This window comes from Dendrobates tinctorius, unplaced genomic scaffold, assembly GCF_039654945.1.
Source record: "Dendrobates tinctorius isolate UK_male_01 unplaced genomic scaffold, ASM3965494v1 ptg000041l, whole genome shotgun sequence".
NCBI lineage: Eukaryota > Metazoa > Chordata > Amphibia > Anura > Dendrobatidae > Dendrobates > Dendrobates tinctorius.
In genome coordinates this window covers 3,198,159-3,342,337 of record NW_027361709.1, presented here as the reverse complement: position 1 = coordinate 3,342,337, position 144,179 = coordinate 3,198,159, and the positions used below count along the sequence as shown (strand labels likewise).

General features: G+C 47.2%; 3 protein-coding genes across 12 annotated transcripts in view; 2 read left to right on the top strand and 1 right to left on the bottom strand.

Annotated features, from left to right (window-relative positions):
* CHST13 (carbohydrate sulfotransferase 13) overlaps positions 1 to 12,194 on the top strand; it is a 17,296-nt gene extending 5,102 nt beyond the window's left edge. Inside the window, exons 2-3 of the mRNA XM_073575029.1 lie at positions 7,434 to 7,513; positions 9,774 to 12,194. Of these exons, the coding sequence (XP_073431130.1) occupies positions 7,434 to 7,513; positions 9,774 to 10,619 (926 nt within the window). The 3' untranslated portion in view covers positions 10,620 to 12,194. The remainder of the gene's footprint in view (positions 1 to 7,433; positions 7,514 to 9,773) is intronic.
* Positions 12,195 to 28,876: 16,682 nt separating this feature from the next.
* SLC41A3 (solute carrier family 41 member 3) lies at positions 28,877 to 103,271 on the top strand. Of its 8 annotated transcripts, XM_073575022.1 has the most exons (14): positions 28,877 to 29,098; positions 53,610 to 53,710; positions 53,811 to 53,974; positions 58,899 to 59,079; positions 66,877 to 67,187; positions 85,102 to 85,209; positions 85,290 to 85,361; positions 90,098 to 90,242; positions 90,318 to 90,464; positions 90,547 to 90,691; positions 91,094 to 91,173; positions 91,263 to 91,397; positions 91,587 to 91,735; positions 102,834 to 103,271. In XM_073575022.1, the coding sequence occupies exons 5-14, from the start codon at positions 66,891 to 66,893 to the stop codon at positions 103,017 to 103,019; spliced, it is 1,464 nt and encodes a 487-aa protein (XP_073431123.1). In that variant the 5' UTR covers positions 28,877 to 29,098; positions 53,610 to 53,710; positions 53,811 to 53,974; positions 58,899 to 59,079; positions 66,877 to 66,890; the 3' UTR covers positions 103,020 to 103,271. The 8 variants fall into 8 exon arrangements, with proteins under 8 accessions (XP_073431123.1, XP_073431124.1, XP_073431125.1 ...); XM_073575023.1 differs by lacking the exon at positions 58,899 to 59,079 and having other exon boundaries at positions 53,811 to 53,969; XM_073575024.1 differs by lacking the exon at positions 58,899 to 59,079 and having other exon boundaries at positions 53,811 to 53,984.
* A 554-nt stretch (positions 103,272 to 103,825) lies between these two features.
* ALDH1L1 (aldehyde dehydrogenase 1 family member L1) lies at positions 103,826 to 139,623 on the bottom strand. 3 transcript variants are annotated; one of them, XM_073575018.1, is made up of 23 exons: positions 139,469 to 139,623; positions 131,286 to 131,436; positions 130,697 to 130,931; positions 130,380 to 130,545; positions 126,808 to 126,909; positions 125,785 to 125,874; positions 125,314 to 125,451; positions 124,955 to 125,080; positions 124,776 to 124,867; positions 124,354 to 124,501; positions 124,109 to 124,228; positions 123,905 to 124,032; positions 123,555 to 123,705; positions 122,567 to 122,637; positions 121,958 to 122,063; positions 111,179 to 111,266; positions 110,964 to 111,057; positions 106,934 to 107,033; positions 106,689 to 106,787; positions 106,440 to 106,605; positions 105,894 to 105,999; positions 104,601 to 104,800; positions 103,826 to 104,400 (listed from the first exon to the last, which is right to left on the bottom strand). In XM_073575018.1, exons 2-23 carry the CDS (start codon positions 131,413 to 131,415, stop codon positions 104,345 to 104,347), a joined length of 2,712 nt encoding a protein of 903 aa, XP_073431119.1. In that variant the 5' UTR covers positions 131,416 to 131,436; positions 139,469 to 139,623; the 3' UTR covers positions 103,826 to 104,344. The 3 variants fall into 3 exon arrangements, with proteins under 3 accessions (XP_073431119.1, XP_073431120.1, XP_073431117.1); XM_073575019.1 differs by lacking the exon at positions 139,469 to 139,623 and adding an exon at positions 138,462 to 138,628; XM_073575016.1 differs by lacking the exon at positions 139,469 to 139,623 and adding an exon at positions 133,957 to 134,059.
* Positions 139,624 to 144,179: the final 4,556 nt, after the last annotated feature.

Below are 144,179 nucleotides of genomic sequence, written 5' to 3'. Positions count from 1 at the left end.
CCGGCTGTGGTTTTCATCCTGCTGGGACTTGCAGTTCTAGAATAACTGGAGGACCGCATGTTGTAGCCTATTGCTGTGTTTTTAGTCCCTGTCGTTCACTTTGCCCCAGAGACATTGCATGGAGCTTGTGTAATTGCAGGCTTCGTGAACTTCTTGCTTGAAAACTGATCCGAGAGCAATCAGGTCTGAGTAATACTCATGATGTCGAGGAATGTGACTCAAATTGCTTACAGCAGGCCTCGGGACCCTCCTAATTGGAGCCTGTAGAACTACAAGCTTCAGCAAACAATGGCATCCAGAGAATTTTTTTTTTTTTTCTGTTCTTCAAGTATTCCACTTCCCAGCGATGGGCTCCTATCTAAAAACCCTCGAGGCTTTTCAAACGTCCACTCTTCACGTGTTATATCCCTGTTTTTCATGGCCAGAACACAACATACTATAGTCTGTGGCAAAGTTCATATCTTTTCTTTTTTATCCAAGTATTTGCAAAAATAAAGTCTTGATTGTGATCCATGGCAAGGATTAAACTTACCCATTCAAATCAACGGGTCTGTGCCAAAAAACGAACCGTACATGGATAACATCCTTTTTTTTACCCAGACATTTGAGGACTTTTTCTTTCCTCAGAAACCCCCTGCTGCCAATTGCAGTTTGTTAAAAAAAAAAAAACTTCTTTACTCACCTTCCCCAGGTCCAACGCTGAAGTCTCTGCCATTGCTCACGGTGTCTTCGTCTGCAGTGCTGCAGGCAATCAGCTCAGTGGTTCTGGCAGAGTTGACAGCACGAGCTGCTCAGCTGACTGATTGTTATTGTCTGCAGCGCTGACATCACATCTCCAGCGCTGCAGCCGAACACTGGGAGGAACAGTGGAGACTCGTCGCCTGACACTGGCGAGAGTGAGTAAAGAACAGCTCTTGTTTTCCTTTAAACCTTTTCTCGATCTGTGTCCCCCACAGACTATATATTGGGGTATATGTTTCTAAGCTTCACAATGGCTCCTTCACTGACTCAGATAATTGCGCACGTGTTTTGTGATTCTTAAATAAAACCACACAGCAGTGTCATGGCCTTAACACACCGGACACCAGCGGCTCCTGGCAGACCCCCCCCTTGACTTCTAATGGGGTCCACCTTGTTCCACTGAGGTCTTCATTAAAACTGGGATGAGAGAAAGTCGTGCAATCGCAACAGGTTGCAAAAAATGCTTGAAGGGGATGGACGGCGAAGAATTGATGTGGATGAAGCTCACATCAAAAGTATCAATAAATCCCAGTTTTTTAATAAATGACGACTAGTATGCATGACTTGTTTTTGCCGTGTTTTTTCTCCCAGTAAGGGAACACGGAAGCTCTTATCCTTGGTTGCACTGAATAGTCCTATTACAGACCCTTCTAATGAGATTTACGGCAATACATGTAATGTCCCAGTAACCCTAAAGGGTTAAACCAGTAGTGAAAGTGTCAGGAGGGGGAACTGTTTGCTCAGTATTCTGTGTGATATTTACCATCTCCAGCTCCACACAGGGGTTAAATGTCACAGCAGGCGTCACTCTTCCCTCTACGCTTGTCAAAGGTAATTGTATATATAAATGCATTTTTTATTGTGAGACCATTTTTGGCCCATATGTAGCAATATTGCTAAATATGAAGCAATAGAAACTAGCCTTGGCCAATCTCTGGATCATGTTAGCAACTGCATATTAGATTACAAGACCTTCCACCAGCTGATAAAATAAAAGCAGGCAAAGAAAATGTTGGCCTTCTCTGTTTGGTCGTTTCCATCTTGGATTGGAGAAAGAATTGGGCATTGCCAGTCTTGTTTGGTCTCTACTGAAGGCTGAGCAGTGGATGGAGGTCGCTGTAGCAAGCGACCTCCCGTCATGGATGCAGCGATCTTAGCTCTGTTGGAAAAGTGAAATATCAGAGTCTCCTAGGGTCAAGTAAAGAACTTTGGTTGAGATGTTTTAATGTCTATCACGCCCCAATACTCTCCTATGTTCCTTCAGGCTGGATTGGTCTTCTGTGTGCTGACGTGGTTAATATTGAATAAGTAAAGTCAGATCCCCAGAAACTGGAGCCAAGGTTTTGTGTCTGTGTAACCAGAGAACTCTGGCTTTGTATTAGATCATCCATCTTCCAGGACTTTCTAGGTACTCGCAGTGTAATGAAATCTCACGTCTGTAGGAAGAGTTCGTGGGTGGAAGCTTCATATTTGAGACTTAGGTTGCCATATTTAGGTAGTCTTTTGTTTAAAGGGTTAAGTTATAACCACAGAAGCATCATAATGTGATCATGTGTATTAATGTTTGAATTTTGGGTCACTTCAGGACGGTTCTTCCTGAGCCACTTGGTTCGTGAGTATAACACTAGGGCGTTAATGCAAGCATAGAGAGGTATCCAAGCAAGGTGAAGCTGTAGCCTCAATCATGATTTGTTGATGAGTGATGGTTGACTACAGATGGTAGCCCATTATCGTGTCAGGAACAGATGGATTTATATATATTAAATGCAAAACGGACCAGAACGTAATATAATTCTCGACATTGTTGTAATATGCTGCATACAGAATCTTGAAATGCAGCAAGGAAAGTGTTGGCAGGAGACTAGAATAATAATGTGTCCGGTAAACCTTCTGCGACCGTCCGATGATAGGACTCTATTGAGAGCCTCTAGATCCGGACCTCGGGATATCTGTGGATTCTAAGTTTATGATCCCGGAAGAAATATCAGCTGGTAATTTTCCACTGCTCTATTCTGATGTCTGAAAGATATGCTGTGTGGTGTACGGATAGTGAGTGGCAATTTTTTGAAAACCTTTGGGAATTCAGATGTTTCCATCAATGAGAAGTTTGGAGCTAAGTTTCCAAAGTTAGTAAGTTCATGTAAGGATATAGTTCTACGGACTTGCTCATGCTACCACTGGATAGGCAATAACTGTTCAATTAGTGGGAGTCTCACCGATCTCCAGATCTTCCTTACGACCTTGGCCAGGAGGACTTGAATGATGAGGCAGGTTGCTCATGCATCCTTCTGCTCCATTCTAGCCTATGACTTGCCTACTTTGGACACATCATAGGAAGAGAGCCATCACTGAAGAAGGACATCATGGTCAGAGTAAGACCAGCAACCCAATAGCTTTATGTTACTAAGGTAACGGCAGAAAAGACCCTGGTGGATCTATCTAGACTTGCTCAAGATCAATCTTCCTACAGCTCATTCATCCATCAAGTCGCCATGGCTCGAGATTGAGCCAAAAACTGTTAAATGATACTGATGAAACTAACCAAGTGCAGCGCTCGGATATCTTCAGCTATCTAGATGTGGATGGAGCATTTTGGAGCACGGTCTTGACCAAACAGTCCCTTTAATTAGCTATAACCCTCTATTACTCTGCTGGGCACTGAGCCCCTCAAACTTTCAGTTCTGATCTTTCACACATAGTTATTTTGCAAACTGCGTGAAGAATTTCTATATTTCCTGTGGGCAGATGATTGGGCAAAAGAGAAACCATTGGTAAAAGCCAAACCACAGAGTTGGGGAAAAAAAATCTGTGACGCAGGGAATTTTTATTACTTAGATAAAACGTTATTGCACAATGGCTATAATAATGACGGTTTTGTCAGAAACATGAATAACTGTGAGGACACTGGGTATGTGCACACTCCGTTTTTTTAGTAATCTTTTGGAGTTGGTCTGCTCTGGAAAATTTACTCAACAAACGCTTCAAAGAATTTTCCAATCTTCCTATAGTAAACGTCTTGCTGGTGAAATGTTCATATTTTGGGAGTTTTTTTTTTTTTTTTTTTAAATCTTTCTACTACAAAATTCCTTTTTGATCTCCAAAACAACCTTTCTCCATTCAACTAAGTTTCCCATCATAGTTATTTTATTACTGAGTTTTACCCTACTGTTTGCCAAGCAGCTGCTCAATTATGTGCTGGGTCTTCTAGCATACAGGTAATACTTGAAGGCGCCCATAGTCTTGTAGGCCTCTGTGATGTCACCCACGAGAAGTGGCAGTATATATTAATACTCAGCAAGATGAGACCGTGGAAGATGGCTCTTCCTCTGGAGTACTAAGACACAAATGGTGCAAGGTGCTTGTACATGTAAAGCTCCATCAGCCGGTATCTTTATATTCTCTGATATGAAGTGCAAGAAACATCCCTCCCCAGCTCCTCCATACGCTATTGTGAAACTAGCCTAAAATGATTGGACAACCCGTACTTGGGGAGGGTGCGGTGCCTGGCACTTGGGGTGTAGGCATCTGTGTAGCAGTTATCCTTGACTTGTTCCTGGTGGTCTTCCTGACTTTAGATTGCTTCTCAACCTTGACCATGGCCTCATGACCTTACTTTTTCCTTCTGACCTGTGCTTTCCATACACCCACATGTTTACCAAACATTGCCATATCCTTTCATTCCCTCCAAGCCCTAATCTGTGCTCAGGTTTGCCGCATGCGAACACTTGACCAAAGAACAGCAGCCATGGACCTGCCACAGTGGCCCATAATTAAATCTTAATTATATCATTAAAATGATTGGAGTCTCCTTTGTTATCCAGTACCCTTAATTCCGGGTAACGGGCCAATGAACAGTGGCATTATCTCCAGAACGATAATGTATACACCATTCCAGACCTGTGATGGCTGCCTAGAACCATATTTTACAAAAGACATCATTTCTGCCCTACTGTCCACGCTGTCATCTGAAGGTCTAATCCTCTCCAGATGTGGAGCCGCTACTACATTCCTGTCCGGATTCAGGAGAACACAGAGATCACTAATCACAGATGAGGGCTGAGACCAGTGGCCGGATGAGGCAAGGGAGGAAAAATATCAAAAATTCCCCAGAAAGCAGAAGTCCATGAACAATTCTTCATGGAGAGTCTGGAAAACAACACCAGCAATGAGAGCTTTCTAGAGGACCAAATGATCAGAGTAGATTGCATGATTTATGGGTGCGCCCATTGACGAGTGCCACAGATGAAAATGCTAGCCCCATCACAATCTGGTTGTTTGTACTGTTCTTCCTCTCCAGGATTTGGTGGTTTCCTTCAGAACAGGACTTGTCGTACTGTGGCTCCATGTGTCTGGCAAAGTCAATATTTTGTTTTTTTTCCCCCTATATACTGGGGAGCTGAGGAAATCTTCAAGAAATATGTAGAGTATATGAAGTCCATCTTTCTTAGATGGACCAGATTAAGGTCTGTGGACGTCCTGGGACATAATACCCCCCTGCTCTGTAGATTTCCATAGTAGATAGTGATAATTGTTTGCTGGGCGATTATCGTCACCTCCATGCAGCATGAACAGTGTCTGGCCGCTCCATACAAATGCCTCTTGCCATGGTCGTCGCTGTTTTTCGGCCAGGGGACATAAGTTCCTGTTTTTGGATATACCAACAGTAAAATCCACAACCACTTTAATAGTTCTCATCTATTGTGTGGATACGTGATCGCTTCTGTGCACTGTGTAATAGCCTTACATCATGTAATCTCATCATGTGTGATAGTCTGCTGAGCAAATGTATCTAAGCCTAGCTGCTGTATCCAAGACTATGCCATACTGTCTAATGGGGTGCAGTATCTAATAAACTTATGTGATATTGTGCTGCTAAACTATCCAAGGCTATTGTGATATAATGTATCTAAGCCTACCATGTGTGATACTGGCTGCTGTATGTGCTGCACTGTTTGCTAGGGTGCTATCTTATCCACTAGTGATAGGCTTAGGTACACTACAGACTATCGTGTGATACTGCATCCATGACTGTTATGTGCCACACTCTTGCGTGCTGTATCTATTAGCTCATATACTGTATATATTGTGATATTTTACTGTTAAGCCACTATATCTAACCCCCTTGTGTATTGCTGTCTACTTCGACATATCTAAGCCTATCATGTCATATTGTCTTCTGTATCTGAGGCTTTTGTCTGTTCTGTATCTAATCCCTTGTTGTGATACTGTAGTGACACGGTAGTGTATCTAAGCTCCTCATCTGAGCTGCTGTATCTAAACTCGTCATGTCAGACGTGAAACGCATAGGTGGGCCTTCTGCGCTGCTGATGGAGATCCGAAAGAATGGTTCAGAATACAAAGTAGACTTGATCTGTGTTTTATCAACACATTTCAAAGTTATGAGACTTCATTAGGCTGTAGCCACGTACAAAAGCTTTTTTTCCGTAGCCCTTAGGGCCATGTTCAGACAGGAGTATATGGACTGCAGCTCAGGCTGGACCCGCGGTCCGTCCAGGCATTGTGGCCCATACACAGACCATGAAATACGCTTGTCTGAACTCAGACTAAGCTTCACACTGGGGGTCTCTTGTTACGGCCCACCATGGAGCCATACTACTGGCTGACGCCCAGCACTTCGCTATATATTGTCTGGTGTTGGCTGATCTTATGTTTTAAGCATTAGAGGGAAACAATCGATGAGCGCTCAGACGCAGCCGCACAGGTCACACTTTCCGTACATCATCGGAACATGAGGTTTTTACATTGTCTCAATGATTAAGAAATGTGACGGTTACACAACAGAAGCTTCTCAGCGGAAAGATGGCCCCACTGTGCGTAATGTTCCTGCCCTGGACTGCGGCCCGGACTAACAGGACCCCACATATTCTTGCTATGATGTCGTCTTCAGCTCCGTGATGTCATCACATACCAAACTGTTCCAGTTCTTCTTCCATTTTTTTTTTTTTTTTCTTTTTTCTTTCTTTTCTGCATGACTGGGGTGCAATAAAAACCAGATGTGATTTAGGATTCCCGAGGGACCACGGGAGATTACTTTCCAGACTTTACCCCCCTCCCATTATTTTAGGATTAAATCCTGATGATGGAGGCTCAAAGCGAAACGCTCTCAAGCGAGCCTGCCTGACGTCTCCCACAGCAGCGGACGGGGTGACGGTGACAGATGTGACTTACTGTAGCAGAAAAACAGTTGCCTAAAATTCAAAAACCTAAAAATGTATTAACAAACTATATGAAAAAATATTTGATATAGAAGTGTGTGTGTGTGTGTGTGTGTGTGAAGAAATATGCAATACATATCAGAAATGGAAATTAATGTCTATAATGTGGGGGGGGGGCATGAGAAATGCCGGGCTGCTGGATCGACTCCAGGTGGTGAGGTAACTTACTGCATTCTCTGGAGTTAGAGGCTACAAAATATTTGGAGAATCCCCCAAGTCACGTTTTGAAGAAACTCAGACATTTCATTAGTAGCTCATAAAGTTTTTAAGGATGTCATGGAGTCGGCCGTCTTGTAAATAGTCTGCAAGTTGCCAGAAGTTCTAATAAAGCGGTATGTGGTTGACTGGGGCTTAGTGACATTCCCCGCGTACTTTGCTCGCACCGTCCTTCCTCGTGTCCCAACGGAGATTTGATAGGTTAAATTCTTATTTTTTTCTTTTTTCTAACTCTTTAAGGTGAGGATCATTTTTCTATGGGCAGTTGGAATGGGAAGCAAAGACGAAGCCCCCTGCAAGCCTTGTACGACAGTGAACAGGTAAGTAGCTGCCCCTTACCCTGACCACTCAATTTTTAACTGCAATTTTCTATGAATCTATGGGTAAATCGGCCTCAGCAAATCTGCATTATAATGAGCTGATTTTGGTGCAGGTTTTCTTGCGGATGTCACCTGCAGAAGCTAAAAAGTGAAAATCCACAAGAAACCCTTGATCATGAATAGACAAACTGCCATACAGTGAAATCCGCAGACGGTCCATTTATGTGCAAGAATTCTCGTGGATCACATTTGTAAACTCATCCACTCTTCTGCTCGCAAGTCCAGACGGAAAACTGCAGTCGTATAGAGCGATGCTTGGCACAACTCAAATATTGCCACTGCCTGTAGGAGGAAAAAGAGTTAGGCTGTGTTCACACAAAGGGTTTTTTTAGCGGTTTTTACCACAGTTTTCACTATAAAACCGCTAAAAATAAGCTTCCCAGTCATTTCTATGCATTTTGCACTTTTTGTGCACATTGATGCGTTTTTTTCTCGCAGTAAAAAACGCATCGCGGTAAAAAAACGCAGCTTGCTAATTAATTTGGCGGATTTTTCCGCGGTTTTGGCTTCTTCCATGTGTTTTGAAACCGCTGCGGAAAAAAACGCATCAAAACCGCGCAAAAACCGCCGCGGAAAAATAGGTGCGGTTTCTGGGAAGTGAGTCAGGTTTTCAAGCAGAAATTTTCTGCTACGTGTGCACTAGGGTGACCGGATCTCATATGGGGGGGAAAAAATGTCAGAATCTTGTTCGTCTGGACACCACAAAACGATTCCCCTTTCCAGATATTGAGAGAGCCAAAATTTGAGCTCGATCAAACGACGTTAACCCGTGCCGCTCATCGCTCAAAGTTTGAAAAAATCCAAATTGAGGTATTTTAAGATTTAGGTATTTTGCATAGTCTGTTAGACTATAAAGAATGTGACAACAACATTGCAGAAATAGCCCTGACCAAATTTTCGAACCATTTGTGGTATTTGAATGCAGAGTTGGTGGGATTATCGTTTTTTGATCCCACCATTACAGACAATGAAAAGTTGTTAATTGCTAATAAATTGCTCAGTAGCACAGATCAACCATCAGAGTACGCTAACCTACATGAGTTGATAATTTTACATAGTTATCTAATTTATTCTAGAGCTTTTGTTAAAGTAGTTTTTGAAACGTCAGAATATAATGCTCGGCATTTGCTTACAACTTGCAGGACATATTGCTTTTGTTCTTCATCTTTTGTCAGAAGGTCGTTAAAGTCGGTTACTTCCTACCTCTTTTAATTTTTCTTTCCTAACTTTTGGATTTACAACCCTAGCGTGCTCTGATGGTTCATCTGTGCTACTGAGCAATTTATTAGCCATTAACAACTTTTCATTGTCTGTAATGGTGGGATCAAAAAACGATAATCCCACCAACTCTGCATTCAAATACCACAAATGGTTCGAAAATTTGGTCAGGGCTATTTCTGCAATGTTGTTGTCACATTCTTTATAGTCTAACAGACTATGCAAAATACCTAAATCTTAAAATACCTCAATTTGGATTTTTTCAAACTTTGAGCGACGAGCGGCACGGGTTAACGTCGTTTGATCGAGCTCAAATTTTGGCTATCTCAATATCTGGAAAGGGGAATCGTTTTGTGGGGTCCAGACGGACAAAATTCCAACATCGATTTTTTTTTTTGCGGTCACCCTAGTGTGCACTTAGCCTAAGGCATCCATTTAGGATCCAGTTAGGAAGGCTTTATTTTTGAAGCTTCTGGATGCCAATGTCAAACCTGTAATGGGCCCCCCAGTAATGACACATCCTTGTCTACTTTTATGGAACAAAAGATCATTTTGGACCGCTTTGCCTTTACTTGCCAGCTTTGCAGTTTTGTTGATGATTGGAGCTCATCAGTAGAGAGCAGGATGAGGAAATCAGATGGGTCCGCCTCTCCACAGAGGCTGCGGGATGTTGCTTACACACTGCCATTACCAACCCTCTGTTTTTGCCTTTAGAAGTCCTAACATTCAGGACCGAGAATCCTAATAGGGATTTGGCAGAGTCCTGAAAGTGTCGGACACTTTACTGTTCACACAAAGTACAGAACATGTTCTACATGGCCAAATCTCCATTCCGTCACGACTTTGGAAAGATGACCTTACCGTCTCACTATTTACATAGGCAATCACTGTTTCCTTCTTTCATTGTGAGATTGGGATGGGAGAGGGGATTTGACAGAAATGATGAGATACATTTATAAATATATTTTGTTTTTACTTTTAGTTTGAGCCTGCACCAATCCAAGCAAAACACCAGAATCGTCGGGAGCTGCTGGCCAGCGCCTGCAAGACCTACACGAGGAAACGCCGCGTCCTCACTGCCGATGACCTCAAACACCTGATTGTGGATGACACGCATGGGTTGCTGTACTGTTATGTGCCGAAGGTGGCATGCACCAACTGGAAGAGGGTCATGATGGTGCTCACTGGTCAGGGCAAGTATAAGGACCCTACACTCATTCCAGCCAACGAGGCCCACATTCCGACAAACCTTCGCACCCTTTCTGAGTTTAGCACCTCTGAGATCAACTTCCGGCTCCGGAACTACCTCAAGTTCATCTTCGTAAGAGAGCCTTTTGAGAGGCTGATCTCCGCCTACAGAAACAAATTTACTCGCACGTACAACACTGCCTTTCACAAGCGTTACGGCACCAAGATCATAGAGCGTCATCGCAGAGACCCATCTCTGGAGGCGCGTGAACGCGGAGACGATGTCACCTTCGAAGAATTTTTATATTACTTAGTCGACCCACAAACCCAGCGAGAAGAGCCGTTCAATGAGCACTGGGAGAGGGTCCATTCCTTATGCCACCCTTGTATTGTCCAATATGATGTGGTGGGCAAATATGAGACTCTAGAAGAAGATGCCAGCTACCTCCTGCAGCTGATAGGGGTAGGAGATTCTATTAAGTTCCCATCTTCTTCCAAAACCACACGGACCACTGACGGGATGGCAGCCGAGTTCTTCAAGGGCATTAGCCGCTTCTACCAGCGGCGTCTCTTCAATCTCTACAAGATGGACTTTTTGCTCTTCAATTACAGTATTCCACATTACTTGCAGATACATTGAGCGTGGGATGAGGAGGAGGTTGGTGCAGGGGCCTGGTGCTCTCTTGCATCTCTTATTTTTTTTTTTTTTTTTTCCCGTGAAGGGGAAAACACATGATGGAGCCAAATGTATTTATTGCGATGTTAATTTCTTCAGTGAGTCTTTTTTTTACCCTGGATGTGCATTCAGAGAAGATCGCCTCCGGGCTATAAATGTCTCCAGCCGACTTTCCATAGCGGCAAGGACGTCAATGTTGTAGTGTTAGGCACGCTCGCTAGTCGCTTTCTTCATCGACCACATAAGGCTGCAGGAATCGGCCAAATTTGCTACAGTACGGTGTCGGATCAGGCTGCTTGTACGCTTATCGCCTGTGTGAAATACATTCATGACTTGAAAGGATTTTTTTTTTTTTTGTTTTGTTTTTCACCTGAGTCGCTCACATCCATTGATTCACGTGATGGGAGGCCAAGACGCCCTTTACAAACTGTCCGATGATTTCTTCTCGGACGTGTTTTCAGATGTGTTTTTAATTAAATGTGATGTCATTGGCCGTTTCATTACATGTCTACCGTCTCAACCAGTGGCGGAGCATAAAAAAGCTCTTTAAAACATCTAAATGCCATCCTTTTGTGTCTACAGCTCCTCTGCAGGCCCATGTATTTCCAGGTAGTCTTGTAGATTAATTCCAGAGTCAAAATGACATCCATCAACCCCTTAATTGTTAAAGGGGTTGTCTGGCTAGTTTCAATTATTTTAGAAATGGGCCCTAACCAAAAACTTGCCTTCTCGTCCCTTCGCCTTCTCGTCCCTTCGCCTTCTCGTCCCTCGCGGCTTCCTTTTCTGATGGGACCATTACTGATGCTCACAACTGGTGCAACCTCCCCCTACTGGAAGAGGAAGGCAGGAGACTTGATGGGACACTGGCAGCACTACGTAGCAGTGGTGGGGGTCTGGTAGGTGGGCTTGTGACTTTTGTAAAATATTTAGACAATCATGGCCTCATTTTTTAAATTAAGTGAAAAGTATTGGAGAATGTGGGTTTTTTTTTTTTTTTTTATGGCAGTATACAGTGTAGCGGTCGTAGGTCAGATGAGGTCAGTCAACCCCGGGTTTGTATTTTTAGGGTTGGCCTTTATTAACATGCATAGAAAGATAAGCAATCTTAGAGGTCAAGCGGCCGGAATGATGACTGAGGGGTGGGCTAAGGAAGCATCCAGGCCTCTAGAGGAGCTATAAACCCAAAATTATGATTTGCAAAGTTGCTTCATATTTCACTTTTAAATGCCTTAAAACTGCTGAAGACGCAGATACAACAAGCTGGTGTCCGCGCAGATCATCAGGAGATAGGACAGGAACACTGTACAACTGTATTCTGGGACTTGTAGTACAGAACACTATAGGCCTTCTGTATTAAAAAAAAAATATTGATAAATGTGGAGTGGTCGCCCAAGGCAGCCAATAAGATCACTGCTTTCAAAAATGTCTCATTCAAAATCAAGTTTTCTTTACTTTTTTTTCTTTTCTATGTGACTATAATTATAAAAAAAAGTAAAATATTGTAGATGTGATACTGATTAATGAAACATTAATCAATAATTTGGCTTGTTCTGATTTCTGCAGCTCACTTTTAAGCTTTGCTGTGTAGGCTAGGACAAATGAGCAGAGTCATTTCGTTATCATTGGCAATGATACCCATACATGTAAGAGTCGGGGGGAAAACTGATGGAGGCCATTCGATTCTGTCCAAACACATAAGAGTTACTCCTCGTTCAAGACACATGTACGATTCTCCAAACTGAGCATACGTGTGAATGGTGGGTATGAGAGGAATTGGACGTGTGCGGCTAGCTGAACGCTATGCACAGAGAGAACGTGCTGTGCCTCTCTCCCTGGTCTCTGGGGGATCATAACGTGCGGGGAGCCTGGATCAGTCTATAGACACTTTTCTGTCCATTAACCTCCATTTCTGACAGCAGCGCTCACGTCTCCTATACTGGCGCATTAAGTTATAGTGACGTGTCCTCCCCCCTCCATCACTTCTACCCAATTTGTACAGCGAGAGTTTACGCTGCATGAGGAATATCGGAAAAAGGCTGCAGTCTGGTAAATAGGGGCCGAGACCGGAGAATAAGCCTCCATTCAGGTGGGAACAGTCGCTGCTGTTCTCCTGTGTGCGCGCTGAGGTTCAGTCTGTGTTTACCTGCTGGCAATCGCCCACCCTACAACAAGCCCATTATTCCCCAGAGGGCAGGCAAGAAGTGTGGCCAGGAAAAGCCAGAGAAGGGATTCCCGAAAAATTAACCCCTTTGGAGCACTTTCATCTTTTTTTTTTTTTGTTTTTTTTTTAATTTCATAAGAATCTCTGATTTTATAGAAATGTTTCTTACTATTTGAATTTATCCATTGTGTCCTTATGGGATGGTCACAATCCGCTCACTGGAACCTCCTGTTAAGTAGTGTCACTAGTAATGTTTGTAGTAATGTCTTCTGTTTTTAAGCAACTATTGGTTCTGACTTGTAACTAATAAAATACTGACAAGTGACTGAGGGCTAAACAAGAGGCAACATTGTAAGAATGTAACTACTCAAACTATTGTATTGCCACCTACGGACATGAATATATCTACTATAATACTGCCCCCTATGTACAAGAATATAACTACTATAATACTGCCCCTATGTACAAGAATATAGCTACTATAATACTGCCCCCTATGTACAAGAATATAACTACTATAATACTGCCCCTATATACAAGAATACAACTACTATAATTCTGCCCCCTATGTACAGGAATACAACTACTACTGCCCCCTATGTACAAGAATATTACTACTATAATACTGCCCCCTATGTACAGGAATATAACTACTATAATACTGCTCCCATGTACAAGAATATAACTACTATAATACTGCCCCTATATACAAGAATACAACTACTATAATACTGCCCCCTATGTACAAGAATATTACTACTATAATACTGCCCCCTATGTACAGGAATATAACTACTATAATACTGCCCCCTACGTAAAAGAATATTACTATAATACTGCTCCCATGTACAAGAATATTACTACTATAATACTGCCCCTATGTACAAGAATATTACTACTATAATACTGCCCCTATGTACAAGAATATTACTACTATAATACTGCCCCCTATGTACAGGAATACAACTACTATAATACTGCCCCCTATGTACAAGAATATTACTACTATAATACTGCCCCCTATGTACAGGAATATAACTACTATAATACTGCCCCCTACGTACAAGAATATTACTATAATACTGCTCCCATGTACAAGAATATAACTACGTCCTGCCACTATATTTATGAATGTCACACTTGTCTGTATTGATCTTTATTCGTTGATATAACTTTGTACACAGAGTAGAAGATCCGTATTGGTTTCCTTCATGCCTATGGCTGCTCACAGTCTGCCTCGTGTTGCAGAGCGCTGGGTGTTAGTAGGGCAGTGTGGGGGTGTACATCATATGTGGGTACTACGATCAAGGGAAGGAAATGCAATGTTTCCCTTCTAGTAAAATATTCCGCTCGCCGGTATCTCCAGTCCGGAGCGTTCTGCTGATCACATGACGGTTTACAACTTCTGCTTACAATGCACCAGAACCACCGGACAGACACCGATGCAGAGTTTATGATAAATGAGCGTTGTCTGCCATATCTGCTGACGAGATTTTCTAGAGTTTCATTATTAAATCTCCACCAAATCAGCATTTTCCACTGTCGACATTTATTGCTTTTGTTCCTGGTAAATGCTACATAAATGGCCTTTTGGAAGACTTCCCTGTGAGCCGGAGAAGCTCCTCCAGCCAAGACTGCTACAATGGACAGCCCTGGTCAAAAGTTCTCACACTGATACAAAGTTTGTTTTTCACATTTTGCCTCTTCAGTGTTGTTCGTTCCTTTCGTCGGATGTTTCTGTGGTTACTGACGAACAGTTCTAAACATTTTACAAATTTTTACTTTTATTGATAAATGAAGTTTCTGTAAATCCCCAATATTCCCAGTGCTGCCCCTTATTCTCCAGACTCCTGCCCTCCCCCCGGCAGCGGGATATCGGGGTACTTTACTGTTGAATCTTTGCAGAAACTTGTTGTATTTGTCAATAATAGTTTAACAACTTATGAAATGCTGATTTTTCTGCAGTAGCCATAGAAACATACAACTAAGATCTCAATCACACATCAGCTTTTCCCGTTACGGATAGCACTTGTTCCTATGGCAGTCTATGGGGCTGGTCACATGTCTGACTTGTTTTTTTTCAACAACGACCAAGTGGTTTGTGCAAAAGCGCCGAGACATGTCCGATATTGGTCCCAATGTTAGATCAAAATCATCAAAGCAATGCTATAGGTCAGTGAAAAAATCGGACAGCATTTGGATGGCATCTGTGTGCTGTCTGCTTTTCTCTGACTGACGAGAGAGTGGAGAAAATCCATGAAAAGAAAATGATGATGTGATGAAAATCACTGGTGAAACTCAGTCCATGTTTCTTCTGTGTAATAAACTCTGATGTCTCAATGACGCCTCAAGTATCCAAAAACATGGAAGTGAATTGTTAAAACTATGTCAGTCGAAAAAAACTTGTCTGTAATTGTTTTCTATCCAGTATCATAGTTAGCAAGGCCGAAAAAAGACATTTGTCCGTCCAGTTCAGCCTATATTCCGTCAGAAAAAAATCCCCTGATTTGCGTCCCTAAATAACTAAGATACAACGTTGTTACGCTCCAGGAAGACATCCAGGCCGCTCTTGAACCCCTCGACTGACTTCGCCATCACCAATCCTGAACTGCTGCTGCCGTATGAGTCCATATTACTGCACCTGCTGTGTGCTACAATAACAGTGCTCCTCTTACTGCCCCATATTATAATGCCCACCTCCGTGCCTCTTACATAGTAATAATGCCCTCTAGATAGTAAAATTGCCCTTTAGAAAATATTAATGCCCCGTGCAAGTGTCCTAGAAAACAGTGTACACATTTTAACCCTAGCATGTAATAATGCCCTATGTACCTCTTTGATGGTCATATGATGGGCCCACAGCTCCCCTATATAATACCCCCACAGCTCCCCATATGCAGTATAATGCCCCCACTGTGTCACTATATGCAGTATAATGCCCCCATAGCTCATGAAATGCAGTATAATGGGCCCACAGCTCCTCTATACACAATATGATTGGCTCGTAGCTCCCCTGTACACAGTATGATGGGTCCACAGCTCCCCTATACACACTATAATCGGCTCGCAGCTCCCCTGTACACAGTATGATGGGTCCACAGCTCCCCTATACACACTATAATCGGCTCGCAGCTCCCCTGTACACAGTATGATGGGTCCACAGCTCCCCTATACACACTATAATCGGCTCGCAGCTCCCTTGTACACAGTATGATGGGTCCACAGCTCCCTATACACACTATAATCGGCTCGCACCTCCCCTGTACACAGTATGATGGGTCCACAGCTCCCCTATACACACTATAATCGGCTCGCACCTCCCCTGTACACAGTATGATGGGTCCACAGCTCCCCTATACACACTATAATTGGCTCGCACCTCCCCTGTACACAGTATGATGGGTCCACAGCTCCCCTATACACACTATAATCAGCTCCCAGCTCCCTTGTACACAGAATGATGGGTCCACAGCTCCCCTATACACACTATAATCGGCTCGCACCTCCCCAGTACACAGTATGATGGGTCCACAGCTCCCCTATACACACTATAATCAGCTCGCACCTCCCCTGTACACAGTATGATGGGTCCACAGCTCCCCTATACACACTATAATCAGCTCGCAGCTCCCTTGTACACAGAATGATGGGTCCACAGCTCCCCTATACACACTATAATCATCTCCCAGCTCCCTTGTACACAGAATGATGGGTCCACAGCTCCCCTATACACACTATAATCGGCTCGCAGCTCCCTTGTACACAGTATGATGGGTCCACAGCTCCCCTATACACACTATAATCAGCTCCCAGCTCCCTTGTACACAGAATGATGGGTCCACAGCTCCCCTATACACACTATAATCGGCTCGCACCTCCCCTGTACACAGTATGATGGGTCCACAGCTCCCCTATACACACTATAATCAGCTCGCAGCTCCCTTGTACACAGTATGATGGATCATACAAATAAGGACTGCCAGAGAGTCATTAAGAGTCCTGAAAAAGTTCATAATACTCAGTCATTTATCATAGAGGACCAAAAAAAAATGATCCATATCTTTATTCCATAGTGCAAAATCAACAACAACAATTCACCAATTTATAAAATGTACAAAATACAAAAACAGGAGGGCAGCTTCATAACCATATGTGCAATGGCAAGCATCACAGTCATGGATAGACAATTGTTTCTACTCATGAAATACCTATAAATTTTAGCAGCAATAAAGTGCAAAGTGCATCATGTCCTAGAAAACATGTCCATTTAAAGCACGGCTCGGGTGGAAAAATGCAGGGGCATCCGCGCTTTGGCAAACGCACTTATCATGGGTGAGCATTATTTAGGCTTTATGGTGGAATAACACTTTTCATACATCTTTGGCGATGTTGCCTTGTCAAGGGCACAATTTTGTATGTTATTACACGTGCATTTCAAACAAAAAAATTTTTGTGTTTTTTTTTTTTCCACCCGAGCTGTGCTGTAAATGGACATGTTTTCTAGGACATGATGCACTTTGCACTTTTTACTCCATTGCTGCTAAAATTTATAGGTATTTCATGAGTAGAATCAATTGTCTATCCATGACTGTGATGCCTGCCATTGCACATATGGTTATGAAGCTGCCCACCTGTTTTTGTATTTTGTACATTTTATAAATTTGTGAATTGTTGTTGATTTTGCACTATGGAATAAAGATATGGATCAATTTGTTTGGTCCTCTATGATAAATGACTGAGTATTATGAATTTTTTCAGGGCTCTTAATGACTCTCTGGTAGTCCTTATTTGTATGATTCAATAGTTTTGAGAGTATCCTTTTTATAAGGAATATGTTTCGAATAACCCAATTTCTCCTAAACGTATTTCTATACAGTATGATGGGTCCACAGCTCCCTATACACACTATAATCAGCTCTCAGCTTCCCTGTACACAGTATGATGGGTCCACAGCTCCCCTATACACACTATAATCAGCTCGCAGCTCCCCTGTACACAGTATGATGGGTCCACAGCTCCCTATACACACTATAATCAGCTCGCAGCTTCCCTGTACACAGTATGATGGGTCCACAGCTCCCCTATACACACTATAATCAGCTCGCAGCTCCCCTGTACACAGTATGATGGGTCCACAGCTCCCTATACACACTATAATCAGCTCGCAGCTCCCCTGTACACAGTATGATGGGTCCACAGCTCCCCTATACACACTATAATCAGCTCGCAGCTTCCCTGTACACAGTATGATGGGTCCACAGCTCCCTATACACACTATAATCAGCTCGCAGCTCCCCTGTACACAGTATGATGGGTCCACAGCTCCCTATACACACTATAATCAGCTCGCAGCTCCCCTGTACACAGTATGATGGGTCCACAGCTCCCCTATACACACTATAATCAGCTCGCAGCTCCCCTGTACACAGTATGATGGGTCCACAGCTCCCCTATACACACTATAATCAGCTCGCAGCTCCCCTGTACACAGTATGATGGGTCCACAGCTCCCCTATACACACTATAATCAGCTCGCAGCTCGCCTGTACACAGTATGATGAGTCCATAGCTCCCTATACACACTATAATTGGTTCGCAGCTCCCCTGTACACAGTATGATGGGTCCATAGCTCCCCTCTACACACTATAATCGGCTCGCCGCTCCCCTGTACACAGTATGATGGGTCCACAGCTCCCTATACACACTATAATCAGCTAGCAGCTCCCCTGTACACAGTATGATGGGTCTACAGCTCCCCTCTACACACTATAATCAGCTAGCAGCTCCCCTGTACACAGTATGATGGGTCCACAGCTCCCCTCTACACACTATAATCGGCTCGCAGCTCCCCTGTACACAGTATGATGGGTCCATAGCTCCCCTCTACACACTATAATCGGCTCGCAGCTCCCCTGTACACAGTATGATGGGTCCACAGCTCCCTATACACACTATAATCAGCTAGCTGCTCCCCTGTACACAGTATGATGGGTCCACAACTCCCTATACACACTATAATCAGCTAGCAGCTCCCCTGTACACAGTATGATGGGTCCACAGCTCCCCTCTACACACTATAATCGGCTCGCAGCTCCCCTGTACACAGTATGATGGGTCCACAGCTCCCTATACACACTATAATTGGTTCGCAGCTCCCCTGTACACAATATGATGGGTCCACAGCTCCCTATACTTAGCATGATGGGTCCACAGCTCCCCTATACATAGTGTGATTTACTCAATTCTCCCCTATACATAGTATAATGTCCTCACTGCTCCTCTAAAACAGAGTACAATGCCTCCAAAGTATCCTCACACTGTATAATGAACACCAAACTGTAGAATACCCCTCACGCTGTATGATGGTCCCCTCTGTAGTATCCCCCATTTTATGATGGTCCTCACAATAGTCCCCACTTTAAGGGCCTCCGCATTAGCTCCCATGCTGTATGAGGGCCCCCACTATATGATGCTCCCACATTAGTCTCCAAACTGAATATTGGTCTCCACATTATCTCCCATAATGTATGAGGGCCCCACACTTCTCCCCAAACTGTATATTGACCCCCACATTAGCACCCATACTATATGAAGGCACCCACATTAGCTCTCTTGCTGTATAATGGCCTCCACACTCCCCAACAGTATCCCCTAAAACGTATGAGAGCCCCCTACCCAACTGAATGAGGGTCCGCCATACTCTATGATGCCCCCAGTATCACACCAACAGTATAAAGTAAAAAAAAAACCATCATATACTCATCTAATCCAGGATCTCAACACGCTGATATCCCTGCACTACCGCTCTGAGCGATGGCAGGATGATGCATTGGCCGAGATGTTCTGACCTTCCTGTGCATGTGCCAGTCCCTCGGCCATTGTGCCGTGGCTGAAAGCTGTAGTGCAGGGACATCGTATCTCTCAGCTCTGTGTTGCTGTGCTATAATAATAATCTTTATTTTTATATAGCGCTAACATATTCCACAGCGATTTACACACATTATCGTCACTGTTCCCAATGCGCTTCACAATCTAAATTCCCTATCAGTATGTCTGGAAGGAAACCAGAGACCCCAGAGGAAACCCACGCAAACACAGGGAGAACATACAAACTCCATCCAGATGTTGTCCTTGGTGGGATTTGAACCCAGGACTCCAACGCTGCAGCGCTAACCACTGAGCCACCGTGCATGCCAATACAGTGAACATAGTGTAGCTGTAAGTGAGGCCCGGGGCAACTTTCCCCTCTGCCCCCTTGGTAGCTACACTACTGCTCGCACTGTGGCACCCCCAGCCTATCAAAGTTCATAGCAGCACAGGGTTTACAGCGATGAATAGATCCCCATGCCCCTCATACACAGAGTACAGAGCGTAGCATCCCCCAGCCCCTCATACACACACAGAGTACAGAGCGTAGCATCCCCCAGCCCCTCATACACACACAGAGTACAGAGCGTAGCATCCCCCAGCCCCTCATACACACAGAGGACAGAGCGTAGCATCCCCCAGCCCCTCATACACACACAGAGTACAGAGCGTAGCATCCCCCCAGCCCCTCATAGACACAGAGTATAGAGCGTAGCATCCCCCAGCCCCTCATACACACAGAGGACAGAACGTAGCATCCCCCAGCCCCTCATACACAGAGTATAGAGCGTAGCATCCCCCCAGCCCCTCATACACACAGAGTATAGAGCGTAGCATCCCCCAGCCCCTCATACACACAGAGGACAGAGCGTAGCATCCCCCAGCCCCTCATACACACACAGAGTACAGAGCGTAGCATCCCCCCAGCCCCTCATAGACACAGAGTATAGAGCGTAGCATCCCCCCAGCCCCTCATACACACAGAGTATAGAGCGTAGCATCCCCCAGCCCCTCATACACAGAGTATAGAGCGTAGCATCCCCCAGCCCCTCACACACACAGAGTACAGAGCGTAGCATCCCCCAGCCCCTCATACACACAGAGTACAGAGCGTAGCATCCCCCAGCCCCTCATACACACAGAGTACAGAGCGTAGCATCCCCCAGCCCCTCATACACACAGAGTACAGAGCGTAGCATCCCCCAGCACCTCATACACACACAGAGTAGAGCGTAGCATCTCCCAGCCCCTCATACACACGCAGAGTACAGAGCGTAGCATCCCCCAGCCCCTCATACACACAGAGTACAGAGCGTAGCATCCCCCAGCCCCTCATACACACAGAGTACAGAGCGTAGCATCCCTCAGCCCCTCATACACACAGAGTATAGAGTGTAGCATCCCCCAGCCCCTCATACAGAGTACAGAGCGTAGCATCCCCCAGCCCCTCACACACACAGAGTACAGAGCGTAGCATCCCCCAGCCCCTCATACACAGAGTACAGAGCGTAGCATCCCCCAGCCCCTCATACAGACACAGAGTACAGAGCGTAGCATCCCCCAGCCCCTCATACACACACAGAGTATAGAGTGTAGCATCCCCGAGCCCCTCATACACACAGAGTACAGAGCGTAGCATCCCCCAGCCCCTCACACACACAGAGTAGAGAGCGTAGCATCCCCCAGCCCCTCATACAGATACAGAGTATAGAGTGTAGCATCCCCCAGCCCCTCATACAGAGTACAGAGCGTAGCATCCCCCAGCCCCTCATACACACACACAGAGTAGAGCGTAGCATCCCCCAGCCCCTCATACACAGAGTAAAGTGCGTAGCATCCCCCAGCCCCTCATACAGACACAGAGTACAGAGCGTAGCATCCCCCAGCCCCTCATACACACACACAGAGTACAGAGCGTAGCATCCCCCAGCCCCTCATACACAGAGTACAGAGCGTAGCATCCCCCAGCCCCTCATACACACACAGAGTACAGAGCGTAGCATCCCCCAGCCCCTCACACACACAGAGCATAGAGCGTAGCATCCCCCAGCTCCTCATACACAGAGTACAGAGCGTAGCATCCCCCAGCCCCTCACACACACAGAGTATAGAGCGTAGCATCCCCCAGCCCCTCATACACACAGAGTAGAGCGTAGCATCCCCCAGCCCCTCATACACACACAGAGTACAGAGCGTAGCATCCCCCAGCCCCTCATACACTCACAGAGTACAGAGCGTAGCATCCCCAGCCCCTCATACACACACAGAGTATAGAGCGTAGCATCCCCCAGCCCCTCATAGAGTACAGAGGGCAGCATCCCCCAGCCCCTCATACACAGAGTATAGAGCGTAGCATCTCCCAGCCCCTCATACACTCACAGAGTACAGAGCGTAGCATCCCCCAGCCCCTCATACACACACAGAGTAGAGCGTAGCATCCCCCAGCCCCTCATACACACACAGAGTACAGAGCGTAGCATCCCCCAGCCCCTCATACACTCACAGAGTACAGAGCGTAGCATCCCCAGCCCCTCATACACACACAGAGTATAGAGCGTAGCATCCCCCAACCCCTCATACACAGAGTATAGAGCGTAGCATCTCCCAGCCCCTCATACACTCACAGAGTACAGAGCGTAGCATACCCCAGCCCCTCATACACTCACAGAGTACAGAGCGTAGCATCCCCAGCCCCTCATACACTCAGAGTACAGAGCGTAGCATCCCCCAGCCCCTCATACACAGAATAGAGCGTAGCATCCCCCAGCCCCTCATACAGAGTACAGAGCGTAGCATCCCCCGCCCCTCATACACAGAGTATAGAGCGTAGCATCCCCCAGCCCCTCATACACACAGAGTACAGAGCGTAGCATCCCCCAGCCCCTCATACACACAGAGTACACAGCGTAGCATCCCCCAACCCCTCATACACACAGAGTACAGAGCGTAGCATCCCCCAGCCCCTCATACACACAGGGTACAGAGCGTAGCATCCCCCAGCCCCTCATACACACACAGAGTATAGAGCGTAGCATCCCCCAGCCCCTCATACACACAGAGAACAGAGTGTAGCATCCCCCGGCCCCTCATACACACACAGAGTATAGAGGGTAGCATCCCCCAGCCCCTCATACACACACAGAGTATAGAGTGTAGCATCCCCCAGCCCCTCATACACACACAGAGTATAGAGGGTAGCATCCCCCAGCCCCTCATACACACACAGAGTATAGAGTGTAGCATCCCCCAGCCCCTCATACACACACAGAGTACAGAGCGTAGCATCCCCCAGCCCCTCATACACACAGAGTATAGAGCGTAGCATCCCCCAGCCCCTCATACACACAGAGGACAGAGCATAGCATCCCCCAGCCCCTCATACACACAGAGGACAGAGCGTAGCATCCCCCAGCCCCTCATACACACAGAGGACAGAGCGTAGCATCCCCCAGCCCCTCATACACACAGAGGACAGAGCGTAGCATCCCCCAGCCCCATACACACAGAGGACAGAGTGTAGCATCCCCCAGCCCCTCATACACACACAGAGTACAGAGCGTAGCATCCCCCAGCCCCTCATACACACAGAGTATAGAGCGTAGCATCCCCCAGCCCCTCATACACACACAGAGTACAGAGCGTAGCATCCCCCAGCCCTTCATACACACACAGTATAGAGCGTAGCATCCCCCGGCCCCTCATACACACACAGAGTATAGAGCGTAGCATCCCCCAGCCCCTCATACACAGAGTATAGAGCGTAGCATCCCCCAGCCCCTCATACACACAGAGGACAGAGCGTAGCATCCCCCAGCCCCTCATACACACAGAGGACAGAGTGTAGCATCCCCCAGCCCCTCATACACACACACAGAGTATAGAGCGTAGCATCCCCCAGCCCCTCATACACACAGAGTATAGAGAGTAGCATCCCCCAGCCCCTCATACACACACAGAGTACAGAGCGTAGCATCCCCCAGCCCCTCATACACACAGTATAGAGCGTAGCATCCCCCAGCCCCTCATACACACAGAGGACAGAGCGTAGCATCCCCCAGCCCCTCATACACAGAGTATAGAGCGTAGCATCCCCCAGCCCCTCATACACACACACAGAGTATAGAGCGTAGCATCCCCCAGCCCCTCATACACACAGAGGACAGAGTGTAGCATCCCCCAGCCCCTCATACACACACAGAGTATAGAGCGTAGCATCCCCCAGCCCCTCATACACACAGAGTATAGAGCGTAGCATCCCCCAGCCCCTCATACACACACACAGAGTATAGAGTGTAGCATCCCCCAGCCCCTCATACACACAGAGTAAAGAGCGTAGCATCCCCCAGCCCCTCATACACACAGAGGACAGAGCGTAGCATCCCCCAGCCCCTCATACACAGAGTATAGAGCGTAGCATCCCCCAGCCCCTCATACACAGAGTATAGAGCGTAGCATCCCCCAGCCCCTCATACACACACAGAGTATAGAGCGTAGCATCCCCCAGCCCCTCATACACACAGAGGACAGAGCGTAGCATCCCCCAGCCCCTCATACACACAGAGGACAGAGCGTAGCATCCCCCAGCCCCTCATACACACACAGAGTATAGAGCATAGCATCCCCCAGTCCCTCATACACACACAGAGTATAGAGCGTAGCATCCCCCAGCCCCTCATACACACAGAGTACAGAGCGTAGCATCCCCCAGCCCCTCATACACACACAGAGTATAGAGCGTAGCATCCCCCGACCCCTCATACACACACAGAGTATAGAGCGTAACATCCCCCGGCCCCTCATACACACACAGAGTATAGAGCGTAGCATCCCCCAGTCCCTCATACACACACAGAGTATAGAGCGTAGCATCCCCCGGCCCCTCATACACACACAGAGTATAGAGCGTAGCATCCCCCGGCCCCTCATACACACACAGAGTATAGAGCGTAGCATCCCCCAGCCCCTCATACACACAGAGTATAGAGCGTAGCATCCCCCAGCCCCTCATACACAGAGTATAGAGCGTAGCATCCCTCAGCCCCTCATACACACAGAGTATAGAGCGTAGCATCCCCCGGCCCCTCATACACACACAGAGTATAGAGCGTAGCATCCCCCAGCCCCTCATACACACAGAGTATAGAGCGTAGCATCCCCCAGCCCCTCATACACACAGAGTATAGAGCGTAGCATCCCCCAGCCCCTCATACAGAGTATAGAGCGTAGCATCCCTCAGCCCCTCATACACACAGAGTATAGAGCGTAGCATCCCCCAGCCCCTCATACACACAGAGTATAGAGCGTAGCATCCCCCAGCCCCTCATACACACACAGAGTATAGAGCGTAGCATCCCCCAGCCCCTCATACACAGAGTATAGAGCGTAGCATCCCCCAGCCCCTCATACACACACAGAGTACAGAGCGTAGCATCCCCCAGCCCCTCATACACACAGAGTACAGAGCGTAGCATCCCCCGACCCCTCATACACACACAGAGTATAGAGCGTAGCATCCCCCGACCCCTCATACACACACACAGTATAGAGCGTAGCATCCCCCGACCCCTCATACACACACAGAGTATAGAGCGTAGCATCCCCCGGCCCCTCATACACACACAGAGTATAGAGCGTAGCATCCCCCAGTCCCTCATACACACACAGAGTATAGAGCGTAGCATCCCCCGGCCCCTCATACACACACAGAGTATAGAGCGTAGCATCCCCCGGCCCCTCATACACACACAGAGTATAGAGCGTAGCATCCCCCAGCCCCTCATACACACAGAGTATAGAGCGTAGCATCCCCCAGCCCCTCATACACAGAGTATAGAGCGTAGCATCCCTCAGCCCCTCATACACACAGAGTATAGAGCGTAGCATCCCCCGGCCCCTCATACACACACAGAGTATAGAGCGTAGCATCCCCCAGCCCCTCATACACACAGAGTATAGAGCGTAGCATCCCCCAGCCCCTCATACACAGAGTATAGAGCGTAGCATCCCTCAGCCCCTCATACACACAGAGTATAGAGCGTAGCATCCCCCAGCCCCTCATACACACACAGAGTATAGAGCGTAGCATCCCCCAGCCCCTCATACACACACAGAGTATAGAGCGTAGCATCCCCCAGCCCCTCATACACAGAGTATAGAGCGTAGCATCCCCCAGCCCCTCATACACACACAGAGTACAGAGCGTAGCATCCCCCAGCCCCTCATACACACAGAGTACAGAGCGTAGCATCCCCCAGTCCCTCATACACACACAGAGTACAGAGCGTAGCATCCCCCGGCCCCTCATACACACACAGAGTACAGAGCGTAGCATCCCCCAGCCCCTCATACACACACAGAGTACAGAGCGTAGCATCCCACAGCCCCTCATACACACACAGAGTATAGAGTGTAGCATCCCCCAGTCCCTCATACACACACAGAGTACAGAGCGTAGCATCCCCCGGCCCCTCATACACGCACAGAGTACAGAGCGTAGCATCCCACAGCCCCTCATACACACACAGAGTATAGAGTGTAGCATCCCCCAGTCCCTCATACACACACAGAGTATAGAGCGTAGCATCCCCCGGCCCCTCATACACACACAGAGTATAGAGCGTAGCATCCCCCGGCCCCTCATACACACACACAGAGTATAGAGCGTAGCATCCCCCAGCCCCTCATACACACAGAGGACAGAGCGTAGCATCCCCCAGCCCCTCATACAGACACAGAGTACAGAGCGTAGCATCCCCCAGCCCCTCATACACACAGTATAGAGCGTAGCATCCCCCAGCCCCTCATACACACACAGAGTATAGAGCGTAGCATCCCCCAGCCCCTCATACAAACACAGAGTACAGAGCGTAGCATCCCCCAGCCCCTCATACACACACAGAGTATAGAGCGTAGCATCCCCCGGCCCCTCATACACACACAGAGTACAGAGCGTAGCATCCCACAGCCCCTCATACACACACAGAGTATAGAGTGTAGCATCCCCCAGCCCCTCATACACACACAGAGTACAGAGCGTAGCATCCCCCAGCCCCTCATACACACACACAGAGTACAGAGCGTAGCATCCCCCGGCCCCTCATACACGCACAGAGTACAGAGCGTAGCATCCCACAGCCCCTCATACACACACAGAGTATAGAGTGTAGCATCCCCCAGCCCCTCATACACACACAGAGTATAGAGCGTAGCATCCCCCAGCCCCTCATACACACACAGAGTACAGAGCGTAGCATCCCCCAGCCCCTCATACACAGAGTATAGAGCGTAGCATCCCCCAGCCCCTCATACACACAGAGTATAGAGCGTAGCATCCCCCAGCCCCTCATACACACACAGAGTATAGAGCGTAGCATCCCCCAGCCCCTCATACACACACAGAGTATAGAGCGTAGCATCCCCCAGCCCCTCATACACACAGAGTATAGAGCGTAGCATCCCCCAGCCCCTCATACACACACAGAGTATAGAGCGTAGCATCCCCCAGCCCCTCATACACACAGAGTATAGAGCGTAGCATCCCCCAGCCCCTCATACACACAGAGTATAGAGCGTAGCATCCCCCAGCCCCTCATACACACACAGAGTATAGAGCGTAGCATCCCCCAGCCCCTCATACACACACAGAGTACAGAGCGTAGCATCCTCCAGCCCCTCATACACACACAGAGTATAGAGCGTAGCATCCCCCGGCCCCTCATACACACATAGAGTATAGAGCGTAGCATCCCCCGGCCCCTCATACACAGAGTACAGAGCGTAGCATCCCCCGGCCCCTCATACACACACAGAGTATAGAGCGTAGCATCCCCCAGCCCCTCATACACACAGAGTACAGAGCGTAGCATCCCCCAGCCCCTCATACACACAGAGTATAGAGCGTAGCATCCCCCAGCCCCTCATACACACAGAGTATAGAGCGTAGCATCCTCCAGCCCCTCATACACACAGAGTATAGAGCGTAGCATCCTCCAGCCCCTCATACACACAGAGTACAGAGCGTAGCATCCCCCGGCCCCTCATACACACAGAGTACAGAGCGTAGCATCCCCCAGCCCCTCATACACACAGAGTATAGAGCGTAGCATCCCCCAGCCCCTCATACACACAGAGTATAGAGCGTAGCATCCCCCAGCCCCTCATACACACAGAGTATAGAGCGTAGCATCCTCCAGCCCCTCATACACACAGAGTACAGAGCGTAGCATCCCCCGGCCCCTCATACACACAGAGTACAGAGCGTAGCATCCCCCAGCCCCTCATACACACAGAGGACAGAGCGTAGCATCCCCCAGCCCCGCATACACACACAGAGTATAGAGCGTAGCATCCTCCAGCCCCTCATACACACAGAGTATAGAGCGTAGCATCCCCCAGCCCCTCATACACACACAGAGTATAGAGCGTAGCATCCCCCGGCCCCTCATACACACAGAGTACAGAGCGTAGCATCCCCCAGCCCCTCATACACACAGAGGACAGAGCGTAGCATCCCCCAGCCCCTCATACACACACAGAGTATAGAGCGTAGCATCCTCCAGCCCCTCATACACACAGAGTATAGAGCGTAGCATCCTCCAGCCCCTCATACACACAGAGTATAGAGCGTAGCATCCCCCAGCCCCTCATACACACAGAGTATAGAGCGTAGCATCCCCCAGCCCCTCATACACACAGAGTATAGAGCGTAGCATCCTCCAGCCCCTCATACACACAGAGTATAGAGCGTAGCATCCTCCAGCCCCTCATACACACAGAGTATAGAGCGTAGCATCCCCCAGCCCCTCATACACACAGAGTACAGAGCGTAGCATCCTCCAGCCCCTCATACACACAGAGTATAGAGCGTAGCATCCTCCAGCCCCTCATACACACAGAGTATAGAGCGTAGCATCCTCCAGCCCCTCATACACACAGAGTATAGAGCGTAGCATCCCCCAGCCCCTCATACACACAGAGTACAGAGCGTAGCATCCCCCGGCCCCTCATACACACAGAGTATAGAGCGTAGCATCCTCCAGCCCCTCATACACACACAGAGGACAGAGCGTAGCATCCCCCAGCCCCTCATAATTGATATGGTAGCATCCCCCAATCTCACATAATACACATTTCTGCAGACCCTCATAATTTTAACCCTCTCTCCAGCCCACGACAGTGCACACCCTGACACTACACATCCATTTCACTATTCTTCTCCTGTCCAGGATCCCTGTGCTGTGGGAGTGAAGCCCTGAAGCAGCTCAGGAGACGGAGGTGGAGCCCGCGCTTCGCTCCTCACAGGGCCTGGAGGGCTGAGATAGAGACAGCCGGGAATCGCCCTCAGCCAGCGGCTCCGTAACAGGAGGTGACCACCACAGCCTGCATGATGCACCTCTGATGGGGCCAGGACGCCAGGTAGTGACACCGACAGGTACAGGGCCGCCCAGCAGCTGCTGAGACACTAGCCCGGGGGGCATTTGCCCTCCTGCTCCCTCAGCCAGCCCACCTGCCCCTGCTAGGCCAGTGACTGCTCCGAGTGACTACTTAGACAAGATCTCAGCACAGGAAGTAAAAAAAAAAAGCCACAGGGGGCGCCACAGTCACAATGAGTAATGCTTATTTATTACCCACTGTGTACATTTATTCATTTATTACTTATCCTGCCTAACATCCTGTATCTCTTTTATTATAAAAATATCAAAAACACAATACATAATCCATAAGACAGACAAAAACAACATTCCAGAAATCAAAAACCACGATACATGAACTAAAATAAACCACACCGACATACAAAAAAAAACAACTTGTGCAAATATGCTAGCTTACGACAGTCCATCTCTGAAGGACATAGTGCAGTGTCTCCAGGCTTTGCAGCCTGAGGGACCCCCAGCAGGAACCTCCAAAAAAAAAACAAAGAAAACAAACAAAAATCCATTCCTTCACATTCATCCCCATTCACACCTTCACTCATGCTCCCATTCATTCCTATATACTGGATTTAAAACAGGAAAGTAAACACTTTTTCTGGCCCACTGCCAAAAAAAAAAACAAAAAACCAGCCATCTTGGCAGACCCTCAACTACTTCCCCTCAACACAGCAAGAACCCCCCCCTTTTTTTCCTTTTTTTTTAATTTTTTAATTTTTTTTTTTTTTATTTATTTATTTTTTTCCCACCACCCACACCACAGGTCCACAAGTTCGTAGCCTTTTCCACACCTAGGTCCATGAAAGTTTATGGCCTCACAAAAAAAAACAGCACCTCAGGGTCCAGGAAAGTTTATGGCCCGTCTCTACATTCCCTTATATATTTCACATGGTCCTCGGTGTAGTTCCCAGGCCATCTTCCTTCTGATCTTCGGCCCTTGATTTCTCAGGGTCCATTCCAGGGTCCAAACTTCCCCCCTCCCCCCCGCAAGAAACCCCCACCCAACCTGCCTGTACCCCTTCCCCCTTTCCTAACTATAATAAATACATTTTTTTAAAAGCACCATCCTAACGACATACATACAATACTACATATGCACATACACAAAAAGCACATACTACACTTGTTATACACCTAAGATACGACCTGCTATAAACAGCGATAATATTACCCAAACAATAAGTATTAACCACATTTCCAAAAACCTTGCCACAGGCCCAAGTTTGGTGCCTGCAAGCCCAATATCCATTAAATTTCATGCTTCCAAAACAAAAAGCTAAAGTGAGATGCACCAGCCCAACACCAGGAAAGGAGTTCTGGAGGCCCCATCCCTCACTTCACACATTCACCCTGTCCCTCAGCAACTAAGACTGTCCCTACTTCTGTCCCTATCTGTCCCTACCTGCCCCTACTCTACCTAACTTATCATAACTAACTCTCTATCTGTCCCTCAGTGCGTGTCCCTCCCTGTCCCTATCTGCCCCTAGTTCTGTCCCTAACACACCCAGTGAAACTTATGCTATCCCTACCCTCATTCACACGGAGCTAGCTCTCCCTGGAGTGCGTTTTTAAAAGGAGAGGCCTCTCCAAAGCCAAGAGGCCTTCCTCACACCCAACCTTTCGAACTCCAAAGAACGGACCTTCACCAGGTCACCCAAGATGTTTCCTACCACCTCATCCGTTGGGAGGGTTTTTTTCCGCGTCGAAACTAGGCACCGTGCATTCCAAGTGTAGAACCTAACCACTACACTGACTAGGAATAAAGTGCACGGGTCCCGACCACCCAGGGATCTGAACGCTCCATAGGCCCACTCAGCGTAGGAGAGGGACGCCAGCCGCGGCCAACGTATGGAAGCACCCACCCTGTTGTACACCTCTGCATTAAAGGGACACTGAAGCAGGAAGTGCTCCATGCTTTCCAGCACGTCGCCACACTCCTCACGGGGACAACCCCGATCATCGGATTTCCTGCACTTCAGGTTATCCTTTACATACAGCCTCCCGTGGAAGCAACGCCAGGTCAAGTCCCAAAACTTCATGGGGATCCGCTTAGAATTTAAAAGCCCCAGCCCGACCTCCAGATTCCGGCCTGGGCAATCCTTAAGGGCCAGGGGCTTCTGGAAATGGGTCAACAGGACCCTCCTGTCAAGGCATTGCCTCGACATGGTCCTGATTTCCCACATTCCCAGACCCCACCGGCGGATCACCTTCAGAACCGGGGTAGCGTAAGCCGGGAGATGCCCATGAGGTGTGCGTAGGTCCTTCACCTGCCCTCCTGTCTCCCATTCCTGGAAGAAAGGCCAAAGCCAACCCTTGCAGGAGACCACCCACGGAGGAGCCCTCTCTAGCCAGAGGTTGGAGATGTTAGTCTTAAGAAAGGTGTTTACTAGAAACACCACCGGGTTGACCATACCCAACCCGCCTAGTCTCCTCGTACGGTATGTAACCTCCCTCTTGATTAGGTTAAGCCTATTCCCCCATAACAATTGGAAGAACAGGCTATAGACCCGTGTCCAGAGAGGTTCCGGCAAGATGCACACACTGCCCAGGTATATTAATAAAGGTAGCAGAAAACCTTTAGCCAGGGCAACCCTTTCCCTCAGGGTTAAAGACCAACCCTTCCATTGGTCCACCTTTTGGGCGGCGATCTTAAGTCTGCCCTCCCAATTTTGCTGGGGGTAATCCCCGGGGCCAAATTCGATGCCTAGAATTTTGGCGGTGGCCTGGGGCCCTGGAAGGGTGTCCGGGAGATCAAACCTGGGATCTCCCCCTCCCAGCCAGAGACTTTCACACTTATCCCGGTTGATCATGGACCCGGATGCCTCCGAGTAGCGCACTACCTCCGACATGACCCAATCCGCCTCCCCTCTCGAGGACACGAAAAGGGAAACATCATCGGCGTACGCCACCACCCTCAGAGAGGACCCAGAGCCCGCCTGGTCCATCCCGACTCCCGCCAACGGTCCACGATCTACCCTCCTTAGGAAGGGATCGATCGCGAACACGTATGAAAGCGGGCTCAGCGGACAGCCCTGACGGACCCCAGAACCCACCTCAAAAGGGCGACCTGACCAACCGTTCACCAGCGGAAAAGTCTCAGCCCCTTGGTACAAGATCTCTAACCATTTTACAAACCTCCCAGGCAGACCATACCTCAAAAGGACAGACCAGAGGTACTCGTGGTTGACCCGGTCAATGGCCTCCGTTTGATCTAATGACAGCAAGTACCCCTTCCAGTGACCTGCCCTACCCTGCTCCACTGCCTCTCGGACACCGAGCACAGCACTAAAAGTACTGCGGCCTGGAACAGAGCAATGCTGGGCCCCTGAAAGGAGCCGGGGTGCAAACTTCACCAGCCGATTAAACAGCACTTTGGCCAGAACCTTCCGGCCCGTATCGAGAAGCGCTATGGGACGCCAATTCTCGATACGGGACGGATCCTTACCCTTTGACAGAATATTGAGGGCTGACTTCCTCATTGAGTCGGGAAGAGTGCCCGAGGAGAGACACTCATTAAATACCCCTGTCAAGAGGGGGACCAAGGAGTCCCTAAAAGTCTTATAGAACTCGGATGTTAAGCCATCCGGACCTGGCGATTTCTTGGGCCGAAGCCCATCAATGGCCAGTCTCACTTCCTCTTCCCTGATTTCTTCTGCCAAAACACCAAGAGAGGGATCACCCCCTGGCTCAGGGACGGTTTCAGCCAGGAAAGCCGACATCCTGTCCCGATCCAGATCCTTCTTTTCCAAGAGGTGTGAGTAGAAGGATCTGACCATCTCCAGGATCCCTGATTTGGATCTGTTCAGGGACCCCGTACTGTCGATCAGTCCTGTCACCATCTTACAATTCACTGACATCTTACAGTTTCTGTAAGGGTCGGGCGAGCAGTACTTCCCGAAGTCCCTCTCAAAAACTAAAGATGTGTGGCTATCATACTGATACCTCTTGAGCAAAGATTTCACTCTGGAGATTTCCTCACGGTCACTTCCAGTCGAGACAAGCTGCTCGAGTTTCCTCCCCAGAGCCTGATACAAGCGGTGCCTGTTCAGACTTCTGAGGTTCGAGAGATGACGGAAGAACCCCGCCACCCGCTTTTTGAAGATCTCCCACCACTCTGACTTACTACTACAGAGATCCAACAGCGGTACCTGGCTCTGAAGAAAATCCTCGAAGGATTGTCTCACCTCCGCTTCTTCCAGCAGGGACGAATTGAGCTTCCACAGCCCTCTTCCCATCCGAGGAGTCTCTGCAACATTCAGAGAAAAGAAAATTAGACAGTGATCGGAGAACTCCACCTCAACGGCGGACACAGCAGAAAAGATGGCGTCCTCCTTTAAAAAAAAACTGTCTATTCTAGACCTACTGCTACCCCTATGGTAGGTGAAACCCCCGTGACCTGGGGTGTACCGGATGTGGACATCCACCAGGCGAGCTTCACTGGCTATGCTATTCAACGCGACGCTATCATAAGCCAGGCGATCTCTGGGACCCCCCGGTCATGGGACCTCGTAATGGTGTTGAAGTCCCCACCGAAGACCACCTGCCAGCTCGTAAAAAGAAAGGGCTTGATCCTCAGGAAGAGACATTTGCGGTCCCACTTGGACTGCGGGCCGTAGATGTTGATGAGCCGGAGCTCTTGTCCCCTCATGAAGACATCTAGGATCAGGCACCTCCCCATTTCCAACTCAGTAACCCGTCGGCATTCAACAGCTGCAGTCTTAAAAAGGACTGCCACCCCGCTATACGGCTCGGCCGCAAGAGACCAGTATGAGGGCCCGCACCTCCTCTCCCTCCGTGCTTTATAGATGGCCCCCATGTCTGTTAGTCTGGTCTCTTGCAAGAATAAAACTTCTGCCTCAATCCGGGAGAAAAAATAAAAGGCCGTGAAGCGAGCCGCATCTGACTTAATGCTGGCGACATTAATGGACGCCAGCGTCAACGGGGCGAGTTCAGCCATCATGGGTGATCGAGTTGGATGGCCAGTTTCTTCCCTGCCTCGCTATCATCTCCACCTTGGGAGGGGTCAGACACCTTCCTTTTCAGGGAACCTCTCGACGTGTCCATCCCACCCCCCCCCCGGTGTCCTCGCCCCCGGGTTCCAGGTCTGTCCCCCCCTCAGGAGGAACAGTGCCCCCTGAGGGACGGACTCCGCCATCCCCTGAAGGACCCTCCGATGTTGCCCCCGACCCAGCACCCTCGTCTTGCGGCTCATCATCTGAACCTCTGAGGGCGCTGAACCGGTTGGAGAGTCTGATCAGAAGGGGGTCAGCGGGCCCTTCCGTGTGCACCCTGGTGGGCGGGGGAGACTTTGAAGGCTTGTCAGCCTTCTTCCCCCCCGTTTTGCGCTTGGCACGCCTGGTTTTGCCACCTGATGCTGTAGGCTGATCTCTGACATCCTCGTCGACACTTTCATAACGAGAGGAGTCGTCTGAGTCAGCCGCTTTCTCCTCCCTCTCCATCCTCCTGATCTCCTCACTCACCGCACTCTCCCCCAGGGCCTCAGAGGCTTTGGTCACGGGCCTGGAGGGAGGAGCAGGCATCACCCCGGCTGCCCGAGGCTCCACCTGTCCCTTACCTCCCTGGCGCTTTTCCTGCCTCCGCTGGTACGCGGGGCCCCTTGCAGCATTGCCCTTCCTCACTGGCCCCTCAGCCCTTCCCCCTCCGCCACCACCTGTCACAGCAGAAGAAGCGCCACCGGGGGTTGCCCCCCCACGGTCTCCCCCCACCGGGCCTGCGGCGGCATTAGAGAAAGAGCGAGGGCATTGGCTGAGAGGGTGACCCAGGTCACCACACAGGTGGCACCGAATATCCTTACACAAGGCGGCCAGGTGACCTACCACACCACACAATGCGCACTTCTGCACCTTGCAGTTGGCGCTGAAGTGGGTGGGGTCGCCGCACTTGTGGCAGACCCTCGGTTGCCCCTGGTAGAAGACCAGGATCCTGTCCCTTCCCAGGAACGCCAAGGAAGGGATGTGGGTGACCGTGCCGCCGGAAACCTTCAATTTGACCATGAAGGTCCAGCCCCCCTGACCAGATGCCGAACTTGTCCCTGTTCTTTTTTGGGACCTCGGCGACCTCCCCGTAACGGGAAAGCCACGTCATGATGTCCACGCCTGCGAGTGACTCGTTACATGTAACCACGGTCACTCGCTTGACGGAATTTTGGCGAGACACCGCTTGAGCCACGAAGTCTCGCCATCCAGGCTCTTCTCGCACCAGCTCGTAATTCGACCAGAAGAGCTCAAGCCCCTCTGGCCGCACGAAGCTGACGTCGAAGAAGTGGGACGCCGAAGGATGTATCAGGGCAAAGATGTCATTCGCCCCGAAGCCCATCTTAAGGAGGAGCTCCACCACCTTACTCCTAGGTGGATGAGCTTCACTGCCCCCCCACCTAAGACGGACCACATTCCTTCTTGGCGGCCCCTGCCCGGCTGTGGGGAGAGACCAAACAGTCCCTCCCTCCCTTTGATTTTGGAAGGCAGCAAGGCCGTGTCTCTATCCAGAAAGACAAGTCCACTGTCCTCCCCTCTACCACTATTGATCTATCTCCCCTTTTGAGAGCCTCCAGGAAACGGCGGTGCGAAACGCCGTCCCTGGAGCACGGAGGCGAGGAGACCCCCCCAGGACCACCCCGACCCCAGCCGCGGCCCCCGCATAATTGCGTTGGTATCTCGCGGCCGGAGGGGCAGACAGGCCAGCCCTCCCACCACTACCACCACTTGTGCCAGCACCCCATTCACTCCAGCACACTCACCCACATTCACAGTAGCACTCCCTCCCTCATCCATGTCACTCATATCACCATTCACTTCAGCAAACATCTCCTCAAATATGTCCACTCCGCTTTCGTACTCACTCTCACTCGCACAATTGGTGTACATAGCAACATTATTTACATTTTTTACATTATTTACATTTCCTGAACCAGTGCAGTTCCTCTCTTCGCCTGCTGGGGGCCTGAGCTCTCTTGCTGGGAGCTACTCCAGCTCCTGTCCAGGAGCGCCGCTGCCCCTTTAAATGCCTCAGTGCTGATGACATCATGCACACTGCCCTGGCTGGGCCTAGGAGCAGCAGCAGCTCCTGGTTTCAGCTCCATTTTTTTTTTCTTTTGCTGAGTTTTCATTACTCTGGGCAGGGACGGCCACTGGCACTGCTCCCTGCCCTGCACTTTTCTTCACCCCCACCGCCGGCTTGCCAGGGAGCGCCAGAGTCCCCGCACCCTCAGATGAATGTTGGTGGGCCGGGGACCCCGACAACTCCCCGCCAGCTTTTGGGGGCAGCACAGAATTACTTGGAAGGGTGGGTGGGACAGAGGGCAGCGGGCCCGCCGTGGCCACGTCCCCCCTGCCGGTCGCAGCCACCGCAGGCAGAGCTGCGGCCCCTTGCGAGGCCACGGCCCCCCCCGGGTGACGCGAGCACAGCGGGCGGAGCCGCGACCGCCGAGGCCACACACCCCCGCCAGTCACGGCCACCACGGGCAGAGCAGTGACCCCTTGCGAGGCCACGCCCCCCGGGTGACGCGGACGCAGCGGGTGGGACGACGGCCGAGGAGGACACCCCCCCCGCATGCCGCAGCCTTTGCAGGCCGGGCAACACTTGGGGAGGCCACGCCTCCCTCACAGACCACCGCCGCCACCCTATGCCCACCACTTGAGACAGGCAAGGCCGGCCACTCCCCCTCGTCGCCCAGCGGCGGCGGAGCCCCCTGCACGGACCCCTTTTTGGGTCGACGTGCCGGAGACCCCGCTCTCACCACAGGCGCCGACATGGGAGCGACCAGCACTTTGCACCGCCTCCTAGGCTTCTGGACCCCCACTAGCAATCCAGACTTAGTGGATCCGTACGTGGGGGTTCCAGAAGCCCCAGCACTCGCCGCCGGAGGTGCGGCCCTGGCTGTACCAACTTTACCTGGTGCCAGGCCAGCCCCCCTGCCACCGAGGGCTGAGCCTGGACACCACCACCACACAACCAGCACTGACCTCCATGTCGCTGCCCTGGTCTGAACTGTCAACAGATGCGACAGTCAGGTCACAACAGTCATCTCTCTCCCCGCTCCCTCGCTGTGGACCCACCACAGAACCCGAGCCGGGGTGGGTAGCGGGTTCCACACAGCGGGACAGAGGGGCCCCGGGAAGAGGAGCAAAAACCAGTTGTTTGTCACGTCACCGTCAGACTCAGGGCCTGCTGTCCCAGCCTCGGCCACTAGGAGGCGCCGGACTGTCACATCACTGTCAGACTCAGGGCCTGCTGTCCCGGCCTCGACCACTAGGAGGCGCCGGACTGTCCCATCACCGTCTGACTCGTGGCCTGCGGTTCCGGCCTCGGTCTCTGGGAGGCGCTGTGCTTCAACCCCGAGTGATGGCTGCGATAGTTATGAGGCTCCTGCGCAGGCGTCCGCTGGACGCAGGCTTCGCTCCTCGGTCAGTCATGAAGGGGCTGGTGCATCACCATCCAGCCTGGTCCTGGGGGCGGTCCGGATGACATCATCAGCCCAGGAGCCTGTGAGGGATGACCTGATCCCTCAAATACCTTGGGACTGCTCTTGCAGGCCGCCGGATATATTCTTGGTTCCCCTGCGTGAATTACTGTTTGACTGACTCTGACTTTTGCCTGGACTTCTGACCCTGCTTCTGCCTAATGATTCTGTACCTCTGTGACTCTCCTGGTTTATGACTCTGACTTTTGCCTGGACTTCTGACCCTGCTTCTGCCTAATGATTCTGTACCTCTGTGACTCTCCTGGTTTATGACTCTGGCTTCGACCTGGAATCTGACTCTGCTACTGTCTACTGTTTTTATACCATTTCTGCCCGACTGGTTTAGTCTCGGATATCATTGCCTCTGTGTCCTGTATTGGAACACCTTTCTGGCGACCGTCCTACTCTGGTCATTGCTCCTATTCAGACAGCGTCTCCTGGGCTCTGCTATAAATCCAGATCCCTGTATAGGGGTAAAGGGTATCAGTGTTTCTCGGAGTGTTGTCTGGCTGCAGCCCAGACCGCAGGCAGACGTCACATTATATCCGGCCCAAGAAATAAAATGGCTTTTTGTGTCTATACTTAACACATATAAAAGCAGTTTTCCTTACCTTTTTTTTTTCTTCTGACTGAGCTGATTCCTGGCCCAAACACCTGTTACATTGCACAGCCTGGAAGGTCACTCTCAGGCTCGAGCATGCTGCAGCCTGGAAGCTTCAAGGAAAATGCTGGCTGTTGGAAATCCACATTCCTGGATCATCGCCCCCTGGACAGCTCTGGGGGCCAGGTATTGCCCGCAAATGCGGTCAAACTGTTGTTACCAGTTTCTCTCTCTTTTGCTAAGAAACGTCCTGTGTGTGAAGGCTTATGTGGATTGTGGTGCTGCCGGCAACCTTATGGATTTTTTATTTGCTAGGAGCCTTGGTGTACCTCTGTCAAGGCTTAAAGCGCCTATTCAGACTACTGCGATTAATGGTACATCTATATTCCAAGGAGGCGTGGAATTCGTTACTGCCGAAATTTCTATGTCAGTGGGGACATTACAAAACGAACAGATGTCATTTTTTGTTATACATAATTTATCAGATCCCGTTGTATTAGGCATGCCATGGTTGCACCAGCATAATCCGGTAATTGACTGGCGCATAGGTGATATCGAGCGCTGGAGTCCACGGTGTCAGAGAAACTGTATGTCACTGTCAGTGAACCAAATTAAAATTAAAACACCTATTCCATATGCATTTAGGGATTAAGAAGATGTTTTCTCCATAGTGGAGTCTGAGAAACTACCTCCTCACAGAGAATACGATTGTCCTATTGACTTGGTCTCTGGTGCCCGTCTCCCTAAGGGGAGAATATTCAACCTCTCTGGTCCGGAGCGTGTAGCCATGAATGACTACATAGCAGACAGCCTACGAAAAGGCTTCATTAGACCTTCCACCTCACCTGTAGGAGCTGGGTTTTTCTTTGTAGAGAAAAAAGATGGTGGACTCAGACCATGTATTGATTATCGTGAGCTGAACGCCATTACTGTAAAAAATCAGTACCCGCTGCCACTCATTCCTGATCTTTTTAATCAGTTACTGGGAGCCCGCTGGTTTACTAAGCTTGACCTCCGGGGGGCATATAACCTGGTCCGCATAAGAGATGGGGACGAATGGAAAACGGCCTTTAATACACCCCTTGGCCATTTTGAGTACCTGGTAATGCCGTTCGGACTCAGTAACGCTCCTGCAGTATTTCAGCACTTCGTCAACGATCTTTTCAGAGACATTTGTGGGGTGTATGTCGTCGTATATCTGGACGACATTTTGATTTATTCTGCTGACCCTGTGACACATGCTCAACACGTTCGTTCAGTACTGCAAAGACTGCGCGAAAACTCTTTGTTTGCGAAATTTGAAAAATGTGTTTTTTTTTTTGCCGAAGAGGTGCAGTTTTTAGGATACATGGTCTCAGGCCAGGGGTTCCGCATGGATCCTGCCAAGATTCAACCCATTAAGGATTGGGTGCAACCCAAATCGCTGAAAGCACTGCAGCGATTTTTGGGATTTGCGAATTATTATTGCAAATTCATCAGGGGATTCTCAGAGATTGCCAAGCCACTCACGGACCTTACCCGGAAAGGGGCAGACGTGACCAATTGGAATCCTGAGGCAACTCGGGCTTTTTCTACACTAAAAGAGTGCTTCGTGGCCAACCCGGTGTTGATTCAACCAAACTTGGACCACCCGTTTATTGTAGAAGTAGATGCCTCCGAAGTCGGAGTGGGAGCAGTGCTCTCGCAAGGCACTGCATCCCTCACTCAGCTTCGCCCATGTGCCTTTTTCTCCCGCAAATTCTCTGCCACGGAGAGAAACTATGACATCGGCAATCGGGAGTTACTGGCAATCAAGTGGGCCTTCGAGGAATGGCGCCACTTCCTCGAAGGTGCCAAACACAAGGTTACTGTTATTACCGACCACAAAAACCTAACCTACCTAGAGTCGGCTAAAAGACTAAATCCTAGGCAGGCCAGGTGGGCCTTGTTTTTCTCCAGGTTTGATATTTTTAATTACCTTTCGCACCGGAACTAAAAATGTGAGGGCAGATGCCCTATCCCGCAGCTTTTGCCCCACACAGACCCGAGGACTATGAACCAGTTCCAATATTGGCTAATGGGATTGTCGTGTCGGCAGTATCTCTGGACCTCCTGGAGGAGATCCGTAGGTCATCAGAACGAGCTCCTGACACTACACCCCCAAAAAAATTATTCGTTCCAGCTACCTTTCGCTTACAAGTGTTAAAAGAATCACACGACTCCGTCCTGGCAGGCCATCTTGGTCTCAATAATACCACTAGGCTGGTAACAAGGAACTTTTGGTGGCCGACGGTGGCCAAGGACTGTAAGGACTACGTCTCGGCGTGTGAAGTCTGTGCCCGCGCCAAGTCCCCCCCATAATCGCCCTACCGGCTGGCTTCAGTCCTTGCCCACCCCTGAGAGTCCATGGACCCACATCTCCATGGACTTCATTACAGACCTGCCACCCTCCGATGGGAAAACTTGTATCTGGGTGGTGGTGGACAGGTTCAGTAAGCAGTCTCACTTTGTTCCCCTGTCTGGCTTACCTAACTCTGAAACTTTAAGTAAGTTGTTTGTTCTTCACGTTGTACGTTTGCACGGCGTTCCGGCAAATATTGTGTCTGACAGGGGTACCCAGTTTGTCTCGAAGTTCTGGAGGGCGTTCTGTAAACGTATTGGTGTTGAGTTGTCCTTCTCCTCTGCATACATCCCGAAACCAATGGTCAAACTGAGCGTGCCAACCAAGCGCTGGAGCAATACCTCCGCTGCTATGTCTCAGCACATCAGTCAGATTGGGTAGAACATTTGCCATTGGCGGAGTTCGCTCTCAATAATAGATACCAAGACTCCATCAAAACTACCCCCTTTTTCTGTAACCTTGGACTACATCCGCGCTTTGGATCATTTTCGGCCAAGATGTCGGAACTCCCAGGGGTTGAGCAAAATATACATCGTCTGAAGACAATTTGGTCCGAAGTAAACTCAAATTTGAAAGGGGCTCAGATTAGGCAGGCTTTGGCGGCTAATAGACGACGATCCCAGGGGCCGCACCTGGGAGTTGGTGACAAGGTTTGGCTCTCTACAAGAAACATCAAACTTAAGGTACCGTCTGCCAAACTGGGTTCCAGGTTCATCGGCCCATATGAAATATTAGAGGTAATTAACCCGGTAGCGTTTCGGTTGAAACTCCCGCAGTCGTTTAAAATTCCTAATGTTTTCCATAAGTCCCTCCTCAAGGTGTACCGCTCCCCAATTCGTCCCGTCCAGTCCCTTCCTCCTCCAGTTTTGGTCAAGGGTGCATTGGAGTACGAAGTCCAGGGCATCTTTGATTCCCGTCTAGTGAGAAACTCTGTGCAATATTTAGTGCATTGGAAGGGCTACGGCCCAGAGGAGAGGTCCTGGGTCCCCGCTAGTGACATTCATGCAAAGGGGTTGATTAAAAGGTTTCACCTCCTCCACCCTGACAAACCGGGTTTTGAGGGTCCGGAGGCCCCTCTTAGAGGGGGGGCTACTGTCACGTCACCGTCAGACTCAGGGCCTGCTGTCCCGGCCTCGGCCAATAGGAGGCGCCGGACTGTCACATCACCGTCAGACTCAGGGCCTGCTGTCCCGGCTTCGACCACTAGGAGGCGCCGGACTGTCCCATCACCGTCTGACTCGTGGCCTGCGGTTCCGGCCTCGGTCTCTGGGAGGCGCTGCGCTTCAACCCCGAGTGATGGCGGCGATAGTTATGAGGCTCCTGCGCAGGCGTCCGCTGGACGCAGACTTCGCTCCTCGGTCAGTCATGAAGGGGCTGGTGCATCACCATCCAGCCTGGTCCTGGGGGCGGTCCGGATGACATCATCAGCCCAGGAGCCTGTGAGGGATGACCTGATCCCTCAAATACCTTGGGACTGCTCTTGCAGGCCGCCAGATATATTCTTGGTTCCCCTGCGTGTTACTGTGTGAATTACTGTTTGACTGACTCTGACTTTTGCCTGGACTTCTGACCCTGCTTCTGCCTAACGATTCTGTACCTCTGCGACTCTCCTGGTTTATGACTCTGACTTCGGCCTGGATTCTGACTCTGCTTCTGCCTAATGATTCTGTACCTCTGCGACTCTCCTGGTTTATGACTGGCTTCGGCCTGGAATCTGACTCTGCTACTGTCTACTGTTTTTATACCATTTCTGCCCGACTGGTTAAGTCTCGGATATCATTGCCTCCGTTTCCTGTATTGGAACACCTTTCTGGCGACCGTCCTGCTCTGGTCATTGCTCCTATTCAGACAGCGCCTCCTGGGCTCTGCTATAAATCCAGATCCCTGTATAGGGGTAAAGGGTATCAGTGTTTCTCGGGGTGTTGTCTGGTTGCAGCCCAGACCGCAGGCAGACGTCACATTGTTCCTCCACGCCTTCAGAGGCCTTACGCCTGCGCCTCCTGTTTCTCCTCTTCCCGGTTGCCTCATCCTCCAGGCAGACTTCATACCCAAACAACAGTGTGCCAAACCGTGCTGGGGATTCCGTCTGCCGTACTTGTTTAAGGATGAGGGAGCCCCCCTCAGAACTACTCCCGCTCCCTCTATCCTCCCCCTTGCTCCCGCTTTCCTCCGCGTTACTGGAGTCCAGCGGGAGGGCCACCTGCTCGGGGGCTATCCCACTGCATGTTACCTGGCTCACGCTGGTGTCCGCCAGGTCTTCAGGTGGAGGTGGCCCGGGTGTGGTGTGGGCGCCATCTTGATCTTCTTCCTCTCCTCCTCGCTTTCCTCCACCTGGATGAGGCCTCCTGACCCCCCAGGAGACCCACCGGCCATGGCCCCCAGGAGACCCACCGGTCCTCGTTTTCAAGCTTTTCCTGGAAGGGGCCGCTGCCGGCCATGTTGGAACTTCGCCGGTCCTCCAGGGCCCGAATCTCCCCTTCCAGCCGCTGGACTGTGGCGGCGACCTCTGCTCTCTTTGAGGCAGGGAGCCTGTTTTTACTGATGACCCGGGCTCCCTCCAACTCCCCCCGGAGTCTCCTGAGCTGCTTGCCGGCCTCCTCGTACTCGGAGAGGTGGGCATGAATGCGGGAGGCGTAGGTGGTAGCTGGCTCTCCCACAACCTTGGAGCCCCAGATGTTAAGGGGGGGGGGCCCCGCCTCACCTCTGCCGGCTGCTGCACCTCCGGGGGAAGGGCCCGCCACAGCCTTCACTTCAGGGGTCCCGGACCCTGGAGCCTTGCGGCCCCCTGGGGTCCGCTTTTTCCCCATCCCTGGGACTGGCTGGCTGTGCCTTGGGCCTCCTGGTGGTGGATTAGGCCCCCCACCCCCAGCTGGCTTGCCGGGGGGTGGGAGCCAGGGGCACAGCCCCGGCGCTCAGTCCCAGGGAGAATCCTCTTTCCTGGGAAGGGGGCAGATGGAAAGTCCTTGCAGGAAAAACCTCCCTTCCCAGGAGCTTAGCAAAATCCTAGCCTGCAGACGCTCAGCTGCGAGGCTCCTCCTCTTCCTGGGCGTGTACAGAGCTGCACTCAGTATGCTGCTGGTGCAGTCACTGTGTACATACATTACATTACTGATCCTGAGTTACATCCTGTATTATACCCCAGAGCTGCACTCACTATTCTGCTGGTGCAGTCACTGTGTACATACATTACATTACTGATCCTGAGTTACATCCTGTAGCTCTTTTTATTATAAAAATATCAAAACATAATACATAAGACAGACAAAAAACATTCCAGAACTAAAAACGAAGACAAAACCATACAGAAACATACAACGCCTGTGCAAAACTTGCAAAGTCCTTTGTGGTCCTCAAGCTTTCCAGCTTGGAGGGCCCCCAGCAGGATCTCTCCACCAACACTATACAATTTAAAAATAAAAATAAAAGCCCAGATATAATCCATTCATCCTCATGCATACCCTTTCACGCTTCCCACCCATACCTATATACAAATAACAAAATAAATACTTCCGGCCCATACTGCCTCAAAAATAACTTTAGCCATTAACTTGGCAAGAAAACCCCCCACCGAGCTTAACACCCCTATCCTTTTTTCTTTTTTCACAAATTTTTTTTTTTTTTTTTTTTTTTTTTTTTTTATTATATATTTTTTTCATTCCCCCCCCCCCCCACCTTTTTTCCTCACCACAGGTCCATATACGTCCATGGCCTATCACTCCACAAGGTCCATAAAAGTTCGTGGCCTTATCACATCTACTTGAGGAGCACAAAAGTTTTATGCCCCTCAAGAAAAAAAACCCTCCACCATTTGCCTCCGATGTGCTCCAGCATGCCTTTTTCCTCCATGGTCCATCTCCACTTGCCACTTCCCTTTGACTTGGGGTCCTTTGATTTTTTCCACTCTCACCTCCCCCATTCGCCCCCCTCCCAACCTCACTATACCCTCCCATGCCCTCTAACTAAAAGAAAATAATAACACATACACATAATAACATACAATACAATATAACACATAATACACCAATTAAATATAATGTCATAACATCCTTATTCATCATTACTAAATACACCATACCCTTCAAAACTTTTCTTACAGGCCCAAGTTCAGTGCCTGCAAGCCCAATATCCATCAATGCTCTGTTTCCAAAACAAAAGACTAGAGTGGCATGCTTTAGCCCACCACCAGGAAAAGGAGTTCTCGAGGCCCCGTCCCTCACTAACTCATTCACCCTGTCCCTCAACAACTAAGACTGTCCCTGCTTCTGTCCCTAAAGAAACTGTCCCTATCTGTCCCTTCCTGTCCCTACTCTACCTAACTTATCATAACTAACTCTCTATCTGTCCCTCAGTGCCTGTCCCTAACACACCCAGTGAAACTTATGCTATCCCTACCCTCATTCACACAGAGCGAGCTCACCCTTGAGTGCGTTTTTAAAAGGAGAGGCCTCTCCAAAGCCAAGAGGCCTTCCTCACACCCAACCTTTCGAACTCCAAAGAACGGACCTTCACCAGGTCACCCAAGATGTTTCCTACCACCTCATCCCTTGGGAGGGTTTTTTTCCGCGTCAAAACTAGGCACCGTGCATTCCAAGTGTAGAACCTAACCACTACACTGACTAGGAATAAAGTGCACGGGTCCCGGCCACCCAGGGATCTGAACGCTCCATAGGCCCACTCAGCGTAGGAGAGGGACGCCAGCCGCGGCCAGCGTATGGAAGCACCCACCCTGTTGTACACCTCTGCATTAAAGGGACACTGAAGCAGGAAGTGCTCCATGCTTTCCAGCACGTCGCCACACTCCTCACGGGGACAACCCCGATCATCGGATTTCCTGCACTTCAAGTTATCCTTTACATACAGCCTCCCGTGGAAGCAACGCCAGGTCAAGTCCCAAAACTTCATGGGGATCCGCTTAGAATTTAAAAGCCCCAGCCCGACCTCCAGATCCCGGCCTGGGCAATCCTTAAGGGCCAGGGGCTTCTGGAAATGGGTCAACAGGACCCTCCTGTCAAGGCATTGCCTCGACATGGTCCTGATTTCCCACATTCCCAGACCCCACCGGCGGATCACCTTCAGAACCGGGGTAGCGTAAGCCGGGAGATGCCCATGAGGTGTGCGTAGGTCCTTCACCTGCCCTCCTGTCTCCCATTCCTGGAAGAAAGGCCAAAGCTAACCCTTGCAGGAGACCACCCACGGAGGAGCCCTCTCTAGCCAGAGGTTGGAGATGTTAGTCTTAAGAAAGGTGTTTACTAGAAACACCACCGGGTTGACCATACCCAACCCGCCTAGTCTCCTCGTACGGTATGTAACCTCCCTCTTGATTAGGTTAAGCCTATTCCCCCATAACAATTGGAAGAACAGGCTATAGACCCGTGTCCAGAGAGGTTCCGGCAAGATGCACACACTGCCCAGGTATATTAATAAAGGTAGCAGAAAGCCTTTAGCCAGGGCAACCCTTTCCCTCAGGGTTAAAGACCAACCCTTCCATTGGTCCACCTTTTGGGCGGCGATCTTAAGTCTGCCCTCCCAATTTTGCTGGGGGTAATCCCCGGGGCCAAATTCGATGCCTAGAATTTTGGCGGTGGCCTGGGGCCCTGGAAGGGTGCCCGGGAGACCAAACCTGGGATCTCCCCCTCCCAGCCAGAGACTTTCACACTTATCCCGGTTGATCATGGACCCGGATGCCTCCGAGTAGCGCACTACCTCCGACATGACCCAATCCGCCTCCCCTCTCGAGGACACGAAAAGTGAAACATCATCGGCATACGCCACCACCCTGAGAGAGGACCCAGAGCCCGCCTGGTCCATCCCGACTCCCGCCAACGGTCCACGATCTACCCTCCTTAGGAAGGGATCGATCGCGAACACATATAAAAGCGGGCTCAGCGGACAGCCCTGACGGACCCCAGAACCCACCCCAAAAGGGTGACCTGACCAACCGTTCACCAGCGGAAAAGTCTCAGCCCCTTGGTACAAGACCTCTAACCATTTTACAAACCTCCCAGGCAGACCATACCTCAAAAGGACGGACCAGAGGTACTCGTGGTTGACCCGGTCAAAGGCTTTCGCTTGATCTAATGACAGCAGGTACCCCTTCCAGTGACCTGCCCTACCCTGCTCCACTGCCTCTCGGACACCGAGCACAGCACTAAAAGTACTGCGGCCTGGAACAGAGCAATGCTGGGCCCCTGAAAGGAGCCGGGGTGCAAACTTCACCAGCCGATTAAACAGCACCTTGGCCAGAACCTTCCGGTCCATATCGAGAAGCGCTATGGGACGCCAATTCTCGATACGGGACGGATCCTTACCCTTTGACAGAATAATGAGGGCTGACTTCCTCATTGAGTCGGGAAGAGTGCCCGAGGAGAGACACTCATTAAATACCCCTGTCAAGAGGGGGACCAAGGAGTCCCTAAAAGTCTTATAGAACTCGGATGTTAAGCCATCCGGACCTGGCGATTTCTTGGGCCGAAGCCCATCAATGGCCAGTCTCACTTCCTCTTCCCTGATTTCCTCTGCCAAAACACCAAGAGAGGGATCACCCCCTGGCTCAGGGACGGTTTCAGCCAGGAAAGCCGACATCCTGTCCCGATCCAGATCCTTCTTTTCCAAGAGGTGTGAGTAGAAGGATCTGACCACCTCCAGGATCCCTGATTTGGATCTGTTCAGGGACCCCGTACTGTCGATCAGTCCTGTCACCATCTTACAATTCACTGACATCTTACAGTTTCTGTAAGGGTCGGGCGAGCGGTACTTCCCGAAGTCCCTCTCAAAAACTAAAGATGTGTGTCTATCATACAGACACCTCTTGAGCAAAGATTTCACTCTGGAGATTTCCTCACGGTCACCTCCAGTCGAGACAAGCTGCTCGAGTTTCCTCCCCAGGGCCTGGTACAAGCGGTGCCTGTTCAGACTCCTGAGGCTCGAGAGCTGACGGAAGAACCCCGCCACCCGCTTTTTGAAGATCTCCCACCACTCTGACTTACTACTACAGAGATCCAACAGCGGTACCTGGCTCTGAAGAAAATCCTCGAAGGATTGTCTCACCTCCGCTTCTTCCAGCAGGGACGAATTGAGCTTCCACAGCCCTCTTCCCATCCGAGGAGTCTCTGCAACATTCAGAGAAAAGAAAATTAGACAGTGATCGGAGAACTCCACCTCAACGGCGGACACAGCAGAAAAGATGGCGTCCTCCTTCAAAAAAAACCTGTCTATTCTAGACCTACAGCTACCCCTATGGTAGGTGACACCTCCGTGACCTGGGGTGTGCCGGATGTGGACATCCACCAGGCGAGCTTCGCTGGCTTTGCTATTCAACGCGACGCTATCATAAGCCAGGCGATCTCCGGGACCCCCCGGTCACAGGACCTCGTAATGGTGTTGAAGTCCCCACCGAAGACCATCTGCCGGCTCGTAAAAAGAATGGGCTTGATCCTGAGGAAGAGACATTTGCGGTCCCACTTGGACTGCGGGCCGTAGATGTTGATGAGCCGGACCTCTTGTCCCCTCATGAAGACATCTAGGATCAGGCACCTCCCCATTTCCAACTCAGTAACCCATCGGCATTCAACAGCTGCAGTCTTAAAAAGGACTGCCACCCCGCTATACGGCTCGGCCGCAAGAGACCAGTATGAAGGCCCGCACCTCCACTCCCTCCGTGCTTTATAGATGGCCCCCATGTCTGTTTGTCTGGTCTCTTGCAAGAATAAAATTTCTGCCTCAATCCGGGAGAAAAAATCAAAGGCCGTGAAGCGAGCCGCATCTGACTTTATGCTGGCAACATTAATAGATGCCAGCGTCAACGGGGCGAGTTCCGCCATCATGGGTGATCAAGTTGGTTGGCCAACTTCTTACCACTGCTATCACCTCCTCCTGGGGAGGGGTCGGACACCTTCCTTTTCAGGGAAGCTCCCGTTGTGTCCATCCCACCCCCCCGGTGTCCTCGCCCCCGGGTTCCAGGTCTGTCCCCCCCCCCCCAGGAGGAACAGTGCCCCCTGAGGGACGAACCCCACCATCCCCCGAAGGACCCTCCGGTGGTACCCCCGGCCCAGCATCCTCGTCTTGCGGCCCATCATCCGAGCCTCCGAGGACGCTGAACCGGTTGGAGAGATCAATCAGAGGGGGGTCAGCGGGCCCTTCTGTGCGCACCCTGGTGGTCGGGGGCGGGGGAGATTTTGAAGGCTTGCCAGCCTTCTCCCCCCCCCCCCCCCCCGATTTGTTACGATTGGCACGTTTACTTTTGCCACCCGCTGCTGTAGGCTGCTCCTGGACCTCCTCATCAACACTTTCATACTGTGAGGACCCGTCCGAGTCAGCCGCTTTATCCTCCCTCTCCATCCTCCTGATCTCCTCTCTCACCACACTCTCCCTCAGGACCTCAGAGGCTTTTGCCACGGGCCTGGAGGGAGGAGCAGGCATCGACCCGGTTGCCCGAGACTTCACCTGCCCCCCACCCCCATGGCGTTTTTCTTGCCTCCGCACATACGCGGGGCCCCTCACCTCGGCATTGCCCTTCCTCACCGGTCCCTCAGCCCCTTCCCCTCCGCCACCACCTGCCACAGCTGCAGGAGCGCCGCCAGAGGTTTCTCCCTCACGGACTCCTCCCACCGGGCCTGCAGCCGCATTAGAAAAGGAGCGAGGGCAGCGGCTGAGAGGGTGACCTAGGTCACCACACAAGTGACACCGAATGTCTTTACACGAGGCGGCCAGATGACCTACCCCACCACACAAGGCACATTTCTGTACCTTGCAGCTAGCGCTGAAGTGAGTGGGGTCGCCGCACTTGTGACAGACCTTCGGTTGCCCCTGGTAGAAGACCAGGATCCTGTCCCTTCCCAGGAACGCCGAGGAAGGGATGTGGGTGACCGTGCCGCCGGAAAGCTTCAGTTTAACCATGAAGGTCCAGCCCCCCGACCAGATGCCGAATTCGTCCCTGTTCTTTTTGGGGACCTCGGTGACTTCCCCGTAACAGGAAAGCCACGTCATAATGTCCACGCCGGCAAGTGACTCGTTACAAGTGACCACGGTCACTCGCTTGACGGAATTTTGGCGAGACACCGCTTGCGCAACGAAGTCTCCCCATCTGGGCTCTTCCCGCACCAGCTCATAGTTAGACCAGAAGAGCTCAAGCCCCTCTGGCCACACAAAGCTGACGTCGAAGAAGCGGGACGCCGAAGGATGTATCAGGGCAAAGACGTCATTCGCCCCGAAGCCCATCTTAAGGAGGAGCTCCACCACCTTGCTCCTAGGTGGACAAGCTTCACTGCCCCCCCACCTAAGACGGACCACATTCCTCCTTTGTGGCCCCTTCCCGGCTGTGGGGAGAGACCAAACAGTCCCTTCCTCCCTTTGGTTTTGGAAGGCAGCAAGGCCGTGTCTCTCTATCCAGAAAGACAAGTCCACTGTCCTCCCCTCTACCACTATCGACCTTTCTCCTTTTTTGAGGGCCTCCAGGAAACGGTGGTGCAAAGCGCCGTCCCTGGAGCCCGGAGGCGAGGAGACCCCCCCCCCCCCAGGACCACCCCGACCCCCAGCCGCGGCCCCCGCATAACTATGTTGGGGTCTTGCGGCCAGGGGGGGCAGACGGGCCAGCCCTCCCACCACTACCACCACTTGTGCCAGCACCCTCATTCGTCCTCCCACTCACTCTCCCATTCACTCTTTTATTATTTGCATTCACTCCAGCACACTCACCCACATTCACAGTAGCACTCCCTCATCCATGTCACTCATATCACCATTCACTTCAGCAAACATCTCCTCAAATATGTCCACTCCGCTTTCGTACTCACTCTCACTCGCACAATTGGTGAACATAGCAACATTATTTACATTTTTTACATTTCCCGAACCAGTGTAGTTCCTCTCTTTGCCTGCTGGGGGCCCTGAGCTCTCTTGCTGGGAGCTACTCCAGCTCCTGTCCAGGAGCGCCGCTGCCCCTTTAAATGCCTCAGTGCTGATGACATCATGCACTCTGCCCTGGCTGGGCCTAGGAGCAACAGCAGCTCCTGGTTTCAGCTCCATTTTTTTTTCTTTTCCTGAGTTTTCCTTGCTCTGGGCAGGGACGGCCACTTTCACCTCTCCCTGCCCTGCACTTTTCTTCACCCCCGCCGCCGGCTTGCCAGGGAGCGCCAGAGTCCCCGCACCCTCAGATGAAGGTAGGTGGGCCGGGGACCCCGACAACTCCCCGCCAGCTTTTGGGGGCAGCACAGCATTACTTGGAAGGGTGGGTGGGACAGAGGGCAGTGGCCACGCCCCCCCCACCGGTCGCAGCCACCCCAGGCAGAGCCGCGGCCCCCTGCGAGGCCACGGTCCCCCCGGGTGACGCGAGCACAGCCGCGACCGCTGAGGCCACGCCCCCCCCGCCAGTCACAGCCACCACGGGCAGAGCAGTGACCCCTTGCGAGGCCATGCCCCCCCGGGCGACGCAGACGCAGCGGGTGGGACGACGGCCGAGGAGGACATGCCCCCCCCGCACGCCACAGCCTTTGCAGGCCGGGCAACACTCGGGGAGGCCACGCCCCCCTCACGGACCACCGCCGCCACCCTATGCCCACCACTTGAGACAGGCAAGGCCGGCCACTCCCCCTCGTCGCCCAGCGGCGGCGGAGCCCCCTGCACGGACCCCTTTTTGGGACCCCGCTCTCACCACAGGCGCCGACATGGGAGCGACCAGCACTTTGCACCGCCTCAGCTGCTGCTTGATGTTCTGTTCGCCCTTTCTAGGCTTCTGGACCCCCACTAGCGATCCAGACTTAGCGGATCCGTACGTGGGGGGTCCAGAAGCCCCAGCACTCGCCGCCGGAGGTGCGGCCCTGGCTGTACCAACTTTACCTGATGCCAGGCCAGACCCCCCTGCCACTGAGGGCTGAGCCTGGACACCACCACCACAACCAGCACCGACCTCCATGTCGCTGCCCTGGTCTGAACTGTCACCAGATGCGACAGTCAGGTCACAACAGTCATCTCTCTCCCCGCTCCCTCGCTGCGGACCCACCACAGGGCCCGAGCCGGGGTGGGTAGCGGGTTCCACACAGCGGGACAGAGGGGCCCCGGGAAGAGGAGCAAAAACCAGTTGTTCCTCCACGCCTTCAGAGGCCTTACGCCTGCGCCTCCTGTTTCTCCTCCTCCCGGTTGCCTCATCCTCCTGGCAGACCTCATACCCAAACAACAGCGTGCCAAACCGTGCTGGGGATTCAGTCTGCCGTACTTGTTTAAGGATGAGGCAGCCCCCCTCAGAACTACTCCCGCTCCCTCCATCCTCCCCCTCGCTCCCGCTTTCCTCCGCGTTACTGGAGTCCAGCGGGAGGGCCACCTGCTCGGGGGCTATCCCGCTGCATGTTACCTGACTCACGCTGGTGTCCGCCAGGTCTTCAGGTGGAGGTGGCCCGGATGTGGTGTGGGCGCCATCTTGCTCTTCCTCCTCCTCGCTTTCCTCCACCTGGATGGGGACTCCTGACCCCCCAGGAGACCCACCGGCCATGGCCCTGAACCGGTCCTCGTTTTGCAGCTTCTCCTGGAAGGGGCCGCTGCCGGCCATGATGGTACTTCGCCGGTCCTCCAGGGCCCGAATCTCCCCTTTCAGCCGCTTGACCGTGGCGGTGACCTCCGCTCTCTTTGAGGCAGGGAGCCTGTTTTTACTGATGACCCGGGCTCCCTCCAACTCCCCCTGGAGTCTCCTGAGCTGCTTGCCGGCCTCCTCGTACTCGGAGAGGTGGGCATGAATGCGGGAGGCATAGGTGGTAGCTGGCTCTCCCGCAACCTTGGAGCCCCAGATGTTAAGGGGGGCCCCGCCTCACCTCTGCCGGCTGCTGCACCTCCGGGGGAAGGGCCCGCCACCGCCTTCACTTCAGGGGTCCCGGACCCTGGAGCCTTGCGGCCCCCTGGGGTCCGCTTTTTCCCCATCCCTGGGACTGTCTGGCTGTGCCTTGGGCCTCCTGGTGGTGGATGAGGCCCCCCACCCCCAGCTGGCTTGCCGGAGGGTGGGAGCCAGGGGCACAGCCCCAGCGCTCAGTCCCAGGTAGAGTCCTCTTTCCTGGGAAGGGGGCAGATGGAAAGTCCTTGCAGGAAAAACCTCCCTTCCCAGGAGCTTAGCAAAAGCCTAGCCTGCAGAGCTCAGCCCAGACGCTCCTCCTCTTCTGGGGTGTGTCCAGAGCTGCACTCAGTATGCTGCTGGTGCAGTCACTGTGGACATACATTACATTACTGATCCTGAGTTACATCCTATATTATACCCCAGAGCTGCACTCACTATTCTGCTGGTGCAGTTCTGACCTTTACACCCTGTCGCAGGCTATTAGCATTTTACCTTTTTAGCAGCTTCTTATAAATATTTCTATGTTTAAATCTACAGAAAAGTTGAGAAGTTTTGGAAATAAATTAAATTATTTAGCCCTGATCCGGCGTTAATGTTTTTTTTCAGAGCTGTCTTCATTATCACTGGCGCACATACTGTACTTATTGAGAAACCTGTGTAGCCGCACCGGGGCCCAAGACGTAGGGGTTGTTTCCACCTCCCAAGCAGTAGGCAGCTCCTGTCATGGACACGTAATCCGGTGCATTATGATGAAGTATTTGGCTGCAGAGGGTCCTTATACAGTTTTTGGACGGGGGTCATCTTCTGTGTTTGTCCACCATTATTCACATTGCTCCTGCTACAAAACAGCAGTGACACCGGCGGCCTGCGGAGACCCAGTACAGGGTCAGTACATGTGAACACCTGAGCGCAGGGGCAGAGCAGCGCTCCTCAGGTACCGGCCCCGATGTGCTGCGGCACAAGGTCACCACGCTGCCGACCTCCTCGCACTGCTGCTGTCACGGCTGCACCAAAGATGGCAGTTTGAGGACATGATATGAGGGGGTACTGTGAAGGTGCAGTATAGAGAGGGGACAGTCTGGGAGGGCAAAATGGAGAGGTGGCAGAGTGTGGGGGGAAGTATGGACTCCAATAAAAGTGGTGAGCTATACTCTGGATTGATTCTCTACTTCACCAGCGCTTTTATTCCTATTTTTTGCTTTTTCCTTACCTACAATCCTAGGAGAAGGTAGTGCTCTGCCTTCTGCGTGAGAACGGCAGCTGAGACTGTAAGAACAAAGCCTTAACCCAGAGTTGTGCCTAGGAGTAGCACATGGTCTCAAGGTGAGCATACGACCTTAAGAACCTGTATCTGCCTCTGTGCTGAGCTATATCCAGGAAATCTGCACCATGGAGCACTGAGTTTTTACCTTTTCTTCTCTAGATACTCCTATTTTTAAGGGCACCATGAAGGCATGTGATGGTGAATTCCAGAGGAGAAGGAGTTCTACAGGCAAGCTTTGGACATGAAATCTCATCATGGTGTCTTTACTACATCAGGCAAAATGGTTGAGAATTACTCCAATCAGAGTAGACATCACCAGTAAGGTACCTGGATGTAAATGTTTATTTGTTATACTTTCATTATTCATGTACTGATTGTGGCTCTGGTGTTGCATTCATATACTGGTAGTGGTGGGCGGCACGGTGGCTCCGTGGTTAGCCCACTAAGGACAACATCTGCAAGGAGTTTGTATGTTCTCCCCGTGTTTGTGTGGGTTTCCTCCGGGTACTCCGGTTTCCTCCCACATTCTAAAGACATACTGATAGGGAATATAGATTGTGAGGCCCATCGGGGACAGTGATGATAATGTGTGCAAACTGTAAAGCGCTGCAGAATATGTTGGCGCTATATAAAAATAAAGATTATTAAAGATTATTATTAGTGGTGCTGGCACTGTATTCATGTACTGATAGATTCTGGTGCTGTTTTCATGCACTGACAGTGGTTCTGGCATTGTATTCATGTTCTGATGGTAGTACTCTATTCATATACTGATGGTGGTTCTGCACTGTGTTCATGTACTGATGGTAATGTTGGCATTTTATTCATGTATTGACGGTAGTTTTGGTGCTGTATTTATATACTGATGGTTGTGCTGGTGCTGTATTCATGTACTGACAGTGGTTCTGGTGTTGTATTCATGTACTGACAGTGGTTCAGGTGCTGTATTCATGTACTGACAGTGGTTCTGGTGCTGTATTCATGTACTGATGGTGGTGTTGGTGATGTATGCATATAGGAACCTCTTGATTTTTTGTGGCCATGGAATTGGTTCAGTATGACATTATGGCCCTGGAACCCAAAAAATTTGTGCGCACATAGCCTTGTAGCAGATGTCGCTCCTATAAAATTAGCACCTTTTAGTGCTCTAATCGCTGCCTCTATTCTGCAGAAACTGAAGTTAAATTAAAATCTAATTAGAGTGCTTGGTGCAAGAAGCTCAGGGCACCACTCCTCACCCTCACTAGTTTTGCAAGACCCGCCTTTCTCTCTAGTGATTGACAGCACTGGCTTGTCTGCAGAGAAAGCTCAGGCAAGTGGTGAAGCGGTGGGCTGAGCCTCTTGGCAATACCCAAGATTCACCGCGCACCCTTACTAGCATATTTGATTGAAGATCAGTTTCTGCAGATCAGAGGCAGTGATCTACAACATTAAGGCTGCATTTTCTTTTTGATCTTGAGGGCTTTATCTCTAAGCTTAGTTTATACTGACACTTTGGGCTGACATCGCTAGGGTAGGTTTAACGTGACTGTACTTTTGGTCTAAGTGCTGTCCATGGTAAAAACTGACATCACACGGACAGCGCTAGGACCAATGTTATTCAGTTTGACTGTTCAGATACAGTAACTTTTTTTTTCACTTTACACGGACCGAACGTCCACATGAAAGACGTTGCAGCATGTACTAGTTTCTTCCATGTTTCGGATGGGAGCTCAAAAAAATCAGATCCCATGCAGATCATCTATACATCATCTATATATCATCTGCAGATCATCTGTATAACACAAGATTTGCCATTATTAACCAGGAAGCTGATTGGGTCATGTAAATTTTATTCATCCTCTGAGCAAGAAAATCTCGGCCCTTTTTTTTCTTCCTTCTTTTGCATATGAGAAAAATCACTGATGTGTGAATGAGCCCCGAGTCCCAGCGCAGAACAGCGGATCTGCAGTCTGGTGATTCTGACAGCTGCTCCAGAGGTGACTGGAGTGTTAGATGCCAGGTGTCCAGATTTCAGCCATATCTTTCCTTGCACATCACCACAAATCACCGTGTTTCTTCACAACTGGTATAAAAAGCTTTTTAGACTTCAGTGTGGGGGGGGGGGGGGGGTATGTAATGTACATTGGGGAGAATAAGTATTTGCTACTCTGCTGATCTTGCAAATCCCCCCCCCCCCTACAAAGAATGGAGAGGTCTGTAATTTTTATCGTCGATACACTTCACCTGTGAGAGACAGAATCTAACATTCAAAACACAGAAAATCACATTGTATGATTGTTACACTTATTTCATACAATAAAAAGCAAATTATTGATTTCATACAATAGAAAAACAGAACTTAATATTTGGTCCAAAAACCTTTGTTTGCAGTTACAGAGGTCGGACGTTTCCTGTAGTTCTTGACCAGGTTTGCACACACTGCAGCAGGGATTTTGGCCCCCTCCTACATACAGATCTTCTCCAGATCGTTCAGGTTTCGGGATTTTGGCCCCCTCCTCCATACAGATCTTCTCCAGATCTTTTAGGTTTCGGGGCTGTCGCTGGGTAACACTGAGTTTCAGCTCCTTCCAAAGATTTTCTATTGGGTTCAGGTCTGGAGGCTAAGACACTCCAGGACCTTGAAATGCTTCGTACAGAACCACTCCTTAGTTGCCCTGGCTGTGTGTTTTGGTTCATTGTCATGCTGATAGACCCAAGGGACCAAGAGGAGAGAAAGGACTACCTAATGAAAAGTGCACACTCCAAAATAAAAAAATTTAAATCAATTTTATTAATACTGACACAACAAACATGTTGCACAATGATTATACCGTCTTATGGTGCGTCTTTATTGTCTTTTATTGCTGTATCCTTTTTGATACCTTATCGCACTCATAAATGTCTTTTTGGCATTCGGGTCTGGGACCTCATCGTCATATCTCTTTAATTGTTTTTATATTCACGTGTTTGCTGTGTCAGTATTAATAAAATTGATTCATATATTTTTTGTATTGGAGTGTGCACATTTCATTAGGTAGTGCTTTCTCTCCTCTTGGTTCCTTACTTAGCATTACTACTTATGTGGCACCTCCTTTTTGCATTTTCTTAGCTATTTATGCAATATTTGTGGTGCGCCCTTATTCCCTACATACGTAAGTGCTGGAAGACCCAGTCACGACCCATCTGCAATGCTCTTACTGAGGGAAGGAGGTTGTTGGTCAAAATCTCACGATAGATGACCCCATCCATCCTCCCTTCAATACAATGCAGTCGTTCTGTCCCCTTTGCAGAAAAGCACCCCCAAAGTATGATGTTTCCCCCCACCATGCTTCACAGTTGGGACGGTGTTCTTGGGGTTATATTCATCCGTCGTCTTCTTCCAAACACGACGAGTGGAATTGAAACAAAAAAGTTCTATGCTGGTCTCACGTGACTACATGACCTTCTGTCATGTCTCCTCTGGATCATCCAGATGGTCACAAGTGAACGTCAAACAGGCCTGGACATGTGCTGGTTTGAGCAGGAGGACCTTGTGTGCCCTGCAGGATTTTAATCCATGACGGCGTAGTGTGTTACTAACGGTAATGTTTGAGACTGTGGTGCCAGCTCTCTTCAGGTTATTGACCAGGTCCTCCGTGTAGTTCTGGGTTGATTCCTGACCTTTCTCAGAATCATCCTTACCCCACAAGTTGAGATCACGCATGAAGCCCGAAATCGAGGCAGACTAATAATTGTGATCCTGCTCCTCTCCGTTTCTGAGATATGGCCACCTATTCCATGTGTAAATTTAGTCTTTTTGTCTGATTGAGGACCACGCCCATTTGGTAATAAAACTAAAGTACAGGAAAGAGGAGGCCATAACTCGAGAACGGAGATAGAACGGAGATGGTCAGGAATGGAAGAAAAACATCGCCGGATTCAGGAGAACAGCGACATATACACCAGGTACAGAACTCACATAGTTATGACAAGTGACAGGTCCACTTTAAACTCCTCCAGATAATGGGAGCGCTCGAGAACTCCATTTTAGTGGGGTCCCTGTGAACAGACATTTATGATCTATCTTACTAGACAATACCTTTTTAAGAAAAGCCATTTCTCTACTGTGTAATGAGCACACAGGTGTGTGTAGGTGCAGTTTGCTTTACTTCCTGAAGGGGGTGCTAGTGACCACCATCTTCTCTTTAGTGTACAGTTGCAATCTATTGTTCTGTGATGTCAGCCACATTTGAAGCTTTGTGGATTGCCGACTTCGGAGGGCTGTATATTGTGCCTGCTGCTTAGCTGAAAAGCTCATTCAGGCCCCGTCTGTCCACAGCTCTCGGCCAATCGGCATGGCTCAGAATGCATTTAACCCTTTATTGGCATCGCCCAGATTTCCCTTGCTTTGATCCATTAGACGTAGATTAATTGCACATACACGTCACATTTTTCTTCCTGTGATGTCGCCGGGCGGCTGCCACCTCCCGCTTCGTTCTCTGCTCCAGGCCTCACATCTATTATTCACTGATTCATAGAGCGGGCCTGGATCTCCTGCCCGTGTGTGCGCCAGGCAGCGGGGATCCGGCCAGGAGCCCCATGTGCAGCATTAATGCCGGAAGGGGAGAGAGTCACAGAGCAGCTGAGGACAGGACACTGGCGGCCGGAATGTCCCATGTGCCGGGCGAGAGCAGCGTGACGCTACAGTCTGCTCCATCAGACGTCCCTGTGCCAACCGTAGCTGCCCACTGCTCTGCCAGGTCCCCAAATGTTCAGGCAGGTCAATAAAGGAAAGCAAATTCTCTGGGGGTTTAGAAATTGTTTTGATTTTGGGGGCAAAGCACTCGCTGTACCCCTCAAGTACAGGGTGGTCTTCGTGCAGCTTTTGTTGTGAGCCAGCCTGGATGCCGTATAGAAAATAAGTGCACGATGGTACATGACAAGCAGTATTTGTTGATGGGGTTCCCAGTTTGGCGGCCACCGGTATTAGTCTGACTAGTTTCCTGCAATACCAGAAATGGCCTATGGACACCGGTGGCGCTGTTACAGTTAGAGATACAGTGTAACACCACCGAGCTCCGTATTTCCACCCTTTTGACCATCCAGAGCCCGATACTCCCATGAATGACTGAGATCGGAATACCCCTTTAACTTCCATTATTGATCTCGAGGATAGAGGATCGCTTGTTACACAGCAGCCCCCAGTGGTGTGTGGTGACCTCCCCCGGGATATGTCTGTCATCCACTCCTCCTGCACCCACCGCCACCCATTATATCCTCTCTTAGGCTCGTGAAATGAGAGTAAAGCTGAGCCGACAGAAATATAACCCGGTCACATTAGCCGTGACGCTGAGAATGTGGAGTCACCAGCTGTAGAGCCGTCACTGTCAGCGGGAGAGCAGCGCCACCCGGGCCCCGGCCACCAGCTCGGTCCAGCCGCAGTGTATGAAGCTCCGATTATCCCCAGGTAATGGATCTGCAGCTATTGTGTGCGGGAGCCGGAGACCGTCCTGGGCCGTGTCCAAGGGTAAAGCTGGCGACCGACAGCCCCAAGTGCCCTGGTACAAACCGAGTGTGGGGAGGACGGGGATCGCGTTATATCGGGGAAAGTGCTGGAACTTTCTAACACCCTTTTAAGCTGCAATTTCAAGATCTCTGCATGCTGTCAGTGAATGGGAATATTCTTGTTTTTGAGGCTCAATGCCTTGTATAGACTCCAATACTTCACACAGATGAGGGGTCGCTGCCATATTACCACTAAGTGAGAAGTGTGCAAAGACACAAGCCAAAAACCAAGAATAGTGAGAAGGATATCAGTCTGTTACTGGGTCCACGATGGCGGATACTAATGTACTGGCCCCGCAGCTGCCTGTATATGGTCTATATCACTGGTACTATTGTACGGACCCCCCGGCTGCCGGTATATGGTCTATATCACTGGTACTATTGTACGGGCCCCCCGGCTGCCGTTATATGGTCTATATCACTGGTACTATTGTACGGGCCCCCCGACTGCCGTTATATGGTCTATATCACTGGTACTATTGTACGGGCCCCCCGACTGCCGTTATATGGTCTATATCACTGGTACTATTGTACGGACCCCCCGGCTGCCGTTATATGGTCTATATCACTGGTACTATTGTACGGACCCCCCCGGCTGCCGTTATATGGTCTATATCACTGGTACTATTGTACGGACCCCCCGGCTGCCGTTATATGCTCTATATCACTGGTACTATTGTAGGCGCCCCACGGCTGCCGTTATATGGTCTATATCACTGGTACTGTTGTACGGACCCCCTTCTGCCGGTATATGCTCTATATCACTGGTACTATTGTACGGGCCCCCCTTACTGCCGTTATATGGTCTATATCACTGGTACTATTGTACGGACCCCCCGGCTGCCGTTATATGGTCTATATCACTGGTACTATTGTACGGACCTCCCGACTGCCGTTATATGGTCTATATCACTGGTACTATTGTACGGACCCCCCGGCTGCCGTTATATGGTCTATATCACTGGTACTATTGTACGGACCCCCGGCTGCCGGTATATGGTCTATATCACTGGTACTATTGTACGGACCCCGCGGCTGCCATTATATGGTCTATATCACTGGTACTATTGTACGGGCCCCCCTGCTGCCGTTATATGGTCTATCTATATCACTGGTACTATTGTACGGGCCCCCCTGCTGCCGTTATATGGTCTATATCACTGGTACTATTGTACGGGCCCCGTGGCTGCCGGTACATGGTCTATATCACTGGTACTATTGTACGGACCCCCGGCTGCCGTTATATGGTCTCTATCACTGGTACTATTGTACGGACCCCCATCTGCCGTTATATGGTCTATATCACTGGTACTATTGTACGGACCCCCCGGCTGCCGGTATATGGCCTATATCACTGGTACTATTGTACGGGCCCCCCTGCTGCCGGTATATGGCCTATATCACTGGTACTATTGTACGGGCCCCCCTGCTGCCGTTATATGGTCTATATCACTGGTACTATTGTACGGGCCCCCCTGCTGCCGTTATATGGTCTATATCACTGGTACTATTGTACGGGCCCCGTGGCTGCCGGTATATAGTCTATATCACTGGTACTATTGTACGTGCCCCCCGGCTGCCGTTATATGGTCTATATCACTGGTACTATTGTACGGACCCCCGGCTGCCGTTATATGGTCTATATCACTGGTACTATTGTACGGGCCCCGTGGCTGCCGGTATATGGTCTGTATCACTGGTACTATTGTACGTGCCCCCCGGCTGCCGTTATATGGTCTATATCACTGGAACTATTGTACGGACCCCGCGGCTGCCGTTATATGGTCTATATCACTGGTACTATTGTACGGACCCCCGGCTGCCGTTATATGGTCTATATCAATGGTACTATTGTACGGACCCCGCGGCTGCCGTTATATGGTCTATATCACTGGTACTATTGTACGGACCCCCGGCTGCCGTTATATGGTCTATATCACTGGTACTATTGTACGGACCCCCATCTGCCATTATATGGTTTATATCACTGGTACTATTGTACGGACCCCGCGGCTGCCGTTATATGGTCTATATCACTGGCACTATTGTACGGACGCCCCGGCTGCCGTTATATTGTCTATATCACTGGTATAGTTGGAAGAATAGTTGGAAGAATGTCTCAAGTGGGGTACCACAGGGCTCTGTCCTGGGCCCTGTATTGTTCAACATCTTTATCAATGATTTAGATGAAGGGATTGAGGGTAAACTCATTAAATTTGCTGATGACACAAAGCTAGGAGGGATAGCTAATACTAGAGAAGAGAGAGGATTCAAAAAGATATAAATAAACTGGAGAAGTGGGCAGCAACTAACAGAATGATTTTTAACAGGGAAAAATGCAAAGTACTACATCTGGACAATAAAAATGAAAAAAGCATATACAGAATGGGAGGAATTGGGCTAAGCAACAGCACATGTGAAAAAGACTTGGGTATACTAATAGATCACAGACTGAATATGAGTCAACAGTGTGATGCAGCAGCAAAAAAGGCAAATGCAATTCTAGGATGTATTAACAGAAGCATACAGTCTAGATCACGTGAAGTCATTATTTCCCTCTACTCCTCTTTGGTCAGACCTCATCTGGTATATTGTGTCCAGTTTTGGGCACCACATTTTAAAAAAGACATCAACAAACTGGAGCAAGTTCAGAAAAGAGCGACCAGAATGGTGACCGGTCTGCAAACCCTGTCTTATGAGGAAAGGTTGCAGGATTTGGGAATGTTTAGTTTGCAAAAGAGAAGACTGAGAGGAGACTTAATAGCTGTCTACAAATATCTAAAGGGCTGTCACATTGTAGAAGGATCAACTTTATTCTCATTTGCACAAGGAAAGACTAGAAGCAATGGGATGAAACTGAATGGGAGGAGACACAGATTAGATATTAGAAAAAACTTTTTGACAGTTAAGAGTGATCAATGAGTGGAACAGGCTGCCACGAGAAGTGGTGAGTTCTCCTTCAATGGAAGTCTTCAAACAGAGGCTGGACAGACATCTGACTGGGATGATTTAGCGAATCCTGCTTTGAGCAGGGGGTTGGACCAGATGGACCAGGAGGTCCCTTCCAACTCTATGATTCTATGGTACTATTGTACGGACCGCCGACTGCCGTTATACGGTCTATATCACTGGTACTGTTGTACGGACCCCGCTGCTGCTGTTATATGGTCTATATCACTGGTACTATTGTACGGACCCCCCGGCTGCTGTTATATGGTCTATATCACTCGTACTATTGTACGGACCCCGCGGCTGCCGTTATATGGTCTATATCACTGGTACTATTGTACGGACCCCGCGGCTGCCGTTATATGGTCTATATCACTGGTACTGTTGTATGGGCCCCCCGACTGCCATTATATGGTCTATATCACTGGTACTATTGTACGGACCCCCCGACTGCCGTTATATGGTCTATATCACTGGAACTATTGTATGGGCCCCCCGACTGCCATTATATGGTCTATATCACTGGTACTATTGTACGGACCTGCACCTGCCGTTATATGGTCTATATCACTGGTACTGTTGTACGGGCCCCGCGACTGCCGTTATGTGGTCTATATCACTGGTACTATTGTACGGACCCCCCGGCTGCCGTTATATGGTCTATATCACTGGTACTATTGTACGGACCGCTGACTGCCGTTACAGTTGTGGCCAAAAGTATTGACACCCCTGCAATTCTGTCAGATAATACTCAGTTTCTTCCTGAAAATGATTGCAAACACAAATTCTTTGTTATTATCTTCATTTAATTTGTCTTAAATGAAAAAACATAAAAAGAATTGTCCTAAAGCCAAACTGGATATAATTCCACACCAAACATAAAGAAGAGGGTGGACAAAAGTATTGGCACTGTTCGAAAAATCATGTGATGCTTCTCTAATTTGTGTAATTAACAGCACCTGTAACTTACCTGTGGCACCTAACAGGTGTTGGCAATGCCTAAATCACACTTGCAGCCAGATGAACATGGATTAAAGTTGACTCAACCTCTGTCCTGTGTCCTTGTGTGTACCACATTGAGCATGGAGAAAAGAAAGAAGACCAAAGAACTGTCTGAGGACTTGAGAAACCAAATTGTGAGGAAGCATGAGCAATCTCAAGGCTACAAGTCCATCTCCAAAGACCTGAATGTTCCTGTGTCTACCGTGTGCAGTGTCATCAAGAAGTTTAAAGCCCATGGCACTGTGACTAACCTCCCTAGATGTGGACGGAAAAGAACAATTGACAAGATATTTCAACGCAAGATTGTGCGGATGTTGGATAAAGAACCTCGACTAACATCCAAACAAGTTAATAATAATAATAATCTTTATTTTTATATAGCACTAACATAATCCGCAGCGCTTTACAGTTTACACACATTTTCATCACTGTCCCCGATGGGGCTCACAATCTATATTTCCCTATCGGTATGTCTTTGGAGTGTGGGAGGAAACCGGAGTGCCCGGAGGAAACCCACGCAAACACGGGGAGAACATACAAACTCCTTGCAGATGTTGTCCTTGGTGGGATTCGAACCCAGGACTCCAGCGCTGCAAGGCTGCAGCGCTAACCACTGAGCCACCGTGCTGCCCAAGTTCAAGCTTCCCTGCAGTCCGAGGGTACAACAGTGTCAACCCGTACTATCCATCGGCGTCTGAATGAAAAGGGACTGTATGGTAGGAGACCCAGGAAGACCCCACTTCTTTCCCCGAGACATAAAAAAGCCAGGCTGGAGTTTGCCAAAACTTACCTGAAAAAGCCTAAAACGTTTTGGAAGAATGTTCTCTGGTCAGATGAGACAAAAGTAGAGCTTTTTCGGCAAAGGCATCAACATAGAGTTTACAGGAGAAAAAGAGTCATTCAAAGAAAAGAACACGGTCCCTACAGTCAAACATGGCGGAGGTTCCCTGATGTTTTGGGGTTGCTTTGCTGCCTCTGGCACTGGACTGCTTGACCGTGGGCATGGCATTATGAAGTCTGAAGACTACCAACAAATTTTGCAGCATAATGTAGGGCCCAGTGTGAGAAAGCTGGGTCTCCCTCAGAGGTCATGGGTCTTCCAGCAGGACAATGACCCAAAACACACTTCAAAAAGCACTAGAAAATGGTTTGAGAGAAAGCACTGGAGACTTCTAAGGTGGCCAGCAATGAGTCCAGACCTGAATCCCATAGAACACCTGTGGAGAGATCTAAAAATGTCTGTTTGGAGAAGGCACCCTTCAAATATCAGGAGCAGTTTGCCAAAGAAGAATGGTCTAAAATTCCAGCAGAGCATTGTAAGAAACTCATTGATGGTTACCGGAAGCGGTTGGTCACAGTTATTTTGGCTAAAGGTTGTGCAACCAAGTATTAGGCTGAGGGTGCCAATACTTTTGTCTGGCCCATTTTTGGAGTTTTGTGTGAAATGATCAATGTTTTGCTTTTTGCTTCATTCTCTTTTGTGTTTTTTCATTTAAGACAAATTAAATGAAGATAATAATACCAAAGAATTTGTGTTTGCAATCATTTTCAGGAAGAAACTGAGTATTATCTGACAGAATTGCAGGGGTGTCAATACTTTTGGCCACAACTGTATATGGTCTATATCACTGGTACTATTGTACGGACCCCGCGGCTGCCGTTATATGGTCTATATCACTGGTACTATTGTACGGACCCCCCTGGCTGCCGTTATATGGTCTATATCACTGGTACTATTGTACGGACCCCCCGGCTGCCGGTATATGGTTTATATCACTGGTACTATTGTACGGACCCCCGGCTGCCGGTATATGGTCTATATCACTGGTACTATTGTGCGGACCCCCGGCTGCCGGTATATGGTCTGTATCACTGGTACTATTATACGGACCCCACGGCTGCCGGTATATGGTCTATATCCCTGTGCCCACAGCCTGGCAGAGATGAGCTGTCACTGTGTAATGGAGACTTGAGGTCTGAGGGCATCAGTGCTCCAGATCCTGGCACAGTAATGGAGTGAGACATATTGGTGGCCATTCAATGATTGGGCAGAGTGGGAGCTCAGCGCTGTCTAGATTGAAACCCCAGGTGCTCCTCGCCGCACTCCAATAACGTCCACACCTCCTAATCTGTCTCTTCACGTCATCACTCCTTTCAGGATCTCTGCTTGCTGTCATTCGTGTTCACATGTCTAAGGTTATGTGCACACGTTGCGGATTCATCTGCGGATTTTTCCGCAGGTCAAAATGCCTGCGTTTTACCTGCGTATTTACTGTGGGTTTCGTGCGGATTTTGCCTGCGTTTTTACACTTGCAGATTCCTAGAATGGGAGAGGTGTAAAAACGCTGCGGAATCCGCATAATTGACATGCTGCGGAAAATAAACCGCTGTGTTTCCGCGTGGAATTTTCCGCAGCATGTGCACAGCGGGTTTTGTTTTCCATAGGATAACATGGTACTGTACATCCGCAGGGCCAAATCTGCTGACGAATCCGCAACGTGTGCACTTACCCTAAGTCTAAATTCAGACTGGACTCAGATTTCTGTGCAGTTTTCAGGCAAAAATCCCTAGAAATTAATTTCCCATGAATGAGATTTCTGCTCCTCCTTTCACATGCAGCAGAAACTTTCTGAGAAAAACTGGTGGATTTACCGCACGGAAGGAGGCCGATCCTGGAGCGGATCCACGGCTGGAATCGGAGGGATTTGTAACCAAATATCTGGTTTGTATATTGTGATTCCAAATCGTAAATCGCTCAGGATTCTCCCCGGATGCGGCCGATCAACAGGAGCAGGAATTGACCGGATACTTCCACAGCTGAAGCTTTGCTACAGTTGTATCCAGTCTTTACAATCTTCTGTGAGCACAAACCTCTGTCCTGATGGTTTGTTACAATGTGTCGGTGCAGGAGACATCAGACTGTTTGCCTCTGATTACACTGGTTACAACAGTAACAAACACTAATTTGGGAGAAGTTTTTAATGTTTGTAAACAAGAATGTTTCCATTCCCTGACAACAATCTTACAGGGGCAGAGCGGTAAATAAACCCATACATTTTAGAGTGGCCCTGCCTCACGGGGTCCCATAGCTGCTGCGTGATGTGCCGCTAGCTGGGTGCTCCTGGGGGAGCGGGGGCCCAAGGCAGCTGCCTGGTCTGCCTGCCGCCAACGCCGGCCCTGAGTATATGCAATCATGGCAGATGCACATGTAATATTCCATCCGATCTGTATGTGGCCGGTAATTCGTTGTGCTCCAGTCCCCTGTAGGTTTTTCCATGTGGAGGGGTCCGGGCCGGTCGGAGGACACTACAGGGCGCCCGCTTTTAGACAGGTGCAGATGTATTTATATCGTCTGAGGTCATCCTGGAAGCCACTTTGGAACTGGATACTGACTTGCTCTGGGGCACTGGTATGGGGGCTGCTGGTGTCAGCAGAGGAGTGGCACTGGTTTTGGTGGGGTCTATTGGGTTTTCATGTTCACCCTCTAATTGCTCTTACCCTTTACTGGATGGCAAGAAGGGTGAAGCCCAGCTTTTTACATCGTCACCCCCTGATTTCTTTCCAAATTCTTAAATAATTATATATACGAGTTTCTGCCCAATCATAATGAGGTTATTTTGCTCTCCATCATCACCTGGTGGTAACTGGTACTAAAAGAAAAAAAAAATTGTCAGTTAATTTCATTAATTATTATTATTTTTTTTTTTTTTTAAATCCCCAAAGTAAATAAACACCATTATCTCTGCAGAGTGACAGGTCACCATGAAGGGTGAGGAGACCCGACAGAGGAGGAAGGAGGGTCGTGCCAGGAATGGCGAGCGCTCCAAACACGGAGCAAAGAACAAAAGCAAACAGAATGAGAACCGAGGCATCCACAGGGAGATCGTGGAAGAAGAGGTGCCACTCATTCCAGAAAAGCGCCCACCACCAGAGAAGAAGCCTCCTATGCCCAGACCGGGAGATGAGTCTTCTATCTCCATCGCCCTGCAGGTGTTATTCCCATACCTGCTGGCAGGGCTGGGCATGGTGATGGCGGGCATGGTGCTGGATATCGTGCAGGTAGGAGAAGCACGATTGGAAAAGCTGTGAATGTCATCTCCGTCTGCTTTTATGGCTTTTATTTGCATCTTTGCTGGTTCTAGAGATTTTGTTGTATTTTTATGGGTTGTACCGGCAGTCAGAGGCTTGGACAAAGGCTCATGGGTCCTGGTACAAAAATGCAGCCTGATGCCCCCCAAAACCTTTCCCCGTCCTTGCCACCTACGACAAATCCACAATCTCACCCTATATACTTGATATATGCGTCCTAAGAGGAGTCGTGCAAAAATGTCTCTTCCTGGTCTATCCCAGACCCCAAAATTAATTCAGAACAGACCCTAAAGTATATTTGAACTTTAGTGTAATCACCAAAATAAATTCAGATACCTAAATTCAGACTCCAGAATAAGACCAGATTCCAGACCATCCCTTAAAATAAATTATGAAATTAATATTTTAGAGCAGACCAGCCTGCAAAATTTAATTCTGTCCTCTAAATTAGTATTCTGGACTCCAGAATTCAGACCACCAATCCCCAAGATTGATCCAAACCCCAAACAATACACTAAAATAAATTCAGACCCTAAATTGAGACTCTAGACAATACCCCCAAAATTAATCCAGACTCTACCGTAAAATACAATGTGAGCGTTATTAATACGTCAGACCCCGAAATGAATACAGAAGTCTGACCAGACCCCAAATGTATTCAGACCTTGGACCCCAAATGTATTCAGACCTTGGACCCCAAATGTATTCAGACCTTGGACCCCAAATGTATTCAGACCTCAGACCCCAAATGTATTCAGACCTTGGACCCCAAATGTATTCAGACCTCAGACCTCGGACCCCAAATGTATTCAGACCTCGGACCCCAAATGTATTCAGACCTCGGACCCCAAATGTATTCAGACCTCAGACCCCAAATGTATTCAGACCTCAGACCCCAAATGTATTCAGACCTCGGACCCCAAATGTATTCAGACCTCGGACCCCAAATGTATTCAGACCTCGGACCCCAAATGTATTCAGACCTCGGACCCCAAATGTATTCAGACCTCGGACCCCAAATGTATTCAGACCTCGGACCCCAAATGTATTCAGACCTTGGACCCCAAATGTATTCAGACCTTGGACCCCAAATGTATTCAGACCTTGGACCCCAAATGTATTCAGACCTTGGACCCCAAATGTATTCAGACCTTGGACCCCAAATGTATTCAGACCTTGGACCCCAAATGTATTCAGACCTCGGACCCCAAATGTATTCAGACCTCGGACCCCAAATGTATTCAGACCTTGGACCCCAAATGTATTCAGACCTTGGACCCCAAATGTATTCAGACCTTGGACCCCAAATGTATTCAGACCTTGGACCCCAAATGTATTCAGACCTTGGACCCCAAATGTATTCAGACCTTGGACCCCAAATGTATTCAGACCTTGGACCCCAAATGTATTCAGACCTCAGACCTCGGACCCCAAATGTATTCAGACCTCGGACCCCAAATGTATTCAGACCTCGGACCCCAAATGTATTCAGACCTCGGACCCCAAATGTATTCAGACCTCGGACCCCAAATGTATTCAGACCTCGGACCCCAAATGTATTCAGACCTCGGACCCCAAATGTATTCAGACCTCGGACCCCAAATGTATTCAGACCTCGGACCCCAAATGTATTCAGACCTCGGACCCCAAATGTATTCAGACCTCGGACCCCAAATGTATTCAGACCTCGGACCCCAAATGTATTCAGACCTCGGACCCCAAATGTATTCAGACCTCGGACCCCAAATGTATTCAGACCTCGGACCCCAAATGTATTCAGACCTCGGACCCCAAATGTATTCAGACCTCGGACCCCAAATGTATTCAGACCTCGGACCCCAAATGTATTCAGACCTCGGACCCCAAATGTATTCAGACCTCGGACCCCAAATGTATTCAGACCTCGGACCCCAAATGTATTCAGACCTCGGACCCCAAATGTATTCAGACCTCGGACCCCAAATGTATTCAGACCTCGGACCCCAAATGTATTCAGACCTCGGACCCCAAATGTATTCAGACCTCGGACCCCAAATGTATTCAGACCTCGGACCCCAAATGTATTCAGACCTCAGACCAGACCCCAAGTGTATTCAGACCTCGGATCCCAAATGTATTCAGACCTCGGATCCCAAATGTATTCAGACCCCCCCCCGTGTTTGCCGCTACAGGTGCCTCAGTTCTAGGTTGAAATCTCAATCCCGACCCAGTCGGGGGATGAACCCTGGAAATTCTCAGGCCCCTGTATTTCCTGATAAGACATAGGGGTGTGAATACTTTGTAGCAGCATTGCAGGGTACTGGACTGAGGAGCGGACGAGGGTTGAGTCACGGCTGACATGAATTTTATGTCCGGTTGCCTTTAATTCTGTTTGGCACTGAGAACGGGTCACCCTGCCCTCTGTTATCAGATAAGGACTCAGCGGACAGTGTGTGCTCATGCCACTGGCTTGTCAGCTTAGTGAGGCTGACACATTGCGGGATATACTGGAAAAGAAGCGTAAGGAGGTAAGAAATAACCGTCTGCACTGTACAGACGTGTGGAGAGAATGAGGGAGCGACACAAAATCCCACACGGCCCGAAAATCGATTTACAAACCTGCAAACAGCAAAGGAAAAGTAATGGTCAGCTGGTGTAACAGGGAGGCCGTGACCACTTCTCTGTATATGTGGCAAGCTACTCCCAGCCCTTGGCTACTACACTGGGGACCAGTCACAGGGAGCAATGAAAGCGTCGGCTCACCGGAGCCACAATGTCTGACACTTCATCTTCAGTGGTCGAAGCAATGGAGGATTCAGAACGCCACTCACTACTGAGCGAGCGCCCAGACCCCAGCACCAAATAATGCCACAGACACCGAGTGTTAGAGATGAGCGAAGACTGACTGTCCTCACATTGTAACCACCGAAAATGATGGAAGGTTTTATTGATGAAGTAACTGAGAACATATATGTTCCTCCTTCTCCTCTCGCTTCCTCAAACTCAATGTGGACAAATCTGAACTCATCATCTTACCTCCATCTCACAGATCTTCCTTACCCAAACTATCTATAACAATTAATGACATTTTGCTTTCCCCCGTACCGGAAGTCCGCTGCCTTGGAGTAACCCTCGTCTCTGCCCTGTCCTTCAAACCGCACATCCAAGCACTTTCTACCTCCTGTCGCCTCCAGCTCAAAAATATTTCCAGAATCCGTCCTTTCCTCAACCCTCAATCTACTAAAATGCTTGTGCATGCCCTCATCATCTCCCGCCTCGACTACTGCAACATCCTTTTCTGTGGCCTCCCTGCTAACACCCTCACACCACTCCAGTCCATCCTTAACTTTGCTGCCCGACTCAGTCATCTCTCTCCTCGCTACTCCTCCGCTTCTCCCCTATGCAAATCTCTTTCACTGGCTCCGATTCCCTCAGCGTATCCAGTTCAAATTACTAACACTGACCTACAAGGCCATCTATAACCTGTCTCCCCCATATGTCTCTGATCTAATCTCCCGATATCTTCCCTCACATAATCTCCCGTCCTCCCAAGACCTCCTTCTCTCCTCCACACTTATTCGCTCCTCACGCAACCGCCTCCAAGACTTCTCCGAATAGCCCCCATCCTCTGGAATTCTTTGCCCCAACAAGTCCGACTATCAACCACATTTGGATCCTTCAGACAGAACCTGAAAACCCACCTCTTCAGGAAAGCCTACAGCCTGCAATGACCCCGCTATCTCCCCACCACTACTGGAGCTACCGCCTCACCATCACTGGAGCTGCCGCAACCCCCCCAACCTACTGTCTCCTTCCCCACCATCCTGTAGAATGTATACCCGCAAGGGCAGGGTCCTCTCCCCTCTATATCAGTCTGTCATTGTTAGTTTACTGTAAGTGATATCTGTTATGAATGAGTCAGCTTGTATTTCTGCTTTTGCCTCCTACGGTAAGTCCAGAAAACCAGAGAAGTTGGCAACTATCAGATTGCAGACCCCTGAACCTATCAACACAACTAGCAGTAGCCGTGGGGGGTTCCTACGATGCCCTAGACCCCTCGATCAAAGCCGGAGAATTACATAGGCCTAAAGAAAGAAAGGGGAAATCTAAACTGCCCCAGAGCAGACCCCAAAGCAATAGGCAGCCCCCAACATATAATGACGGTGAAGCAAGATGAAAATACTAACACAGACAGAAAGATAGACTGAGCAAAGACGGGGCCAAAACTACCTAGATAGGAAAGGACAGGAAGGCTGCTGTCTGCAATCTGCCAAAACCTTATCAAAGACATAAGCCAACAAGCTGATATGAAAAAGGCCCTGAAGCAGCTAGGCTTCAAAAACTAAATCAGCACTCAGGTATTTTCAGAAAACAGAGCTAAATGAATTCAGCACACCCCAGCAGGGAATGGCAGAAATCCAGAAAAACAAAGCAAAACAAAATCAAAGAACCAAAGCAAAAGGCCGAGCAGCAAACTTAGCTTTAGAGGAGCAGGAATTCAAACTGGTCTCCAAGGATCCCACAGAGAAATCACCCGCAGGGCAGAAGGGCGTCGGCAGCCTTATATCCAGTCAGTAACGCCACTCAGCCAGTCATCATCATCAGCCTCAGGTGTTTGATAATCAGGCTCACTACCTTTCTTTACCAGAAGAGGGAGTTCCTCGGGCCTCAGTAATGAAGGGGAAAATGAACTCACAACAGATATCTGTAATTTGTATATAACCCCTTCTCATGTACAGCACCATGGAATCAATGGTGCTCTATAAATAAACTAGCTGAAGAGCCTGGCCCTGCCCGGGCATAGTAACTAACTGTGGTTAGTTATAGAAAATTATAATTATCCTCCATCCCATAGTCCCGTGCCCATATACCCATCATACATATCCTTCATCCCATAGTCCAGTGCCCATATACCCATCACACGTCCTCCATCCCATAGTCAACCATTATGACATCATAATGAGGGGCGGGGCTTGATACGCACACACTTTTTCCACATTATGTAGATAGGGGCAAAATTGTTAGGTGAATTGGAATGCGCAGGGTTGAAATTTTGCCTCACCACATAGCTTAGGACACTCTCGGGCTCCAGACGTTGTGACTGTGCCAAATTTTGTGGCTGTAGCTGCGACGATGCGGATACCTATCCCGGACATACATACATACATACATACATACATACACACACACTTGAGCTTTATATAATAGATAATAATAATATTACATGAATTACCATATAATATACACCAGAGCTGCGCTCACTATTCTGCTGCTGCAGTCACTGTGTACATACATTACATTACTGATCCTGAGTTACATCCTGTATTATACTCCAGAGCTGCACTCACTATTCTGCTGGTGGAGTAATATTTTTGTACATAGGGGCAGTATTATAGTAATTACATTCTTGTATATAGGGGCAGTATTATAGTAATTACATTCTTGTATATAGGGGCAGTATTATAGTAGTTATATTCTTGTACATAGGAGCAGTATTATAGTAATTACATTCTTGTACATAGGAGCAGTATTATAGTAGTTATATTCTTGTATATAGGAGCAGTATTATAGTAGTTATATTCTTGTACATAGGGGCAGTATTATAGTAGTTATATTCTTGTACATAGGGGGCAGTATTATAGTAGTTACATTCTTGTATATAAGGGGCAGTATTATAGTAGTTATATTCTTGTACATAGGAGCAGTATTATAGTAGTTACATTCTTGTATATAGGGGGCAGTATTAGGCTGTGTGCACACGCTGCGGATTTTGCTGCGGTTCCGCAGCGGTTTTGGCCGCTGCGGACCCGCAGCAGTTTTTGCTGCGGTGTACAGTACCATGATTCCCTATGGGAATCAAAAACCGCAGTGCAGACGGTGCGGAATTTTCCGCGCGGATTATCTGCGGTTTTCAATCCGCAGAAAGAATTGACATGTCAATTCTTTCTGCGGATTCTCCTGCGGTTTGCCATCTCCTCTATTGAGGAGATGAAAAACCGCAGGACAAAACCGCAGAGCAATCCGCAGGTAAAACCGCAGGTCTTTTGACCTGCGATTTCACCTGCGGATTTTACAAAATCCGCGCGGATGAATCCGCACCTAATCCGCAGCGTGTGCACACAGCCTTATAGTAGTTATATTCTTGTACATAGGGGGCAGTATTATAGTAGTTAGATTCTTGTATATAGGAGCAGTATTATAGTAGTTATATTCTTGTATATAGGAGCAGTATTATAGTAGTTATATTCTTGTACATAGGAGCAGTATTATAGTAGTTACATTCTTGTATATAGGGGGCAGTATTATAGTAGTTATATTCTTGTACATAGGAGCAGTATTATAGTAATTACATTCTTGTATATAGGGGCAGTATTATAGTAATTACATTCTTGTATATAGGGGCAGTATTATAGTAGTTATATTCTTGTACATAGGGGGCAGTATTATAGTAGTTATATTCTTGTACATAGGGGGCAGTATTATAGTACTTATATTCTTGCACATAGCGGCAGTATTATAGTAGTTATATTCTTGTACATAGGAGCAGTATTATAGTAGTTATATTCTTGTACATAGGAGCAGTATTATAGTAGTTACATTCTTGTATATAGGGGGCAGTATTATAGTAGTTATATTCTTGTACATAGGAGCAGTATTATAGTAATTACATTCTTGTATATAGGGGCAGTATTATAGTAATTACATTCTTGTATATAGGGGCAGTATTATAGTAGTTATATTCTTGTACATAGGGGGCAGTATTATAGTAGTTATATTCTTGTACATAGGAGCAGTATTATAGTAATTACATTCTTGTACATAGGAGCAGTATTATAGTAGTTATATTCTTGTATATAGGAGCAGTATTATAGTAGTTATATTCTTGTACATAGGGGGCAGTATTATAGTAGTTACATTCTTGTATATGGGGGCAGTATTATAGTAGTTATATTCTTGTACATAGGAGCAGTATTATAGTAGTTACATTCTTGTATATAGGGGGCAGTATTATAGTAGTTATATTCTTGTACATAGGGGGCAGTATTATAGTAGTTATATTCTTGTATATAGGAGCAGTATTATAGTAGTTACATTCTTGTATATAGGGGGCAGTATTATAGTAGTTATATTCTTGTATATAGGAGCAGTATTATAGTAGTTATATTCTTGTACATAGCAGCAGTATTATAGTAGTTATATTCTTGTATATAGGGGGCAGCATTAGTAGTTATATTCTTGTACATAGGAGCAGTATTATAGTAGTTTTATTCTTGTACATAGGAGCAGTATTATAGTAGTTATAGTCTTGTACATAGGGGCAGTATTATAGTAGTTATATTATTATACATTGGAGCAGTATTATAGTAGTTATATTCTTGTATATAGGGGGCAGCATTAGTAGTTACATTCTTGTATATAGGGGGCAGTATTATAGTAGGTATATTCTTGTACATAGGAGCAGTATTATAGTAGTTATATTCTTGTACATAGGAGCAGTTGTTGTGATGAGTCACCGAAGGAGGAAAAAAAAAATACCAGCTAAGTCCAGAAAAACCAGAGAGGTTGGCAGCTATCGGATTGCAGACCCCTGAACCTATCCACAACAACTAGCAGTAGCCGTGGGGGGTTCCTACGGTGCCCTAGACCCCTCGATCACAGCTGGAGAACTACATACAATGACGGTGAAGCAAGATGAAAACACTAACACAGATAGAAAGATAGGTTGAGCAAATGATGGGGCCCAAGCTCGGTGACCCCTCCCCTTGAGGAGGGGTAACCGAACCCTCATCCATGCCACCAGGGCGATCCGGGTGAGCCCGATGAAAGGCACGCACCAATCTTTCGGCATGAATATCAGAGGCAGAGACCCAGGAATTATCCTCCTGACCATAACCCTTCCACTTAACCAAATACTGGAGTCTCCGTCTAGCCAGACGGGAATCCAGTATCTTCTCTACCTCATATTCCATGTTACCTTCAACCAATATAGGGTCAGGAGGTGCCACCACAGAAACTACTGGTTCAACAAACCTCTTCAACAAGGACTTATGAAACATATTATGAATTTTAAATGTGACAGGAAGAGCCAACCGAAAAGAGACCGGATTAATAATCTCCAAAATCTTGTAAGGTCCAATAAATCTAGGCTTAAACTTAGGAGAAGCCACCTTCATAGCGATATTTTTTGATGACAACCAAACCATATCACCCACCTTAAACTGGGGACCATCGGTCCTACGCCTGTTGGAAAACCGCTGGGCCGTTTCCTGGGAGAGAGACAACTTATCCACTACTTGGTCCCAGATCTGGTGCATTCTCTCCACCACAGTGTCAACACCTGGGCAGGCAGAAGGCTCCACCTGCCCTGAAGAAAATCGAGGGTGAAAACCAAAGTTACAAAAAAAAGGTGACATCAAAGTGGCAGAACTAGCTCTATTATTTAAAGCAAATTCGGCTAAGGGCAAAAATGAAACCCAATCATCCTGATCGGCAGAAATAAAACATCTCAAATACGACTCCAAAGTCTGGTTTGTTCTCTCCGTCTGCCCATTGGTCTGAGGGTGAAACGCAGAGGAGAAGGACAGCTGAATTCCCAGCTTGGAACAGAAAGTCCTCCAAAATCTAGACACAAACTGAACTCCTCTGTCAGATACAATGTTCTCAGGAATCCCGTGCAAGCGAGCCACCTGTTGCAAAAACAAGGGCACCAACTCAGAGGAAGATGGCAACTTAGGGAGTGGTACAAGATGGACCATCTTAGAGAATCTATCACAAATCACCCAAATAACAGTCATTCTCTGAGAGACAGGCATATCAGAGATAAAATCCATTGAAATATGGGTCCATGGCCTCCTGGGCACAGGCAAAGGCATCAACAAGCCACTAGAGCGAGAACAAGGTTTAGACCGGGAGCAAGTCCCACAGGACTGCACAAAATTCCTGACATCATGAGACAAGGCGGGCCACCAAAAAGACCGACTCACCAGATCTCTAGTACCAAAAATACCTGGATGACCAGCCAATGCAGAGCAATGAACTTCAGACATCACTCTCTTCCTCCACTGGTCAGGAACATACAACTTTCCACTGGGAAAACACTCAGGTTTGTCCTCCTGAAACTCTACCAGAGCACGTCTCAAATCGGGCGAGATGGCAGAAAGAACTACCCCCTCGCCTAAGATGGTAGCAGGCTTAGTCACAACAGGAGAATCACAAGGAAACTCCTAGAGAGGGCGTCTGCCATGACATTCTTAGGCTAGTTTCACACTTGCTTTTTTTTGCAGCGCGTTTTTCCCGCAAAAAAACGCATTGAAAAAACGCATACAAAAGCATACAACTGCTGCGTTTTTTTTCAAGCATTTTTATGAGCATGCATGAAAAAAACGCAGCGTTTTTATGCGTTTGTATGCGTTTTTAGTGCGTTTTTACCGCGTTTGCGTTTTTTTCCAACATTAGGTGGCCCCTCACACTAACCCAAACCATGACTTTACTAACCCTAACCCTAACCCTGACCCTAACCCTTAACCAAACCATACTTAACCCTAACCCAAACCCTAACTAACCCTAACCCTGACCCTAACCCTTAACCAAACCATACTTAACCCTAACCCTCACCCTAACCCTCACCCTAACCCTTAACCAAACCATACTTAACCCTAACCCTGACCCTAACCCTGACCCTAACCCTTAACCAAACCATACTTAACCCTAACCCAAACCCTAACTAACCTTAACCCTAACCCTGACCCTAACCCTTAACCAAACCATACTTAACCCTAACCCTAACCCTGACCCTAACCCTTAACCAAACCATACTTAACCCTGACCCTAACCACAACCCTAACCCTGACCCTAACCCTAACCCTAAACCCCCTTAACTAACCCTAACTCCAACCCAAACCCCTAAATTCCATGGTTAACAAAAAAAAACGCATGTGCAAAAAAAGCATACATGAGCATGCCAGTGCGCATGTATGCGCATCCATAGGCTATAATGGCCATTTTTAGCGCAAAACGTGCGCATATGTGCGCATGCGCTTTTTTGCAGGGCCAAAAAATGCAACATGCTGCGTCTGGAAAATACAAACGCACACCCCAAAAAAACGCAGCGCATGAAAATCGCATACATGCGCTTACCAGCGCGCAGGTATGCGCACCCATGTTAAATATAGGGGAAAAAACGCATGCGCACGTATGCGTTTTTTTCCAGCGCAAAAAAACGCAAATGTGAAACCAGCCTTAGTGCCCGGAAGAAAAGAGACCACAAAATCAAAACGTGTGAAAAACAAGGCCCACCTAGCCTGTCTAGGATTCAAGCGCTTGGCCGACTCCAGGTAAATCAAATTCTTGTGGTCAGTAAGGACCACGACTTGGTGTTTGGCTCCCTCCAACCAATGTCTCCACTCCTCAAATGCCCATTTCATGGCCAACAGTTCCCGATTCCCCACATCATAGTTGCGTTCGGATGAGGAGAACTTTCGGGAAAAGAAAGCACAAGGATTCATTTTAGATGTCACAAGATCTTTTTGGGACAACACCGCTCCTGCACCAATCTCAGAAGCGTCCACCTCCACCTGAAACGGGAGTGAGACATCAAGTTGCCGCAAAACCGGAGCAGAAGTGAATCTTCGCTTCAGCTCCTGAAAGGAAGAAACAGCCTCCGGAGACCAATTCAGTACATCAGCACCCTTCCTAGTCATATCCGTCAATGGCTTTGCAATACCAGAAAAATTAGCTATAAATTTCCGATAAAAATTAGCAAAACCCAAAAATTTCTGGAGGGCCTTCAAAGAAGTGGGCTGAACCCAATCATAAATGGCCTGTACCTTGGCCGGGTCCATTTCAATAGTTGACGGAGACAAAATAAATCCCAAAAATGAAATCCTCTGTACCCCAAAAAGGCATTTCGATCCCTTGACATACAGGGAATTCTCCCTCAAAATCCGGAACACAGTCCGAACATGTTCCACATGAGAGTCACAATTCTTGGAGAAGATCAAAATATCATCCAGATAGATAATCAAAAATGTATCCATAAAGTCTCGGAATATATCGTTCATGAAGCACTGGAAGACAGAAGGGGCGTTAGTGAGCCCAAAAGGCATCACCAGGTACTCAAAATGTCCCTCCGGAGTATTAAACGCCGTCTTTCATTCATCCCCATGCTTAATGCGAATAAGATTATACGCCCCCCTGAGGTCAAGCTTGGTAAACCAGCAAGAACCTTTAACTCTGGAGAATAGATCAGAAATCAGGGGTAACGGATACTGATATTTAACAGTAATTTTGTTGAGGGCACGATAGTCAATACAAGGCCTTAATGAACCATCCTTTTTAGCCACGAAAAAAACCACAGCACCTAAGGGTGAAGAGGATGGTCTAATATGACCCTTCTCCAATGCCTCCTTAATATAGGATCGCATAGCCTCGTGCTCGGGTACAGATAAATTGAAAAGCCGACCCTTGGGGAATTTACACCCCGGGTTCAGCTCAATTGCACAGTCATAACTCCTATGAGGAGGCAAAGACGCAGACTCATTCTCACTAAATACATCATAAAAGTCAGCCAAATAGTCAGGAACATCATGCGACTGGGGAGAGGTGGAGAAAACAGGAGCATCACTAAGGGCACACCGACAACCCCAACTCACCACAGACAAAGATTTCCAATCCAGAACTGGATTATGGATTTGTAACCAGGGAAACCCCAAAACAATAGTATCATGCAGATTATGTAACACCAAAAATCTGCAATTTTCTTGATGGTCTGGGGCGACCCGCATTACCACCTGGGTCCAAAACTGAGGTTTATTCTTTGCCAAAGGAGTAGCATCAATACCCCTCAAAGGGATAGGCGTCCGCAGAGGTGTCATAGGAAATCCACAACGTTTAGCAAAATCCAAGTCCATCAGGTTCAGAGCTGCTCCTGAATCCACAAAAGCCTTGGCGGAAAATGTGGACAGGGAGCAGATCAGAGTAATTGCCAGAAGAAACTTAGGTTGAACACCACCCACAGAAAACGTGTGTGCACAACGTTTCTCTTGTTTAGGGCAGACAGAAATAATATGCGAGGCATCTCCACAAAAAAAACACAGCTTATTACGCCTTCTGAACTCCTGACGTTGTGCCCTAGACAAAACTCTATCACATTGCATAGGTTCAGACATTTGTTCAACAGGTGGCAACATCTCTCGTGTAGTTTTGCGTTCACATAAACGCCGATCCACCTGAATGGCTAATGACATAGAATCGTCAAGATCAGAGGGAACAGGAAATCCCACCATAGTATCTTTTACAGTTTCTGACAAACCCTTCCGAAAGAGGGCTGCCAAGGCACCATCATTCCAGGTAGTAAGGACCGCCCACTTTCGGAATTTTTGACAGTACAACTCTGCCGAATCCCGACCCTTGCTTAATGCCAACAGGGTCTTTTCAGCCTGATCAATAGCAATTCTCTCCTGCTATTGAGTACCCTAGGATCTGCGGTATGGCTGGTGATTCTGTTGTGATGAGTCACCGAAGGAGGAAAAAACAAAATACCAGCTAAGTCCAGAAAAACCAGAGAAGTTGGCAGCTATCGGATTGCAGACCCCTGAACCTATCCACAACAACTAGCAATAGCCGTAGGGGGGTTCCTACGGTGCCCTAGACCCCTCGATCACAGCCGGAGAACTACATAGCCTAAAGACAGGGGAAAAACTAAACTGCCCCAGAGCAGACCCCAAAGCAATAGGCAGCCCCCAACATATAATGACGGTGAAGCAAGATGAAAACACTAACACAGATAGAAAGATAGGTTGAGCAAATGATGGGGCCCAAGCTAACTACATAGGACAGGATAGGAAAGCTGCTGTCTGCCATCCGCAAAAACCCTATCAAAATGAGCCAACCGACTGATAGGAAAAACAGGACCTGAAGTCGCTAGGCTTCAAAAGACTATATCAGCACTCAGGTATATTCTGAAGACAGAGCAAAGATCAACAGATCAGAGACAAAAATGGAATTCAGCTCACCCCCGGCCGGGGATGGCAGAACTCCCAAAAAACAAGGCAAAACAAAAACAAAACTGAAGAGTACAAAGCAGAGCAGAAAAACTTAGCTTTGAGACGCAGGAATCAGACTGGTCTCCAAGAATCCAGCAGGAAAATCACCAGCCAGGAAGAAGGGCGTCGGCAGCCTTATATCCAGTCCTCAATTCTAGCTGCCCAGGTGTTTGGTAATCAGCCTCACTACCTTCCTTCACCAGAGGAGGGAGTTCATCAGACCTCAATGGTGAAGGGAAAAATGAACTCACAACAAGCAGTATTATAGTAGTTACATTCTTGTACATAGGAGCTGTATTATAGTAGTTATATTCTTGTACATAGGAGCAGTATTATAGTAGTTATATTCTTGTATATAGGAGCAGAATTATAGTAGTTATATTCTTGTACATAGGGGCAGTATTATAGTAGTTATATTCTTGTACATAGGGGGCAGTATTATAGTAGTTCTATTCTTGTACATGGGGGGCAGTATTATAGTAGCTATATTCTTGTACATAGGGGCAGTATTATAGTAGTTATATTCTTGTACATAGGAGCAGTATTATAGTAGTTATATTCCTGTACATAGGAGGCAGTATTATAGTAGTTATATTCTTGTACATAGGAGCAGTATTATAGTAGTTATATTCTTGTATATAGGAGCAGTAATATAGTAGTTATATTCTTGTACATAGGGGCAGTATTATAGTAGTTATATTCTTGTTCATGGGGGCAGTATTATAGTAGTTATATTCTTGTACATAGGGGCAGTATTATAGTAGTTATATTCTTGTACATAGGGGCAGTATTATAGTAGTTATATTCTTGTACATAGGAGCAGTATTATAGTAGTTACATTCTTGTACATAGGAGGCAGTATTATAGTAGTTCTATTCTTGTACATGGGGGGCAGTATTATAGTAGCTATATTCTTGTACATAGGGGCAGTATTATAGTAGTTATATTCTTGTACATAGGAGCAGTATTATAGTAGTTATATTCCTGTACATAGGAGGCAGTATTATAGTAGTTATATTCTTGTACATAGGAGCAGTATTATAGTAGTTATATTCTTGTATATAGGAGCAGTAATATAGTAGTTATATTCTTGTACATAGGGGCAGTATTATAGTAGTTATATTCTTGTTCATGGGGGCAGTATTATAGTAGTTATATTCTTGTACATAGGGGCAGTATTATAGTAGTTATATTCTTGTACATAGGGGCAGTATTATAGTAGTTATATTCTTGTACATAGGAGCAGTATTATAGTAGTTACATTCTTGTACATAGGGGGCAGTATTATAGTAGTTCTATTCTTGTACATGGGGGGCAGTATTATAGTAGCTATATTCTTGTACATAGGGGCAGTATTATAGTAGTTATATTCTTGTACATAGGAGCAGTATTATAGTAGTTATATTCCTGTACATAGGAGGCAGTATTATAGTAGTTATATTCTTGTACATAGGAGCAGTATTATAGTAGTTATATTCTTGTATATAGGAGCAGTAATATAGTAGTTATATTCTTGTACATAGGGGCAGTATTATAGTAGTTATATTCTTGTTCATGGGGGCAGTATTATAGTAGTTATATTCTTGTACATAGGGGCAGTATTATAGTAGTTATATTCTTGTACATAGGGGCAGTATTATAGTAGTTATATTCTTGTACATAGGAGCAGTATTATAGTAGTTACATTCTTGTACATAGGGGCAGTATTATAGTAGTTACATTCTTGTACATAGGAGCAGTATTATAGTAGTTACATTCTTGTATAGGGGCAGTATTATAGTAGTTATATTCTTGTATATAAGGGGCAGTATTATAGTAGTTATATTCTTGTACATAGGGGCAGTATTATAGTAGTTATATTCTTGTATATAAGGGGCAGTATTATAGTAGTTATATTCTTGTATATAAGGGGCAGTATTATAGTAGTTATATTCTTGTACATAGGTGCAGTATTATAGTAGTTATATTCTTGTACATAGGAGCAGTATTATAGTAGTTACATTCTTGTACATAGGGGCAGTATTATAGTAGTTACATTCTTGTACATAGGAGCAGTATTATAGTAGTTACATTCTTGTATAGGGGCAGTATTATAGTAGTTATATTCTTGTATATAAGAGGCAGTATTATAGTAGTTATATTCTTGTATATAGGGGGCAGTATTATAGTAGTTATATTCTTGTACATAGGGAGCAGTATTATAGTAGTTATATTCTTGTATATAGGGGGCAGTATTATAGTAGTTATATTTTTGTAGAAGTGGTGTGTGTGTGTATAGGGACAGTATTATTATTATTTTTCTGTCAACGTTTTTGTTCCCCAAAACAACATTCCAGTGTATTATTTTACTTGTATTGTCGTTTTTAGTATCAGGTTTGATCTGTGTTCTCTTTCATAAACTTGCTCCAATACATTTAATCTCAGTTCTACCTTGGAGAAAGTCTCACATTCAGGATCTTTATCTCGGTTCTCATAAACTAGTAAAAGAGCGATGACGGATTATAGGAGTCTTTGGCTTTTGATTGGCTGCTCCTAAGGAACGGAGTCCGCAAATACCGCTCGGAAAGTTTTCCCATTACCCCCCGATGTTTCCAATCCAGCACAGGAGAGAGTGAGTTACTCATTTTCTTCACTATTTTGCATTCTTGCATTCTTAGAATAAGTTTCTTTTTCTCTGTAGCTGAAGGAGAAAACGGCGCTGACAGCCCACTGATAGACAGAAGGCGTGGAGCGAGATGATCACTACGTGACGGGATCTTGGATCTTGTGTCCCAGAGATAGGCAGCCTATGTATAGGCCAGGCCCACTGCACATGTCCATTATCAGTGATAACCACGTGGTTCATTGTTAATACTGTCATTGCCCAAGGACCTGTCGTACTCACGGCTGGCCAGTTTTTCTTTTTACTTTTTGACATTTTTGAAATTTGTAGCTCAAGACCGCAGGAGAATCTTCAGTCTTCACTTTTACTGTCGGTGACTAAGATTTATTTCTCTAGAGGAAATTCTAAGACTTTTTACTTTGCAAGTTTCCATCTACAAGACGTCCCAACACATTCCCAAGACCGGACCATGCAGATCTTCCAGGATAAACTCACGGACTCTACACCTCTGTGACTCGCATCGTGTCTTCATGGACCAAGTATGGGTTAAGATAAATTCTAGAAGCCTCCAACAAACCTAAAGTTTTCTGAAAACTTTTTTGCTAAACTTTTGAAATTCTTTCCCTTTCGATGTAAGTCAATGGATGCAAGTTTTTCCCATCTCTCTGGAAGATCCTGGAGGCTCCTCGATTCTCCACATTTTTTGCAAACGTTGCCGCAAAGCAAAGAGATGGTGGTTACTCATTTGGAATTGGAGTTCTGCTACTACGGAAAGAAGTTGAGGGGATTTAGATGCAAGCTGTCACGGTCACCACATGGGTTTTTACCCGAGACGGTTTTCTCCATTGCTGCTCAAGTGCTGTTGCCCTTCCTGATGTCTGGGCTGGCCATGGTGGCCGCTGGCCTTCTGATGGATATCTTCCAAGTGCTTATTGTCGAATGATCAACATGAATATTTTTGAAGCTTCCTTTTGTATAACCTGTTGCCTAGATAGCAGCCAGGTCTGTGACTGATTACTATTTATATCATCGTGTAAAGATCCTGGATAGGCCAAATTACCCCAACAAGGCGACTCTCTACTTCATAGTGTGCAGTATATAGTTATTGCCCCTCGTTTGCAAATGGCCGTATCCCAGGATTAGTGTACGAATTATAAAGGGTGGATTGGGGTCTGTCTTAGTTTAATGAGTCAGTGACTTTTCATCTGAGCTCATACAGAGAAATAATGTACGTCCCCCACATGTCTAGTGCGTAATTAGGCTGCTAACTGGACGTTCAGGGTTAGGAAAGATGGGTGACGACCCCGATGTTGCGCTTTCTTAAGGCTCTGTTCATATTACGGTTATGGTTTTTGTTATGGATGGAAGCCAGAGGGCAATGTCGGATCCCTACACGATGGCCACCATTGATACCTGTCGGACCCCATTGAGTTATACTTGGGTCCGTCGGGATACGTGAAGGTCAAACCACTGGTGATCATACATTAATCATCTATCATATAGAGAAGGGATAAATGTTGTTTATGGGACACCCCCCCAAAACATATTAGTAGACTTTGCGGACCCCTTTCTAAGCCAGTGAGGTCCATCAGGCGCCATTGATGTTTGTCCTGTGACAGATCCATCACATCACCAGGTGTTTTGCCCCTAAAAAGTTGAGGCCGCAATGCAGAAGGAAGGGGTGCAAGAAAGCGTTCTGAAGGGATGATATTTTTGTGAATAATTACAATTATTTGATTTAATGCCAAGTTCATATGTGAATCACGACGATAGAATTACGAAGGTTTCATTACAGGGACGATGATGGTTGTGTATGGTGAATGGAATGAAAGCTAATTCTTGTCCGTATGGACTGTGCACGGCGTCTTCTACCCATCAGGTAATATACGGTAACTGGATTGATGAGTCTTATAGTGAAGAAATAGAAGTTAATAGTTTTGCCTGTGGGTCTCAACTGTCTTGTGACATGAAGGTCAGCGCTCCCGACTCAGCTGGTCTTAATGTAGCACATAGGTGAAAGCATTTAAATTTGGGGTTTATGGTTAATGTTGGGGTCTTTTCTACTATTGCCAACCTACTGCGTCCACCTTCTTTATGACTAGGATCAATTGTGGCAATTTCATTGGTGAAAATGTTTTTAACAATTATTGAGCACAAGGAGCAAAATCGTCCTTGGTGGAAGCTGAATGAAGAAGCCATATCACTCTTATTACTCTTCTATAACCGTACTACCCTCATGGTTTTACCTCCTCTCTTCCAGCATTGGCTTGTCTTCCGGACCATCACCGAGGTCTTCATTCTGGTTCCAGCATTGGTTGGTCTCAAGGGCAACTTGGAGATGACTCTGGCCTCTCGACTCTCCACCGCTGTAAGCCTTTTGCATAAGTCTCACAATGGCGTCTTTCCAGCTGGTATCTCCAAACCTCACTCACCTTTTCCTGTTCACAGGCAAATACGGGACAGTTGGATGACCCCAGTCAGCGATGGAAGATGGCTGTCAGCAATCTGGCTCTAATTCAGGTTCATCTATTCACCTTCATGCATTAAATGTTTTGATAATAACTATAGTCACCTAAATAATAATAATAATAATTTTTATTTATATAGCGCCAACATATTCCGCAGCACTTTACAATTAAGCGGGGACATGTACAGACAATAAATTCAATACAAGTTAAGACAATTCAAACAGTGACATTAGGAGTGAGGTCCCTGCTCGCAAGCTTACAATCTACAAGGAAATGGGGGGACACAGTAGGTGAAAAATGCTTGTTAATTCAGGTCTGGCAATTATAATAGGGATTTTCATATAAAGCTGCATGATCCGGTCATCAGCCCGTGTGTTTAAGTGCAATAGACAAGTATCAAGTGCAGTTATCATGTGCATGAAGGGTGTGGAGACAGATGAATAGTAGGGTGCAGATTCAGAATAATATTTGGAAGGAGGGAACAGGGCAAAGTTAGCTTGCTGGGTAGTTGATGTGGTAGGCTTGTTTGAAGAGATGGGTTTTCAAAGCGCGCTTGAATAGGTCAGGGCTAGGTATCAGTCTGATCGCCTGGGGAAGTGCATTCCAGAGAGCTGGAGCAGCACGAGAGAAGTCTTGGAGGCGGAGGTGCGAGGTTCGGATTACGGGGGATGTTAGTCTTAGGTCATTTGTAGAACGGAGGGCACGTGTAGGGCGATAGACAGAGATGAGAGAGGAGATATAAGGCGGTGCAGAACAGTGGAGAGCTTTGTGGGTGAGAGAGATGAGTTTATACTGGACCCTGTAGCGAATAGGTAGCCAGTGTAATGACTGGCACAAGATGGAGGCATCGGTGAAGCGGCTGGACAGAAATATGACCCTGGCTGCCGCATTCAAGATGGATTGGAGAGGAGAAAGTTTGGTAAGAGGGAGACCGATCAGAAGAGAGTTGCAATAGTCCAGGCGAGAATGAATAAGAGCGACAGTAAGAGTCTTAGCAGTTTCAAAGGTGAGAAAAGGTCGGATTCTGGAGATGTTTTTAAGATGCAGGTGACAAGAGCGACTGAGTGATCGGATGTACGGAGTAAAGGAAAGTTCAGTGTCGAATATGACCCCAAGACAGCGGGCATGCTGCTTGGGAGTTATGGTTGAACCCTCCAGGGTTATTTCGATGTTAGGTAGAGTGAGGTTAGTAGAGGGGAGAAACACAAGAAGTTAAGTTTTAGAGAGATTTAGTTTCAGATAGAGGGAGGACATGATGCTAGAGACAGCAGACAGACAATCCTTGGTATTTTGAATTAGGGTAGGGGTGATGTCAGGGGAAGAAGTGTATAATTGGGTGTCATCAGCATAGAGATGATACTGGAACCCAAATCTGCTGATTGTTTGTCCAATAGGGGCAGTGTATAAAGAGAAGAGGAGGGGGCCTAGGACTGAGCCCTGCGGGACCCCGATAGTAAGGGGACGAGAAGAGGAAGAGGAGCCGGAAAAAGATACAGTGAAGGAGCGGTCAGAGAGGTAGGAGGAGAACCAGGAGAGGGCTGTGTCCTTGAGGCCTATAGAGCGGAGCATAGTGAGGAGGAGCTGATGATCCACAGTGTCAAATGCGGCAGTGAGATCCAGGAGAATCAGCAGGGAGCAATGACCTTTCGATTTAGCTGTTATTAAATCATTAGAGACTTTAGTGAGGGCAGTTTCAGTAGAGTGTAAAGAGCGGAAACCAGATTGTAAGGGGTCGAGAAGAGCGTTATCCGAGAGATAGCGGATTAGACGGGAGTGGACCAGGCGTTCCAGGAGTTTAGAGATGAAGGGAAGGTTAGAGACAGGTCTGTAGTTAGCAGTGCAGTTCTGGTCCAGGGATGGCTTTTTAAGTAAAGGGGTTATGATGGCATGTTTAAATGAGGAGGGAAATATACCTGAAGAAAGAGAGAGGTTAAATATTTTAGTCAGGTGAGTGGTGACCACTGGTGAGAGAGACTGCAGGAGCTGTGAAGGAATGGGGTCACTGTTGCAGGTTGTAGGCCGAGCAGAAGCGAGGAGCTTGGAAACTTCTTCTTCTGAAACAGGCTCAAAGATGTCTAGTGAGCTTGAGGTGCGGCAGGGAAGGGGATCCAGGCACTGAGGAGATAGGGCTGAGATATCCTGATGGATGTGGTTGATTTTTTCTAGGAAATAAGTGGCCAGATCCTCACCGCTGAGGTTGGTGATGGGGGCCTGTACTTTAGGTTTCAGGAGGGAGTTTAAGGTTTCAAAAAGTCGTCTTGGGTTGTTGGATAGTGAGGTGATGAGGGTGGTGAAGTAGGATTGTTTGGCCAGATGAAGGGCAGAGTTATAGGTTTTGAGCATGAACTTATAGTGGATGAAGTCTTCTGCTAAGAGAGATTTTCTCCACTGCCGCTCTGCACACCTCGAGCAGCGCTGAAGAAAGCGTGTTTGCGTTGTGTGCCAGGGCTGCCGTTGTCTGTGTCGGGTCTTTCTGCGTATAGAAGGTGCTGCTTCATCTAGGGCATTCTTCAGTGTATTATTGAAGTGTGACAATGCTATGTCTGGACAGGAGAGGGAGGAGATGGGGGCTAAAGATGTGTGGAGATTGTCCCTAAGCTGTTGGGTATTAATGGTACGTGTATTCCGATAAGTGTGGTAAGTGGGGGTGTCCCGGGTGAGGAGACAAATCTTGACAGAGAAGGAAAGAAGGTTGTGGTCCGAGAGCGGGAGGGGTGAATTAGTAAAGTCGTGCAGCGAGCCGGGACGGGAGAAAACCAGGTCCAGAGTATTCCCGTCCTCATGTGTAGGAGAATTAGTAAACTGTGAGAGGCCGAATGAAGAAGTTAGAGAAAGAAGATGAGAGGCAGACTGGGAGAGCGGATCATTGATGGGGATGTTAAAGTCTCCCATGATGAGGGTGGGGATGTCACAGGATAGAAAGTGAGTAAGCCAGGTGGTGAAGTGGTCTAGAAACTGGCGGGAGGAGCCTGGAGGGCGATAAACGACCGCCACTCGTAAGGAGAAGGGCTTAAAGAGTCTGACGGCGTGGACTTCAAAGGAAGGAAATGTAAGTGAGGGAACCGGGGGGATGACCTGGAAAGCACATTGTGATGAAAGGAGCAAACCAACACCTCCACCCTGTCTGTTCTCAGGTCTGGGGGTATGTGAAAATTTTAGCCCACCAAACGAGAGAGCAGCAGCGGTGGTGTCTGAATGCTGGATCCATGTTTCTGTTATAGCCAGAAGGTTAAGGGAATTAGAGAGAAAAAGATCGTGAATGTAAGTCAGTTTGTTACACACAGACCGTGCATTCCAGAGAGCACATTGGAAAGTGAGAGGAGAAGGCATGCACTGAATGTTAATAAGATTAGCAGGGTTTCTATATGCAGATGGAGGAGAGTAACGTATGCTGGTGGAGGGAGGCCCAGGGTTGGGGGAGATGTCACCTGCAACTATTAAAAGGAGAAAAAACAGAAAAAGCAGGTGGTGGGATGATTTGTATGAACGTTTTGAGTGCTGCATGGTGGTTTTGGATGGTTTGGTGTGGGTAAGAAATGTCAATAGAGCCTCAGAGTTATACATGGGAGAGGGGAAAAGGGAGGGGTGGATATGCAGAGAGTGCACAGAATGTGTAAAAGGGCAGGCGAGTTGTTAGAAAGCAGAGGTGAAGACAAAAAAGCAGCAGGTTGATATGATCAATGCAAATGTAGTACGACTGACCAAGAAGCATGCGTGCATGAAAAACTTATGCACCTTACCTGTCTCCTGCCCTGTCCAACTGCATTGTCTAACTGCAAAACACTTGATCCCGTTGCACTTAATATCTGTTGCACGCGTGAGCCCGCACGCGTGCTATCCCAACCAGAGCTAAATATATATGAAATGAAATGTCTGCTAGTTTCAGCCACCAAAAGGCCACGTTTTGTTTAAAGAGTAAATGCTATGGATGGGTTATAAAGAAGTAAAAGATATAAAAAAAAAAAAAAAAAGCAGTGCACACCTCATTGCTCCCAGCAGGCTGGAGTCTGTGTGCTGCCTGTGCCATGCTGTGTGCTGCCTGTGCCATGCTGTGTGCTGCCTGTGCCATGCTGTGTGCTGCCTGTGCCATGCTGTGTGCTGCCCTTTGCCATGCTGTGTGCTGCCTGTGCCATGCTGTGTGCTGCCTGTGCCATGCTGAGTGCTGCCTGTGCCATGCTGTGTGCTGCCTGTGCCATGCTGTGTGCTGCCTGTGCCATGCTGTGTGCTGCCTGTGCCATGCTGAGTGCTGCCTGTGCCATGCTGAGTGCTGCCTGTGCCATGCTGTGTGCTGCTGCACAGAGCAGACTCCTGCCTCTCCTGGACCTTACACTTAACCCTAACCTGTGTCATTCTGGATAAAGAACCTGGATTGTTCTCATGTAAAAGTCAAGTTAGAGGTTGTTTTCAAGTATCAGCTAATGTAACCCCTTTAAGGGTAACAGGATCCAAGAATATTGGCTACAGTAAGGGCAGGGATCACATGATCCATGATTCCCTCCTTTTTTTTCTCCCAAGATAAAGGGGTTCCAGGATTTTGGGCAGCTGCTTAGCCACTTCTTTCCATCTAAACTGTTGAGCTGAATTCACCTGCTTGTAGGAGACACAACATAAAGGGGCATTTTTGGCAAAAATGTGTTTTTGCTTATTTTAAAGATCTAAGGCATCCCTGGGGCAGAGAAAGAGAGTGCCTACAGCCCCTATCAAAAACCTGTAGTGCGCCACCATATGGGACCATGGAGAAGTAATAGCTGCGTGTACAAGACCTCATACCAGATGATTGTATTCCAGGTTCAGGCCACAGTCGTTGGTTTATTGGCCGCTGTTGCTGCTATTATCTTGGGCGCACTGTCTAAAGGCTATGTAGAACTGGACCAGGCCGCCGTCCTCTGCGCCAGCAGCGTGACCACAGCATTCATCGCTGCCCTGTCTTTGGGTAATATCTGTGATCTCCTCCTTCATGATCACCATTGGCTCCATGTCATTTCACTTTACCCTTTTGTCCTTTTAGGTCTGGTGATGGTTGGGGTCATCATTGCATCTCGGAAGCTGGGAATTAACCCTGACAACGTAGCTACTCCCATCGCGGCCAGCCTGGGGGACCTGATCACTCTGTCACTGCTCGCAGGGATCAGCAGCACCTTGTTCAGCTACATAGGTACGAGAGTTCAGGTTGATGAGGACATTGCGCCGAGCTTGGGCGTGCTGTCTAACTGTGATGTCTCTTGTACCCCAACTAGACGTCCAGTACCTCTCTCCTCTGATCTGTGCCTTTTTCATCATCCTGATCCCACTGTGGGTGGCCATCGCCAAACAGAGTCCATCCATTGCTGAAGTTCTAAAGTCTGGTTGGCAACCGGTTATTGTGGCCATGTCTATTAGCAGGTAATGGAAACTGGTGGCGACGTCTTCAGCGTCATCCTGCAGAATCACACCAGGACCGCTGCAGGCGGGGAACGTCCCTAGTTGGGGACCACCCTCTAATAGTTAAGCCAGAAGCTCGTTCAATCTTGACCCTCAGGATCCCAAGTAGCTGTTGAGAACTGCTGCGACTACAGCTGGAATCAGAGAATTGTGGGGCTCACAGCACCAAGGACCCCCTTCTCGGAGGGCAATAAGCTATAGTTAATCTATGTTGTTATTATTACAATTCATTTAAATAACTGGAATTATAAGTAATTATAGGAATTTGCTAAGTTGTAATATATTTATATTTTGGCCATATTAATTGGGGGCGATTCCTGGTTTTATTCTGTGTTTGTAATTTTTTTTCTTCCCGTTTTCTAGTATCGGTGGACTTATCTTAGACAAGACTGTAACGGACCCAAAATTCGAGGGCATGGCGGTTTTCACACCTGTTATAAATGGTATATGGAGAATGTTTTTGCCTTTTTATGTCATGTTTGCTTCTCATTTTACAGTTTTCTTTACCTTTTTTTTTCTTTGTGATCCTTAGGAGTTGCAGGAAATCTCGTGGCCATTCAGGCAAGTCGGATCTCCACATTCCTTCATTTCTGGAGCATGCCCGGTGTCTTACCGTATAAAATGAGACAGCACTGGCCCAATCCTTGCACGACGTTCTTCTCCTCAGGTATGAAGCTGGCGAGTACCTGTCCAGGGGAGAAATGTGCTCAAAGTAGTTGTCACTTCCATTCCCCCCACTCCTCTCAGGGGATCATGGAGGTGACAGTGAGCACTGAGGGGATTACGATTTTTTGTTTTAGCTGATTCTACTCTGCAGTCTCGGTCCAGTTCTCATTTTCCTCTTTGCTTTTTGCAGGCGTTAATTCCAAATCAGCCAGAGTGTTATTCCTGCTTGTGGTGCCCGGACACCTCGTCTTCCTGTACACCATCCACCTGCTGCAGGGAGGGCACACGTCGCTCACTGCACTGTTCATCACTTTCTACCTGCTGGCAGCGCTCTTACAGGTAATGGCGGGACTATACAGGGAGGCGGTCTTTAGTACATGGGAAATTTGCATATTTAAATTGTGCACAATCAGCTAGTAATTTTAATATGTGCACCCTATACAGCGATCAGCCATAACATGAATAGCACTAATTATGTGGTGGCCATCAGAGGTGGGAGATATCGGGCAGCATGTGCAGTTCTTGAAGATTATGTGTTGGAAACAGGAAAAATGGACAAAGTGACAAGGGGCAAAGTGTTAATGTGGGATCTTCCTGGTATGCTGCAGGTCTTGTGGAGTGTTCTCGGTATTCTGCAGATGTTGTAGGATATTTTCGATATACGGGCAGATAGGGTGTTTTCAGTATACAGCGGGTCTCGTGGGGTGTTCTCGATTTATATGGGTGTGTCTTGTGGGATGCTCTCGGTAAAAGGCGGGTCTCGTGGGATGTTCTCTATACGACAGGTCTCGTGGGATGTTCTTTGTGTACGGCGTGTCTCGTGGCATGCTCTCTGTATACGGCGGGTCTCGTGGGATGCTCTCACTATACGGCGGGTCTCGTGGCATGCTCTCTGTATATGGCGGGTCTCGTGGGATGTTCTCTGTATACGCTGGGTCTCGTGGGATGTTCTCTGTATACGATGTGTCTCGTGGCATGCTCTCTATACGGCGGGTCTCGTGGGATGTTCTCTGTGTACGGCGTGTCTCGTGGGATGCTCTCTGTATACGGCGGGTCTCGTGGCATGCTCTGTATACGGCGTGTCTCGTGGGATGCTCTCTGTATACGGCGGGTCTCGTGGGATGTTCTCGGTATACGCTGGGTCTCGTGGGATGTTCTCTGTATACGGTGTGTCTCGTGGCATGCTCTCTATACGGCGGGTCTCGTGGGATGTTCTCTGTATACGGCGGGTCTCGTGGCATGCTCTCTATACGGCGGGTCTCGTGGGATGTTCTCTGTATACGGCGGGTCTCGTGGCATGCTCTCTATACGGTGGGTCTCGTGGGATGTTCTCTGTGTACGGCGTGTCTCGTGGGATGTTCTCTGTATACGATGTGTCTCGTGGCATGCTCTTTATACGGCGGGTCTCGTGGGATGTTCTCTGTGTACGGCGTGTCTCGTGGGATGCTCTCTGTATACGGCGGGTCTCGTGGGATGTTCTCGGTATACGCTGGGTCTCGTGGGATGTTCTCTGTATACGGTGTGTCTCGTGGCATGCTCTCTATACGGCGGGTCTCGTGGGATGTTCTCTGTATACGGCGGGTCTCGTGGCATGCTCTCTATACGGCGGGTCTCGTGGGATGTTCTCTGTGTACGGCGTGTCTCGTGGGATGCTCTCTGTATACGGCGGGTCTCGTGGCATGCTCTCTGTATACGGCGGGTCTCGTGGCATGCTCTCTATACGGCAGGTCTCATGGGATGTTCTCTGTGTACGGCATGTCTCGTGGCATGCTCTCTGTATACGGCGGGTCTCGTGGGATGCTCTCGCTATATGGCGGGTCTCGTGGCATGCTCTCTGTATACGGCGGGTCTCGTGGGATGTTCTCGGTATACACTGGGTCTCGTGGGATGTTCTCTGTATACGGCGTGTCTCGTGGCATGCTCTCTGTATACGGCGGGTCTCGTGGGATGTTCTCGGTATACGCTGGGTCTCGTGGGATCTTCTCGGTATGCGGCGGGTCTCGTGGCATGCTCTCTGTATATGGCGGGTCTCGTGGGATGTTCTCGGTATACGCTGGGTCTCGTGGGATGTTCTCTGTATACGGCGTGTCTCGTGGCATGCTCTCTATACGGCGGGTCTCGTGGGATGTTCTCTGTATACGGCGGGTCTCGTGGCATGCTCTCTATACGGCGTGTCTCGTGGGATGTTCTCTGTGTACGGCGTGTCTCGTGGGATGCTCTCTGTATACGGCGGGTCTCGTGGCATGCTCTCTGTATACGGCGGGTCTCGTGGCATGCTCTCTGTATACGGCGGGTCTCGTGGCATGCTCTCTATACGACAGGTCTCGTGGGATGTTCTCTGTATGGCATGTCTCGTGGCATGCTCTCTGTATACGGTGGGTCTCGTGGCATGCTCTATACGACAGGTCTCGTGGGATGTTCTCTGTGTACGGCACGTCTCGTGGCATGCTCTCTGTATACGGCGGGTCTCGTGGCATGCTCTATACGACAGGTCTCGTGGGATGTTCTCTGTGTACGGCATGTCTCGTGGCATGCTCTCTGTATACGGCGGGTCTCGTGGGATGCTCTCGCTATATGGCGGGTCTCGTGGCATGCTCTCTGTATACGGCGGGTCTCATGGGATGTTCTCGGTATACACTGGGTCTCGTGGGATGTTCTCTGTATACGGCGTGTCTCGTGGCATGCTCTCTGTATACGGCTGGTCTCGTGGCATTGCTCTCTACACGGCGGGTCTCGTGGGATGTTCTCGGTATACGCTGGGTCTCGTGGGATCTTCTCGGTATACGGCAGGTCTCGTGGGATGTTCTCTGTATACGGCGGGTCTTGTGGCATGCTCTCTGTATATGGCGGGTCTCGTGGGATGTTCTCGGTATACGCTGGGTCTCGTGGGATGTTCTCTGTATACGGCGTGTCTCGTGGCATGCCCTCTATACGGCGTGTCTCGTGGGATGTTCTCTGTGTACGGCGTGTCTCGTGGGATGCTCTCTGTATACGGCGGGTCTCGTGGCATGCTCTCTGTATACGGCGGGTCTCGTGGCATGCTCTCTATACGACAGGTCTCGTGGGATGTTCTCTGTATGGCATGTCTCGTGGCATGCTCTCTGTATACGGTGGGTCTCGTGGCATGCTCTCTATACCAGGGTTCCCCAACTCCAGTCCTCAAGGCCCACCAACAGATCATGTTTTCAGGATTCCCTTAGGATTGCTCAAGTGATAATTGCTTCACCTGTGCAATACAAAGGAAATCCTCAAAATATGATCTGTTGGTGGGCCTTGAGGACTGGAGTTGGGGAACCCTGCTCTATACGACAGGTCTCGTGGGATGTTCTCTGTGTACGGCATGTCTCGTGGCATGCTCTCTGTATACGGCGGGTCTCGTGGCATGCTCTCTATACGACAGGTCTCGTGGGATGTTCTCTGTGTACGGCATGTCTCGTGGCATGCTCTCTGTATACGGCGGGTCTCGTGGGATGCTCTCGCTATATGGCGGGTCTCGTGGCATGCTCTCTGTATACGGCGGGTCTCATGGGATGTTCTCGGTATACACTGGGTCTCATGGGATGTTCTCGGTATACACTGGGTCTCGTGGGATGTTCTCTGTATACGGCGTGTCTCGTGGCATGCTCTCTGTATACGGCTGGTCTCGTGGCATTGCTCTCTACATGGCGGGTCTCGTGGGATGTTCTCGGTATACGCTGGGTCTCGTGGGATCTTCTCGGTATACGGCAGGTCTCGTGGGATGTTCTCTGTATACGGCGGGTCTTGTGGCATTCTCTCTGTATACGGCGGGTCTCGTGGGATGTTCTCGGTATACGCTAGGTCTCGTGGGATCTTCTCGGTATATGGCGGGTCTCGTGGGATGCTCTCTGTATACGGCGGGTCTCGTGGCATGCTCTCTATACGGCGGGTCTCGTGGGATGTTCTCGGTATACGCTGGGTCTCGTGGGATCTTCTCGGTATACGGCGGGTCTCGTGGGATGTTCTCTGTATACGGCGGGTCTCGTGGCATTCTCTCCTGTATACGGCGGGTCTCGTGGGATGTTGTCGGTATACGCTAGGTCTCGTGGGATGTTCTCGGTATATGACGGGTCTCGTGGAATGTTCTCGGTATACGGCGGGTCTCGTGGGATGCTCTCTGTATACGGCGGGTCTCGTGGGATGCTCTCTGTATACGGCGGGTCTCGTGGGATGTTCTCGGTATACGGCGGGTCTCGTGGGATGTTCTCGGTACACGGTGGGTCTCGTGGGATGATCCCGGTATACGCTGGGTCTCGTGAGATGCTCTTGATATACGGTGGGTCTCGTGGAATGTTCTCAGTATACGGTGGGTCTCGTGAGATGTTCTCGGTATATGATGGGTCTCGTGGGATGTTCTCGGTATATGATGGGTCTCGTGGGATGTTCTTGGTATACGGCGGGTCTCGTGAGATGTTCTCGGTATATGATGGGTCTTGTGGGATGTTCTCGGTATATGATGGGTCTCGTGGGATGTTCTTGGTATACGGCGGGTCTCCTAGATTGTTCTTGGTATACGGCGGGTCTCGTGGGATGTTCTCGGTATACACTGGGTCTCGTGGGATGTTCTCTGTATACGGCGTGTCTCGTGGCATGCTCTCTGTATACGGCTGGTCTCGTGGAATTGCTCTCTACACGGCGGGTATCGTGGGATGTTCGCGGTATACGCTGGGTCTCGTGGGATCTTCTCGGTATACGGCAGGTCTCGTGGGATGTTCTCTGTATACGGCGGGTCTTGTGGCATTCTCTCTGTATGCGGCGGGTCTCGTGGGATGTTCTCGGTATACGCTAGGTCTCGTGGGATCTTCTCGGTATATGGCGGGTCTCGTGGGATGCTCTCTGTATACGGCGGGTCTCGTGGCATGCTCTCTATACGGCGGGTCTCGTGGGATGTTCTCGGTATACGCTGGGTCTCGTGGGATCTTCTCGGTATACGGCGGGTCTCGTGGGATGTTCTCTGTATACGGCGGGTCTTGTGGCATTCTCTCTGTATGCGGCGGGTCTCGTGGGATGTTCTCGGTATACGCTAGGTCTCGTGGGATCTTCTCGGTATATGGCGGGTCTCGTGGGATGCTCTCTGTATACGGCGGGTCTTGTGGCATTCTCTCTGTATGCGGCGGGTCTCGTGGGATGTTCTCGGTATACGCTAGGTCTCGTGGGATCTTCTCGGTATATGGCGGGTCTCGTGGGATGCTCTCTGTATACGGCGGGTCTCGTGGCATTCTCTCTATACGGCGGGTCTCGTGGCATGCTCTCGGTATACGCTGGGTCTCGTGGGATCTTCTCGGTATACGGCGGGTCTCGTGGGATGTTCTCTGTATACGGCGGGTCTTGTGGCATTCTCTCTGTATGCGGCGGGTCTCGTGGGATGTTCTCGGTATACGCTAGGTCTCGTGGGATCTTCTCGGTATATGGCGGGTCTCGTGGGATGCTCTCTGTATACGGCGGGTCTCGTGGCATGCTCTCTATACGGCGGGTCTCGTGGGATGTTCTCGGTATACGCTGGGTCTCGTGGGATCTTCTCGGTATACGGCGGGTCTCGTGGGATGTTCTCTGTATACGGCGGGTCTCGTGGCATTCTCTCTGTATACGGCGGGTCTCGTGGGATGTTGTCGGTATACGCTAGGTCTCGTGGGATGTTCTCGGTATATGACGGGTCTCGTGAAATGTTCTCGGTATACGGCGGGTCTCGTGGGATGCTCTCTGTATACGGCGGGTCTCGTGGGATGCTCTCTGTATACGGCGGGTCTCGTGGGATGTTCTCGGTATACGGCGGGTCTCGTGGGATGTTCTCGGTACACGGTGGGTCTCGTGGGATGATCCCGGTATACGCTGGGTCTCGTGAGATGCTCTTGATATACGGCGGGTCTCGTGGCATGCTCTCTATACGGCGGGTCTCGTGGGATGTTCTCTGTGTACGGCGTGTCTCGTGGGATGTTCTCTGTATACGATGTGTCTCGTGGCATGCTCTTTATACGGCGGGTCTCGTGGGATGTTCTCTGTGTACGGCGTGTCTCGTGGGATGCTCTCTGTATACGGCGGGTCTCGTGGGATGTTCTCGGTATACGCTGGGTCTCGTGGGATGTTCTCTGTATACGGTGTGTCTCGTGGCATGCTCTCTATACGGCGGGTCTCGTGGGATGTTCTCTGTATACGGCGGGTCTCGTGGCATGCTCTCTATACGGCGGGTCTCGTGGGATGTTCTCTGTGTACGGCGTGTCTCGTGGGATGCTCTCTGTATACGGCGGGTCTCGTGGCATGCTCTCTGTATACGGCGGGTCTCGTGGCATGCTCTCTATACGGCAGGTCTCATGGGATGTTCTCTGTGTACGGCATGTCTCGTGGCATGCTCTCTGTATACGGCGGGTCTCGTGGGATGCTCTCGCTATACGGCGGGTCTCGTGGCATGCTCTCTGTATACGGCGGGTCTCGTGGGATGTTCTCGGTATACACTGGGTCTCGTGGGATGTTCTCTGTATACGGCGTGTCTCGTGGCATGCTCTCTGTATACGGCGGGTCTCGTGGGATGTTCTCGGTATACGCTGGGTCTCGTGGGATCTTCTCGGTATGCGGCGGGTCTCGTGGCATGCTCTCTGTATATGGCGGGTCTCGTGGGATGTTCTCGGTATACGCTGGGTCTCGTGGGATGTTCTCTGTATACGGCGTGTCTCGTGGCATGCTCTCTATACGGCGGGTCTCGTGGGATGTTCTCTGTATACGGCGGGTCTCGTGGCATGCTCTCTATACGGCGTGTCTCGTGGGATGTTCTCTGTGTACGGCGTGTCTCGTGGGATGCTCTCTGTATACGGCGGGTCTCGTGGCATGCTCTCTGTATACGGCGGGTCTCGTGGCATGCTCTCTGTATACGGCGGGTCTCGTGGCATGCTCTCTATACGACAGGTCTCGTGGGATGTTCTCTGTATGGCATGTCTCGTGGCATGCTCTCTGTATACGGTGGGTCTCGTGGCATGCTCTATACGACAGGTCTCGTGGGATGTTCTCTGTGTACGGCACGTCTCGTGGCATGCTCTCTGTATACGGCGGGTCTCGTGGCATGCTCTATACGACAGGTCTCGTGGGATGTTCTCTGTGTACGGCATGTCTCGTGGCATGCTCTCTGTATACGGCGGGTCTCGTGGGATGCTCTCGCTATATGGCGGGTCTCGTGGCATGCTCTCTGTATACGGCGGGTCTCATGGGATGTTCTCGGTATACACTGGGTCTCGTGGGATGTTCTCTGTATACGGCGTGTCTCGTGGCATGCTCTCTGTATACGGCTGGTCTCGTGGCATTGCTCTCTACACGGCGGGTCTCGTGGGATGTTCTCGGTATACGCTGGGTCTCGTGGGATCTTCTCGGTATACGGCAGGTCTCGTGGGATGTTCTCTGTATACGGCGGGTCTTGTGGCATGCTCTCTGTATACGGCGGGTCTCGTGGGATGTTCTCGGTATACGCTGGGTCTCGTGGGATCTTCTCGGTATACGGCGGGTCTCGTGGCATGCTCTCTGTATATGGCGGGTCTCGTGGGATGTTCTCGGTATACGCTGGGTCTCGTGGGATGTTCTCTGTATACGGCGTGTCTCGTGGCATGCCCTCTATACGGCGTGTCTCGTGGGATGTTCTCTGTGTACGGCGTGTCTCGTGGGATGCTCTCTGTATACGGCGGGTCTCGTGGCATGCTCTCTGTATACGGCGGGTCTCGTGGCATGCTCTCTATACGACAGGTCTCGTGGGATGTTCTCTGTATGGCATGTCTCGTGGCATGCTCTCTGTATACGGTGGGTCTCGTGGCATGCTCTCTATACCAGGGTTCCCCAACTCCAGTCCTCAAGACCCACCAACAGATCATGTTTTCAGGATTCCCTTAGGATTGCTCAAGTGATAATTGCTTCACCTGTGCAATACAAAGGAAATCCTCAAAATATGATCTGTTGGTGGGCCTTGAGGACTGGAGTTGGGGAACCCTGCTCTATACGACAGGTCTCGTGGGATGTTCTCTGTGTACGGCATGTCTCGTGGCATGCTCTCTGTATACGGCGGGTCTCGTGGGATGCTCTCGCTATATGGCGGGTCTCGTGGCATGCTCTCTGTATACGGCGGGTCTCATGGGATGTTCTCGGTATACACTGGGTCTCATGGGATGTTCTCGGTATACACTGGGTCTCGTGGGATGTTCTCTGTATACGGCGTGTCTCGTGGCATGCTCTCTGTATACGGCTGGTCTCGTGGCATTGCTCTCTACACGGCGGGTATCGTGGGATGTTCTCGGTATACGCTGGGTCTCGTGGGATCTTCTCGGTATACGGCAGGTCTCGTGGGATGTTCTCTGTATACGGCGGGTCTTGTGGCATTCTCTCTGTATACGGCGGGTCTTGTGGGATGTTCTCGGTATACGCTAGGTCTCGTGGGATCTTCTCGGTATATGGCGGGTCTCGTGGGATGCTCTCTGTATACGGCGGGTCTCGTGGCATGCTCTCTATACGGCGGGTCTCGTGGGATGTTCTCGGTATACGCTGGGTCTCGTGGGATCTTCTCGGTATACGGCGGGTCTCGTGGGATGTTCTCTGTATACGGCGGGTCTCGTGGCATTCTCTCTGTATACGGCGGGTCTCGTGGGATGTTGTCGGTATACGCTAGGTCTCGTGGGATGTTCTCGGTATATGACGGGTCTCGTGGAATGTTCTCGGTATACGGCGGGTCTCGTGGGATGCTCTCTGTATACGGCGGGTCTCGTGGGATGCTCTCTGTATACGGCGGGTCTCGTGGGATGTTCTCGGTATACGGCGGGTCTCGTGGGATGTTCTCGGTACACGGTGGGTCTCGTGGGATGATCCCGGTATACGCTGGGTCTCGTGAGATGCTCTTGACATACGGTGGGTCTCGTGGAATGTTCTCAGTATACGGTGGGTCTCGTGAGATGTTCTCGGTATATGATGGGTCTCGTGGGATGTTCTTGGTATACGGCGGGTCTCGTGAGATGTTCTCGGTATATGATGGGTCTTGTGGGATGTTCTCGGTATATGATGGGTCTCGTGGGATGTTCTTGGTATACGGCGGGTCTCCTAGATTGTTCTTGGTATACGGCGGGTCTCGTGGGATGTTCTCGGTATACACTGGGTCTCGTGGGATGTTCTCTGTATACGGCGTGTCTCGTGGCATGCTCTCTGTATACGGCTGGTCTCGTGGCATTGCTCTCTACACGGCGGGTCTCGTGGGATGTTCTCGGTATACGCTGGGTCTCGTGGGATCTTCTCGGTATACGGCAGGTCTCGTGGGATGTTCTCTGTATACGGCGTGTCTTGTGGCATTCTCTCTGTATGCGGCGGGTCTCGTGGGATGTTCTCGGTATACGCTAGGTCTCGTGGGATCTTCTCGGTATATGGCGGGTCTCGTGGGATGCTCTCTGTATACGGCGGGTCTCGTGGCATGCTCTCTATACGGCGGGTCTCGTGGGATGTTCTCGGTATACGCTGGGTCTCGTGGGATCTTCTCGGTATACGGCGGGTCTCGTGGGATGTTCTCTGTATACGGCGGGTCTTGTGGCATTCTCTCTGTATGCGGCGGGTCTCGTGGGATGTTCTCGGTATACGCTAGGTCTCGTGGGATCTTCTCGGTATATGGCGGGTCTCGTGGGATGCTCTCTGTATACGGCGGGTCTTGTGGCATTCTCTCTGTATGCGGCGGGTCTCGTGGGATGTTCTCGGTATACGCTAGGTCTCGTGGGATCTTCTCGGTATATGGCGGGTCTCGTGGGATGCTCTCTGTATACGGCGGGTCTCGTGGCATGCTCTCTATACGGCGGGTCTCGTGGCATGCTCTCGGTATACGCTGGGTCTCGTGGGATCTTCTCGGTATACGGCGGGTCTCGTGGGATGTTCTCTGTATACGGCGGGTCTTGTGGCATTCTCTCTGTATGCGGCGGGTCTCGTGGGATGTTCTCGGTATACGCTAGGTCTCGTGGGATCTTCTCGGTATATGGCGGGTCTCGTGGGATGCTCTCTGTATACGGCGGGTCTCGTGGCATGCTCTCTATACGGCGGGTCTCGTGGGATGTTCTCGGTATACGCTGGGTCTCGTGGGATCTTCTCGGTATACGGCGGGTCTCATGGGATGTTCTCTGTATACGGCGGGTCTCGTGGCATTCTCTCTGTATACGGCGGGTCTCGTGGGATGTTGTCGGTATACGCTAGGTCTCGTGGGATGTTCTCGGTATATGACGGGTCTCGTGGAATGTTCTCGGTATACGGCGGGTCTCGTGGGATGCTCTCTGTATACGGCGGGTCTCGTGGGATGTTCTCGGTATACGGCGGGTCTCGTGGGATGTTCTCAGTACACGGTGGGTCTCGTGGGATGATCCCGGTATACGCTGGGTCTCGTGAGATGCTCTTGATATACGGTGGGTCTCGTGGAATGTTCTCAGTATACGGTGGGTCTCGTGAGATGTTCTCGGTATATGATGGGTCTCGTGGGATGTTCTTGGTATACGGCGGGTCTCCTAGATTGTTCTTGGTATACGGCGGGTCTCGTGGGATGATCTCGGTATACGCTGGGTCTCGTGAGATGCTCTTGGTATACGGCGGGACTCGTGGGATGTTCTCGGTATACGGCGGGTCTTTGTTCTCGGTATACGGCGGGTCTCGTGGGATGATCTCGGTATACGCTGGGTCTTGTGAGATGCTCTTGATATACGGTGGGTCTCGTGGAATGTTCTCGGTATACGGCGGGTCTCGTGGAATGTTCTCGGTATACGGCGGGTCTCGTGAGATGTTCTCGGTATATGATGGGTCTCGTGGGATGTCCTCGGTATACGGGTGCTACACAAGTCTTGCTGTGTACTGGGAGTCAGAGGTTTCGATAGGCCAGCATGATGATGAATTATTGTTAACAAGGTGGTTTTAATGCTATGGCTGATCGGGATATATTTGCATGCTGTGTTATGGAGGGAAACCAGGTTGTGTTCATGGATTTGAAGGAAAAGCAACATGTTAGCATTGGGGCCCATATACTGAAACTGTTCACCTCTTCTCTGTATAAGTCTATTACATGGGGTTGAAGCAAAGGAAGATACAGGTCCATGACTGAACCCAAAAATAAGCTTCTCTTCTGTCCATTGTTACCTTGTAGATTATTTACATAAAACCAGAAGTGAAGAAAGTTAATTCACAGGAACAAATTCATCAAATCTGTGTTGCCCATAGCAACCAATCACAATGCAGTTTTCACTTTATCACGCCTTGTTACAAAATGAATGCTAGCCTCTGATTTGTTGTTATAGATAAAGTGATAACTGAGGCCTAGCGTGTTTGAAAAGCTGTGCTTTAGTTCCTCGGCGTTTCCAGGATCTCTGCTTTCTGTCAGTGAATGAAGGCTTTAAAGATGTAAAACCTGAGCGTTTCATGTATACAATCTTTTATATTATAGGTTTGTGTCCTGTTATACGTCGCCGACCTCATTGTTCGTTTCATGTGGAGAAGGGCCCTGGACCCAGACAACTTTTCCATCCCGTATCTCACCGCCCTCGGCGACCTGCTGGGCACCGGATTCCTCGCCGTCTGTTTCCGGCTCGTCTGGCTCCTTTCTGACACAGAGTCGGAGCTGGGAGACTGACTGGACTCATAGTAAATTATTTTTTGATGTTTTTTTTCCTCCTTTTTTTTTTTCTACTAAACTTGAAAAGAACAATAGAAGAATATGTCTTTTCTACTAGTGACGACACCAAGCGGACTATTTACCTTGTGATATTCATCACCAGCGACGGAAATCTCAGCCGAAACCGCAAATTTATAAGGAAAATCTTAAATCTTTGTATTTATAGAGAAATCTAATGCCATTTACAATAAAAACAATTGTCCTGAGTGACTTCATGTGTGTGAGGACGAGAAATCCGGGGCCATAGGGACAAAATCATAGTTACCCTCTTACATCAACCATTCAGGAGTTCTGACACAGCTGGAAGTCTACTTGTCATCCCCATCCTACCAGGGTCAACCCCAAAACAGTCTGAAACATCCCTTTTGATGCAACTTTGCGTAAACCCACCCTTTCAGTGTCAAATTGGCATAAATAATTCCCCTTGTGTTATATTTGCATAAGTACCGCCCCCGAGGTTCCGTTTTGTAAGACTACCCCTATTATTGGGACAGGAACCAACCATGCTCTATAGTCCCAACACTTATTTGGCCGACAACTATCTCTGGCTCCCCCATAAACATGCACGCTTACACTTTCTGAGCATGCATGTTTTTTTTATTAGGAACACATGAGTAAACCGCTGCCAGACACCTACGTCGGACACTTATATTCTCAATAGAAGGATCCTGCAGGTAATTCAGCATTCCTGACCCTTCTCACCCTGTCATCAGTTTGGGAAGATTTGAGTGGTCAGATCCCCCCCCCTCAATAGGAACAAGAGATTTGATATTTTTTAGCAATTTTATTAAGCAATTTTTAAACACGGATGAAGGAGAAGGGGATCCTGCAATCAAAAATATAAAGGGTCATTCTATATACAGATTTTCATACAATCTCCAGTAAATATACAGTTTTTGGGTCACTTTGATCCGTACTAGTTTAATCTGTTCCTCGAAAAGCTGAGTGACCAGTACAGTCTCCGTTACTGGCTCCACAACAGTCATGAATGGCAGATCTGACGTGATACATCTGCTGATCCAATATGGCTCCGTATCGACAGAGATCTCGTCTGATCTGCCATTCAGGATCCTCGGAGAGCTGTAATAATGTCATTATTATCACTGTGTGCTAACAATACATTTCAGATATCAGGGCATGGAAATTAAAGGGGCCCTCTCCCCAGCTCTATAAACCAGAATGCGGAGTCACTGTTTCCCTTTAAATGTAATCTTTGCTAAGAGTAAAGATTTGGCAGCCGTTTGATGCTTCCGGATGGTTCTATCCCCTATGATGTCATATCTCTAGTACTCGATAGTGACGGCTTTTGTCTTTAGATATTCATTCAGCGCTTCTTCACCTACAGACAAAAAAGAAAAAGTATTCAAAGTTAGGTTTTATATCAGGGTGCAGTAGCTCCTCGTAACTATAAGGCGACAGGAGGGTAAAAACCATACAAATCCTCCTAGGGTGCAGCGGAGAGAAGTGATGGCTTCCATAGTGGTGGTCACCCAGCTCTCCCAGGAAGTCGTGTAATAATAAAAGACTACTGATCCCCACCCAAATCCTTTCCAAAGCCGGACTGCTTGAAGCCCCCGAATGGCGCAGCTACGTCCGTTTTGTTGTAGGTGTTGATGAAGACGGTCCCGGCCTGCAGCTTCTCGCTCACATACAGCGCCTTACTGATGTCTTTGGTGAACACTCCAGATGCCAACCCGAACTCCGTATCATTTGCCCTCTTCAGGACTCCATCAACATCGCTGGGAAAGAAAGCGGACATCTCAATATCCACACAACCGTCCAAGACTATGAACAGAGGTGGCAGCGCCTTCTAATGGCGGAACAGGGTTTTTGCAGGTAAAGGTTGGTGGAATCATTTGGGCACTATATAGCACCATTGTTTGGGCATTAGAGGAGTCTTATTTGGGTGCTATATTGTACATCTTTAGGCACCATAGAGTGGCATCTGTGCACGATATGGTGCTATTAATTGGCCATTATTTGATGGTATTATTTGGACAGATGTTATTTGGTGCTATATACCACATATATAGGCATTGCATATTGGCTTTTTTTGTCCTCTATGGTATGGTATTATTTGGGCATTATTGAGCACTATTATTTGGGCATTATACAATGCTGTTACTTGTGCACTAATAATTGGCGATTTTGGTATGGATACTTTTGGATGGTTTGTATTATTCTGATCGTCATGTATCATGTTGGCAATAATAACATTTCACGCTGGGTTCTGGGAGGATTTCCACATTCGCTTTATCTGGGGGACTTTGCAGCCCCTGAACTGACTCTGCTTATTTAACGTCACTTGCACAATGGAACATTTAGAGTCCTGCAATACTCCAGTTTCTACATTAGGGGGCACCGCTGTTTGCGCACAGGCTTATTCAATACCTCATCTTATTGCAGTTTTCTTGCAGGGCGGGCTCCCAATAAGGGTACGTGCACACGCTGCGGAATCCGCTGCGGATTAATCCGCACGGATTTTGCAAAAACCGCAGATAATCCGCAGGTCCAAAGACCTGCGGATTATCTGCGGTTTGGTCCTGCGGATTCACTATCTCCACAATGGTGGAGATAGGAACCCGCAGCGGTTTCCGCAGAAAGAATTGACATGCAATTCTTTCTGCGGATTCAAAACCGCAGCAAATCCGCGCGGATTTTTCCGCAGCGTCGGCACAGCGTTTTTTTTTCCCCATTCATTTGAATGGTACTGTACACCGCAGCTAAAGCTGCTGCGGGTCCGCAGCGGCCAAAAACGCTGCGGAAACGCAGCGGAATCCGCAGCGTGTGCACATACCCTAAACCTCCGTATAAATACTGATAACTTCTTACCCGTCTGTGAACTTCGAGATGATCATCACTGGACCGAACGACTCTTCTTTAGCAATGAACATGTGATCTGCTACGTCGGTAAATATGGTCGGCTCGAAGAAGAAGCCTTGAAATATAAAATATTGAGATTTATACATATCCGCAATAGAGAACGGACAGAGGAAATGTGCAGGAAGTTCAGTATAGGAGAACACATACAAGACTGGACCCCGCGGGGAGCAGCGTTCTGATATCCACCCTGCCCCCCATCCTAATCACTGCCTTTAGGCCACCCGTGTCCTGTCCTCAGCTGCTCTGTGACTCTCTCCCCTTCCTCCATTAATGCTGCTGCACATGGCCCTCCTGGCTGGATCCCTGATGCCTGCTGCACACACTGGCAGGAGATCCAGACCCGCTCTATGAATCAGATCAATGACCCTATAACTAAAGGCCTCAGCATATTCTGATACTAAGAAAATGTCAGCATAAGCTGGGACTTGTGGTGCTGTGGTTCTGAAGTGACTTCAGTGCTATACATGATTACATGATGATGATCCCAGATCTCACCTGGTCTTGGGACCTGTTTTCCACCATACACCAGGGTGGCCTCCTCCTTTACACCCAATTGGCAATATTCGACTAGTTTATCCAGGTGGGCCTTGTGGTTCTGGGGTCCGTGGTCTGTGGACCTATCCAGAGGGTCCCCAATCTTCATCTTTTTTACCTCGTCCACCTAGAAAGTGGCTTAATTAATAATTATGGTCAGAAGATACAGGCTCAGGGGTCTTTAGATCTTCATGCTACTTGCACACCCACCACTCTCTTCACAAACTCATCATGAATTGAGTCCTCCACAAACAGCCGCCCGGCAGCAATGCAGTTCTCGCCTTTATTAAAGAACACTGCACCCATCCCCTGGAAGAACCGAACAAAGATAATAAATATATATCATGTCTGTAGTATTACAACGACAAAACAGCAATAAACAAAGTGCACGAGAATAGTCTGCAGCTCCGTCCAACAGTGGCAAATAAGAGGCACAAAGTGGAGATAAAGCTCACCATCCGCACTGCTTTATCCAAATCACAGTCTTTAAAGATGATGAGAGGTGATTTTCCACCCAACTCCAAAGACACTTTCTTTACATTACTCACTGCACAACTGAAATAAAAAGTAAAGTAAAAATCTAAAAAGAGGCAAATCCACAGGAATATAATCACAATAAAGCTGCCCCCTATACAAGAATACCACCACTATAATACTGCCCCTATGTACAAGAATATAACTAATATAATACTGCCCCCTATATACAAGAATATAACTACTATAATACTGCCACTATGTACAAGACTATAACTACTATAATACTGCTCCCTATGTACAAGAATATAACTACTATAATACTGCCCCTATATACAGGAATATAACTACTATAATACTGCTCCCTATGTACAAGAATATAACTAATATAATACTGCCCCTATGTATAATATTATAAATACTATAATACTGCCCCTATGTACAAGAATATAACTACTATAATACTGCTCCCTATGTACAAGAATATAACTAATATATTATTATACATAGGAGCAGTATTATAACTACTGTAATACTGCCCCTATATACAAGAATATAACTACTATAATACTGCCCCCTATGTACAAGAATAAAACTACTATAATACCGCCCTCTATGTACAAGAATATAACTACTAAAATACTGCCCCTATATACAAGAATATAACTACTATAATACTGCTCCTATGTACAAGAATATAACTACTATAATATTGCCCCTATGTACAAGAATATAACTACTATAATACTGCCCCTATGTACAAGAATAAATCTACTACAATACTGCTCCCTATGTACAAGAATATAACTACTATAATACTGCTCCCTATGTACAAGAATATAACTACTATAATACTGCTCCTATGTACAAGAATATAACTACTATAATACTGCTCCTATGTACAAGAATATAACTACTATAATACTGCTCCTATGTATAATAATATAACTACTATAATACTGCCCCCTATGTACAAGAATAAATCTACTATAATACTGCCACTAAATACAAGAATATAACTACTATAATACTGCCCCTATGTACAAGAATATAACTACTATAATACTGTCCCTATATACAAAAATATAACTACTATAATACTGCTCCTATGTACAAGAATATAACTACTATAATACTGCTCCTATGTATAATAATATAACTACTATAATACTGCCCCCTATGTACAAGAATATAACTACTATAATACTGCCCCTATGTACAAGAATATAACTACTATAATACTGCTCCTATGTACCATAATATAACTACTATAATACTGCCCCTATGTACAAGAATATAACTACTATAATACTGCCGCTATGTACAAGAATATAACTACTATAATACTGCCCCTATGTACAAGAATATAACTACTATAATACTGTCCCTACATCCAAGAATATAACTACTATAATACTGCCCCTATGTGCAAGAATATAACTACTATAATACTGCTCCTATGTATAATAATATAACTAATATAATATTGCTCCTATGTACAAGAATATAACTACTATAATATTGCCCCTATGTACAAGAATATAAATGCTATAATACTGCTCTTATGTACAAGAATATAACTACTATAATACTGCCCCTATGTACAAGAATATAACTACTATAATACTGCCCCTATGTACAAGACTATAACTACTATAATACTGCTCCCTATGTACAAGAATATAACTAATATAATACTGCCCCTATGTATAATAATATAACTACTATAATACTGCCCCTATGTACAAGAATATAACAACTATAATACTGCCCCTATATACAAGAATATAACTATAATACTGCCCCCTATGTACAAGAATAAAACTACTATAATACCGCCCTCTATGTACAAGAATATAACTACTATAATACTGCCCCTATATACAAGAATATAACTACTATAATACTGCTCCTATGTACAAGAATATAACTACAATAATATTGCCCTCTATGTTCAAGAATATAACTACTATAATACTGCTCCTATGTACAAGAATATAACTACTATAATACTGCCCCTATATACAAAAATATAACTACTATAATATTGCCCCTATGTACAAGAATAAAACTACTATAATACCGCCCTCTATGTACAAGAATATAACTACTATAATACTGCCCCTATATACAAGAATATAACTACTATAATACTGCTCCTATGTACAAGAATATAACTACAATAATATTGCCCTCTATGTACAAGAATATAACTACTATAATACTGCTCCTATGTACAAGAATATAACTACTATAATACTGCCCCTATATACAAGAATATAACTACTATAATATTGCCCCTATGTACAAGAATAAAACTACTATAATACCGCCCTCTATGTACAAGAATATAACTACTATAATACTGCCCCTATATACAAGAATATAACTACTATAATACTGCTCCTATGTACAAGAATATAACTACAATAATATTGCCCTCTATGTTCAAGAATATAACTACTATAATACTGCTCCTATGTACAAGAATATAACTACTATAATACTGCCCCTATATACAAAAATATAACTACTATAATATTGCCCCTATGTACAAGAATAAAACTACTATAATACCGCCCTCTATGTACAAGAATATAACTACTATAATACTGCCCCTATATACAAGAATATAACTACTATAATACTGCTCCTATGTACAAGAATATAACTACAATAATATTGCCCTCTATGTACAAGAATATAACTACTATAATACTGCTCCTATGTACAAGAATATAACTACTATAATACTGCCCCTATATACAAAAATATAACTACTATAATATTGCCCCTATGTACAAGAATATAACTACTATAATACTGCTCCTATGTACAAGGATATAACTACTATAATACTGCCCCTATGTACAAGAATATAACTACTATAATACTGCCCCTATGTACAAGAATATAACTACTATAATACTGCCCCTATGTACAAGAATATAACTACTATAATACTGCCCCAAAGTACAAGAATATAACTACTATAGTACTGCCCCTATGTACAAGAATATAACTACTATAATACTGCCCCTCTGTACAAGAATATAACTACTATAATACTGCCCCTCTGTACAAGAATATAACTACTATAATAATGCTCCTATTAACAAGAATATAACTACTATAATACTGCCCCTATGTACAAGAATATAACTACTATAATACTGCCCCCTATGTACAAGAATGTAACTACTATAATACTGTCCCTATGTACAAGAATATAACTACTATAATACTGCCCCTATGTACAGGAATATAACTACTATAATACTGCTCCTATGTACAAGACTATAAGGCTGGAGTCACACTAACCTGCGCAAAATACGGTCAGTATTTTACATGCGTAATACGGATGACAGACCCCTAAACAGTGCTCCGTATGTCATCCGTAATCAAGGTGTGGTCGCGTATTTTGCGCATGTCAGCATCCGTATGGTGAGATTTTCTCGCAGGCTTGCAAAATGGACATATAATGGAGCCCTATGACAGTTTTAATAAAGAAATGAAAGAATAGATATAGACACATAGAATGTATATATATATATATATATATATATATATATATATATATATATATATATATATATGTATTCTATGTGTCTATATCTATTCTTTCTTTCTTTATTAAACCTGTCAGTGTGAGTTTACTGTATCGTGCATTGAATTGCCGGCTTTGCTAAAAGACACCTGGTGCGTATTTCTCGCAAGTCACACGTGTGGTCCGTGTGTAATCCGTATTTTTTGCGCACCCATAGACTTGCATTGGCGTACTACGGGCGTAGTACGCTGACAATCGCAGCATGCTGCGATTGGCACGGAGCGTAGGATACTGAGGAGAAATATACGGCTGGTGCGAGTGACCCCATAGAAAATCATTGGTACGTGTCTAATGCGTGCTTTTTGCGCCTCACTCTCCCGTATTCCTCGCCAGTGTGACCCCGGCCTAACTAATATAATACTTCCCCTATGTACAAGGATATATGACGGCCCTGTATAACTCACCTTTTCATTATTTGCTTTCCTATAGGTGTTGATCCAGTAAATCCTATTTTCCTGACATCGGGGTGATCAGAAAGACGTTGCCCAATAAGAGATCCTGGGTGAAAAATACATAGGAATTTTGTGGATATGTTTCTTGGAAAGAGAATCCCAACATGTATGAAGTGGACTTTTTTTGGTGTTGTAGATTTACCCAAGAGGTATTAACCTTTACTTACCCGCTCCAGGAAGGATATTAACCACTCCTTTAGGAAATCCAGCCTTCATTGTTAATTCAGCAAATTTCAAAGCTGTTAATGGTGTCACCTGCAGGACAATTATGCATTTTTTTAAATCTAAATTTATAATTTAAATATATTACCATTTAGCAGCTGCTTTAGATGGTCCAATATTAATTAATTATTATGTACTGATCCTGAGTTACCTCCTGTATTATACCCAAGAGCTGCACTCACTGTTCGGCTGGTTCAGTCACTGTGTACATACATTACTGATACAGCGCCTTGCGAAAGTATTCGGCCCCCTGGAACTTTTCAACCTTTTCCCACATATCAGGGGTGGCATTTATGCACATGTAATCTAAGTACATGTATCAAAGTACTTCTGGCAGTTATAACATGGATGAATGTGACACACATCTCTATTCTCTTCATACAGGTAACCAGCTTTTCCAATCTCTGCTCTGAATCCACTCCTGTGTCTCCATTCAATGTCAGCAAGCAGTTAATCCTGAATGCTATCTATGTGTTTTCAACTCTGCAAGCTTATATCTGGTATATAGTTTTTTCAACTTACTCTGCTTGTCCCCTTATGTTGTGAGGTCAAGAAACTTTTCAAAGTGCTTTATGATCCATGTAGTGCTGGACATGTGTTTATTTGACCACAACATTTTATTGGGTCCTGGTGTCTCAATTTAGTGTGATTGATTAACGAGCAGAGAGAGCCACAAAACAAAAAAAAAAACTTAGCCTTAACCTCCTATATATTCAGACTTAGCTAGGGGGAGCATTTATGCAGGGGTGGCATTTATGCACATGTAATCTAAGTACATGTATCAAAGTACTTCTGGCAGTTATAACATGGCAGTGAGACAGGGCAGGAGACAGGTAAGACATTTATATACATCTACTCTCTGTACATTTGGAGTACAACAAATATATACCATATGCATTTGTGTAATTTTTATCCTGGCCGCTGCATTCACACACATCCACCGCCCTGGCATTAACTCTCCACACTCCATCCATATTGGCCCCTCGCTCCTTTCCTCTCCTATGTATAGCACTCATGCTCTTTTCACATTGTTAAATTGCACAGATCCAGCCAGTCCCACCATTCAACACCAGAGACGCTCTCACAAATCACTTAACCATCTGCTCACTCTTTCTATCCTCCTTCTCCTAGTTGCAGGAGACATTGCTCCCAACCCTGGTCCCCCATGTTATAGAAAGTCAAACCCCCCCACTGCTACACTCAGAAACCCCTCTAATCTTATTAATATTCCCTGCATGCCATCTGTCTCTCTTAATTGTGCACTTTGGAATTCTCGCTCAGTGTGTAACAAACTCTCCTTCATTCATGACTTCTTCCTTTCTAATTCTCTTAACCTTCTGGCTCTTACTGAAACCTGGATCCAGCAGTCAGATACTACCGCTGCTGCTGCTCTTTCATACGGGGGGGCTACACTTCTCTCATACCCCAAGATCAGACAATAGAGCTGGTGGAGGCGTTGGTCTGCTCCTATCACCAAAATGTACCTTTCAGGTTATCCCTCAAGTACCCTCACTTGTCTTCCCTTCTTTTGAGGTCCATGCCGTCAGACTCTACACCCCCTTCTCCATGCGAGTGGCGGTGGTGTATCGTCCTCCCGGCCCCTCCCATCAGTTCCTGGATCATTTTGCCACTTGGCTTCCACATTTTCTCTCCTGTGACATCCCTACCCTCATCATGGGAGATTTCAACATCCCCATTGCTCTTCCCCTCTCCCCATCTGCTACTCACCTTTTATCTCTAACCTCCTCATTTGGCCTTTCGCAGCTTACTAATTCTCCAACGCATGAAGACGGAAACTCCCTCGACTTGGTCTTCTCTCGGCTTTGTGCAGTGGATGATTTTGCAAACTCCCCCTCTCCCGCTCTCTGACCACAATCTTCTTTCATTCTCTATAAAGAACTGCCAGGCTGCTCAGGTCACCCCCACTGTCCAGACTTATAGAAACACACAGGCCATTAACACCCAGAAACTTCTGAAGAACTTGCAGTCTTCATTGGCCCCTATCTCCTCCCTCTTGTCCTGATTCTGCATTGAAGCATTACAATGAAACACTTCAAACTGCCCTGGATGAATTTGCACCCCCTATAAATAGAACACCACAACGCAGACGGCGACAACCCTGGCACACGGTGCAAACACGTTTCCTGCAGCGGTGCTCCAGGTGCGCCGAACGTCTGTGGAGAAAATCCAATCTACACAAAGATTTCATCCATTTTAAGTTTATGCTTAGAACATACAACACTGCCCTTCACCTCTCCAAACAAACCTATTTCAACACCCTCATCATCTCACTGTCCAATAACCCGAAACGTCTCTATGACACTTTTCATTCTCTACTCAATCCAAGAGTACAGGCCCCAACCACGGAGCTCCGAGCTGACGATCTGGCCAATTACTTCAAAGAAAAAATTGACCAGATCCGACAGGAAATTATCTCCAAATCCCCTCATACCATGCACTGTCCTCCCTCCCCCACTGCATCTAACTCACTCTCTGATTTTGAACCAGTCACAGAAGAAGAAGTAAGCAGGCTCCTTGCATCTTCTCGCCCAACTACTTGCACCAGTGACCCATTTCCGTCACATCTCCTCCAGTCCCTTTCCCCTGCTGTCACCCCTCACCTAACTAAAATATTTAACCTCTCTCTCTCTTCTGGTATTTTTCCCTCCTCATTTAAGCATGCCATCATACATCCACTACTTAAAAAACCATCCCTCGACCAAAACTGTGCCGCTAACTATAGACCTGTCTCTAATCTTCCCTTCATCTCTAAACTCCTGGAACGCCTGGTCCACTCCCGTCTTATCCGCTATCTCTCAGAAAACTCTGTTCTCGACCCTCTCCAATCCGGTTTCCGCTCTTTACACTCCACTGAAACTGCCCTCACTAAAGTCTCTAATGATCTGCTAACAGCTAAATCAAATGGTCATTACTCCATGCTAATTCTCTTGGATCTCTCTGCAGCATTCGACACTGTGGATCATCAGCTCCTCCTCACTATGCTCCATTCCATTGGCCTCAAGGACACCGTTCTCTCCTGGTTCTCCTCCTATCTCTCCGACCGCTCCTTTACGGTTTCTTTTGCCGGTTCCTCCTCCTCTCACCTTCCCCTTACTGTTGGGGTTCCTCAAGGATCGGTTCTAGGCCCCCTCCTCTTCTCCTTGTACACTGCACCTATTGGTCAAACAATCAGTAGATTTGGTTTCCAGTACCATCTCTATGCTGATGACACCCAATTATACGCTTCTTCTCCTGACATCACGCCAGCCTTTCTAGAAAACACTGGCGATTGTCTAAACGCTGTGTCTAATATCATGTCCTCACTATATCTGAAACTGAACCTGTCAAAGACTGAACTCCTTGTGTTTCCTCCCGCTACTAATGTACCTACACCCGACATTGCCATTTCCGTCTGTGGTTCCACTATTACTCCCCAGCAACATGCCCGCTGTCTTGGGGTCATACTTGATTCCGAGCTTTCCTTTGCCCCCCACATTCGATCACTGGCTCGCTCTTGTCATCTGCACCTCAAAAACATTTCTAGAATTCGACCTTTTCTTACTTTTGACTCTGCAAAAACTCTTACTGTTTCTCTTATTCATTCTCGTCTCGACTATTGTAACTCTCTTCTAATCGGTCTCCCTCTTACAAAACTCTCCCCTCTCCAATCTGTCTTGAATGCTGCAGCCAGGATCATATTCCTCACCTATCGTTACACCGATGCCTCTACCTTGTGCCAGTCATTACACTGGCTACCCATCCACTCCAGAATTCAGTATAAACTTATTACCCTCACCCACAAAGCCCTCCATGGCTCAGCACCACCCTACATCTCCTCCCTTGTTTCAGTATACCACCCTACCCGCGCCCTCCGTTCTGCTGATGACCTGAGGTTAGTATCCTCAATAGTCAGAACCTCCCACTCCCGTCTCCAAGACTTTACACGTGCCGCGCCAATTCTTTGGAATGCACTTCCCAGGTCAATACGATTAGTCCCCAATCCCCACAATTTTAAGCGTGTCCTGAAAACGCATTTATTCAGACTGGCCTATCGCCTCAACACATTAACCTAACCTATCCCTGTGTGGCAGAGCCAAAAGTTTTACCATAACCAGGTTCCCAGCATCATGTTCCCACATGCTTTATGCATCCATTAGCCCTCTGTGTCTGTACTGTTACACACTTAACATTATGGCTGGTCCATACAATCAGGGCAACTGTTACCACCCACCTTTCGTGTCTACCTCTTTCCTCATAGACTGTAAGCTTGCGAGCAGGGCCCTCACTCCTCTTGGTATTTGTTATAATCTACTGTATGTGATTATTGTTATGCTGTAATGTCTATTGTCTGTACAAATCCCCTCTGAAATGTAAAGTGCTGCGGAATATGTCGGCGCTATAAAAATAAAATTTATTATTATTATTATTATTATATCATGCTTCAAACATAAAGATACCAAATGTAAATTTTTGGTGAAGAATCAACAACAAGTGGGACACAATTGGGAAGATGAACAAAATTTATTGATTATTTTAAATTTTTGTGGAAATTCAAAAAACTGAAAAGTGGGGCGTGCAATATTATTCAGCCGCTTTACTTTCAGTGCAGCAAACTCACTCCAGAAGTTCATTGTGGATCTCTGAATGATCCAATGTTGTCCTAAATGACTAATGATGATAAATATAATCCACCTGTGTGTAATCAGGTCTCCGTATAAATGCACCTGCTCTGTGATAGTCTCAGGGTTCTGTTTGAAGCACAGAGAGCATCATGAAGACCAAGGAACACAACAGGCAGGTCCGTGATACTGTTGTGGAGAAGTTTAAAGCCGGATTTGGATACAAAATGATTTCTGAAACTTTAAACATCCCAATGAGCACTGTGCAAGCGATCATATTGAAACGGAAGGAGTATCATACCACTGCAAATCTACCAAGACCCGGCCATCCCTCTAAACTTTCATCTCAAACAAGGAGAAGACTGATCAGAGATGCAGCCAAGAGGCCCATGATCACTCTGGATGAACTGCAGAGATCTACAGCTGAGGTGGGACAGTCTGTCCATAGGACAACAATCAGTCGTACACTGCACAAATCTGGCCTTTATGGAAGAGTGGCAAGAAGAAAGCCATTTCTCAAAGATATCCATAAAAAAGTGTCGTTTAAAGTTTGCAACAAGCCACCTGGGAGACACACCAAACATGTGGAAGAAGGTGCTCTGGTCAGATGAAACCAAAATAGAATTGTTTGGCTACAATGCCAAACGATATGTTTGGCGTAAAGCAACACAGCTCAACACCCTGAACACACCATCCCCACTGTCAGACATGGTGGTGGCAGCATCATGGTTTGGGCCTGCTTTTCTTCAGCACTGACAGGGAAGATGGTTAAAATTAGTGGGAAGATGGATGGAGACAAATACAGGACCATTCTTGAAGAAAACCTGTTGGGAGTCTGCAAAAGACCTGAGACTGGGACGGAGATTTGTCTTCCAACAAGACAATGATCCCAAACATAAAGCAAAATCTACAATGGAATGGTTCTCAAATAAACGTATCCAGGTGTTAGAAAGGCCAAGTCACAGTCCAGACCTGAATCCAATCGAGAATCTGTGGAAAGAGCTGAAAACTGCTGATCACAAATGATCTCCATCCAACCTCACTGAGCTCGAGCTGTTTGCCGAGGAAGAATGGGCGAGAATTTCAGTCTCTCAACGTGCAAAACTGATACATACCCCAAGCGACTGCAGCTGTAATCGCAGCAAAAGGTGGCGCAACAAAGTATTAAGGTAAAGGGGCCGAATAACATTGCATGCCCCACTTTTCAGGTTTTGAATTTCCACAAAAATTTAAAATAACCAATAAATTTCATTCAACTTCACAATTGTGTCCCACTTGTTGTTGATTCTTCACCAAAAATTTTCCTTTGGTATCTTTATGTTTGAAGCATGATATGTGGGAAAAGGTTGAAAAGTTCCAGGGGGCCGAATACTTTCGCAAGACACTGTATGTACTGATCCTGAGTTACATCCTGTATTATACCCCAGAGCTGCACTCACTATTCTGCTGGTGCAGTCACTGTGCACATACATTACATTACTGATCCTGAGTTACATCCTGTATTATACTCCAGAGCTGCACTCACTATTCTGCTGGTGCAGTCACTGTGTACATACATTACATTACTGATCCTGAGTTACATCCTGTATTATACTCCAGAGCTGCACTCACTATTCAGCTGGTGCAGTCACTGTGTACATACATTACATTACTGATCCTGACTTACATCCTGTATTATACTCCAGAGCTGCACTCACTATTCTGCTGGTGCAGTCACTGTGTACATACATTACATTACTGATCCGGAGTTATATCCTGCATTATACTGCAGAGCTGCACTCACTATTCTGCTGGTGCAGTCACTGTGTACATATATTACATTACTGATCCTGAGTTACATCCTGTATTATACTCCAGAGCTGCACTCACTATTCTGCTGGTGCAGTCACTGTGCACATACATTACATTACTAATCCTGAGTTACATCCTGTATTATACTCCAGAGCTGCACTCACTATTCTGCTGGTGCAGTCACTGTGTACATACATTACATTACTGATCCTGAGTTACATCCTGTATTATACTCCAGAGCTGCACTCACTATTCTGCTGGTGCAGTCACTGTGTACATACATTACATTACTGATCCTGAGTTACATCCTGTATTATACTCCAGAGCTGCACTCACTATTCTGCTGGTGCAGTCACTGTGTACATACATTACATTACTAATCCTGAGTTACATCCTGTATTATACTCCAGAGCTGCACTCACTATTCTGCTGGTGCAGTCACTGTGTACATACATTACTGTTATGAATGGGAAACCGAGGAGGAAAAACAAGACAACAAGCTAAGTCTCAGAAAACCAGAGAAGTTGGTAACTATGCAGACTGCAGATCCCTGATCTTAACCGCACAACTAGAAGCAGTTGTGGAGCGTTCCTAAATTGGTCCTAGACGCCTCGTCTCAACCGGAGAACTACATAAGCCTAAAGCAGGAAAAGAGGAAAACTAACTGCCCCAGAGCAGACCCCAAAGGAAAGACAGCCCCCCACATGTACTGACGGTGAAACAAGATGAAAATACTAACAAAGGCAGGAAAATAGGCTGAGCAAACGATGGTGCCCTGCTAACTAGAAAGGACAGTAAAGGAAAGACACTGTCTGCAATCTGCCAAAAACAACCTACAAAAATATTGTCGAACATTTCTGGTCAGATCAGTCAGTGGTTTGACAATACTAGAAAAATTACCTATAAATTTACGATAGAAATTGGAAAAACCCAAAAACTTCTGGAGAGCCTTCAAAGAAGTAGGCTGAACCCAATCATAAATGGCCTGTACCTTGGCCGGGTCCATTTCAATAGTCGATGGAGACAAGATAAATCCCAAAAATGAAATCCTCTGTACCCCAAAAGAGGCATTTCGATCCCTTAACAAACAGGGAATTCTCCCTCAAAATCCGGAACACAGTCCGGACATGTTCCACATGGGAATCCCAATCACTAGAAAAGATCAAAATATCATCCAGATGATCAAAAACTTATCCACAAAGTCTCGGAAAATATCATTCATGAAGGACTGGAAGACAGAAGGGGCATTAGAGAGCCCAAAAGGCATCACCAGGTACTCAAAATGTCCCTCTGGAGTGTTAAACGCCGTCTTCCATTCATCCCCGTGCTTGATGCGAATAATATTATACGCCCCCCTGAGGTCAAGCTTAGTAAACCAGCAGGCACTCTTAACTCTAGAGAATAAATCAGACATCAGAGGTAACGGGTACTGATATTTAACCGTCATCTTGTTAAGGGAACGATAATCAATACACGGTCTTAATGAACCATCTTTCTTGGCCACAAAAAAAAAAACAGCGCCTAACGGTGACGAGGATGGTCTAATATGACCCTTCTCCAACGACTCCTTAATATAGCATCACATAGCATCATGTTCGGGTAATGATAAGTTGAAAAGCCGACCCTTGGGAAATTTACACCCAGGCATCAACTCAATTGCACAGTCATAACTCCTATGAGGAGGCAAAGACACAGACTTGCTCTCACTACATCAGAGAAATCAGCCAGATAATCAGGAACATCATGAGACTGAGGAGAGGTGGAGAAAACAGGAGCGTCCCTAAGAACACACTGACAACCCCAACTCACCACAGACACAGATTTCCAATCCAAAACTGGGTTATGAGTTTGCAACCAGGGGAACCCCAGAAAAATAGTATCATGCAAATTATGCAGCACCAAAAATTTACAATTTTCTTGGTGGTCTGGGGCAACTCGCATTATCACCTGGGTCCAAAACTGAGGTTTATTCTCCGCCAAAGGAGTAGCATCAATACTCCTCAAAGGAATAGGCGTCCGCAGAGGTGTCATAGACAAACCACAACGTTTAGCAAAATCCAAATCCATCAGGTTCAGAGCTGCTCCTGAATCCACAAAAGCCTTAGTGGAAAATGTGGACAAGGAGCAGATCAGAGTAATTGCCAAAAGGAACTTAGGTTGTCACTGCCCACAGCAAATGTGTGTGCAAAACGTTTCTCTCGTTTAGGGCAGACAGAAATAGTATGAGAGGCGTCTCCACAGAAAAAACACAGCTTATTACGCCTTCTAAACTCCCGACGTTGCACCCTAGATAAAACCCCATCACATTGCATAGGTTCAGACATTTGTTCAAAAGGTGGCAGTGCCCCCCGTGTAGTTTTACATTTACGTAAACGCCAATCAATTTGAATGGCTAACGACATAGAGCCATCCAGACCAGAGGGAACAGGAAATCCCACCATAACATCTTTTACGGTCTCTGACAAACCTTTCCGAAAGAGAGCTGCCAATGCACTATCATTCCATGTAGTAAGGACCGCCCACTTTTGGAATTTTTGACAGTACAACTCTGCAGGATCCTGACCCTGGTTTAATGCCAACAGGGTTCTCTCAGCTTGATCAACGGCATTAGGTTCATCATACAACAACCTCAAGGCCTGAAAAAATGCATCCACATTAGTCAGAATAGGATTTTCAGGTGTCAGAGAAAAAGCCCAATCTTGGGGATCGCCGTGCAGCAAGGAGATGACAATTTTAACCTGCTGCACAGAGCTCCCCGATGAGTTAGGCTTCAAGGCAAGAAATAATTTACAATTATTCTTAAAATTCAGAAATTTAGACCGATCCCCAGAAAACACATCAGGAGTAGGAATCTTGGGTTCAGCCGCATGTGACTGAATAAGGTAGGCAGAAATTCCCCGCACTTCAGCAGCGAGCTGCTCCACACGATCAGACAGTTGCTTAATCTCCATTAGGAAAAAAATCCTCCTACGGCCCCAGAGAAAAAGAGGAAAAAATACATAATAAAAAAAAAAAAAATTCTGACACTTTTTTTTTTCCTTCTCTAACAATTCTTTCCTGCTTTTGAGTACCCTAGAATCTGCGGTATGGCTGGTGATTCTGTTCTGAATGGGAAACCGAGGAGGAAAAAAAGACAACAAGCTAAGTCTCAGAAAACCAGAGAACTTGGTAACTATGCAGATTGCAGATCCCTGATCTTAACCGCACAACTAGCAGCAGTCGTGGAGCGTTCCTACGTTGGTCCTAGACGCCTCGTCACAACCGGAGAGCTACATAAGCCTAAAGCAGGAAAGCCCCCCACATGTATTGACGGTGAAACAAGATGAAAATACTAACAAAGGCAGGAAAATAGGCTGAGCAAACGATGGGGCCCGGCTAACTAGAAAGGACAGTAAAGGAAAGACACTGTCTGCAATCTGCCAAAAACAACCTATAAAAATATTGTCCAACACTTCTGATAGCAAGATTAACCCTGAAGTCACTAGACTTCTAAACCTATATCATCACTCTGAAATATTCTGAGACAGAGCAAAAAAGAGGCCAATCTAATAAGGGACAAAAAGCAGATTGGCAAATACTGATTAATAGGAGTGGAATTTTAGCATAGCCCCAGCAGGGGCAGGCTGATTACACAACAAACTGAATTGACCAACAAGCGCAAGTGTGAACATTAGCAAAAAAAAACAAACTTAACTTGAGAAGACTGGAAGAGAGCTGATGCCCAGGACCTGAGAAGCAGACTGAATCACCAGCACCCGGATAGGGCGTCGGCTGTCTTATATCCAGTCTGATACTCCAGAGATCCAATCGTTATCTTCCTCATCAGGTGGCAGATCACTACCACTTAAACCAACAGCACTACCTCTTGTCACCACCAGAGGGAGAACAGAAGGGGAACTCTCAACTGGTGGAGCAGAAAATGAGTTCATGACACATTACATTACTGATCCTGAGTTACCTCCTGTGTTATACCCCAGAGCTGCACTCACTATTCTGCTGGTGCAGTCACTGTGTACATACATTACATTACTGATCCTGAGTTACATCCTGTATTATACTCCACAGCTGCAGTCACTATTCTGCTGGTGCAGTCACTGTGTACATACATTACATTACTGATCCTGAGTTACATCCTGTATTATACTCCAGAGCTGCACTCACTATTCTGCTGGTGCAGTCACTGTGTACATACATTACATTACTGATCCTGAGTTACATCCTGTATATACCCAAGAGCTGCACTCACTATTCTGCTTGTTATTGGAAGCTACAACTCCCAGCATGCTCTCACCACCTGTTTTTGTCATCACTCACCTGGGCCGGCTTCAGCACCACCGTGTTACCCGCTGCTAGACAAGCCGCTGTTTTCCACGCCAGCATCATGAGTGGATAGTTCCAGGGGATGACGATTCCACAGACTCTGCATGAAATATCGCAAGTTACTACCAGTTCTATATTGTTTTCATTTTTCTCACATTTTATTCTTTGCACATATCAGGCAATATTTAAAAGGGAACCTGACAGAACTGCCCCTATAAATGAAAGCTTCTCACAGATCCTGTGTCATGTCTGCAGTACCATTGTGCCCACTGAACGTGCCGTTACGTGAGTTATGGAGGAGGATCTGCGGTGATTTCACCATTCTCCTTCCCCCCCGGAGTCATTTTGGTTATTTATTTTAGGGAATATATTGCAGAGCTGCAGTTTCTATTCTGCAGCTTCGGAGCTTGAATCTCCCAGAATTCTCAGCTTGTCCTGCACTTCTCCAGGCTGTAGGGATTAATACAAGAAAGTTGTGCTGCTGATACCCCGGTGCCCGACGCCCGTCAATCCTTTGATTGAGTTGAAGTCAGTAAAGTTCCTGTACTATATTAGCGGACGAGTAACGCTGGCATTATATTCAGCTCGGCATGGCACGCTTACCCGATGGGCTCTCTCTTGGTGAAGGTCAAATTCCGATTTGGTCGAGCTTGATTAATTGGGATGGTGGAGCCCTGTGAGACATAAACATGGATATTTGTACTATATAAAGAGGACAGAAGAGCGCCCTCTATGGTCAAATTGTGACAAGGAACATCTGACATTGCGCAGAGTCCATAGATTGCGCTGCTCTTCCCTTATTTGCTCCGTTTGCCTGATTTTGGCTCTGCAGATCTGCCTGGCATCGGGTCATGGATGTCAAGGCTTCACCGTTACACACTGCTGGGCATCAGGATATTGCAGAAAGCCCTTTACTACCTGAATGGCCCTGACCTTGGGCGTCTTTGCCTCCTGACGTCTGATTTCTATTACCACCTACAGTGTAGTTTGTTGAAAAAGTAATGAACAAAAAGCAGTTGCGCCATGTTTTATTGCGCTTTTCATGCCCTCTACGGGGGTGGACAATGGGTGGATCTGTTGGTTCTCAGATGTTTTGATCCAAGTGATATCTGAAGTTCTGAGACTGGAGTAAGGGCAGGGTCAGACGGCTCCATAACTCGTGCAAGAATTGCATTGCACTGAACGGACTGGCCCAGCACCTCTCCTGACCTGAGAAAGACAGCATGATGGAGAACTATGCAGCTGTCAAGCTCAGGGCAGGAGAGAAGACAGGAGTACGAGGTTTATGATGCCATTGTCTCATGAGAAATACGACCGTCTGACTCTGCCCTTATCTCCAATCTCGGCTGTCACCATGAAGTCCTACTATCAACATCAAGCTTTGTGTCCGCTAAATGTACTTTAACCCCAGACAGGGCTCATGTCAGTGCTCCAGCGGCCGGCCTCTAGTAGACCAGCAGTGATGGCAGCAGCTTAGTTTCTGCTCAGCAGGACGGCATCGCCCCGCAGACCGTGCACCACTGATGTAAAATAACTGTGCCGTAATAACACCTGCCGGGGGGCAAGAACTTGTAGACACATCTCCCATTACCTGAATTTTATCGCACCAACCGGCGAAGTATCGGAAGGTCTGTATGGACATCCCCACATGGGTCTTTAAGGCCAAAGTGTAAACCGCACCAGAGTCTATGGATTCAATGGTGGCCAGCTCCTCCTGATGTTCCTCCATGAGGTCGGCAAGCCTGGAGCGAGGCAAGAAAAAAGGCACATGGCATAAGGGCCGAGGGCTACTTTGGGTTTACTCCTCTACTTTCTATATGGGGTCTGACAGCATATAGTGTTGAGTTATAGGTGCCTGAATAATGCTGTGTAGTGCCATCACCACCATCTTACAATGCAAAAATACTGGCTCCCCTTGTACCAACCTGGCAGGGAACTCACCTGTAGATCAGGCGGCCTCGATCCCTTGGATTCATTTTGCCCCATTCGCCGTTTTCGAAAGCGTCCTTGGCTGCGGCTACAGCCTTATCGATGTCTGATACCTGGGCCAGAGACACTTTGCAAATGGCCTATAAAGAGGAGAATTGGATGAACACAGGGGCGCGTTTGACCCTGTCTGCTCACACATATTATTTTGGTTCTTACATTTCCATCCGTGGGGTTAATCGTGTCATAGGTTTTCCCTCCTTCGGCGTCTGTGAACTGTCCGTTGATGAAAAGCTGATGAGGAATCTTGATCTTCATATCATTAACATCCTTCTCCACCTGCACACAGACAGATAAAGCGAAGATCTCAACAAACAGCCCCACATATCTCAGCTTCCTGGACCACTGACATGGAGGACAGCGATATCTGCACATTTCATGCTGATCATTGATACAGATCTTACGTAATCTATGAGTATTTCGTCCTCCGCGTCTTCACCTCTCAGTCTCCTCACGAGCATCTGCACAAACTCCTCAAACTTGGTGGCCATGTAGACATCTTCATTCTGCAGCTGCAGCCCCTTACACTTCAGCTTCACCTCCTCCACCAGCCTGGAGACATGAGGGCAGAAGGGGTATAGCGAGTCACCATGGTTACAGAGTTCACAGGAGCCCACCGTAAAAGTCCAAACACCCCTCCATCCCCATGAGAGAGACATAGAGTTGTTCACCACTTGTCACCATTCCTCTACCTCCTGGCTTCATGAATGATCAGCAGTGAAGGCCAGCGTCAATCGCCGCTCCACCGGCCCAAACTGCACGCTCTCCAATGCTGCAAACAGATGTAGATTTCCTATTAATTACTTATTGATGGTTGTTATCTAACCTGACGACGTCCATAGATGCTGCTCCGGCCTTGAAGAAATCAGTGGAGTCTTCAATCTGGGGGACGTTGGTGAGGATCCGTTTCCAGGCGGCCTAGGACATAACCACAGAGACGGTTGCCAAACTGACCACCGACTGGCCTAGATGACAGTCATGGCGGAAGGTCTGGGACTCACATACCCGCATTTCATCCGCCACGGCCTGTTCCTCCGGGGACAGCTGTAAGGACGCGTTGTCCGATGACTTAAAGTACTGAGACGCCGGAATCATCTTCCCGTCCTCAAACTGAAGGTTCTTCACTGTCAGCTGCGAGGAAATATAAACCAGTGACTCGCGGCCAACGGAAGCCGACTGGACCCATATTGTTGTGTAACCCACTGTTCCCCCTGAGGGAACCACTCGCACAATATTCCACATATCCCAGGTGACAACATGGTGGAAAGTTGGATTATTGACATTGGTGTTATTACGGTGTCACAGAGAAGCTCCACGGAGCGGGATGTTATATTAACCCGATGAGATTTTATCACATCACTTACAGTTTTCCCATCATTTCCAAAAAGCACCAGACCGTTCTTGGTCACCACAGCCGGCCTTGACGCCCCAGGGATTTCCAGAGGTTCTCCATCCGGGCTCGGTCCATTGGGGGTGAAAGATGAACCGAAAAAAGTCAATTTCTAGATAACAGAAAAAATAAATCAATCAGTAAATTATCGGCGTATCTAATGGAGGTGAGTGAATCGATTCACTGGCATCTTGGCTCCTCTTTCGAGAAGTAGTCGCCTGGCACGATGCCGTGTGCGCGTCACTCCACAATGATGAAGTCGCTGCAGGCTAATAATCTAAAGACGAGCCGGGGATGCCAGCAGTTAGGAGGAGGTACGGAGGGCTCCCATGTAGCGGCCGTGGACTACTGACGTGGCCACTGGCCCTGTGAATTGATTCGCTCATCTCTGTTTCCTGCGGCACCAGCGGTGTCCAGCAGATGACGCTGTAGACTCTGCACTTACGCTGCCGTTGACCTCCGTCCAGGCTCCGGGCACCTTATCGTTCCCTCGGATGAAGTTGTGTATGGCTTCTGCCGGCTGATCCCAATTAATCTAAAGATTTGGACAGAGGAAACCCGAGTAAGGGCCGACCGTCCCAAGAATTCCTCATCATCCACTCTGCCATCAACTACAAAAATCCACATTCTGAAACGTTTTGTGCTTGGGCTTAACAAAAACACAACCTCCGTATGTCCATGGTCACAACACAACCTCCGTATGCCCATGGTCACAACACAACCTCTGAATGCCCATGGTCACAACACAACCTCTGTATGCCCATGGTCACAACACAACCTCTGTATGCCCATGGTCACAACACAACCTCTGTATGCCCATGGTCACAACACAACCTCTGAATGCCCATGGTCACAACACAACCTCTGTATGCCCATGGTCACAACACAACCTCTGTATGCCCATGGTCACAACACAACCTCTGTATGCCCATGGTCACAACACAACCTCTGTATGACCATGGTCACAACACAACCTCTGTATGCCCATGGTCACAACACAACCTCTGTATGCCCATGGTCACAACACAACCTTTGTATGCCCATGGTCACAACACAACCTCTGTATGCCCATGGTCACAACACAACCTCTGTATGTCCATGGTCACAACACAACCTCTGTATGACCATGGTCACAACACAACCTCTGTATGACCATGGTCACAACACAACCTCTGTATGACCATGGTCACAACACAACCTCTGTATGACCATGGTCACAACACAACCTCTGTATGACCATGGTCACAACACAACATCTGTATGACCATGGTCACAACACAACCTCTGTATGCCCATGGTCAGACTTTCTGCACCGGTTAATCAGCCATCAGCAATTTTTTACTATATAGAAGTACTGGTGCTGTGGCGCGGTTGGGTTAATCCATCGGCAGACTGGCCGGTGGCGCCGTGTTACTGTGAAGCCCTGCGGAGGTGCATCAGAGTGAACCAGCAGAACAGATCAGGTCACCTTTGCAGTTTCCTTCTTCTGTATTGGGTCATATGTGGCCCCTTCAGTGGGTTGTGGGATCCTGGGAGCCGAGCCATGTGCAATCAGACTCACGGCCTCCACCTGCAAGACAGACGGCAGAGGAACAAAATCTCATCGCTGGTAATAACGTCTCACAGAGGAGTCTCATTCTTCATCAGTGGCTGATGTGTCCTCCCTGCTGCTCCCTCTCCCCTCTCACAGCAATCAGGCACAGACCAGAGACAAGAGGGGCTGCAGCCGCATCCGTAGTTATCCCAGTGCTGGCGATACTATTGTCCTGCGCACATATTGGTTGTTCTGCTTCCTTGAAGGTAAGGAGTCATTAAATAATGATCTCGTTTAAAACAGGTTTTTGCTTTAAATATGTTTTTTTTTTTGGAAATTTTTTTTTTTTCTTCCCATATCTCAAACTTTATTCAAAATTAAAATAGAAATTGCAATTTTCACAGGAAATCCAACAGACCCCGACCCTATCTTATCTAATGAAGCATCTGATGAGCGAGTGCAAAGGTCATTGTGAAGCGGGAGGAGAAGGTGAACTGTGACATTGTCAATTGTGAATGGTGGATCCTGTGTTATCTACTGTACATAGAGATGTTATCAGTCATTGTACAGAGGAGGTGAGCTGTGACATCACCTATTGTAAATGGTAGATCCTGTGTTATCTACTGTATATAGAGGTGTTATCAGTCCTTGTATAGGAGGAAGAGGTGAGCTGTGACATCACCTATTGTGAATGGTGGATCCTGTGTTATCTACTGTATATAGAGGTGTTATCAGTAATTGAACAGGAGGAGGAGAAGGTGAGCTGTGACATCGACAATTGTGTATGGGGGATCCTGTTATCTACTGTATATAGAGGTGTTATCAGTCATTGTACAGGAGGAGGAGGTGATCTGTGACATGATCTATTGTGAATGATGGATCCTGTGTTATCTACTGTATATACAGTTGTGGCCAAGAGTATTGACACCCCTGCAATTCTGTCAGATAATACTCAGTTTCTTCCTGAAAATGATTGCAAACACAAATTCTTTGGTATTATTATCTTCATTTAATTTGTCTTAAATGAAAAAACACAAAAGAGAATGAAGCAAAAAGCTAAATATTGATCATTTCACACAAAACTCCAAAAATGGGCCAGACAAAAGTATTGGCACCCTCAACCTAATACTTGGTTGCACAACCTTTAGCCAAAATAACTGCGACCAACCGCTTCCGGTAACCATCAATGAGTTTCTTACAATGCTCTGCTGGAATTTTAGACCATTCATCTTTGGCAAACTGCTCCAGGTCCCTGATATTTGAAGGGTGCCTTCTCCAAACTGCCATTTTTAGATCTCTCCACAGGTGTTCTATGGGATTCAGGTCTGGACTCATTGGTGACCACCTTAGAAGTCTCCAGTGCTTTCTCTCAAACCATTTTCTAGTGCTTTTTGAAGTGTGTTTTGGGTCATTGTCCTGCTGGAAGACCCATGACCTCTGAGGGAGACCCAGCTTTCTCACACTGGGCCCTACATTATGCTGCAAAATTTGTTGGTAGCCTTCAGACTTCATAATGCCATGCACACGGTCAAGCAGTCCAGTGCCAGAGGCAGCAAAGCAACCCCAAAACATCAGGGAACCTCCGCCATGTTTGACTGTAGGGACCATGTTCTTTTCTTTGAATGCCTCTTTTTTTCTCCTGTACACTCTATGTTGATGCCTTTGCCCAAAAAGCTCTACTTTTGTCTCATCTGACCAGAGAACATTCTTCCAAACCGTTTTAGGCTTTTTCAGGTAAGTTTTGGCAAACTCCAGCCTGGCTTTTTTATGTCTCGGGGTAAGAAGTGGGGTCTTCCTGGGTCTCCTACCATACAGTCCCTTTTCAATCAGACGCCGACGGATAGTACTGGTTGACACCGTTGTACCCTCGGACTGCAGGGCAGCTTGAACTTGTTTGGATGTTAGTCGAGGCTCTTTATCCAACATCCGCACAATCTTGCGTTGAAATCTCTTGTCAATTTTTCTTTTCCGTCCACATCTAGGGAGGTTAGCCACAGTGCCATGGGCTTTAAACTTCTTGATGACACTGCGCACGGTAGACACAGGAACATTCAGGTGTTTGGAGATGGACTTGTAGCCTTGAGATTGCTCATGCTTCCTCACAATTTGGTTTCTCAAGTCCTCAGACAGTTCTTTGGTCTTCTTTCTTTTCTCCATGCTCAATGTGGTACACACAAGGACACAGGACAGAGGTTGAGTCAACTTTAATCCATGTCAACTGGCTGCAAGTGTGATTTAGTTATTGCCAACTCCTGTTAGGTGCCACAGGTGAGTTACAGGTGCTGTTAATTACACAAATTAGAGAAGCATCACATGATTTTTCAAACAGTGCCAATACTTTTGTCCACCCTCTTTTTTATGTTTGGTGTGGAATTATATCCAATTTGGCTTTAGGACAAATCTTTTTGTGTTTTTTTCATTTAAGACAAATTAAATGAAGATAATAATACCAAAGAATTTGTGTTTGCAATCATTTTCAGGAAGAAACTGAGTATTATCTGACAGAATTGCAGGGGTGTCAATACTTATGGCCGCAACTGTAGAGGTGTTATCAGTCCTTGTACAGGAGGAGTAAGTGAGCTGTGATATCACCTATTGTGAATGGTGGATCCTGTGTTATCAGTCATTGTAATCCTGTCTCTGAGGAGAAGAAAACTTTTGAAAAGTATTCCAGAAAGGATGGGATATATGAGGCTCAAAAAGTCCCAGTAATCAGTGTGAAAATTGGAAGATTACTATTTTATTTTTTTATAAAGTTCGTGATATGAGAAAAAACAAAAATTGTCTTAAAAATGCTACACAAAAACCTGATTTAAACAACGGGTGATTTTCTGATGACATTAACTTTGAGATCGTTAAATTGGGAGTCACTGATCTCCGGCCTCAGCCGCGGTTTCTTATGCGGAATTAGTGGTGTGGAATATCCGATAATCCGGCTGTTACTGATCTTCTGCATGGAAAATGCTGAGTAACAATCACCTTGCGGTCGCTGATCATGAGACCGTGACCCCGATCACATTTACTCTTTACTATGCCAAAATGAATATTTACTCACCCAAGAAAAAAAAAAAAAAGTCGTCTCTGGATCTATTTCATGTCAAGGATGTTTCACAGAGAGCAATGCGAGGTTACATAACACTCCAGTCACATCCAAAGCTGCATTCACATTTAGGATTGAGAGCTAGGTATCTACAAAGCATCATAAGAAATCAGAACAAGTGCGGACTTTCTGCAGTTAACCTGTGGGGTGTTTACATCACAATGATGGCCCTAATAGGGTTAATGCTACCTGACCACTATGACCACAGTGGAGTTTCTAGCGTCTGTAAAATCTTCTAGGAACAGCGCCACACCTGCTCAGTGGTCGTGCCTGGTATTGCAGCTCAGCTCTCTTAAAATGAATGGCGCTAAGCTGCAATACCACACACAACCATTGGACAGTTGGGCACTATTTGTGAAAAAAAAAAAGCCATGTTTTTCAAATCCAGGCCGCTTGTTACACTGACCATGCCTTTAACGCCTTCAGGAAAGAGGAATCTGTTGTATATAGAATTGACGGTGTCGTCTGGCAGGACCTCACACTCTTTTTGCAGTAGAATGTCGCCCGTGTCCAGCCCATCATCAGCCCAGAATACGGTGAAGCCGCCTATCTTATCTCCCTGCATCAACGTCCTGTAAGAGAAAAATTTACTTGATGCAGCTCTGGATGTGACTAGAGTTTACATAATATGTCGAGGAGAGTGATGCAAAGTATCTACATTTACTCCACACTGAATGTTCACCTGTACAACAAGCCTATAACATATACGGCCGCCATACTGACCAGTTGATGGCGGAGGCCCCCCGATGACGAGGCAAGATGGATGGATGGTAGATGATGGATCCATGTTTCGGAGCATCAATGACTTCCATGGGGATGAACTGAGAGCAGAAGGGTAGAACATTCAGCTCAGCCTCCACCGATTTGTATTGTTCCACCACCTCTGGCAAAGCCTGACCCTTCACTCGCCAGCGCGGGAATTTAAAAACAGGAACGCCATCTTTCTCTGCTTCTACTCCTATGGAAGCAAGAGGAGGTTTTATTAGATCTGGAATTCAAGAGGAAGTTCCAACACGTCAAATAAGAGAATATGAAAAGGGTTCACACCCTTGTGCATAGACCTTGCATCTATGTGCGTTGATTAGGAATAGCAGCCACACAGCTATATACTAAAATAATGATATTTTTCAAATGCCTGCAGTCACCACTAGAGGGAGCTCTTTACATAAAGTGAATCAGTATGTAGTGAGCTCCCCCTAGTGGTGGCTGCTGGAAGTCATAGTGTTAGCTTTTAAAAATAAAAAGAGCTCGGTGAGAGAGAATAGCAGAACTCTGGTGATGATGGAGATACTGAGGACGATGAAGCACATACCTAGTGGATCTGGCTTGCCACCTGCTTTATCAGGAATTGTGAATACTCCAACCACTTGGTGTCCCGCCTTTACCAGCTCATTGTACACTTCTTTTCCAAACAGGCTCTGTCCAATCACTGCAATCTTCATGACGAAAGCTGGCGGGAGGGGCTACAAAAATATATTAAAAGTAAATACGATGATATTAGAAGAATATGTCAAATCAATTACTGTAAGGCAAATAATCAATTGCTCTCATCCATTGAACAAAAATATCTGGAGAATAAAAAATCAGATCCTCTTTATTTCAGCTTTAATGTGGGAACCACTTTCTTTTGCGCATAGTATAACCCCCTGCTGGATAATGACCATAGGGGGACTTCACACATAGCGAGATCGCTGAAACGTCACAGATTTTGTGACGCAACAGCAACATCGCCAGCGATCTCGCTACGTGTGACACATGGCGGCAACCAGCCCCCCCCCGCTGCGATATCGCTGATCATTTTCGAATGTCCTATGCCATTTTTTAACTGTTGGTGTCCCGCTGGCCGGCATGCATTGCTGTGTTTGACACCATAACAACGACGAGCGACCTCGTTGGCGAATCAGAACTCACGTCTATCGAGGTCTGAGTCGTCAGAATAGCTGCTGTGTGACAAGGTCCCAACGACCGCCGAGGTCGTTACACGGATCGCCGCATCGTTGCTGCATCGTTGAGTAGATCTGACTGTTTGACATCTTACTAGATACCATGTAGCGACGTACCAGCGATCCCTACCAGGTCATATCATTGTCGGGATCGCTGGAGCGTCGCTATGTGTAACGGTACCCTTAGTTGCCAAAATGATGCAAGGTAAAATTACATCAATAATATTGCCTCCTTCGTACAAAAATATACTACTATAATACTGCTCCTATGTACAAGAATATAACTACTATAATACTGCCCCTATGTACAAGAATATAACTACTATAATACTGCCCCTATGTACAAGAATATAATTACTATAATACTGCCCCTATGTACAAGAATATAACTACTATAATACTGCTCCTATGTACAAGAATATAACTACTATAATACTGCCCCTATGTACAAGAATATAACTACTATAATACTGCTCATATGTACAAGAATATAACTACTATAATACTGCTCCTATGTACAAGAATATAACTACTATAATACTGCCCCTATGTACAAGAATATAATTTCTATAATACTGCCCCCTATGTACAAGAATATAACTACTATAATACTGCCCCTATGTACAAGAATATAACTACTATAATACTGCCCCTATGTACAAGAATATAACTACTATAATACTGCTCCTATGTACAAGAATATAACTACTATAATACTGCCCCCTATGTACAAGAATATAACTACTATAATACTGCCCCTATGTACAAGAATACAACTACTATAATACTGCCCCCTATGTACAAGAATATAACTACTATAATACTGCTCCTATGTACAAGAATATAACTACTATAATACTGCTCCTATGTACAAGGATATAACTACTATAATACTGCTCCTATGTACAAGAATATAACTACTATAATACTGCCCCTATGTACAAGAATATATCTACTATAATACTGCCCCTATGTACAAGAATATAATTACTATAATACTGCCCCCTATGTACAAGAATATAACCACTATAATACTGCTCCTATGTACAAGGATATAACTACTATAATACTTCTCCTATGTACAAGAATATAACTACTATAATACTGCCCCTATGTACAAGAATATATCTACTATAATACTGCTCCTATGTACAAGGATATAACTACTATAATACTGATCCTATGTACAAGGATATAACTACTATAATACTGCCCCCTATGTTCAAGAATATAACTACTATAATACTGCCCCCTATGTGCAAGAATAAAACTACTATAATACTGCTCCTATGCACAAGGATATTACTATAATACTGTTCCTATGTACAAGGATATAACTACTATAATACTGCTCCTATGCACAAGGATATAACTACTGTAATACTGCTCCTATGTACAAGAATATAACTACTATAATACTGCCCCCTATGTACAAGGATATAACTACTATAATACTGCCCCCTATGTTCAAGAATATAACTACTATAATACTGCCCCTACGTACAAGGATATAACTACTATAATACTGCCCCCTATGTACAAGAATATAACTACTATAATACTGCCCCCTATGTACAAGAATATAACTACTATAATACTGCTCCTATGTACAAGAATATAACTACTATAATACTGCTCCTATGTACAATACTATAACTACTATAATACTGCCGCTATGTACAAGAATATAACTACTATAATACTGCTCCTATGTAGAAGAATATAACTACTATAATACTGCCCCTATACACAAGAATATAACTACTATAATACAACCCCTATGTACAAGAATATAAGTACTATAATATCACTTTATATGCACAATAATATAATTGTAAGAATTTTTATACTCACTTTTCTTGATGGTTTAGATTCGGTGAATTACAAGAGTAAATGACTAAATATATAGCGTAAAGTGTAACATTTTCCTACAGTTACGGGATTCACTTGTATATATGTTCACATAGAAGCATAAACAATATATATTACAGAACAGACACAATTCTTACAAATGTCAAAGAAGTGATATAAATAACATACATGAGCTCTTCACATACAAGCGTCTCGGTGTCAATGTTTTCTCCCTGAGTAAGTGCCCCAAGTTAATTCCTTCCTGGTCAGTCCCCCTGATCACACCCCTGGGTAAGCCCCTTCCGTGGAACATCCCCCATCTGAGCCCTGCTTGGGTCCTCTACCCCTATACAGCTGTCTGCTCTCCTGCTGTCCCAGACTCACATACAATATAGAAAGACTGGTGGTGCCAGATGCTTGTCAGACATTGATTATATCTTCAGAGACTCCTCATATAAACATTGTATTTACTTGTTAGAGCCACTCATGGCCTTTTGTTCACCCTCCTATTTAGCATTTGTAACAGATACCTGTGATAATCAGAGAGCCATTGATACATTTAGGGCTAATTGTAACTGGTAACATTGTAAGTAGTGTATTCCATTCACAATATACTCCTATAATACTGCGGAGTAAGAAACTTACAAATAAACAACTGTTAATAGTTTATTTTTTATCAATTAACAAAATGCAAAGAGAATGAACAAATGCGAAACGTAAATATCCCATCCGTATTTGGAGCGCGCCTGTCGCCTCCATCATTTCTTCTCTTGGTCACGTGTCACTTTCACACAGATTATGAACAAACTTGGAGGGAAATTGTTGCAAATCTTGGATAGCTGACCCCCGATCTTCTGTGTATGAGGCTTGTGGGGATCATGTGATCCAAGACAGACTAGGTCATGTAAGGTCAGGGATCTGTGGGGCCGGATCATCACCTCCAGGACTTCTCGTTCTTAATGACATTGGCTGGATGTTGGAGGTCGTTGTCCCGCTGCAGAATAAATTTGGAGCCAATCAGAAGTCTCCCTTAAGGTATTACATGATATACAGAGAGATGCTTACATCCATTATGTAATACCAAAGGGGAAGGATCTGATGGACTACAAATTAATTCTGCAGCCGGACAACGACTCCAAACATCCAGACAATGTGACTAAGAACGAGAAGTCCTGGAAGTGATAATCCGGCCTCATAGAGCCCTGATCTCACATCATCCAGTTTGTCAGAGATCAACATGAAGAGACAGAAAGATCTGCACAAGTCTCTTATACAGAAGATCTGGGGTCACATCTCCAAGATGTTTGGAACAACCTCCTGCTGAGATCCTTCAAAAACTGCGTCAAGTTAACGAGAAAACGTGATGAAGGCAACGGGCGATCACCAGATACTGATGACAGAGGCAATGGGTGGATACCAGATACTGATGATGGAGGCGACGGGCGGTCACCAGATACTGATGATGAAGGCGACGGGCAGTCACCAGATACTGATGATGGAGGTGACGGGCAGTCACCAGATACTGATGATGAAGGCGACGGGCAGTCACCAGATACTGATGTTGAAGGTGACGGGCAGTCACCAGATACTGATGACAGATGCAATGGGTGGATACCAGATACTGATGATGGAGGTGACGGGCGGTCACCAGATACTGATGAAGGCGACGGGCAGTCACCAGATACTGATGATGGAACTGACGGGCAGTCACCAGATACTGATGTTGAAGGTGACGGGCAGTCGCCAGATACTGATGATGGAGGCGACAGGTGGTCACCAGATACTGATGGGATTTACATTTTATTAATTGTTAAAATAAACTATTAACACTTCTAATTTGGGAAAGCGTCTTTCTGTGCAGCATTTTTGACACACCTGCCTAAAACATTTGCACTGCAGGGTGTAGAAGATAAACATGGAACTTCTGGGCGCTGGGGTCGAGGTACAGTCACTTAATTGGGGCTACACATTTCAGCACCATACTTATTGCAGTTGCTATCATGGTCTGACTAATCAAAAAGTTCCCCCCAATAAAAGATAACCTTGTTTTATCACAATTAAAAGTAAAAAAAATAGTTCCTGAATTATCCAAATAATTTTGGCCTGAGTGGTTTTGTTATCCACTACTATGTCAAATAGACTTCAGGACTGAGGAGATCAGATGAAGGAATCTGATGCTTTCCCTATGGGATACCCTACCTGACCGCTGAGAATATTTAGGGGCATTGTATGGTATAAAATTAAAAGTCTGAATTCTTTCTGTGTGACCGCAGACTTTTGAACCCACACAATTCACTGTGCGCAGCGAGGATTCGCTGGTTCCTAAGCCGTTCCAGGCTGCATACTACCGTGCAGAAACTGTCTAGTGAGCGCGGCCTCTCTCCATACAAGTGCATGGAGTGAGGCTGTGCCCAATGGAGACTGCGCCCACTGCACGGCTGTGCCCTCACTCCATACACTTGTGTGGAGCAATTCCGCGCCCACTAGACGGCTTCTGCCCGGGAGTAGGCACATCGCTTATATCACCACCGTTCCTGGCTCAGAAACCGGCGGTGTTCTTCCTTGGTTGTTTTCTATACACCCCCTAGGGTTTGAGCATTAATCATACAGCCATGTTTACGTTGTGACAGTAAAGATTCACACCATCTACATGTGATTCATGTGTCTCACCTCCATTTAATTATACACTGCTCAAAAAAAATAAAGGGAACACTCAAATAACACATCCTAGATCTGAATGAATGAAATATTCTCTTTGAATACTATTGTTCTGTACAAAGTTGAAGGTGCTGACAACAAAATCACACAAAAATCATCAATGGAAATCAAATTTATTAACCAATGGAGGCCTGGATTTGGAGTCATACACAAAATTAAAGTGGAATGTAATGTCCTTAAAACAAGTCAAAATGATGCTCAGTACTGTGTGTGTGGCCTCCACGTGCCTGTATGACCTCCCTACTGTACAACACCAGGGCATGCTCCTGATGAGGTGGGGGATGGTCTCCTGAGAGATCTCCTCCCAGACCTGGACTAAAGCATCCGCCAACTCCTGGACAGTCTGTAGTGCAACTTGACATTGGTGGATGGAGCGAGACATGATGTCCCAGATGTGCTCAATCGGATTCAGGTCTGGGGAATGGGTGGGTCAGTCCATAGCTTCAATGTCTTCATCTTGCAGGAACTGCTGACACACTCCAGCCACATGAGGTCTGGCATTGTCCTGCATTAGGAGGAACCCAGGGCCAACCGCACCAGCATATGTTCTCACAAGGGGTCCGAGATCTCATCTTGGTACATAATGGCAGTCAGGCTACCTCTGGCGAGCACCTGGAGGGCTGTGCGGCCCTCCAAAGAAATGACGCCATTACTGCCCCACTGCCAAACCGGTCATGCTGAAGGATGTTGCAGGCAACAGATCGCTCTCCACGGCGTCTCCAGACTCTGTCACATGTGCTCAGTGTGATCCTGCTTTCATCTGTGAAGAGCACAGGGGGCCAATGGAGAATTTGCCAATCCTGGTGTTCTGTGGCAAATGCCAAGCGTCCTGCACAGTGTTGGGCTGTGAGCACAACCCCCATCTGTGGACGCCAGGCACTCAGATCATCCTCATGGAGTTGGTTTCTAACCGTTTTTGCAGACACATGCACATTTGTGGCCTGCTGGAGGTCATTTTGCAGGGCTCTGGCAGTGCTCCTCCTGTTCCTCCTTGCACAAAGGCGGACGTAGCGGTCCTGCTGCTGGGTTTTTGCCCTCCTACGGCCCCCTCCACATCTCCTGGTGTACTGGCCTGTCTTCTGGTAGCACCTCAAGCCTCTGGACACTATGCTGACAGACACAGCAAACCTTCTTGCCACAGCTCGCATTGATGTGCCATCCTGGATGAGCTGCACTACCTGAGCCACTTGTGTGGGTTGTAGAGTCTGTCTCATGCCACCACGAGTGTGAAAGCACAACCAACATTCATAAGTGACCAAAACATCAGCCATAAAGCATTGGTACTGAGATGTGGTCTGTGGTCCCCACCTGCAGAACCACTCCTTAAATTGAGGGTGTCTTGATAATTGCCAATTATTTTAGTGTTCCCTTTATTTTTTTGAGCAGTGCATATTACCTTGATAGTCACTTTGCCATTATTTATGGATGTTCTGCCTTTTTTGAAAATTCATCCAGATTTGATGTGATTTATTAGAGTACAGCGCTACTTGGGGTTTCCTAGGGTTGGATGATTGAGCGGGGGCGCTAATCTTGAGTGTTTCAATCTAGGGGGCCAACCTCCGTGGTCAGGTAGGACATCCTTTAAGGAAAGCATCAGTCCCGTCATTGTCCTCTATCTTGATCTACTCAGTCCTGTAGTTTATTTGGCATAGTAGTGGATAAAACAAAACACTCCGGCTAACATTGTTTGGATAGTTCTTTTTCCTTTTAATTGTGATAAATAAAGGTTATTTTTTATTGGGGGGGGGACTTTTGATTAGTCAGACCTTAGTTATATTATAGATTCCTTACCTCATTATTTTTTTTTTGTTAGTTCAGTTGCCATTATGCACAACCGACACATGGAGCAGCAAACTCCAACTTTTGAACAACTATTATATAAGAAAACAATGACAGTCTCTAGGACTCGTCGCCCTCATTCCGCATTGTCAGCCATGCTGTACTGTGTACGGACACCTATCGCCTATGTTCCATACATTGAGGTGTGTCGTTCAGGGCGCTGTCTCAGGTTCACCAATCAGGAGAGGGATCCATCGCAGCCTCTTGAGGGGGCTTGCCCAATCAGACACGGCCATGTAAACCATTCGGGTTACTCGGGTTCAGCGACTTGTGATTCATTAACCATAGACTGACTGTAAAATTCCTTGATGTAGGAAAACAAAATATTGTAAAATTTAATGTGCAGTTACCCTCGGTGCCTATGACAACACTGATAGTCCATGCTGCCCTGACTGCTCTGACAGCTCCTGACTCGCTGACCTTTAATGACTGCACAGATCAGATTTACTGGTGACTTGTACAACTGCAAAAGTCCCAGAGGATACTGCACCACAAACACCTCCAATAATCCGCAGTGTCAGGGCCTCTTATGTCGCACCCCAGCGTCCTGGTCATTAAAATGGATTTATGTAAATTAACTTTATTCATTATATTGCAAACAGTTCTAAAATAAAACCGCAGCGTCCAGATGTTACAGCATAGTGGATGGGATGTCAAGAAATCCCATGAGTCCACAGACGCCTGCGGAGACGCACATTCAGCGCATCTTTCCAGACCGCAGCATGTCTATTTATCTCACGGAGATGTGAGTCTCTACATGATAAATATCAACAGTACAGTGTATAGGACGCGGTGATTCTGCACTGTTCAGTGATCACATGCGGAATCACCTGCATTCAAAAGCCGGCAGCGCTTTGGATGGAGTGGACATGTGCTGCCAGTTGCTGACCGTGTGGACGGAGCCTTAGAATATCAGATCTGTGGAGGTTTTTTCAGCATTTTTGTGTAATCAAGAAAGTTTGCATTCACTGACAGCAAGCAGAGATCTTGAAAATTTGAAATAATTGGAGCACAAATGATATTAGAAAGCTGCATAACTGTTTAGAAGGATTGATCTTTACTTACAAAGGATTTTAGAAACTCCTTGTAATTCACAAGTGACAAAACTACCCACATAGGTGGAAATCTCCCCCATAGGACTCACCTGGGGACAGGACGCAGCAAAAAGTCCTGCTGAGCTAAGTCTTGGAGCTGTTTTCTAGAGGCAGGAGGTGAAGGAGCAGAGGAGGAGACTGGGAGCTGGACAAGATCCAAGAGGTAATTACTGTACCACACAGAGCAAGGAGGTCAGAGAGCAGGCAGGGCAAGCCCCAAGCTGCAAGAAAGGCAGGAGCTATGAAAAACTGAGAGATCAGGGAGAAAAACACAGAGCTAGTACTGGTGCAGGCCACAAGGGGGCATCCTAACTAGGCAGGACCCCAGAGCAAAATACAAATACAGGTCCCAAGAAGTGTCCTGACTGACCCAGGTCCTTGACCATCTGCACCAACAGTAAAAATATTGGCCCAGTGGAATCCAAACTGTGGCTGTCCAGCTCCTAAAAACTACAACTCCCAGTATGCTCTACAACTCTATGGCATATTAGAAGAAAAAGGGCTGCAGTTCCCAGTATCACATTGATAGGTGGAATTTTGTGGAAATTCTATACTGCTGTTGGGTATAGTGGTGAACCCGGGTACACAAAAATGGATTTGTATTCTTTTTTCAATTGTCTATGGCTTTCGAAGTATACAAACATCTTCTTCAGGGCGCAGAATCATACGATACGGTTTTATTGTCCTGAAGAAGTTTGTGCACTTTAAAATGCAGACAAATAAAAAAAACCGCAAACACATTTGTGTGTACTTGGATTTACCTCTATACCTCACAGCAAAGCAGAATTTCGACAAAAAATTGGACCTGCAGCAGCTGGGATTATATGTAATAATGTGTGAACACAACATCATCAGGTTAGTATAACCATATCTTTATTGTCACCATTCTGGTCGCTCTTTTCTGAACTTGCTCCAGTTTGTTGATGTCTTTTTTAAAATATAGTGCCCAAAACTGGACATCTGGAATATTGTGTCCAGTTTTGGGCACCACATTTTAAAAAAGACATCAACAAACTGGAGCAAGTTCAGAGAAGTGTGACCAGAATGGTGACCGGTCTGCAAACCCTGTCTTATGAGGAAAGGTTGCAGGATTTGGGAATGTTTAGCTTGTAGAAGAGAAGACTGAGAGGAGACTTAATAGCTGTCTACAAATATCTAAAGGGCTGTCACATTGCAGAAGGATCATCTTTATTCTCATTTGCACAAGGAAAGACTAGAAGCAATGGGATGAAACTGAATGGGAGGAGACACAGATTAGATATTAGAAAAAACTTTTTGACAGTTAGAGTGATCAATGAGTGGAACAGGCTGCCACGAGAAGTGGTGAGTTCTCCTTCAATTGAAGTCTTCAAACAGAGGCTGGACAGACATCTGACTGGGATGATTTAGCGAATCCTGCTTTGAGCAGGGGGTTGGACCAGATGGCCCAGGAGGTCCCTTCCAACTCTACGATTCTATTATTCTATGATTCTATAAGCCAGATTATGCCCTATATTGCTTTTTTCTGCTCCCTATCCTTTCCCCTCCCTGATTTCTCAGTTAAACATGTATTTTAACATGACTGCAATACCCGTGGAGTAAGAAAAAATCTATTTACAAAGTTAAGAAGCACAAAAACCTAAATATTTACATTCCAAATTGTTGGACATCCACAATGTGCCCCGGAGGCACAAACTATTATGTAGTATGTATAAGTCCAGGCTTGTTGTCATACTATTGGTGAGACAGTGCTCCCAATGTACAGGAATATAACTACTATAATACTGCCCCTATGTACAAGAATATAACTACTATAATACTGCCCCTATGTACAAGAATATAACTACTATAATACTGCCCCTATGTACAAGAATATAACTACTATAATACTGCCCCTATGTACAAGAATATAACTACTATAATACTGCCGCTATGTACAAGAATATAACTACTATAATACTGCCCCTATGTACAAGAATATAACTACTATAATACTGCCCCTATGTACAAGAATATAACTACTAGAATACTGCACCTATGTACAAGAATATAACTACTATAATACTGCCCCTATGTACAAGAATATAACTACTATAATATTGCCACTATGTACAAGAATATAACTACTATAATACTGTTCCTGTGTACAAGAATATAACTACTATAATACTGCCCCTATGTACAAGAATATAACTACTATAATATTGCCCCCTATGTACAAGAATATAACTACTATAATACTGTACCTATGTACAAGAATATAACTACTATAATACTGCCCCTATGTACAAGAATATAACTACTATAATACTGCCCCTATGTACAAGAATATAACTACTATAATATTGCCCCCTATGTACAAGAATATAACTACTATAATACTGTTCCTATGTGCAAGAATATAACTACTATAATATTGCCCCTATGTACAAGAATATAACTACTATAATACTGCCCCCTATGTACAAGAATATAACTACTATAATACTGCTCCTATGTACAAGAATATAACTACTGTAATACTGCCCCTATGTACAAGAATATAACTACTATAATACTGCTCCTATGTACAAGAATATAACTACTATAATACTGCTCCTATGTATAAGTGTGAGGAACATCCCACCGCTCTCACCAATATGTGACGAACGGCTGGACCGCTGCCGCCAAATTGTGACGGACAGCGGACCCCTGTGCCACCAATAGGTCACGATCCCACCACCGACACGGGTTTGTCAGCGGACGGAGGGACGTGACGCACTGCCAGCACACGGCTATCACAGGCACAGTGGGGGCTTATCTTAGTTATCCCACCACGGGCACCATGTGGCAAAAGCACAGCAAGCTAATCTTGCTCTAACAATTTATCGCAGGGGGGTATTTTTTTTGCCCCACCACTGCTAACAACCTTCCAAGAACTGCGGGGAATTATTTATATCCCACTTTCTCAGTTCCACTTTGTAACTCGCAGCTTTCCGGCGCCCCCCTTACCATCAGGTCAGTCAGGGAACTGCACCTAGGATTATTAGTCGCCGGACGGGCTGCTTGTTGTGCATGGGCAATTAGACTACTGCAGTAAGGGAATTATCAATGCTGTGGCCTCAACCACTCATTCAGCAATATGAGACCCTTCTGTACTGCCAGCTAGCCTCGCCAGCCGCGCACACCACGCTGCCACCAGCCACGCTTTACTTAATCAAAGAGTTAATTAAGAGGGTCCGCTGCAAACCCCTGAAATTAGTAGCGATCTAAAAAAGGCGCATAGTTCGTTTCTTAGTGCATGGAGACGGAGCTAATAGATTTTATCATTTATTCCAAAAAGAATGCGGGCAGTGATTACATAGATAAAAGTTGCTATAAAGTTGAGACATTACATATGTACAAATACAAATATAAAACAAAGTGGATGAAAGAACAGAAAGTAACACTCACATGTGTGTAGTTGGTATTAGGCAGACCATGTGGCTTGGGGAGGGGCGCTTTACCAAACGTCCCCACTCATCGGCACGTCTCTCTGGCAGGAGGACTCCAGCTGAACTGACTGGAATTTGTTAAAGAATACCTATAGCCTAGGGTCTGTGATCTCACGAAGTGAGGTCCAACCCCCCCTTCTCTCTCAGTTATAACTTAACTAAAAAAGGTTATGATAAACATATCTTAATGGGGGAAGCTCGTATGAACTCACCAAGGGTATCATGTTTCCCAGCGTAATGAACCCAACAAAAAAACATCAAGAATGCACTAGATAGGACACTCCATTTGGGAGCAACCCATATCTCAATTTCTGGAAGTCTGAGAATCGTGAAACTTAGGGGTTTAGAAAGCTGGCTTCGTGCCCTTTGCAGAAATGTGAGTTTCATATCTCTGTCACAAGCGAAGTGTGCGTTAGGCTTCTTTTAATATTTCCTATACCTGTATTCAAGCTTCATGGTTTCAGAACAAAGCAATGCTTTCCCTTGCAGGGGGGGAAGGCTGCAAGAGGAAGTGGACGGTTTCATGTTACCAGCAAGCACAGAGCTGATAAGGAGGGGGGTTGCAGCTACATGACAGGCTCGTCTCCTCAGTGTGTAGCAATGGGAGATTTCTAGAAGGTTCTAGAAACATCATACTTTACTTTAACATACAGATCTTACAGACATTTTACATTACAACAAGAATATATCTACTATAATACTGCCCCTATGTACAAGAATATATCTACTATAATACTGCCCCCATGTACAAGAATATAACTACTATAATACTGCTCCTATGTACAAGAATATAGCTACTATAATACTGCCTCCTATGTACAAGAATATAACTACTATAATACTGCCCCTATGTACAAGAATATAACTACTATAATACTGCCCCTATGTACAAGAATATAACTACTATAATACTGCCCCTATGTACAAGAATATAATTACTATAATATTGCCCCTATGTACAGGAATATAACTACTATAATACTGCTCCTATGTACAAGACTATAACTACTATAATACTGCCACATGTACAAGAGTATAACTACTATAAAACTGCCCTCTATGTTCAAAATTATATAACTACTATAATACTGCCGCTATGTACAAGAATATAACTACTATAATACTGCCCCCTATGTAGAATATAACTACTATAATACTACCCCTATGTACAAGAATATAACTACTATAATACTGCTCCTATGTACAAGAATATAACTACTATAATACTGCTCTCTATGTATAAGAATATAACTACTATAATACTGCTCCTATGTACAAGACTATAACTACTATAATACTGCCCCTATGT

Excerpts from the sequence above, each read along its gene's own strand:
- ALDH1L1 (XM_073575018.1), bottom strand. The coding sequence starts at position 131,415 with ATGAAGATTGCAGTGATTGGACAGAGCCTGTTTGGAAAAGAAGTGTAC. Across the intron at positions 106,788-106,933 it reads TGGATAAAGCAGTGCGGATG|GGGATGGGTGCAGTGTTCTT; the intron begins GTGAGCTTTATC and ends CGGTTCTTCCAG. Across the intron at positions 106,606-106,688 it reads ATGAGTTTGTGAAGAGAGTG|GTGGACGAGGTAAAAAAGAT; the intron begins GTGGGTGTGCAA and ends GCCACTTTCTAG.
- SLC41A3 (XM_073575025.1), top strand. The coding sequence starts at position 66,891 with ATGAAGGGTGAGGAGACCCGACAGAGGAGGAAGGAGGGTCGTGCCAGG. Across the intron at positions 90,692-91,093 it reads GTGGCCATGTCTATTAGCAG|TATCGGTGGACTTATCTTAG; the intron begins GTAATGGAAACT and ends CCCGTTTTCTAG. Across the intron at positions 91,398-91,586 it reads CACGACGTTCTTCTCCTCAG|GCGTTAATTCCAAATCAGCC; the intron begins GTATGAAGCTGG and ends TGCTTTTTGCAG.